At 42.4% G+C, this 129,438-nt stretch overlaps 2 protein-coding genes across 2 annotated transcripts in view; both read left to right on the forward strand.

Moving 5' to 3' along the window:
- The window catches only part of si:ch211-220f16.2 (golgin subfamily B member 1), a 35,340-nt gene extending 34,026 nt beyond the window's left edge, over window positions 1-1,314 (forward strand). The window contains exon 30 of the mRNA XM_068728737.1: window positions 77-1,314. Within this exon, the coding sequence (XP_068584838.1) occupies window positions 77-235 (159 nt within the window). The 3' untranslated portion in view covers window positions 236-1,314. The remainder of the gene's footprint in view (window positions 1-76) is intronic.
- A 14,816-nt stretch (window positions 1,315-16,130) lies between these two features.
- LOC137886317 (SH3 and multiple ankyrin repeat domains protein 2-like) lies at window positions 16,131-118,593 on the forward strand (the record flags this gene model as incomplete). Its single annotated transcript, XM_068728732.1, has 12 exons — window positions 16,131-16,392; window positions 27,247-27,317; window positions 68,943-69,170; window positions 74,812-75,015; window positions 76,236-76,307; window positions 79,238-79,346; window positions 84,162-84,313; window positions 84,747-84,914; window positions 87,723-87,839; window positions 91,338-91,415; window positions 101,020-101,086; window positions 118,253-118,593. Coding segments are annotated over exons 2-12 (1,548 nt in total), but the record flags the coding sequence as incomplete, so codon positions are not given.
- Between the last annotated feature and the right edge of the window lie 10,845 nt (window positions 118,594-129,438).

Genomic DNA, 129,438 nt, shown 5'->3' on the forward strand with positions numbered 1-129,438 from the left:
GATGAGATTTCAGCGCTTGAATGGACCCTTCCACCTTCTCGTGTCTCTGATCGCTCTGCTTTTTTGACCCTCCAAGGTGAAAGGCGGCGCCGTGGCGTGCCGGCGCTGGCTCCGGGGGCGGAGCCTCTACTTCTCGCGGCTGCTGACGAGCCGCGCCCGCTCTCGATACTTCTTCCTGGGCTACCTGCTCACGATACACCTGCTGGTCTTCATGTGCCTCACCGGTGCCCTGTAGCCCCGCGGCCACACCGGGATGTTGTGAAGCATGCTGGGACATCACAGGTGTTACACGTACACACGTTGAACACGTGTTCATGTATGTTAAGGCAACGATTATGCTAAAAACACAGAATGTAACATCCTTTTTATTTCTCCCACTGTGAATCAAGCCTTAACGTACGATTCTCTCCTAGCTGCTTGCCGACGGTTTGTTGTTTTCAGAGACGAGGGAAGAAAACTTTAATTGCCTAAGAAGGTGCAGGAAGCCATATCCATATCTTAACACTACTGTCTATTCCTGTTGTTTTGAATCGCCTGGTTTCATATCTTGCACATAATCGCGATGCTGAGTTCAAACTATGCACTGAAGCTCCAAATGTGTAAATAGTGGTCTCGTATAAGCTCGGAAGCACTACGCCTCTCCCACCCTGCTCCCTTTACGCTGCACAGCCACAGGTGTCTGCATCCTCGCTTTGGCCGTCTGAACGCGTTGAAGACGGCAGCAGAGCAGAGAACATACTGTGTGTATTTAAGGTTTATAGTATTTATGTGTGCTGTACAGTATCTATGACGGACTGTATGTATGTATGTAGATATGCAATTCTGTACATTTCTTCTTGTCACAAGAGGTCAGTTAACGAGCCAGAAATGATATTTCTGATTCTTTGACAGACAAAAGAAAACATAAAGGATGAAAGAAGCTCTCTGGCTTGTTGGTTGATCGGCTGTTGATGAGTTTTGCCGGAGCGTTGTCCTAATGATGTGTACATAAAAGGTGTGATTGACGGACAAAACAATAAATCTATTTATGAGAAGACGGTTGACGACTGAGAAATGTTCAGATGGCATATTTTCTTCTGCTGCCTCTATTTTTAAGAGCCGGCGACGCCGTCGGCCTTTCGGTGACATCAGGCTCAACTCGGTGCAATAATGTGTCATCTCACCCTTTCATCATCTCAGAAGACATTTAATAAAGCTTATCCAAATTTTGTTCACACGATATGCGTCTTTGATAAGTCTGTGGAACCATTGGCTCAATTGTTGCTTTGAATGGAAAAAGCTGAATGTGGCAAATATTAAAATATTTGTGATGAACTTCGAACTGAAATGTGTGAGCGTGTTCAGAGCCGTTTATGTTCAATACCATACAGTGGAGAACACTTACTGTGTTATAGATTTGATTTGAAATGCAATAGATTTAGTTTTGTTGTACTTAATTGTACACAAGATAACCTGTAATATAAAGTAGATTTATGTGAAAACATGTTTTAGATGTTTTTACATCGTTACATCAATGTTACCTTTCATTAACGTGACGTTTCAACAATATTACATAAACGTTACAATGTTACAACACCGTTACATCAACGGTGCATCAATGTTGCATCAATGTTACATCAACGTTACAATGTTACAACACCGTTACATCAATGTTACAACAATGTTACATCAATGTTACAACACTGTTACATCAATGGTACATCAATGTTACAACAATGTTACATCAACGTCACAATGTTACAACACTGTTACATCAATGTTGCAACACTGTTACATCAATGTTGCAACACCGTTACATCAATGTTACAACAATGTTACATCAACCTTACAATGTTACATCAATGTTACATCAATGTTACATCAATGTTACATCAACGTTACAATGTTAAAACAATGTTACATCAATGCTACAACAATGTTACATCAATGTTACATCAATGATACAACAATGTTACAACATTACAATGTTATATTAGTGTTACATCAACATTACAACAACGTTACAATGTTATATCAACGTTACAACAACGTCAAAATCTCATTTGCTTTGCGATGTCTTCCTGGATGAGGTCAGGTACATACTGTTAGCTCCGTTAGCAGTTCCGCCATGTTGAGAGCCGTGTGGAGACAATAGATACGCATGTTGAAGTGTTCATTAATTGTATTTTTTTATTGTCATTTTGTGGATTCTACGGTGTTTTACAGGATGTTTTTTATGGATACATATTCTTCGTGTAATGTGCACATGGAGCCACTAGATGGTGACGTCAGCTCATTTAATACCAGATGTTGTAGAATGTTTGTTTGTATCTTTCTCACGTAATCATGAATGGGAGAAGTGGCTTCATATTGTATCTCATTTTATGAATTATGGTTTATGGTTTTGCCCCATTTTACTTTTTCTTTGGAGAGTTATTTCAGCTCCAGTAGTTGATTTTCTGCCTCTACAGCCGGTTCTCCACCTCATGAATATTAATGAGAGATTCCCTTTTCTCCCTTTGATGACCTCATTTCTCATAACGTGGTGTGACAGTCAGAGCTGCAGATCTTCAGCTCCTGTTCAACCATGTGCTCCATCTCTTCATACTGAACAATCACATGCTCCTCTCTCCGCTCCTCTCTCTGCTCCTCACTGTTCTCCTTTTTATTCTGAAATACGACTTTTAGTTTCTGACTCATTTCCACATTTATAAAGTCAGCTGGTGATGAAGGAAGCCTGAGGCAGCCTTCACATCGCTCTCCTTCTCTCTCCTTCTCCTGCTCTCTCTCCTCCTCTCTCTCCTTCTCCTTCTACCTGTCCTTGTCCTTCACTTTATTTTTCTTGTTCTCCTTCTCTCTCCTCTCTCTCCTTCTCTCTCTCCTCCTCTCTCTCCTTCTCCTTCTACCTGTCCTTGTCCTTCACTTTCTTTTTCTTGTTCTTCTCTCTCCTTCTCCTCCTTCTCCCTCTCTTCCTTCCTTTTTCGTTTCCTTTCTGTTTCTCCTTCTTTCTCCTTTTCTTTCTCCTCATCCCTCTCTCTGTCTCTCTCTCCTTCTCCCCCTCACCTTCTTTATCCCTCTCTTTCTGTCCTCCTTCCTTCTCCTCCTCTCCGTCTCCTTCTCTTTCTGTCCTCCCTCTCCTCGTCCTCGTCCTCTCTCTTTCTCCTTCTCCTCTCTCCCTCTCCTTCTCTTTCTGTCCTCCTCCTCCTCCTCCATCAGAGTGAAGTCAGTCCTCAGGTTGCTGGTGACCCACTTGCCTGCAGCTCCAGAGGAAGAGAAGTGGAGGAGTAGGAGAAAAGGGGCGTGGAGTAGGAGGTGGAGGTGAAAGCATGTGGGAGTCTGCTATGATTAATGTGCTTTCAGAGGAGAAGAAGAAGAAGAGAGAGAGAGAGACAGACAGACAGACAGACCCATGAAGCTCCTGATGAAGGTGCACTGAATAGATAAATGAGCTCGTCTTCATCTTGATGAATCAACATGAAATCAAAAGAAATATTAAAACAATTAAATGTGGAGGGAGAAGTATCAGAGGATGATGAAGATGAAGATCAGTGATTTCATCTCTCCTTGAGAGCAGGAGAGACTCCTCCAATAAATCATCAGTCGACCCACTTTGATCCTCCTGATCGATGCATCAGCGGTGACCGCTTCCTCCTTCTACTCCTCCTCTTCCACCTCTTCCTTCTACTCCTCCTCCTCTTCCTCATCCTCTCCTCCTCTTCCTCCTCTTCCTCATGCTCTCCTCCTCTTCCTCCTCATCCTCTCCTCCTCATCCTCTCCTCTTCCACCTCCTCCTTTTCTTCTTCCACTTCTTTCTTCTCCTCCTCTTCTCTCTTCCTCCTCTTCCTCATCCTCTCCTCCTCTTCCACCTCTTCCTTCTCCTCTTCCTCATCCTCTCCTCTTCCACCTCCTCCTCCTCTTCTTCCACTTCTTTCTTCTCCTCCTCTTCTCTCTTCCTCCTCCCCCTCTCCTCTTCCTTATCCTATCCTCTTCCACCTCTTCCTTCTCCTCCCCCTCCTCTTCCTCATCCTCTCCTCCTCTTCCACCTCTTCCTCTTCTTCCTCCTCCTCTCTCCTCCTCTTCCACCTCTTCCTCTTCTCCTCCTCTCTCCTCCTCTTCCACCTCTTCCTCCTCTCTTTTCCTCTCCTCCTCGCCATGAAGCTTCTCTTCATCACCTCGGAGTAGATAACAGCAGCATTGACTCTGTTGAGCTCGATGTGAAAGCTGCTGCAGCTCGTCTGAAGTATGGTGTCCCACTAGGGTCAATCTTGAGCCCTGTGACGTTCTTCTCTCTCCAGACAGAAGCTTTGTTTGCTCCTCACAGGTCGTCTGGTTACAGCTGGACTACCCAGCGATCAAACCGCTCAGTGGACCCGGTCCCTGACGTCTGCAGGTCCGCGGTCGCTTCACTGATTTGTGTTAATTTGATCTTAAAGCACCTTTAAATGAAGCGTCAGGCTCTGATGAGGAGAGGGACCAACTAAAAGTTATTTAGTCCTTTATCATTTTACATGGTGCGTTACATGAATTGAGTGAAGGCAAAAGATTGATTTTCATGCTCTAATCAGGTCAGAGATTTTTCTTCCATAACTCGTCTTCTTTCAGACTCGTAGAAATAAAACATTTATTTTATACTTTGTTTGTTTACGTCTGTAGATTTCTACTTAAGTCACCAACAGTCACCATCACATAATGCCTCATTTGCATATTTCAAACATTTCAGAGAGCTTGTAACAGAATGAATGCTGGTGTTGCTGTGAGTGATGAAGTGGTGAAGTTTGATGGTGATATCTACTAGTTCATGTTGTGACCCTCTTCACCTGGAGACTCTTCTAAATGTCTGGACTTTAACTAAACGTCTCTTTAAAGGAGCTTTTCTATCAATGGAGTTTTTCTCACACTCTGATCCAGAAATCTCCACTTCAGTAGTTCTGACATCCACCAAACTTCACACCTTCATTCCTCTCTGTGTGCTGAAGCTTTCTACTGAGGGCTTTGTCCACACACCACTCACACACTCATCTATACACATTTATTAATAAAAACATAGAGGAAACTTCTTTTATGTCTGTTGACGGTATTTTCTGATTCATGGAGCGATACAAAGAGATATCATGAATGTATATGTTTGCTTCATCCAGTGTTCAGATCTGTGTTCTGGAAATGTATGAAAAGTATCACATATGTAGAACGAGAATGCCTCATTTGCATATACGTATATTTATTTATTCTTTTTACTGTAAAAATGCATAATTCTATTCCCTGTGATATTTCCTGCACCACGGAGCTGCATTTGAATTATCCCCCCTTACATTAAATACATATTGTTCATGTAATAATAATGCTCCTGAATAATTCAACTCGTGATGCAGCCAGACAATCAAAACAATCAGCCGCATATCAACGAAGCTGCATATTAATAAACAACAATAAAAGAAAACTCAATAAATTCAGAGGAAACAGAGATGAAGATGACGGTGATGATGCCTCAACCTTAAACAACGTGTGTGTGTGTGTGTGTGTGTGTGTGTGTGTGTGTGTGTGTGTGTGTGTGTTTTGTCTGGACACTGCAGGACTTCACTGCATCACTGCTCTATTCTCTTTTTAGCCCCACAGTGTGTCCTATTTAATGTCCCACTTTACAATGAGGTCTGCTGCTGCTGCTGTGTATGGAGAGGAGATTCCTCTTATATACGTGTGTGTGTGTGTGTGTGTGTGTGTGTGTGTGTGTGTGTGTGTGTGGCCGCCTGCGATGCTGCCTCACACTCTTCTCAACTTTCTCGTTGCCTTTCGTCGCCTCTGGAATTGGGTTTGCTTGCTGACGTCCTGAGGGACACCTCGTCCTCTGGAGCTGGTCAGCCAACACCTGACTCCTCCTCCTCCTCCTCCTCCTCTTCCTCCTCCTCCTCCTCTTCCTGTGTCTCCATCATCTTGTCGTCCTGTATCTCCTGCTCCTGATGATGAGATGCTTCTTCTTCCTCGTCCTCCCACGAGTAGAAGCGTCCCACCTCAGCATCTTTCCTGGAGATCTCGTCCCCCCCCCCCCGTCTCTCAACATGGCTCATTAGTTGCCATAGCAACAAGGTCCTTCCTGGTGACCAGCTCCAGACCCCCGACTCCTTCAGCCGCACATGATGTCGATGTCCACATGACTTCTTTCTCCATCATCTCTGTGGAGAAGAGATTTATCCTGAGCTGAAAATGTGCTGACGACAACAAAAAAGAAGTGTTGTTGGTTGTTGTTTTTTTTTTTTTTTTTGGGGGGGGGGTGTAAGCCTGAACTAAAAGTATTAGTTCCAGAAATATGCTGATTTATTATTCTTGTCCAGAGTTAGATGAGAGGATCAATATCACTGTGCAATGAAGACACAGTAGTGATGTTCTGTAGTGTGGTTCTATCAGGTTGTTCTCCAGAGTCAGGGTTCTACTACAGTAGATGAGTTCATAGGAACAGGCAGGAGAACCGTGTTCTGCTGAGGACGTATTCTAGACTCCTAACAGAATCTCCATCACTTTAAGTTTACACTTTATTTAGAATGTTTTCTCCTCTTTACCTCGATGTCAGACGGACCTTATGAAGGTCTTCTCTTTGATCTCTACAGACACCAGACTCCATTCATAAAACAAGTTGTGTGTCTGTTTGTTATTTTGATATTGTTGTTTTTTAGAACGTGGTGCTCAAAACATCAAGTATTTCTTTTAAGTGCGTGTCTCACGGAGCTGTAATTTATCACCAGCCAGCAACAGGATGTTCTCTTCTTCTGTGGTTTCACCATCTGCTGTGACATGTGACATTTTTATCATTTCATTTCTTCTTGCCCTTACTTACACGTTATTGTTGTGTTTTGTTTCAACCCATAATAGTAAAACCAAAAATTAAAACTGCTCAAACAACGACACTTATTTCATAATCATTATTAATCTACGCAGGAGATTATGCATTGGCTCGTGTGTGTGTGTGTGTGTGTGTGTGTGTGTGTGTGTGTCTTTGTCTGTCCACAGCTGATCTCACACACTACTGAACCCACCGGTCTCAGACAACGGTTCCTATGATATCTTAAGAAAAGTTACTTCTCATTTTTCGTGCTCTGAAAGTCCAGCAACACGTGTCAAAGTGCGCTAGTTACGTGACCGAAGTCTTTTCAAAATAAACTTCAGTTTTCACAGGAAACAACAGTTTATGTAACAAATAAAAGTGTAGGCAACAAAACCACTTAGTTATGTTTAGGAAAAGTTTGTCACTTGGGTTAAGATACCTGTGTTAGTGCCCTTCGTACGTAATTATATGGATAACATACAAAATACATTTTTGGGATACCAAAGAATTACGGCACATTACTTTTTTGTTGGTAAAGCTACTGCTGGATGACAACAGCCTGAAGGTCTTTTTAATGACAGTGTGATGTCGTCATTGACCGGCCGGTAAGAGACGCAGGTGATCAACAACCGCTTCAGTTTGGACTCTTGTTTCCGTTACGGATCACGATAAAAAGACGTCTGAAAGGAGAAACTAGACAGTTGTGGTTTGTATTCATTCAATGAAACGTCACAGAGATCTGCTCTTGTGTAGGAGTGAGAAATCAGTCATTTAAATCCACAAACAGAGACATTTACAGACATAAACCACAGTGTCCTGTATATATACTGTACATGTGTGTGTGTGTGTGTGTGTGTGTGTGTGTGTGGAGAGACTGAGTCCGAGAAATGCTGATAAAAGAGTGAAAGATATGAAGAGTGAAAACAGGAAGGAGGGGGAAAGGTTGCGGCCGTATGGGCGTCCCCACAGTGGACGTATGTCCCCCCTTGTCTCGCCTTCCAGATCTCAATTGTTTATTTACGCCGCTGTGAAGCTGTGAAGGCTTCCAGAGAAACTCGGCTTATCAGCCGGTTCAAAGGCACGGCGCAGGGCAGAGGGTGGAGATCCCGCCGTTAATTGCCGTGTTTCTCCCTCAGATTTAGTGGCTTATTTGCTGCCCTGCAGGAAGTTTCTCCACAGTAGAAGAAGGATGCGTTGAACAGCAGAAGAAGAATCCGTCGTTTCGGCCCTTTGCCTTTAGGAGTAATGAGCGCTGAATACATTTAAAACACAAAGCTGCAGTGGAGGCGGAGAGCTCTTCTTTCCTTTCACTGCCGCAGTTAAAGTTGTGGCCGACGTCGTACCAGCAGTTGTTGTTTATTCACGTCAGTGTGAGGAACGCTTCCTGTATTCTCCCTGTGAAGAACTTTGTCGTTCTGGTTTAAAAGGTTGTTGCTATAGAAATAAATCCTCACTTATGGTACAGATGTGTTTCTCCTGCTCTTGAAAGGCCGTGACCTTTTCGATGTGGTCGGTCTGCATTAACAAAGGGCAGTTGACTTTACCGCTCAGTGTTTTTGTACTATTTCACGAGGCTTCATCGGGGAGCATTTTTGACAAATCTAGTGTTTGCAGTAGATGTTTTCTGACAGACGTTAAATGCAGAGATGGTGAGTAGACTCTCTTCTCCCTCAGAGCTCAGGGACGTCTTTATTTGACTGCTGACACTCGGCTGCATTGGGAGGGATGAGAAACAGGTTTTCTGTTATACAACATACACCAAAGGGCCAAAAGTATGTGGACATCAGAGCAGTTAAAAAAAACAAAACAGTGGGTGTTAATGTGATGCTCTGACAGCCAGATGTTGAACCTTCTGCAGATATTTTCTCCCATTCAGACACCAGTGAGGTCCAGCTCTGATGTTGGTGATCAGGTCTGCCTCACAGTCCTCATCCTAAAGGTCAGAGCTCTGTGCAGACATGTCACGTACCTCCACTCCAAACTGGCACAAAACAGTCCTTCGCAGCCCTGCAGGCGTTGTACATTGTAACGCTACACTGTAACGCTACGTCGTAACGCTACGTCGTAACGCTACGTCGTAACGCTACGTCGTAACGCTACGTCGTAACGCTACGTCGTAACGCTATGTTGTAAAGTGGCGTTGTAACGCTACATTGCAACACTGCGTTGTGTTGCTAGGTCATTATTTTAACATGAACCGTGAACTTTTTTCGAACCTTAAACAAGACGTTTTGTAGCCTAAACCAAACTAATCATTTCACAACATTAACATTTTGGCATTGTGGGTTTCAAACCTGATTTTTTTTTTGACATTCAACGTGTCCCCTCGTTTTTAGAAATGTACAATGCCAACGTTTTTTCTGCTGACTGTGTTGTTTTGGGACCTGGCTTTGTCTCGTTGAAACAGGAAATGTCTTTCCCCAAAGCGTTGCCACAAAATTAAAAGAACGTTGTTATCCAAACAGCCCCAAACCAAAGCCTGTCTCCTATATATACGTCTGTATGTCTTATTTCATCAGCACCAACGTATCTGCCAAGTCGTAAAATGTTACTTCTGAATGTATCTGCAAAACCTTCTCTGACAACATGTTTCATTTCCTTATGTCTTGACACTAAAGCAGGATTACTGTTTGTCTCTGGTTCTCTTCAGGTAACTGAAGGGTTAGACAAAGATGGTGGTCCTGGATAAATATTGAAAAAGGTGAAAGTGACTTGAAGCACGAGACCGGACACGTTTATTTCATCAATATTTAACCAAACACACCATCTCTGCCTGACCAAAGTGCTTCTGTTGTTAAGCCTCCAGAGTCTTCCTGCAGTCCTGCTTTTATATGCCATGAATTAAAAAAACATAGACTGTATATATGTAGACTGTATTCATTTAGACTGTATACATGTAGACTGTATGTAGACTGTATACATGTAGACTATATATATGTAGACTGTATTCATTTAGACTGTATACATGTAGACTGTATGTAGACTGTATACATGTAGACTGTATTCATTTAGACTGTATACATGTAGACTGTATGTAGACTGTATACATGTAGACTGTATTCATTTAGACTGTATACATGTAGACTGTATGTAGACTGTATACATGTAGACTATATATGTAGACTGTATGTAGACTGTATACATGTAGACTGTATTCATTTAGACTGTATACATGTAGACTGTATGTAGACTGTATACATGTAGACTATATATGTAGACTGTATGTAGACTGTATACATGTAGACTGTATATATGTAGACTGTATGTAGACTGTATACATGTAGACTATATATGTAGACTGTATGTAGACTGTATACATGTAGACTATATATGTAGACTGTATGTAGACTCTATATATGTAGACGTAAAGCCAAATGTCACTTTCTCTATGAGTTTCAGCATCTTTTTTGTGGAGCGCAATCATTAAAGATCTCTGATGAGATTCATAACTATCTATGAGACACACACATAGTTTCAGAATACTATATAATAATAATAATAATAACGGGTTATGAGTTATACAGCATGGAGGAGTTGAAGTGAAATAAATCAGAGAAGTTGCAGTTTGTTACCAACAGGACAGAAATACACCAGATATAACCGGCCCTGGAAGCAGCTTCAGCTTCTTCTTGGGATTACAGGGAAGGATGTTGAATTATTAAACACGTACACACAATATGATCCCCGAAGTATTCCATCTGAATGAAGACACCTAACTGTGATTCATGAGAAGACAAAGACACTTGAAGCTTTGTGTCTACAGTAGGACCTCTCTAACACATACATGTGGCATCAGTTCAAGGCTTCTGGTTTGACTCTGATGGGTCCAACATGGTTCCAAAGACGCTTATTAATAATGCAAGTGCAGAACAGGAGATGCTTGAATGATGATGATTTTACTACATTTACCAAGTCATAAAAGTAATGGAGGCTTTTAAATGTACAAACATCAATATAGAAATGAAGTAGTAGAAATGATGCCTTCTGTTCTATCATGAGATAAATTGAATTAGATAAAAGTAGACAACAAAGGTGGAGAATTAAAACCAAAATAGTTATATTAAATGATCTTGAACGCTTTCTTGTAAAATAATATTTTCAGCAGCAATAACTCAGTTGATCAACGGTCATTGAAAGATGTTTTAGTAATATTCTTCACTCAATAATATCCAAAATAAAACAGATTTCTAGCAGACTGCTTAATATAATATACATATAATACAAAATATGATGATGAATCCAAATATAAAGCTAATAACAGCACATGAGGCATTTTATTTAAACTTTATTTAAATGTAAATGTGTCGTGTGTCTAAAAGTAAATAACTGTGTATTAATAAAGTCAACAGTTTTCATCATCTTAACACACTGTTACCATCCTTTCAGTCACCAGAGTAGCTTTGCCAATCACCATTTTGTATTATAATAGAACATAATTCACATCCAGTATACACAAATAGAACAAAAACAAAAGATGATCATAGAAATACTACAAAACACAAAGAGCCTTGAAGCCCTTTTGTTCGTCCAATCAGGAACTAGTTTGTCATATTAATCAACATCCTTCAGAAAACAACAAAACACCTTTTATTAATTGTTAAACGTAGATTCATAAACAACATTTTACCACATTTATTATAAAGATTCCTCTTTTCTTTGGGTTTTGTAGTATTCAGAAACAGTTTTGTTGGTTCAACCGTCACAGATTCTTTAAAAACGTTTTATTATTATTATTATTATTATTATTGATTGTAATTGTGGGACAGTCAGGTGTTTGTTTTCTCAGAAAGAGCAGCTTGTGTTTGTGTCTTGAATTCATTCATGTATTATTAGTAATATCTTTATTATCATAATATCTCATTCACGGTTACTCATGAGTACAAATATGTCTTTTCCTGAAACCAAAATCAGCTGTGCGTCAATCAGCGCTCCGTTTCCGCCCCGCGCGTGACGCACAGAAGTGACGGGCACCATCGTGAGTCCGAACGTCATTATAAACTTTATCGACACGTTGAACCGCGTTCTGTCTCACTGCAGCGACTCTGGGTTCTGTTTGGAGAGGAAACTCCGCCCGTTCGGCGCGACCCCGTGAGGTTCTGGAGCGCTCCCACCGCAACACCTGACACCTGCGAACCGGAAATGACAGCACGTGTTTACTTTGAGTGAAGTCATTCGGGTAAATGTCCGCCGGTGCTGATCGTGAGGTTTATTTAGGACTCAGAAGCTGAATGCGGAGTGATTCTGTCACATTTGACCAGAGATAGAAAAGAAACATCCGATTTATTCTGCAGGTTCAGGGTTCTGTCTGCAGGAGAAGAAGAAGAAGAAGAAGAAGAAGAAGGAGAAGAAGAAGAAGGAGAAGGAGACTTCCTCCTCCAGGACGAGGACATCAGAGACAGGTATGTAATCAAGGAATTATTTAGTAGCAACTACTTTTTTCAAATAATAAAAATAAGTGATTTTCATCTCTTGTGTCTCAAAATCAATGTGGGAGAATTTGATCAAGACGAGACACTGAAGACAAAAAGTGATTTTCATGAACTGATCAATTTCGAAATTTTGGTCTATTTATCTTCCATAACTCGTCTTCTTCCAGACTAGTAGAAATAAAACATTTATTTTATACTTTGTTTGTTTACGTCTGTAGATTTCTACTAAATTCACCAACAGTCACCATCACATAACGCCTCATTTGCATATTTAATTAAACACCACGTTTCAGAGAACTTGTGATAGAATGAATGCTGGTGTTGATGTGAGTGATGAAGTGGTGAAGTGTGATGGTGATATCTACTAGTTCATGTTGTGACCCTCTTCACCTGGAGACTCTTCTAAATGTCTGGACTTTAACTAAACGTCTCTTTAAAGGAGCTTTTCTATCAATGGAGTTTTTCTCACACTCTGATCCAGAAATCTCCACTTCAGTAGTTCTGACATCCACCAAACTTCACACCTTCATTCCTCTCTGTGTGCTGAATATATATATATATATATATATATATATATATATATATATATATATATATATATATATATATGTATATATGTATGTGTATATTATACTTCAGTAGTTCTGACATCCACCAAACTTCACACCTTCATTCCTCTCTGTGTGCTGAAGCTTTCTACAGAGGGCTTTGTCCACACACCACTCACACACTCATTTAATCACATGTATTAAACACATGTCTGTTGACAGTAGTTTATGATGTATAGAGTGACATAAAGAGATATCATGAATGTAAAAACCTTTGACTCTAATATGTCAACGACATGAAACAAGAATTTTGAACCTGACTTTATCCAATGTTCACATTTATGTCCTAGAAATGTAAACAAACTAGCACATATTTAATATTAAAACATAGCAGTTCAGAAAACATGTAATACAAGATAATGGTGTGAATATAAGTGATGAACTGGTGAAGTGTGATGGTGATCTCTCTGATCTCTCTGATCTCTCTTTGGTTTCTTCCCTGAACAGATGTTGAATCCCAGTTATTAGTTTATGCGTTTAGTTTTTCTTTAATATTCTTCATCTTCATGTTTCTGCTCTCGTGTGTTTAAAGATATTTAATAAAGATAAAATGAATAACGTTGTGACTGTTGGCTGAGCAGCAAACGTTTCTTTGTGAGAAAACCTTTAATGAACATTTCCATGAAAGTCCTTGGATGAGGAAATATCTGCCGCATGTATCCCATGATGCACTGCTGTGAGCCTGGAGCACATTGAACAGAGCGCCGATCAGCTGTGGAGGAGTTCAGTGGTCTCCTGCTGGATGACGTCACATGTTCGTGCTTTTAGGTGTTTAGTCTACTCGCATAATACAATATAATACAATACAATATAATACATAGTACAACTAGTACGAGTGGGGTTTCTTCACTTTAAAGGGTTAGTTTGATATTTTAGGAACTGCACGTCTTGTTGAGTCATGACTGTACGATAAATAAGAGTCAACATACAGAAGCATCGTAGCTTCAGTCAACACTGACGTCCACATGAGTCGTTCTTTAAGAAGACCTTGGTGACGTAGTACTTCATATACACTTAACATGTATTACTCTGTTGTTCATAGACGTTTACATTTTTACTCAATTGTCTTTTGTAATCTTTGATCTGTATAAGTTGGTTAAAAACAAGTTGTCCGTCCAACGTGCTTTGAGCTAAATGCTAACGTTAGCATGCTAAAATGCTCACAATGGCAACGTTAACAAGTTTGACGTTTACTTTTCCCCCGTCGTCGTTCAGCTTGTTAGAAAAGTCATATTTTCCAAATGAACATTGATGCAGAGATGAACATGACTGTTTGAACATGACTGTTGGAACATGGATGTTTGAACATGGATGTACAGTCGTGATGCTAAGCTAAGCGGTAAGTCTGTGATGTTGAGCTGCAGTCAGAGGATGTGAACCAGAAATAAGAACTCAAGAAGCCTGGAGTTCCCCCCCCCCCCCCCCCCCCCCCACCATAGATCGGGCTGTTGGCTGTCTGCCACCGTTGCCATGACCAACATCATCCCATTCCTGGCTTTGGAGCGTGGTTGTCATGGAAATGACCGTTTATTTGCAGGGGGGCACTGCAGTCTCCAACAGATCCGGGACGCGGACAGAGAGCTGGAGGACAGAGAGCTGGAGGACAGAGAGCTAGAGGACAGACAGCTGGAGGACAGACAGCTGGAGGAGAGACAGCTAGAGGACAGACAGCTAGAGGACAGACAGCTGGAGGACAGACAACTAGAGGACAGACAGTTAGAGGACAGACAGCTGGAGGACAGACAACTAGAGGACAGACAGCTGGAGGACAGACAGGTAGAGGACAGACAACTAGATGACAGACAGCTAGAGGACAGACAGCTAGAGGAGAGACAGCTGGAGGACAGACAAGTAGAGGACAGACAGCTGGAGGACAGACAGCTGGAGGACAGACAACTAGAGGACAGACAGCTGGAGGACAGACAGCTGGAGGAGAGACAGCTGGAGGACAGACAACTAGAGGACAGACAGCTAGAGGAGAGACAGCCGGAGGACAGACAACTAGAGGACAGACAGCTAGATGACAGACAGCTATCCTATATAGCTATATATATGTATGTATGTATGTATGTATATGTTTATATCAGTCAGGCGTCACATGTTCTATCAGAAACCTGTGGATTTATTATCTTTACTACATTACCACAAATTTCTGAAAAATGTGTGAAAATATGGCCAAACATTTGGACACAAAAGATGTGACAAATATGTAAAAAATGTGTGAAAAATGTCTAAATAATTTGTCAAAAATTCTGAAAATATGTGAATTTGTGTGATTTTCTTCTTTTTATTTTATTTTATTACATTTCGTCGTATCGTTGTTGAGTCTGACCTCAAAGAGTTTCATCTCCAGCAGCTGCTCCGCTGTAGTCATTGAACTATTGTTGCCTGTATGATCCTTCATGGTCTATGGTGGTAACAGTGGTGCCATTAGGATCCACTAAAGAGCACAGACATGTTCTCATCATCATCATCTTCATTTATGGTTTATTAATCTTCTCCAGTTGTCACGCTACTGAGCGTTTAACAGACTGGTGACCACAAGCTCTCCTCTAGCGCCGCCGTCAGCTTTACCTCAGTGGTTTTGAGTGAAACATCTGATTATCTTATTGGATGAATGTCAATAATATGTCCACACATTCATGTCCACTTTGGTTTAAGCCCAGACCTTATATCAGATGTAAGCTGGTTAATCTGTTCTTATGTTTAACAGGTCTGATAACATGATGACATGTTGGTGTGTCTTCTTAGTCTCGTGTTGCTGTCCTCCCTCTCTAACGTGGACCGCCTTGGTTCCCTCACAGCTGACTTGAGTTCTGTCCATTGACTGAAGTTCCATCCTCTCTGCACCAGGCTCCACTGTACTTTCTGCTATTTTTAACCCGCTCTGCTGATAATGAATAGGTAGGTCCACACGGAGCTTACGTGTTTCAGATCTGTGTGTGTGTGTGTGTGTGTGTGTGTGTGTGTGTGTGTGTGTGTGTGTGTGTGTGTGTGTGTGTGTGTGCGCGTGCGCGCAACACTTTAGTGGGAGATTTCCTCTCTGAGCTGACAGTAAAAAGAAGAAGAAGAAGATAACCAGAGGCGCACATCCACCTGTCTCCTCGTGCTCGCGCCTGCTTGGTGTCCTTATAATAAACGCCCTCCTCCTCCTCCTCCTCCTCCTCCTCGACACCTCCTCCCGGCACTCTCCTCTGTGTCCGTGTCGGGCGGGGAGATGAGCAGCTCGGAGCCGCGCTGAGTGTCTGTCGCCTCGTCTTGAATTTCAGCGCGGCAGCAGTCGGGTTTCTCTCCGGGAGATCAGGTTTAGAAAGTCCCTCCCTCGGTGCTCTCCTCCGGCACCCTCCTCCCCCCTTTCCGTCCATAGATCCACACTTTGAGTGGAAGTCCCCCCTCGCCCACCCCCCTCTCACCCAGGCAGAGCTGGACCACCGGCCGCGCTGCGCCCGCAGAGTGGGAGGCATGGAGCGGCATTAAGGGACGCAGAATAACCCGAGGACAGAGGACAGAGGACAGACCGCAGGGCGAAGGGAATAAAAGAGGAACCAGGACGACGTCCAAGGTAAGAGCTCCTCCGCTGCTACTTTCTGCTGAAGAACCGAGCGGTGCACCGCAGCCGGTACCGGACTTCTTGGTGGGACTTGGGAGTGAGTTCAAACAGCTCGCTGTCCTCCTCTGAGGGACCGCGGTGACCTCTGGGAGTTTGTCCTGCAGATGCACCTTTTTTTGTAAAGTAACTAGTTACCCAAATGGATACACACGTCCCTCTATATATTAATAACGCAGTAATAAGAACAGCTTCTGGTTGCCAGGTGCTCAAAAATCTCTCCGAGTCATCAACAGTCAAGTCATTAATAAAGTCATGAATAAAGTCATGAATGTCTAATGAGTCTCACTGTAGTAAACACAGGTGTGACTGGTTACATTCTAATTGCCTCGTTGGTCTGCAGTCATGCTGGAGCATTAGTACCTTACTGTTATGTGATGAAGAAGAAGAAGTCAAAGTTTGAACTTCAGGTCATTAATAGAAACTTCAGCTACAGTTCTCGTTGGTTCCTTTGCAGTGTGTTGTTGTTGGACTGTGTTCATGCTTCAGTGGCTGCTCTGAGGCTTTATTTGATTTATTTGGGCTTTCAAGCGAGGAGGTTTTTGGGAATCCCATAAATTCCTCAGATGTCAGTGAAGTCATTGACGAAGGACACGTCTGTCGTTTAGTTGTTGAGCCGCCAGCTGACCTCAGAATGTAATCACAAATCTTCATAAGTCATGAATTTCATCAATAATCATCATCATTTCCTTTAAGTCCTCGGTTGTGAATAATTCACTTTGGTCCAGCAGCTCTGCAGCAGAGCTGGAGCAGCGAGGCGATGAACCGATCGCTGGTTGGATGGAAAATGAATCTGCAACAACCTGGAGAACAGTTTCTCCTGAGACCTTCTGTCTGTCTGCAGACTAAACTGTGAGTCGAGTGATCGAGGAAACGCTCGGCACATTGATCGACGTTTGAGAAGACGACTGTTCAATGGGTTCACTGATGAAGACTGCTGGAGGGGATTTTTTTTACAACCTGGCAACCCAAGACGGTTCTAATGAAAGGCTTATAACTGATCCATAAAGCAGCACTACATGGTTTATCAGATGAAGCTCAGATCAGATGGGCTTATTAGACACTTTGTCTTTTCAGATTAACAATCATCAAACACAGTAACCATAGTACAACACACAGTAACCATAGTACAACACACAGTAACCATAGTACAACACACAGTAACCATAGTAACCATAGTACAACACACAGTAACCATAGTAACCATAGTACAACACACAGTGACCATAGTACAACACACAGTGACTATAGTACAACACACAGTGACTATAGTACAACACACAGTAACCATAGTAACCATAGTACAACACACAGTGACCATAGTACAACACACAGTAACCATAGTAACCATAGTACAACACACAGTGACCATAGTACAACAGACAGTGACTATAGTACAACACACAGTAACCATAGTAACCATAGTACAACACACAGTGACCATAGTACAACACACAGTGACTATAGTACAACACACAGTGACTATAGTACAACACACAGTGACCATAGTACAACACACAGTGACCATAGTACAACACAGTAACCATAGTACAACACACAGTGACTATAGTACAACACACAGTGACTATAGTACAACACACAGTGACCATAGTACAACACACAGTGACCATAGTACAACACACAGTGACCATAGTACAACACACAGTGACTATAGTACAACACACAGTGACCATAGTAACCATAGTACAACACACAGTGACCATAGTACAACACACAGTGACCATAGTACAACACACAGTGACCATAGTACAACACACAGTGACCATAGTACAACACACAGTGACCATAGTACAACACACAGTGACCATAGTACAACACACAGTGACCATAGTACAACACACAGGGACCATAGTACAACACACAGTGACCATAGTACAACACACAGTGACCATAGTACAACACACAGTGACCATAGTACAACACACAGTGACCATAGTACAACACACAGTAAGAACATACCTTTAGAAGTATCCTTCCACCTTTAATAACCACTTCTGTCCATCGTCGACCATACAGAGCTCAGGATTTAGTTTTTGCATTTCATCAAACAAGAGGATCCTTAAATTGTCAATAACACATTAAATTCAATTCATTTTCAACATTGTTTAGATCAGATGTTGCGTATCCCACATTTTAAAATGTCTTCTTAATAAAATAGTCCATAATCACTCAGATCAAGTCCTCTATCTGAGTGATTCCTCTGATTAAGATGAACATTTAAAGGTGCTTAATTCAAAGCGTTCCTATGAATGAGAATTCTCTCTCAATGGATCTGAACATGGCGGCGGATGAGCCGACAGCTAGCAGCTAACGGTGCTAACAGCAGCAACAGTGTTTACTTGAGGGGAAAGACAACAACGTCTTGTTGTCTTCTCTCTTGATTTATTCCCTCAGTAAACATTGTAAACATGAGTTTATGGTCTCAATCTCTAGTTTACAGTCTTCTTCAATACAGCATGATGTTCATTTAGTACATTATGCTCCATTTAGAGTCAAATCAAGAGAGAAGTAGAGTCATTGTCTCATAGACTTCTATACAACCAGAGGAGTCTCCCCCTGGTGGACACTAGAGAGAATGCAGCTTCAACACATGAAGCTTTGACTTCACTCTTCAGAACCGAAGGTCTCCTCTGGTTCTGTGCAGCTGTTTGAGAACACCAACAGAACATGAAGGAGTCGTCGTGAAGAACTTCAATCAATCTTAAATACAGACTCATCGGTGTCTTAGCGAATCCGTTGGAGTTAGTTGAGATTTGAAATGCGTCGACTTACACGCTGCCCCAAAACCCAAACCCACACAGCTTCCTGTTTGCTCGCCCCGTTCTTTCATCAGTCCCCCCCACACCCCCACCCCCCATGTGACGCCTCACCTCACGTCTCTATCTGTGATGCCTCTAATCGGTGCCGCTGCTCGGTCGGGTTTTTGAAATGACTCGTTGGCTGTTGGTGTCTGTCGGTGACGTAAACCAATTTCAGCCTCGATTAGAGTTCGGCGCCGGTTCCGTTACAGGTCTCACGTCGCCGGACTCGGCTCGCTTCGTGTCAGACTGTGAACGTAGTTTTTACTTCATGTAAGTGAAGTATTTTTCTCGAGCATGTGAGCCCGCTGAGACTCGTTTCATTACAAAGTAAATGAGATTCGTCCCTGAGCTCCGCGTTCCATCTGGTTTGTGTTGGATGGTGAGATTGACTTTAACTTCACTTTAACTGATCATTCATCCGCATTGTGATGCTGCTGAGGAACTCCCCTGGGCTGCAGCTCAGGATTATTTTCTTTGGCAATTAATCTCTTAATACGTTTTTTAATTAATCGAGTAATAGTCCCAAAAAATGTCTCAAAAAAATGAACAAAAAAACATTCTAACCACAGCATTACGATGTTATGTTTCGTTAGTTCACTCATCATAGTGTGAAACAAAGACTTACAGCTGACTTCTAGCTGTGTCATTCTGCACGAAAGACATGTTCTGGTTCTTCTAGTCGTGATGGTTCTGTTCCACAGAGGAGCAGGACTTTATATTACAGAGAACATGTGACCAGGGCATCTCTAAAGGTTCTGTTAGCTGCTGTTCTACTCGATGCTGCTATGATCTAGTTCTGTGATCTGTTCCTCGATGACATGGAGCTCCTTTGGAGAATGACGCTTGGAGGAAGTTCTTCCATGTCAGCAAAAACATCACATTTAAAATGGATATAAAAAGAGATACCTGAGAGCTGCCTCACAAGCTCTCACTCGTGCTGAAAAGTTTCCCACGGAGAAAAATTTAACAAGAAAAATTTAAATATTTCATATTGAGAATTACAGAAACCCGTTAAATCTTCTCTCATCCATCACAACCAATCAGAGCCGGAGAGGAATGGCATTTACTGTTTACTTAAATGTAAATGTCAGGTGTAAGCGTATGTGTGGGTGGACCATCTCATTTAGCCTGAGATCTTTAATTAATGCTGGTGATCTGAACTGGGGTCAGGGGAGAACTCCCTCAGCTGTCTCCTGCTCTTCACTTCCAGGTCATTGCTCTTCTGGATGATGAAGGTTCCTCTATGAATGTGTTCTGAACCGTCACCTTTCTTTCTGCTTCTGACAGACCAGTAACCTGCTGAGAGTCTCATGATGCGGTCTGATCTTTGGTTGACTCTCAAGGCTTCTTCTTCATTGATGCCAAACAGTAGAAATCCATAATGCAGCTGGATGTTGTAGTCCCAATAACACTCTCAACAGTTCTGGTTTAAGAATAAAATCTTCAACACACTAACGGTGCTTTTGATATACAGTACAGTCAAGTGTTGAAGCTGCATTCTCTCTAGTGTCCACCAGGGGGCGACTCCTCTGGTTGTATAGAAGTCTAGTCTAAAATGACTCTACTTCTCTCTTGATTTATTCCCTCAGTAAACATTGTAAACATGAGTTTATGGTCTCAATCTCTAGTTTACAGTCTTCTTCAATACAGCATGATGTTCATTTAGTACATTATGCTCCATTTAGAGTCAAACACACCATAAAGCAGGGGATGATTTAGGGGCGGGGCTACACAGTGATTGACAGGTCTCTACCAGAGACGTATACGGCGTCTCTACGTCACGCCTCCTCAGTCCAGATATGGTCACTTCCTGTACACCGGTTGCAAAAAAAACAACATGGCAACAGCCGTAATCCAAGATGGCGACGAAATAACGGCTTCATAACATCAGTACACAAACTAATGAGACTACGTCCACTTCTTATACGCAAACCAGAGACAGCAGATGAAGCTAACGCTAATAAAATGAAAATAGGTTAGAGAGACTGTGAAGTGACGTATTGTTCATTATTATTATTTACAGAAACTTTAGGAATATATTGGTTATATTTCCCTTTTATTGTCCATTTATTTTATTTATTTTTAGTAAAAGCTTTGAAGACGAGGATTGAGTGAAGGGTGGAGGTCAGATTCAGGAGCTTTGCTCATTTGCACAGATTTCACACTCATATTCCTGTCCTTCTGAAATCAACGCATGTGAGATCATGCTCCTTCTCTGTGAAAGTCATTCTGGGAAATGTAGGAAGTACCCAAAGAAAATCCATCTACACTTCATCTCACTACAGATAAGTGTAAGAATATCAGACAGAAGAGAAAATGGAAAAAGCTGAGTTCTGCCGACGCCTTGTCCGGTTCAAATTCACCCTCAACTCTCCAGAGAGTCCGTTTCCTGACACACAGGAGGCAACAGGAAGTGTGTGTGTGTGTGTGTGTGTGTGTGTGTGTGTGTGTGTGTGTGTGTGTGTGTGTGTGTGTGTGTGTGTGTGTGTGTGTGTGTGTGTGTGTGTATGTGTGTGACATGGCTTTGGACGGACATCTGAGTCCATCAGCCCTGAGGGTCTCGTACAGAGGATGGGAGGGAGGAGGTGGAGGACAATCTGTTGTCCTCCCAAACGTTCTCATCTCTCTCCCTCCTTTTTGTTCTACCTCTCCTCCGTCTTCACCCTCCTTCTCCCCACTGTGACTCGCATCTGCTGATCTTTATCCTCGGCAGGGCGTCGCCCAGCATGCCCATCGCCTTCTCAGACTGGGATGTGTGACGTAGAGCAGTGCAGCAGAGGATGGATACTGGCTTTTTTGGAATTGCGCTTTCTTTGCCTGTGTTCTTTACCCCTAAAAAGCAGGCGACCTTTACCCACTGTGCTTTATCTTCTTTGAGGAATGGAGTCTGCAGCTGGCAGATATCCAGGCGGCTGGATTTGGTTCAGTTTGGTTCTTCTGGTCACTAAAGAACGGTGTTGAAGTCCAATTCCATTCAGTATTTGCATGCATGTGTGAGACCAAAGCCGAGGTAGAAGGATTGTTGTTCTACAGACGCCGCTGTAGATACAAACTGCTATATAGAGAGACAAATACGTATAATATTGCTGGATAAACCGTCACAACTTCTTTATATAATGAGGCAGGATATGTGGGAAGTAAGAGGAAGTTTGGTTCAGGTTGTTCATTGTCTCGATTAAATAAAATAAATCTACATTTTAGACCTTTTTAGGCTCCCTAGTGACACGCCATCAATATTGATATGCCTTTGTCATTTTTGGTGACAAAAATGTTGTCTAGAGTTTTGTCTAAGTTTTGGTTAGTAGTTGTAACTCACTGATGTAAATCTGGTTCCTCATGTCACACAGGGCTCCTGTCCCTCTTGGCCGTCACGCCATCTTGATTTGGGTTGTCACCTTTTTAGTTTTTGGTCGTCACCACCTTGGTTTTGGGCCGTCACCACCTTGGTTTTGAGCCGTCACCACCTTGGTTTTGAGCCGTCACCACCTTGGTTTTGAGCCGTCACCACCTTGGTTTTGAGCCGTCACCACCTTGGTTTTGGGCCGTCACCACCTTGGTTTTGAGCCGTCACCACCTTGGTTTTGAGCCGTCACCACCTTGGTTTTGAGCCGTCACCACCTTGGTTTTGGGCAGTCACCACCTTGGTTTTGGGCCGTCACCACCTTGGTTTTGGGCCGTCACCACCTTGGTTTTGGGCAGTCACCACCTTGGTTTTGAGCCGTCACCACCTTGGTTTTGAGCCGTCACCACCTTGGTTTTGGGCCGTCACCACCTTGGTTTTGGGCCGTCACCACCTTGGTTTTGAGCCGTCACCACCTTGGTTTTGGGCCGTCACCACCTTGGTTTTGAGCCGTCACCACCTTGGTTTTGGGCCGTCACCACCTTGGTTTTGGGCAGTCACCACCTTGGTTTTGGGCCGTCACCACCTTGGTTTTGGGCAGTCACCACCTTGGTTTTGAGCAGTCACCACCTTGGTTTTGGGCCGTCACCACCTTGGTTTTTGGCCGTCATTATCTTGGATTTTGGCTGTCACCACCTTGGTTTTGGGCCGTCACCATCTTGTTTTTTTGTCGTCACCATATTGGTTTTTGTTTGGCAAACTGACCAGATTGAGGTCTGTGGCGATGTCGTCGACCTTCCTGACCCGTCTAAAACATGGACCCCGTCTTGTTTACCATGTTTTTGTCCGTGTCACTTCTTTTCCGTGTCCTCACAGTTCATATCTTTACAACCAATGTGTTTATGATTCATTTGTTTACAAGAGCACAACGTTCTTCATCTAGTCTCTTATTTTGTTTTCAAAGTGCTTCAGATCAATCTTTTTAACTTTAAAATGACAAAATGTTTGTATTACAATACAAAATAGTAATTTGGAATTTTTTCCATATAATCAATCAGCCGTTGTGTGTGTGTGTGTGTGTGTGTGTGTGTGTGTGTGTGTGTGTGTGTGTGTGTGTGTGCTCTACTTATCCTCACCAATCACAAACCCGTATGTGATTATGAATATGTCATAAAGTGGTGTAATGGGTATGCAGTCACCATGAATACGTACTATATCATGAGCTCCATCACGGTGGTTTCCCTCCTCAGGAGCTGCTGAGTCCATCGTAACTAAACTGATGCTGCTTTTGTTTTGCAGTTGTGTGTAATCTGCATTTGATTTATTCTTACGGCAGACTTTGCCTTCATCTCTTGTGATGAAGACTCACTGCTGTGATGTTTCTGCACAGATCAGCTGTCAATCAAACAGCACGTTGATGTTGTGCTGATTGTGTTTTTGTTAACGGATTAAGATGTGCAAGTAGGAGGCACACTATTGTTCACACACTGAGTTAAAGCTGATAAGTACTACTGTGTTCATAACGAGGGGTACTACTGTGTAGTATAGACCGAGGAGTACTACTGTGTTTATAACGAGTAGTACTACTGTGTAATATTACTAGAGTACTACTACTAGCTGCAGATCATTTACAGTCTTATTACATCGTTCATCTGAGAGTTCAGACGACTCTGAGGATCAAATGTGGTTTTCTGTTCTTCTATTTCTATTTCTACGTTCTCTCAGAGGATGGTCTCTCTTCAGCAGCAGCATTCAGACAGGAAACAAGGACTTCTTCAGAGCCACTTCTCTGCTATACCACAAATTCAATTTCACTATTTCATCAGTTTCATATGTATGGCCCAACATGATCACCAATCACCAACCAGCCTCTAGAGGCTGTTCATCAAAGGAACCCTCCTCCAGGACGGATCTGCTCCACGTCCTTCACTGAAGTGTCGTAGTGTAGCTTTGTAGGTTGAGATCATATAAAGTGAAGAAATCATAAACCACAGAAGGATTCTGCTCGTGGATTCATGTTTAAAGGTGCTCTCTAATAACCACATCTGCAACAGATGTGGACACTAATTAGTGAATAAGCGTGCGCGTGTTGTTGGTAAAAACATGTTACATGAATTTTGAGTATATTCCAAATATTTTTAAACATTTAAGTGTGTGTGTGTGTGTGTGTGTGTGTGTGTGTGTGTGTGTGTGTGTGTGAGAGAAATGCTTCTGCACTGAAGTTCTAAACATCCAAGAGAAAAGCAACGTTATCAGTCGACTAATTAGGTCCACAGAGAACGTGTCGCTGGTTTAATTGTGAACGCTGCTAAAAATGAGTTTTTGATAGAACAAACTGCAGATTGACGACTCAGCAGAAGTGTGTGTTCGTCTCTGTGTTGGCGTCGTCTCTGTAGAAGGACGGGTTGATGTCCTGCAGTCAACAATGTGGAGGAGTTCATGAAATGTGTTGCTTTAAACACGTGTTGTGGAGAAGGACGTGATTTATGGACTCATTTTGAGTTAAATTCTGATTTGTTTTTTTATTATTGGTCATTTTTGTATTTTTCTTTTAAGGAAAACTATATTTTCATGCATCAGGATGTCGTGTCATGTGTTATCACTTCCATAATGTTCACTCTTCATCACACTGATTTAAATATAGACGTTATGAGTGGTTTGTAAATGATGTCTGTCTTCATGTTGCCGTGAAATGTGGATGGATTTGGTTTTTGTTGCTCACGGTGTCACTAAAAAATTCAGCAGCAACATCTCTTTCCAGAAACAGTGTCTCCGTTACACTTCATTACATCATCTCACTGTAGATGGTTCCATTTGTGTTTACTGTACGTTTCTATATGTTGTCTTCACTGTCGACCGGCCAAAAATAGACCGAGGCAACTACAGAACGTCCACGAAGGTAGAGGGTTAGTCCAATAGATAATGTTTCTATTGTTACACCTGGTGTAAGTGCTTTGTTCCCACTGATGTCACCATATATATATATATATATATATATATATATATATATATATATATATATATATATATATATATATATATATATATATATATATATATATATATATATATATAAACTCTGTGCAGCAGCTTCCTGTCTCTGCAGAGGGAGAATTTACCAAAAGATCACAGATTAAAATAATAAATGAAGTACGAGCCGCTGTAGTGGAAGTGCCTAAATTGTCCCATCACTAAGTCCCGCCCCTCAAATGCAGACTGGCCAATCACAGCGTAGCAGCTCTGCTCCGTAGACTCTCATCCCTGGTTCCAGGTACTGGTTTAGTGGGTTTGGGAGCTCGTCGTGGTTAAACGTTGTGCAATAGTGATACTCGTTACCGCAGAGGTATGCAACCCGACTTCCACTAGTGTAACTCCCACTAGCGGCTGACCTTTAACCTCGTGGTCACAGATTGATTTTAACACAAAATGCTGCACAGCCTCCATACTTCCTAAATTAGCTTCCAGTGTGAAACATGCTAGCTCTGGCTAACGTTAGCGCCTGCCCGATAGCTACTGAGCGTGTGCGATTCTCGACTAAGATGTGAAAGAAGGGAGGCGGCTCGCTCGTTGGCTACTTCCATCGTTGACGTCGACGTAGCTCATGTTGAGTGTTGCACATGCTCAGTGGCGATCGGACAGGACGTACACATCGTGTTGTTGTTGTTGTTGTTGTTGTGTAGCGTAAGCGAGTTTCTGATCCCGGTATGGATATCGAAACACAACTCTGCTGTCAGTGAAGGAACCTGTGTTTCTCTTGATCACAAGGTTGATAGACGCCTGGAAAGAGCAGAGCTGCTGATTTTTATTCCGTCTTTGATCTTCAGCTGTTTACTTGTTTGTTTTATCCCCATCCTCCTCTTCCTCCGCCTCCTCCTCCTCCTCTCCTCCCCGCCCATCCTCTGAGATTTGACTGTGTGCGCAGGCAGTTGCGTCAACAGCAAGATTACTGTGTAATCAGGTTGCATTGAGCATGAATGTTGAACACAGTTACTGTACAGGAAGGCCATATATTATGCATTAGCTGTAATTCTAGGTCAGAACCTCGGTGTGTTTCTTCACGTGGAGTTGCGTTATCCAGCTTCAGGCTGTCGCGTCTTATAATTCTGTTTTGAAAAGGGATATTTGTTCAACTTTGAAAGAGACCCATAACAACAAACTCATCACCACCGTGGGGAGAACATGTGTTAGACCCAGAACTTCTGCATGTTGGGAATTTCCTCACGCAGCAGGAAGTAAACATAAGATAAATAGCCAGCGGCGGGAATCAGAATCCCCCCCCCCCCCCCCCCCCCTCCTACCTACTCTGTTTGAGGAGTGGGGAGGAGAGCTGGGTGGGTGGATGGGCTGATGAGATTAATGCTGATGCTTTGTGTTTAACATGTTGCATAATCATAGATGAGATCTGCATGCAAACACTCCCTCTGATTCAGTTTAGAAGTCAGAGACGATCCATGTTCCTGATGTTTGTCTGTATCTGACATGTTAAAGTTTGTGAAACACGTGTAGGCTGCACTATTGTTTAGTAAGTACCTCTCACTGTAAATATTAAAGCTGATAAGGTGGCAGTATGCTGAAGGCTTCAGTGATGTAATTTACTGTAGACATCTCTGTCTCCTCCCTCCCCTCTCTTCTCTCCTCCCCACTCAGGGAGCCGGGGTGCAACAGTGGAACCTCCTCCTTGAGGGAGCTTTTCTCCTCTGGATGTTATGGCGGAAATGGTACGTAGGCTCAGTGAAAGGCTCCACATCTAGCTGAAGTTAAGGGGGATGAGTAACGGGCGTGGTCCTTTTTGTTTTCCATGTCTCACCTCAATTATTTGACCTGTAAAGTTCAGAGAGCACCTGTTGTCGCGTTAAATCTGTGTAAATTCAACACCGTTGGTAGTAAGAAAAGAAAAGATAGGAAAGAGAAGAAATAGTTTAATAATTCCTAAAAAATCAAGTTCATCACATCCAGAATCTAATATTCCTTGAACAACGTAGCCTAACAACATAAGGTAACGACGTAGCCTAACAACGTATCCCAACGATGTAGCCTAACAACATAAGGTAACGACGTAGCCTAACAACGTATCCTAACGACGTAGCCTAACAACGTATCCTAACGACGTAGCCTAACAACGTATCCTAACGACGTAGCCTAACAACGTAGCGCAACAACGTAGCGCAACGACGTATCCTAACGACGTAGCCTAACGACGTAGCCTAACGACGTAGCCTAACGACGTACTTAAAAACAACTATCGTACTTAGCAGACTTTTTTTTGTAACATTTCATAACAAGCGTATTATGTGTAACAATGTTACATAAAACATTTTAACGTAAAACTACTTTATGTAAAACTACTTTACGTAAAACAAGGTAAAGTCAACGTTTCCTTTTGGTTTCAAATGGGATTCAAACAGCGGGAAACACAATCTGATAGTTAAATGACATATATTCTTTCAATTTATAAACTGTACATCATTAATATTGTATATTTCAATTACAGCTTTGTTTCAGATGAACTGGCTTCCAATCTCTCATTTCTTAAGTATTACCATTAGAAACAGCTGCAGCTACAGAAGACCTTGACCTGTTTAACTTCCATACACAACATCATTAAAACTACTAATACCAAGACACTTTTTATTCAAAGCAAATACTTCAATACACATACAATCATCATTTGAGTTGCGTGTTTTTATACAATAACCACGACAGATGAAGTGAATGCCACAGGATCTCTTGAAGCTACTCAAGTCTGCTCTTAACAAGTTGTTGTCGAGCTCAAACAATTAACACATGTCGAGATCAGCTCCTAGAAGAAGTGCACAGTGTTGAGTGGTGGAAACCAGGCAGCTCTGCTGAATGCAGCTCCTCAGTATGAGTAGATGAGGCCATTGACATGCACTCAGAGACACTTCAAACACTGAAAGGATAATGAGTATTTGTATTAATCTGCCTCTCTGTGCAGTGAAGGAATTGAACCGGCAGGTTTTGTTTCTGTGTTGTTTTGTGAGGCAGTTAAATTAATCTTTACGCTCTTGTAATAAATGAGTATTTATTGAGCCTTTTGGTTACAGCGCCATGTTTTCATGCTCTTTAATTCCACATTATCCAACCTTGTGATTGTAGCTGTGTGTGTGTGTGTGTGTGTGTGTGTTTGTGACCTCAGGTGTGTGTGTGTGTGTGTGTGTGTGTGTGTGTGTGTGTGTGTGTGTGTGTGTGTGTGTGACCTCAGGTGTGTGTGTGTGTGTGTGTGTGTGTGTGTGTGTGTGTGTGTGTGTGACCTCAGGTGTGTGTGTGTGTGTGTGTGTGTGTGTGTGTGTGTGTGTGTGTGTTCATCTCCCAGTCTTTAAATCTGTATCATTCATCTCATGCGGCTCCATTGATTGTCCCCCCATCGCTCTGCCTGGCAGTGATTGGACACTTCTCTGGCCCCCCCCCCACTGCTCTCAGCAGCAGCGACAACATGGAGCTTCTCTGAGCCGCCACTAATTTTCATCCTGTATTTCGGGTATATGGGATGTTTTTTTTGTTATCTCCAAACGTCGCCATGGGACATCTTTCTTATTGTAGCACTTTCATTGTGAATATGGAGATGAGGTTTTCTGGACCCAGATGGCTGCTAATGTGAGGGACATGAGCATGAAAAGTCTGTTGAGGAGATGACAATATGACGAGAGAGAGAGAGAGAGAGAGAGAGAGAGAGAGAGAGAGAGAGAGAGAGAGAGAGAGAGAGAGAGAGAGAGAGAGAGAGAGAGAGAGAGAGAGAGAGAGAGAGAGAGAGAGTAGTTATTTTAACCCAAACGACGATCTTTTCCTAAGGACGTTTATTTTGAAAAGACTGTTGCTGGACTTAAGTAGGAACACTTTTATCACGTAAGATATCACAGGAGCCGCTGTATGAAGGGGCGGGACTTCTCCTCTCTGTAGTTATCTTCAGGTAAACAAATATCTAGACGTCAGCTAGCTTTGTTAAGCCGTTAAGATCGAGTTGGTATTTTGATTTATGTTGATGTAACACATGTAAGCAATTAGACATCCGTGAAATGATTTAACAATTTGACAAAGAGAGTTTTAATCGTACTTAGAACCGAATGCACAGCCTCTGATCGGACTGGAAAGACAAAAAGTCAGCATCTAAGTGCTCGTTCCTGCGTTCAGGCAGCCTATAGCAGCCGCCCACACTTCATCACCTCCATTCATTTAGAACATGTGCTGCGGAACAAACCACATCAATCATTTCTGTCATTTCCAGCAGCAGGTCCTTGGCGAGATGTTTCGAAACCAAGCGGGTGATGCACACTGACCCACTTTTACCACATATAGGCCATATTAATAATTCATGTTCTATATGTTCCTGCTGTGTGTGTGTGTGTGTGTGTGTGTGTGTGTGTGTGTGTGTGTGTGTGTGTAATAGTCCTATGGATGTGGTTGGCCTTTTTTTTTACTCTGGAAAAAGATCAATGAGCGCGATGGTTCATGCTCTCAGAGAGAGTTCTCCGGTTCTCGTGCGGTCGTGTTCTCTTCCAGAGGATCCTACTTTACTGTCTTGTTGAAGGTGGATGTTTGGTGTTCTTCATAAGTGGCTAACATTGTAAACGATCCCAGATTATTCGTTTGATACACATTTTGATTTCAGTGCTGGTTGTTTTGGCGACCCCTGTGGTCACTTGTTGTAACGGCACGTTTGCGTTTGTTCTCACAAACTGCATTGAACGCCTGCAGCTCTTTATTGGCCCTTGTTCCGTTCATCACTTGCAAAATTTAACAATAATCGTTGCATCACCGCGTCGTTCGCTCTCAATGTGAAGCAACAACGGTAAGAAACCGTCAACAAGGAAGCTTCTCTCAATGAGAGGAAATGACATGTGTGTGCGTGAATTCTTTTTTTCCGTGCTCATTAGCGTTAGTATGCTACGATAGAAATGATTACTCTTAATGTTGTAAATGATATGCAGTACATTCTATTTCATTTAGTCTGACTGACTGGAACTGTTTCCAATTAACATCGATGAATTGTGGACCAGGACCGCAGAGCCAGAAAAAGACAATTCACACACGTGACGTGAGCTAACTCGAAGTTAGCCACGCGGTACCGTAGAATACCGGAGCTCCAGCAGGACCCTGAGACACGGGGACACTGCAAGTGTCCAGATAATGAGAGCAGGATCCTTAAAGACGCCCATTAGCACTAATAAGCTACAGTTTCTAGCAGCCCAGGGGAGAAGCTGCAGGTGCTTGTACAGCACACACACACACACACACACACACACACACACACACACACACACACACACACACACACACTGTCCCCAGATATCTGCCTCTGAGGGACGCTTGCTCGGTCCCCGGTGTCTGTGGTGACGCTTATTGATCGGGGGGGACGATGGCGGCTCCAGTTTGATCTCTCAGCCAGGAGGACTCATTACTCCACTGCTGCTCTTACTCAAGCTAATGCAAGCAGGAGGAGGAGGAGGAGGAGGAGGAGGAGGAGGAGGGACTAAATTAATTCCCAGCCACATGCACCACATCTCAGTCAGTCCACCTCAGAGTTACCGCTATAAAAACATGGCGACCAGGTGACAGATTGTAAACACTCTTCCAAGAGGAAGCTACAAAAACACAAATATAGCGAAGCAAAATACTATAAAGAAACGAGAAAGAAGATTAAATCTGGGGTAGGATGTTTACAGACCGACAGATCCTCCTCACTGCTCCTCCTGGTCCCCTCGTCCTGTGTGTGTTTAACGTCCTCGACAGCTGACGTCCGCTCATGTAACCCGTGACTATTGTGTCACGATCTGAACAAAAACAACGTGCAGCTTTTCAAAATGTCCGTCCTGTGGACTAGGAGGAGGTCCACACTGAGCCAGCTTCATTTAAAAAATGCATCTTTTTCTCTCCGTTTGCTGCTCTCGACATGCCGACGGCAAGCCGGCGGGCTAATAGCTAACCGTGCTAACAGCTAACCGTGCTAACAGCTAACCGTGCTAACACCGCTAACTGCAGTGAAAGTGCTGACGGTGCTCACTGTTTGCTGCTTTTTAAGTGTTCAGAATGTTTAATACAGGCCCCCCCCCTTTTGAATTCTTATCATTCCAACGTGGACGAAGGTCTTCATGAAGATATGTGAGAAAACACAAGTGTGGATCTACGTCACGTTTAAATAGTCGAAGATGCGACAAACAAGCTGAAGCGTCACTTCATTGACGGAAGCATACCTGTACCTAAATACCTGTGAAAGGTGTAGCTCATCTACACGAACGCCGTCCCGCCGCCCAGAATACTCACTCGAGCGCCAAATGTGGATTAATCCGCCGCTGAAAATAGTCCCCAACAAATGCACGGAAAATAGAATATCGATACATGTATACTTAAACCAGAGGTCAATGAAAGGTCTTATATTATAATCTTAGGAAGTGAGGAAGATAAAAAGACCAGGATATGAGTGAAATCACCTCATAACTCACATTGTGAAGCATAATAAAGCATACTGTTCATACACACAGTCACTCACCACTCTGCTTCCTTCCCTGTTCATGTCTTTAGTTCAGTGCCGAGCTGTCGATGAACCAGATGTTTCCCATTGAAAGCATCAGAAAAGATTATTAAGCTTCATTGACAGAATCTTAACAAAGAACTAATAGAAAAAAACAGCAATTAATGAGTGCTTGAGAGCCGTTTTTATTTCAAAATAAAAGTCTAGTGTCTCTGCAGTCGAGGTAGATATTCTATTTTCAGCTGCAGAACTTCTTGTATCTTCTTGCCTTTTAAGTTCAACATGCAAGTCGATGCAAGGCAAGGCAAGTTTATTTGTATATTACATTTCAACAACAAGGCAATTCAAAGTGCTTCACATACAACCATTAAAAGCATCAAAACATAATGCAAAAAAAAGGACATTTAAAAACAATTAAGAACATTCATTGAAACATTAAAAACAGTCATTAAAACACTAAAAAGCTAAAAACAGAATAATAGTTGCAGTGCAGTTTAAGAAATAAGATACAGTAGTAAAATGCAGAAATTGATTGATATCCTTGAATGTGGTTCAATCAAAGGCAGCAGCAAACAGAAAAGTCTGTTGCAGCAGTTAAAGACAGTCATCCATGCCTTCATGTTCTCCTGCAGCAGGGGCGACTGACTAATCCCAGTCTACATGCTGGGATTAGTCAGTCGTCCCTGTCCAGCTTACATCTGGTCCACGACGCTGCAGACGGGCTCCTGACAGGAACCTGGAAGAGGGACCATCTGTGTGGATCATAAAACTCACGGTTCAGATCGGATCATGGATCGGAGTCACAGATCGGATCAGCACAAAATAAAAGAGGGAGCAAATGTAACTTCTAGAGGTTCCTGATCACGATGTTTGCCGCTGATACTAATTATGGATCATAGATGATCCATATTAACAGACACAGATCCCTTTGTTGTTTGATTAGAGCAGCTGGTCTACAAGGATCCAGACCCAAAAGTCTGTTCAACCTCTCTCAAGTCAGTGTAAACTGTAAACATGTTTAAATGTTGTCCTTTTACTTTGTCATGGTCCTCTATAGTTGTAGTCTTTTTACATTAAAACACAATTTAAATCAAAAGATTGCTGTGAAAACAAACTACTGGATTTATTCAAGTTGATCACGAAAACTACATTTTACAGATTACACGTGAACGCATCACGATAACGTTATAATCTACCTTCAGTCAGTAGCGGTCAGAGACTAGAAACATATGAGGAGGAGAGAGGAGAAAGGAAGGAAGGAAGCGAGGAGGAGGAAGAAGGGAGGAGGAGAGAGGAGGAGAAAGGAAGGACGGAAGGAAGGAAGGAGGAGGGGAGAAGGAAGTGAGGACGAGGGAAGGGAGGAGGAGGAGGAGGAAGAAGGGAGGAGAGAAGAGGAGAAAGGAAGGAAGGGAGGAGAGGAAGGAAGGGAGGAGGAGAAGGAAGGAAGGAGGAGAGGGAAGGGAGGAGGAGGAGGAAGAAGGGAGGAGAGAGGAGGCGGAAGGAAGGAAGGAAGGGAGGGAGGAGGAGGTGGAAGGAAGGAAGGAGGAGAAGGAAGGAGGAGGAGGAGGAAGGAAAGAAGGAAGGGAGGGAGGAGGAGGTGGAAGGAAGGAAGGAGGAGAAGGAAGGAGGAGGAGGAGGAAGGAAAGGAGTAGGAGGGAAGCGAGGAGGAAGGAAGGAAAGAAGGAGGAGGAAGGAGGACGTTATAATGTACCTTCAGTCAGTCCTCATGTTCACTGAGCAGAGCCTGAAGGCATCATGATGTAACTGAAGTGAACCTCCGTTGGTTATCTGTTAGCGGTGCTGCTAACGTTACTAGCTCTCCTCTTGATTAGTTGTTAACAATGAAACATGATCAGAGATCAGAGACTGTTAAAAGCATTAATCTCCCAATTTCATATGTTGAGGCTCAAAGCATACTTTCACTCTTTAGCGTTTGACTCTTCCTGATGTGGCTGATTGACGTGGTGTTTGTGTGTATTTTGAGCTTCCTGCTCTGGTCTGTACGGCCCTGTGGTCAACACGGGTTTGGATTTTAAATTGAAATACTTGCGTGGACTGTCCGATAAGTCCAGCGAAGTTTCCGTTTTTGGTTCTGATCTTTGCTTTGAAGCTAGTAACCAGTCCACGTTGAGGCGTTTGTGTTGTGACGTTCAGCAGTGAGAATGCTGCTGATTGTTGACAGCGTGACGGACAGATTGGAGACGACGCTTTGGGATGAATGCGGTAATCACGCAGCCGACGACATATTCTCAAGTGTGTCAATCAGAAACTTCCTTATTCTGCACAAACACCTGCTGCGTTACAATCTGGGACGCTTTCTGAGGCAGAAATGAGGGAATTTGTTCAGTTAGAATGTAACGCACAATATTCAATCACTCCCTTCAGTTTGTTTCCTCTCCATTGTAGAATAAATTGTAAATGTTATCGGGCGACTCCTCTGCAGTTGTTTTCTCTCTGTTCGTTGGCAGTTCATTTGCGCTTCTCTTGCGTCTTGCTGTTTTCTGCCTCATCCTAGAGTCTAATTGGGGCGGCTGGTTAATGGGTTTGCAGGCGGCAGTTGTGCGCACAAAACATCCATTGAGGAGAGGCTCGTGATTGCTTTCTACCGTCGCTGCCGTTCAGCTGGCAGAATGGCCTGAGCCTCCTCTCCCGTCAAGATGCTCGCAATATAATGCTCGAAAAGCAATTTCACCCCCAAAACAACGTAAACGCGGGAGCTCCAAGAGATGCACCGCTAATGCAACACACACACACACACACACACACACACACACACACACACACACACACACACACACACACACACACACAAAGAAGCACATTTGTCTCTTGTTTCACACCATTCATGCTCTGAAATTGATTGAGATAAACAGCAGTATTAGACCGCTTGAATTTCCCAGAAGCCTTCAGGGTTGCGGAGGGATGAAGTGTGACATTTGTGTAACCGGAGTTTGGGGTTTTTGTGACCCAACGCCATTGTGGAGCGCGATACCCGCCGCGGATGGTCTTATCTGCCGTGAGACGGAGACACAAAAGGAGAAAACAGGTTTTTATCGCTTTGACCGCCACTGAAGCCTCTTATTGGTTTGTTCGCTGTGTTGCCGCGGCATCGTTAGAGAGAGGAGGAGGAGGAGGAGGAGGCCAGAGCGGGCTTTTGTCTGACGCTTCGAGGAGCCAATAACAATGATTGTGTATGTGTTATGACTGCTTCTCATTGAGAGGCATTTCACATCAAGGTTAGGGAAGAGATTCATGACTGGAGGGCCGGTGGCTCAAGGAACTCATCAAGAGGCGAACGTCCTACTGAGACGCTGTCCTCTCTCGTTTCAACCCTCCGTCCACAGCGAGCCGGCGGCTACCAAAATCCAGCTTCTTTAAAAAGCCCTCCGGTGTGGAACAAAATCCAGAACACCCGGTTCATGGAAATGGAAATGGTCGGCTCCTGAAGAGGTTGGCGTAGCTGCATTGGCATCAGTTCTATCAGAACCGCAGGGACCTGTGTTTGTGAGAGTTTGATTCATCCAATCGCCAATATAAATGGAGATGGAGACTTTCACCCTGAACGATGACAAAGAAGAAGAGCTTCAGGCGCTTCAGTTTGGACAGAGATCTTTGTTCAGAGCGTTGTTTTCTGTTTTTAGATTAGCGGGTCGGGCCGGTCGCTGGTTACTGAACCCTTGTGAGGGAATGATTGCGTCGGCTTCAGTGTGCTTCAACAAACTAGTTTGCGCAGCACGTCGCTTGAAAACATCTCAAGGCAGACGAGATCATAAAAAACGGGGACACGGCACACACTTTGACGTGTTTTTACATTAACGGTGATGGAAGACGATGACAATAAGGAGAGAGAACCGCCCACTGACTCACCAAACACACCGCGGCACTCCTCAGGCTACTGTTGAGGAAGTCGGGCTTGTTTTTTTGTAACTTTTTTTTTTTTTTTTTTTGACAACTTTCGTCGAGGTTTTGAGAATTTTGTGAAAACAATATTGCGATTGTCCTTTTATGGTCAAAAACTAAGTAAACCTCTTTCACTCATATTATTGACTCCTTTAATTTGAGAATAATTTGATTGACATGAGTTGTATTCAGTTGTCGTTCGGTATGAGATAGGAATAATGATAATGATATTTAGAATAAAATAAATACAAAATAAATAAATAATAAATAAACAAATTAGATAAAAAATGAAATGATAAAATAAAATAAAAAAATAAAAATGAAATAAAATAATAAATAAAATAAATTAAAAAAATAAATAAATGGTATGAGATAGGAATAATGATAATGATATTTAGAATAAAATAATACAAAATAAATAAAACAAATAAAAAATGAAATAATAAAATAAAATAAAAAATGAAATGAAATGAAATAATAAAAAATAAATAAAATAAAATAAAAAATAAATAAAATAAATATATATATATTTATTTTATTCATTTAAATAAAATAAACATAAAATATGAGAGGGACATTCAAAATGACAGAGAATGCTTATGGGTTGATTTTATTAGATTGGGCTGGAAAGTGTCAATCTGATCTGGTAACAGTACAATTACTGCTTAAAGTGGGCTCTGTTGTCAGACTCTCTCTTTTCCCCAAATCTGACACTGGGGAGAGGCTTCAGCAGCTGTTTCACTTTGCTTGAAGCACAGTGAGACCTTTACCGTACGGAGGTGATGGACCTGCTTCTTCAGTTGTCTGTCAGTGGACAAATAAAGGTCAGAAACACGTGCAGAAACGTGAGCTCTGCAGCTCCACTCGTGTTGCTCAGTTCTATCTGAAGGCTCTTTCATGACATCAGATGCAAACGTTAGTTTTTTTCGTTCATCTCCAATCAGAGCATCCAGTCCTGCAGGCCCAGACGGAGAGAGACCGGAGCTCCAGCTCGTGTGTCTTTGGCTCAGGCTGCTCCGCGGTGGCACACTTGGCTTCGGTAGGCAGCACTGGTTGGCTCTGGATTCACCAGCTCTGTTGTCTGGCAAAGTCTACTGTTGGATTCAGCGCAATGCAATTTCACACCTTTCTGCTGCAAAGCAAGTTGCCCTGTATAACGAACCTACGAGGTTGGTTATGCTCTGCGTGAACACGTAAAGATACTTTCTGTACATTAATGGTCTCACTGTAGTTTGGTGTCGAGGTTCAAAAGCTGTTCTGAAGGGCTTTGAAGTGAATCATCACCTGCTCTTATATTTCTGCCAGACACTTTGCACTCAGCGGTGAACCAGATCCAAACCAGTTAATACATGTTTTCAGGTGTGCTACTGAGGGGTTGAGCGACGGACCTCCGTTCAGCGTGAGTGTTTGCAGCTGTGTGGCAGTCTCTCAGGAGAATGTTCCTGGTGGATGGTTCCGGTTCACAGTGTGTGACTTTGATAAGTAGGAACACCGTCTGATACCAACAGTCCTTTAGGTCGCAGGAGGCGTTCGACGTCAGACGAAGTTATCGCACTTCTAGTGAAACATATTCAGCTACTGAGCATCACTGAGCTGCTGCCCACTGTTCAGCTCCAGCGACTAAAGGGGGCCGTTCACATGTTGCGTCTAAATACGCGTTTTTTAAAACGCCAGCCGTGCCGCTTTCAATCCTTTCATTCAAGGTGCTTGGGAGGTTGCTGTTACTAAGCAACTAAAACCTGCCTTGCTATTATAATGGTGACGGTGAAGTTGCGGTAATTTAGCCTCACTGACTGAAGTCAAAACGAAGATAAATGGATTTCCAGCACCGTAAATCGCTCCCAGTGGCTTTTGACCTTTCAACCGGATGTTGTGACGTCATTAAACGGGAAGTGAAATAGACTTGTCCTCCATATATCTACCATAGAAATATATTTACACAACAATGAAAAGATGTCTGCCTCCTGTGATTGGTATCAACTACACATTTTCTGGTTACATGCAGGCAACAAGCTGATGCTTCATGTGTTAGAGCTGCATTCTCTCTAGTGTCCACCAGGGGGCGACTCCTCTGGTTGTATAGAAGTCTAGTCTAAAATGACTCTACTTCTCTCTTGATTTATTCCCTCAGTAAACATTGTAAACATGAGTTTATGGTCTCAATCTCTAGTTTACAGTCTTCTTCAATACAGCATGATGTTCATTTAGTACATTATGGAACATTTAGAGTCAAACACACCATAAAGAGGGGATGATTTAGGGGCGGGGCTACACACTGATTGACAGGTCTCTACCAGAGACGTATACGGCGTCTCTACGTCACTCCTCCTCAGTCCAGATATGGTCACTTCCTGTTCACTGGTTGCGAAAAAGCCAAGATGGCGACGGGGAAAAATCGCCAAACTGGAAGCTTTAAAACGTCCACAAACCAACGAGTGACGTCGTGATGACTACGTCCTCTTCTTATTTACATCCAAATCTCTAGCGCAAAGACGAAGTGCATTCAAGCGTTTCTTTAGATGCACTGTTTGATAAAATATTTTAAACAAAATAAATTTTACTCCAATCAGACGTGTTTCTGTTGCCATCAGCTCTGCATTACAGCTCCCAATAAGAGAGAGAATAAAAGAGGAGAGAAATCCTCTCAGACTGAATCTCTCTCTCTCTGTCTCTGTCTCTCTTTGTCTCTGTCTCTCTCTCTCTCTCTCTCTCTCTATCTGTTATTCTCTCTCTCTCTCTCTCTCTTCCTCTCTATCTGTTATTCTCTCTCTCTCTCTCTCTCTCTCTCTCTCTCTCTGTCTCTTCCTCTCTCTCTGTCTCTCTCTCTCTCTCTCTCTCTCTCTCTCTATCTGTTATTCTCTCTCTCTCTCTCTCTCTCTTCCTCTCTATCTGTTATTCTCTCTCTCTCTCTCTCTCTCTCTCTCTCTCTCTCTCTCTCACACACATATATTACTTCTTTATAGAAACACTGGTTTGCCTTAAACGACTCGTCGGTGCCTCCGGCGATGCTTTAACTCTCTGTGAGCTCGACTTAATGAAAGGAGGGCTTCTGGCCGTCCTCTCTTCACATCTCTGTGCATTTGTTTATCTGCGTATGAAACTCCATCTGTCATTTGATATCCATACACAGGAGTCACGGCCTCTTTCTGAAACCTACACACCTTGTAAAGCCCTGAACACAACACGGCATCTGTTTGTTTTCTTGAACTCGAGCACGCGTCTCAGAGAACGAGGACCCGGCGAGCCTTCGGCCGACTTAATTGTCACGCATCTGCTTCTCGGGGAAATTAATGTTCAGACGCTCCCCGAGCAACGAGCATTATACCGGGGGGGGGGGGGGGGTGAAGGGAGAGTGACGGGGCAGATAAGAGGAGCGAAGACGAGAAGGATGGCCTATTACGCTCCATTTAGACTCTCCTCAATTGGGAGGAACTCCGCTGTGTGTTGGCCTCTTTACGCCGTCTCGTCTACAGAGACATGAGCAACGTTTAAAGAAGTGAGGATAGGGCTGGGCGGGGGGGGCGGTGACAGCATTCATCATGATGAGTCAGAGGGACCATTCTGGATAAAGACACGTTAGCGTGGTTAGTAATAAAATTATTATATACACACTGAAGACAGGAAGACAACGATGTTTTAACTACAGCGGAAAAGAAAAGATGTGTGTCATTCACCAAATATGACTGCAGTTTAATAAGTGGCATCAGGAAGTGACCATGTGAGTGAGGGTTAATAGGGTTCAGCTCCCACTTGTGGTCTCATCAGGTCCATTAAGTCTCTGTGTCGATGAACACTTGACTCCCTGCTTTGCTACGTGATCTGACTTTAAGTCACAAGGAGACGAGATGTTGAAGACGTCTCGCTGTCGTCATTTTAGTGTTACAGTTAAAACAGGCAGCTGTCATTAGCAGGCGGCAACCTCCGGTTCTGAAGAGTGAAGTCAGAGCTTCATGTGTCAAAGCTGCATTCTCTCTAGTGTCCACCAGGGGGCGACTCCTCTGGTTGTATAGAAGTCTAGTCTAAAATGACTCTACTTCTCTCTTGATTTATTACCTTTAGGGGCGGGGCTACACAGTGATTGACAGGTCTCTACCAGAGACGTATACGGCGTCTCTACGTCACTCCTCCTCAGTCCAGATATGGTCACTTCCTGTTCACTGGTTGCGAAAAACAAGAACATTGCAAACGGCCGTTATCCAAGATGGCGACCACAAAATTGCCGAATTCAAGGCTTCAAAACGTCAGAACACAAACCAGTGAGAGACGTCACGATGACTACGTCCACTTCTTATTTACACTCTATGGTCATTAGACATGTTTACATTAAAGTGTATTTATGCAAATTTGAAAAGTTTGAAAAGCTCTGTGGTAAAAGCAAAATTTTGATGTGTTTTTTGTCTTTGTAGAAACAGAGCTGATGTAACATGATTCCGATGTAATTAAGACACATCATCAGCTGTTTCTGCTGTCGGTATCTTCACGGATGTTTCCCGTAATGTGTGAATGTTTGAAGCATAAAACATGGCCAATATCAGCTGACATGAAAGAACAACGAAGACTTGCCCGGTTGATGAAATTCCTGAAGACCTTTCTCCAGCGTCCCTCGTAGATGGTTAGACTGCAGGACTAGGCTGTAGCTTTTACTATTAACTCCAAATTGCCTTATTCACATCCAAATCCAAATGTCTGCTCAAATTTATTTTGTAGAATCGTACTTTTGGTTTTGATTCATTCCTCTCATCAGAGTTGTTTCCAGCAGCAGGCCGCTGTTCTCAGGGGAAAGCTCTGTCTCTGTGTTGTTTGATTCAGTGAATCCATCAAAGTTAGAGACTAGTTAGCAGCTGGAGGAGACCAAAAACGGAGCTAAAAGGAGAGTGAATATTGGAGATCAGGTGTATAGAAACAAGGAATGAATGTTCCTCCGTGTGAGAATATTTAAATGGTACAATGTGTTTATGTCAAATGGAATTATGGTGTCTATAACATCTGCACACGGTCACTATCGTGGTTAAAGGTTAGATGAATGACTTCAGGTGACTACCGTTACAGATGTTACAGGATCTTCTGTCTCTGACTTGAAGGACAGACGTGCCACACACCCGGCATCTTCAATTTAATTTCATTACATTTTATTTGTGTATAGCCCAATATCAAAAATCACAAATTTGTCTCCGAGGGCTTTACAATCTGTACAACATACGTCGTCCTCGTTCCTTGGACCCTCGCCTCGGATAGGAGAACATTCCCCCCCAAAACAACTTTTAACAGGAAGAAAAGGAAGGAACCGTCTCCCATGATTTCCCTCCTCTCAGGGACTACTCTTTGGAACTAGTCGTTTATTTTGCTCTGCAGATTCATCCACAATGTATAACGTATGAATACTGGACTGGTCAATCAGGCTCCCCAACAATTACGAGGTGAAGCTTCACATTGATGATTGTAATAATGATTCTAATAATGATTCATAATTTCCCGTCCGTGCAGTCGTACGCGCTGAAGGTTATTTTTTTCCTTGTACTTCATCATTCAAGACCAAAATTACTACCGAAATTAATATTTCATGCCCTGCACGGAGCAGCGGAAAAGGAAATTAAACTGATGTCATTTGAAATGTTCTGCAGCGGTAAACCACTGAACATCTTCCACTAGACTTCTCCTCAAAATAATTTAGTATTTATGAGCTTCAGGGAGGCTCATCAGATGCTTTTCATTCTCTCTTTCTCTCTAATAAGTTCAACACGGTGCTCTTATTGAGGACATGTCTGTTGCGGTATTATAAAAACGCTACGACCAGATAGGAACTGGAGAGATGCATTCTGTCACAACGTTGAACACAGTGGGGTGAATTTAGGGGGGCTGGAGGAGGCGGTTGGGGAGTAGAGGGAGCAGACGGAGTGTGTTCGGCCCAGAGACCCTCATTCTCTTTCAGCCAAATCGGAGTCACGTGAAGTCGTTTACAGCCAAAAGAGAGAACAAGCTGTGCATTCATTTAAACTGTCAAAGCTGCATTTGAACGTAATCTGATATCCTGAAAGGGGGCAAGTGGGTTATGAGATATGATATGAATATATTACAGACTAATGGTCTGGTTGTCGAGGGCGTGATCCACAACTGGGACTCCCCCTCATCGAGGCACTTTACTCTCCAAGTAGAAGCCAATCTGTGAGCGGCCTCCTCGTTAATGTGATCTGAACCTGTTTAGAAGATAGAGAGAAGGCTTCAGGGCGCAGACACAAACAGTGACCGTATCAGAGCAGCGTGAGGGGGGGTAATGAGGCAGGCGGGACCAGCACGGCCAAACACCGCTCATCTTGACAGCAGAAAATGGGAAAGATAACACGGCTGAGCTGAGGCTGTCACTCGCTGGGCGAGGTGTGTGAGTGGAAACTGAAAAATGCAGCGCACATACAGACATGTCTGCAATTCCCATTTGTAAGAGTGCAATGTGTCCAAAAGGAGCCGTCTGCAGACCTTGTTTGTCACAGCTCGTGTGTCACGAAGGGAACAGGAGACTCCCCCATATGTTCCTCGTGTCCGCTGTGAGAATCCCTCCGCCCTCCTCTCCCTCTACACCCCGAGTGAAACCCCCCTGTGGACATGGACTTCACCAGTGTAGAGCCAGGATGATTGGTGGAAAAATGATCTACATTAAATCAGCTGATTGATCAGGTTTTATATCACTGTATGTCTTTGGGTTTTGGACTGTTGGGCAGACAAGACCTTCACCCTCTGAACCCCAAAAACCTGCCGGCAGGATTGAAAAGCATGTTTTCTTTAAACAATTGCGAAAGAACGCTTCCGTCAGAAAACGCAAAAAAAGATTTTAAAAAATGTGATATTTCATCAAAAACATTGTCATTTAAAATTGTACCCCAAATAAACTAATTACTTTAATTAGATCCTGTAAAAAACATGACCACAACTATGAAGCCTGGTGCTCAACAGACCGCCCTGATAGGTCCACATATTTAGCACATTAGACAGCGAGTAGAAAGTCAGGTCTAAAGTCACGTAGTGTGAACAAACCATTAGACAACTGGGCACCATTATTTTGTCAGAAAATCTAAGAAGATGTGGTTGAAAACAAAAACAGGTACATATATCACTTATTAACTATGAGGTAATGATTCTCAAAAGGACAGATATACAAAAAGCATGTCAATGTCAAACCCTACTTCAGATTTGAGACAAATAAATATACCCAATCATTCATTTTTAACCATTTCTGTTAAACCATATGAATCGTTTCTGTCGTGGTTTTGGAAAGGACTAAAGATGTCGTCCTGTAGAGGGTGTGTGTGAAAGCAATTGCAAACTGTGTATTTTGTAATTTTTGCTGGGAGGACTTATGATTTATGATTCTTATATGGCAACATGCCAAACTGCTGTGATGAACAAGATTTGTGTGACTGGAGAACGGCGCCGTGGGCCATAAAGATGGAGGCAACGGGGTTCGACTGGGGTGCCGCAGCCTCTCCCTGCTGCCTACAAACAAGCCGCTCAAGTGTAACAGAAACCTTAAACTTGCCCCGAGGTGTGAGTTTGAGTGTGTGTCTCTCTGTGGAAGCATATTCAGAAACCTCCTGCCTTCAGTCTGATGGGATGAGCTGCAGGCCCCCGTGACCGTGCATACAAAGAAGAGGGTAAAGAAAACCAGCTACTGAAATGTATTTCACTGAATGGAATCAAATGCTCCATCAGTATTCTTATTTCTAAACATTTTGTCACAAAACAACCTTGATAAATCCTCTAATATGCTTCGCGGTGCCGGTGACTTAGTGACACACTCCCGTCGGATCTGTTCAGCGTTCTGCAGGCCGGGCTGAACATCTTTTGAATCTCGCCCCAACTCCCGGAAATGACTTTGGAAGAGAAATCTCTCCCAGATGGTTTTTTAAAAAAAGAACGTCCGTCGACAGACTCCAAATGTCCACACGCTCCTAATCCCATTTAAGATGTGGTGCGGATTAAAAGTTTTCGGCGGTGAAGCGACAAGAAGCCCTCACATAATGAGGTCTCCTAATTTGCATAATCACGATGGCGTAGTTAATTGTGGGCATTGTTACCGTAGATTAGATAATAATGACATGCAGCTGTCTTGAATGATTACGTTTTAAAAGTTGATGCAACCTTAACTATTCAGTTGAGCAAGCGTATGCTTTTAAAGGAGTGTGATGTACATGCTCACTATCTACTTCTCCGTCTCAGTGGACGCAGACATGTTGTACTGTGTGATTATTCTGATGCTCTGTTTCTCTACTTGTCGGCCCAGCAGAGCGTCACGGACTAGATCACCACAGATCTACCCAGGCACAAAGCATGCCTCAAAGAGTTGTGTGCATAATGAAAACAGCAAGAAATATACACTACATACAAATAATTACAAACTAAATATTAGACACATCCAATACATACAGTAAAAAAGCAGCATTAGCAATTCATACAGAAACATGCAGACATACGCTGATGATACACATACATACGTATATATGTTTCATGCCACTCCAGTGGAATACAGGCTGTATATGCTTGGTGAAATCAGTAAAAATGTTCTTGTTTTGTTTTGGAGACAAGGCAGAATATTTTATTCAAGGCAAGTTTATTTGTACAGCATATTTCAACAACAAGGTAATTCAAAGTGCTTCACTTAAAACCATTAAAAGCATCAAAACATAATGCAAAAGAAAAGGAGATTTAAAAACAATTAAGAAACATTAAAACACTAAAAAGCAGTGTAGGAAATAAAATACAGTAGTAAAATGCAGAAATGCAGGAAATTGATTATTATCCTTGAATCTGGTTTAATTAAAGGCAGCAGCAAACAGAAAAGTCTTCAATCTTGATTTCAAGACAGAGCGTTGAAATTATGTGAAATTTAGTAATTTAATGATATGTTTGACCACTGCAGCTGTACCTTTGGTGTCTTGTACACCAACCATGAGGGTTAGGCATGTTATGTGCATATATATCTATATATATATATATATATATATATATATATAGATATATATATATCTATATCTATATATATATCTATATATATATATATATATCTATATCTATATCTATATATATATATCTATATATATATATAGATATATATATATATCTATATCTATATATATATATCTAGATATATATATATAGATATATATATATAGATAGATATATATCTAGATATAGATATATATATATCTAGATCTATATATATATATATATATATATATATATATAGATATCTATCTATCTATCTATCTATCTATCTATCTATCTATCTATCTATCTATCTATCTATCTATCTATATATATATATATATATATATATATATCATCAGTCATGGAGAGAATGGGGACGGATCGTCGCAATGTATTGTAAGTCAGTCTTTGTTATATTGTTTATGTTCTGGATCAGCTAGGACACCAATGTCAGGAAGGTTTACGTTCAGTCAACACCACAGAAGGATATATTAGGATTATCAACACACAAAACATGTTTCTGTTCTTACAGTTCCTAGAGTAGTTATTCAAGTTATTAAAATTGATCTGAAGGGAAAAAAGATACCATGAACAATAATGAGCTATGTGTATATATAAATAACAAATATGTAAACATAAGGGATGCACCTACTAATTATTATTTTTATTTTAGCGATTAATCTAACAACTGATTTATTCTAAATTACGACTATTTTGATAAGCCTGTTGATTATTACTTCAGTTGATAGATTTGAATCGTATATTTTTACATATTAATAGTATAAAATCTATTAATTGAAGTAATAAGTGACAGATGAATCGATTATTGAAATAGTCGTTAGTTGCCGGTAGTTTTGAATAACCGGTAGGTGCATTCCTAATGTCTACGGAGTGTTTTTCTTCTTTTTTAATCCACCTGATAGTGTAGCGGGGGTGTTATCGCGTCAACACTCTGTCCACATTTAGCTTATTCATCACAGAACTGTCACCGCAAGATGGATTTGAGGACCTCCTGTGTCACTGCGCGTCAGGCTGAGATGAATGGCGTCGTCCACCGTCGTGTTTCTCTGCGCTGGATGTGAACAGAACAGATGTGTGCAGGGGTTGTCCCCCTCCAGCGCTGTGTCTTCTGAAGGGCATCCACACACAGCCGTTCACAGATGATTCATGTGCTTTTGTATTGGAAGCGCCGCTGTTGTGCTCCGGGGCCCAAACGGTTGCACCGACCGACCGCAGAGTCGCCGCGTAGTTCAGGTTGTCGGAGGTCTATTGATCCCTCCGGCTCTGCTCCGGCTCACACTGATCTGCTGCGGTAGAAGCTGCACTTTGTGTTGCGTGCTCGCTCCGGTGACGCCGTGCTTATTCTTCCCCCAGTGGAGTTACCTGACTGAAGGATCATTCTGCTCAAACGGGACGAACACTGGCCTCCGCTCACCGACTTTCTTTTTCACTCCGTGTTGCATTTCCTCTCCCACATGATGTTGGAAAGACGTCTAAAAGAGGAAACTTGTATTCATTTCAGTCCCAGATGTCAGCTGCTGTAGGTGGAAATAATCTTGAGTCGTGGGCTGAAGCTCTGACATCCGAGTGAAGCATTACGGCAGATACGTCTTCATCCGCTCAAGATGGCTGACTTTAGAAAGACAAACCTCACCAGTTCATCCTGAGGGCACAATGAATGTCTGAACCAAATGTTGTAGCAGTCTGTGAAGTAGATGTTGAGATATTTCTCTGGATGTAGATGAAAAGTCATGGAATCACCAAATTATCAAAGTCATTAGGGTTCATCTTCTGAGGAACATGAATGTCTTTTAATGCCAATCCATCCAAGAGTTGTGGAGGTATTTTAGTCAAGTCCAGAGCGGTGGACCAATTAGCTGACACTGCCATTGCTGGTGTGTTATGTGGTCCTGGTTCTCTAAAGACCGGAGGTCTACACATGTCCCCATTACACCAGATGACAGGATGTTCCTTCCAATGTAGGTTGGTGGCAATGCGCTGGACATTTTAAATACATATTACCATGTAATATAAAGACACTTTATATTACATGGCGCAGCACTTCCACTACATTGTCTTTGCATTTGTCTCTGTTCTTGTACATTTCCACTCACTCCACCCAAACACCTGCTCCAGTTCCAGGTTGAAATCACCGTCATGTGCAGCGCATTTGAATAATTTCCCGGTGCGAGTGAAGCACTCGTGCTTTTAAATGCTTTGAGGTGTCCTAAAATTAACTGTAAGAGCTCCATTATCTTTCTGTATGACCCTTCATCATGCTAATGCTCATTTCTGTCTACAAAAAAAATGTGACCAGCAGCTTTATAGTGGTTCCATATTTTAAATTGGGGGGGGGGGTTGATGGATATTACTGTGGAGATCATTTTAATATAACATGTTATTAGCCAGCATGGTGTGTTAAAGCAGTGGGCAGGTGGTAAAAGCAGTGTGATTGAACAATAACCAGACATGTGAAGAGATGAACAATAGCCAAAAGATGGAGGGAGAGAGAGAGAGAGAGAGAGAGAGAGAGAATAACAGAAAACAAAGGGAACGAGAGAAGCCCAGTTCTTTTGAGAGCTCCGACTCATCGGTTTGCTTGGCCCCGCTCTGGGCATGCCCGCTGCACACTCTTTGTATCTTTACCTCGCAGGCATTCAGCTGACACTCGCATCCAAAGCAAATAACAATACTAATAATAATAATACTACTAATAAGTGAAAGAGAAGCTCCAGTGCCATGACTACGCCCTGTGACCCCACAGTGATCCTGCAGGACATGAGCAGCTAAATACAAGCCCAGGAGAGTAATAAGGTGGAGATGATGTTGAGCTGTGAGGGTTAGGACCAGAAATCCATGCCTCTGGTTTCATGTGGTCTTCACAGGCACAGGTCTGACCTCTTGGTTTCTACAGAAGGTGCTCTGATTCCTCATCACAGAACTTTGTACTTCCGATTAATAAGCTGTTGGGACTTTATTTGCCGTAATAACTTCTATCATCTAATATTGCGTTAGAAACTCAAAAGGGAATATTGCAACACTGGCAGTCAAAGGTCCAATTCAATTATTTTACAATTTCTGTTTCAGTCTCAAGTGACTAAAATCATGAATACCAGAAAATACCACAACTACTAAAATAGGAACAATATTGATTTTAATGATGGCAATAATACAAATAGTAATAATAATGAAATTAAAGTAATCACATAAGTAATAATAATTAATAAATAGAACAATATAATAGAGGGAAAAATACCAAATGATAAATTAAAGTGAAATAAAGAGTTGGTAAGTAACCGTGTCGTTTCATAGCAGTACTATAGAAAACTAAATACAACATACGACATCTATCAACTAAGGAAACTAAAACAAGGAATACACAACATGAACATTCAGCTTGGTCATATTACACACATTGCATAATAATAATAATAATAAGTAGTTGTGTATTGTAACTGTAAGAGCTTTTCTTAAGAAAAGGTTTAAAAGATGCTGATGATGCTCGACAGTCTGGAGGCTCTAACAGCAGAGCTGGAGCTTAATGCTTTAAAAGTGATCGGTAACATTTTGAAAGTCGGTGAAGATAGGCGATACTAACACAGAGTGCATTACTATGGAAGCCCATTTCCACCATAAAGAAACAAAAATCACGTAATAAAAAAAAGAAAAAAAAAAAAAGATTTATTTTTTCCGCCGAAAAAAAAAATCACTTAATTTGTATGTATTTATTTTTTTCGGCAGAAAAAAAGAATCACTTAATTTTTTTATTTATTTTTTATTTTTATTTTTTTCCGCCAGAAAAAAAAATCACTTCATTTTTTTTAATTATTCTTTTTTCCACCAGAAAAAAACCCCACTTCATTTTTTATTTTTTTTCCGCCAGCAAAAAAAATAAAATATAAATGCACCAACACTTTTGGTGCATCTATCTTTTGGTGCATCTGGTCTACCGTAACTCTGACCAGATGTTTCCAGTTGCTGTTCAATGAAGGTTGCCACTTCAGCCACATCGGTTTTATTCTTTCTACTCCAGAACTGATTCTGGCTTAATATTAATTCTGTTCAAGGGGGTGTTTGCTCAGTACAACCCATGTGAAACAACAAGCGACTGAAGTGTGTCATCTGTGGTAAAGCCACGTTTAAAGTAGTCTTCAATGTCCTCACAGTACATATATGTCACATGTAACCTGTGAAGAGCTGCTTCTATGTTGTGTTAAAGTACCTCATCATGTCATGAGTACTGGTAACATGTGATCAGTGTTATGGTTACAGATGGATGCAACAGTGTTGGTTCTTTTTTTTTTTTGGGGGGGGGGGGGGAGTACCCCAAAAAGTGACTTTTTGAAAAAAAAATGATGCGGAAACGGGCTTCCATACATTACAGTGTTCCAGGTGAGAGAAAATAAAAGTGAAACATTTTGTAGATCTGAAGGATCTGATCTCAGAGATTCTTTCCAGCTGTCCTACTGAGACTCAATAACAAAAAACATGAGCTCAAAATGTTCACATGAACATAAACATTCTGCCTCCAGCGTCGTTATCTAACCGGCTGACAGACTTCACCAGATGTGAGCGGCTGACTCACACACCTGCTCCTCTGAGACGGTCGACTCTTCCTCTTTGTCGGCGGCCTCGACTTCCTGTCGGGATGTTTTTATTAAAACGTTCAACGAGCGCGTGATTCGCTTTCTTGATTGCGGCTCAACTCCTCTCCGTGTAGTGTTCAAAGTTACTGTATTTACTTTGCTCTGTAAATAATAATGTTGACAATAATGACGACATTATCTCGATGTACGTATTGATATGGAACATCAAATAACTGTATACTAAGTTCAGATTGTGTCTTTAAAATTTGATGCCAAATACAATTCTAATAATCGAATGGAGACGATATAAAGACGTGACTGACCTGCTGCTTAGTTGATAAAAAACACACTTTAATGGCGTTTATATCTTTTTCAAATTAAAAGTCACTGTCAAATACACTTTGGGTTCTTGTTGCAGGTTTTTGGTGTTTTATTGGACTGTGGCATTCAGCGTTTAACATGTTAGCATACTTAGCCTACATATTTACAACTCTTATCCTACCTAGCATGTAGCATGTATCCATTAACAGTGTGTGATCATTCACTGCAGACTGTATTTAAGAAGTGCACGTGTGCATCGTGACCTCAGCCATTGGTTCGTGTACTACAGTTTGGAAGCCTCAAGTTTGGCATTTTGGCCGTCGCCATCTTTGTTTCCACGAGAGGGTGGAGCTTCAACCGAATGCTGATTAAGACATTATTTTGAAAACCAAAATGTTATAATGAATTTTCAGTAAGTGAAAACACACTATGAAAGGGTTAATGTTGTAAGACGAAACACGGACCAGAGACCTGTCAATCAGCATGTAGCCCCGCCCCTAAATCATCCCCTCTTTCTGGTGTGTTTGACTCTAAATGGAGCATAATGTACTAAATGAACATCATGCTGTATTGAAGAAGACTGTAAACTAGAGATTGAGACCATAAACTCATGTTTACAATGTTTACTGAGGGAATAAATCAAGAGAGAAGTAGAGTCATTTTAGACTAGACTTCTATACAACCAGAGGAGTCGCCCCCTGGTGGACACTAGAGAGAATGCAGCTTTAACACATGAAGCTTTGAAGAACTTTTCAGAGCAGGAGGTTGATGCCTGCATGCACAGTTACCGTGGTAACTACAACGTTTAGCACGTTATTTAGGGGGATGCCATTCTTTTTGTAAACCTGCCTTTTTCTCAAAGTCCTACCATCTGTCCGTTGTATCTTAAATCTAAAACATTCTCTTTACTATATATCTTTGTACTGCATTCATATGAAATTTGAACACCACACATTTATTTAGTGTTAGATGAGTGAAACATCTCGACCTGTTGGTGGCACTTGTTGGAAAGCTCAGGGGATCGTGAACGTCTGTGATGATTGGATCAAATTTCATCCACTGCTCATCAACAGTCCTCCCTGTGGACCACCGTGTGGCCCGATGAACGTTATTTTGCGATCGCTGAAAGAGTCACGGGTGATTTTATCGACCGCCCACACCTCTGCACACACACTCTATGTGAGCCTTCATTTTCAGGGCCTCGTGGGACTTGTGTTTCCTCTCCATGTGGCTCCGTATAGCTGCTCATGAATATTCAGCGCGCACCGACCATCATCCCCAGATGTAAGCGTTAGGCAGAACTGGGCCACATGTTTATAATTGAAAGAATTCTATTAAACTTTAAGCTTGAACGGCATCCCTGAATCGAAGGTCTTCACGAGCGTACCGTCGCTTTAAGTATTCATGCGTTTGATGGTGTTGACGTTGGTTCGCAGTGATAGTTATTCTACTCTTCTACACTTTGAAGTTATCAGACAAACACACTTTTGACACCGACTTATCGGCTCAGTCGCCGTTCTCCTTTCAAAGACGTCGGTGCTTCTAACTTAATCACCGTCTCTTCCTGTCTGCTGCTCCTGGTCTCTCTGAGTAAACGGCCTCATCGACTGCAGACCGTTAGCCATAATGCGTCCGCAGACCTTCGGGCCGTACTATGTGGGCATGCACACAGCACTTTGCTCGATTTGTGTTTTCATCGCATCTCTGCGGAGACGGGAAAAGCTATTCTACCTCTGCTGCTCCCCTCATGTGCAATTTGCTTTGTGATTCCAATAAAAGCCGGAGAGAGACTGGAGCTCTCTAACATGCACAGAGACGTAATTGCGTGCACAGTCCATTATTAATGTATCTGTAGTCACCTTTAGTTCTAGGGGACTATTAATAATGACAGCCTTCCAGGGACTTCAAACAGAAACCGTTCATATTTGCTGCCTCTGACGATCACAGAGAAACGGTTATTAGTGTTCATTGGCACCGTCGCACAGATGAACGAGACAGAAGTCGGGTTATTGTGCAGAGTGTGGTGTAGACTCGAGTGGCATCTCCACCGATGAAACCAGGATTGCGGAGTTGAGCGGTGAGCCGGGATTTCAGGCGGCAAAACAAACAATGCGTCATGCGGAGGAGCGTGAGCGACGGTCTGCCTGTCGCTCACCGGCCTCTTGAAGAAGCTAGTCGGGCTAATGATGAGTATATTGGTGCATGTAACGTCATATTTTGAAGATTCCTGATCAGGATGGGAGCTTTGATTCCAACGGTTGAGGCGCGGCGTTGTTGCTTGTATTAGCTTTGAGGGATGCACAGACGTGCACAGAGACACATAAGGGCCAGAAGGTTAACGTATGTATTTTAATATCTAGCGGTCAGAGGTTTTGTGAAGACGTTCATGGTTCCCAGATGATGAGCCTGTTGAAGCTGCCAGCATGGCTGTTGCGTCCGAAACGCCATCGTAACATGCTACTTAGTACACTAAAATAGGATTCTGTATTGTCCAAAACCAATGGTGGGCACATTGCGTGCTATTTCTGGACACCTCACCGGTATGACCCGCCGTAGTCATCGTGACGTCACTCGCTGGTCTGTGGATGTTTTGAAGCCTGGAATTCGGCGAATTTGTCGTCGCCATCTTGCATTACGGCCGACGCCATGTTGTATTTTTGAACAGTAGTGACCAAATCAAGAGAGAAGTAGAGTCATTTTAGACTAGACTTCTATACAACCAGAGGAGTCGCCCCCTGGTGGACACTAGAGAGAATGCAGCTTTAAAACGTGAAGCTTTGACTTCACTCTTCAGAACCGGAGGTTGCCGTTTGGTAAAACTGCAATAAGTCCTTCAGTATTGGTTGTTTGGTTTGTCCCTTCTGGGCTACTGTAGAAACACGTCAGTGGACATTTGTAGATATGAAGGGCTCATTCTAAGCTAAAGAAAACACACTGACTCTTAGTTTCACATGTTTACACACAAATGAAAACATAGTTCTGAATATTATTTTACCTTTTCTGCTCATAGGAATGCTTCACGCTGTTTCCTTAAAACCCTGCAGGCAGCCATTCAGATCACATGGTGCGAGTGTGTGAACCTGGAAAAAAAGAACGTTAAAGCAGAAAGCATCAATAGATTCATGAAGCCCTCAGAAAAACCGTACGCTTGAAAGCCGAGCGTAATTCATCTGAAGCTATTTCAAGAGTCTGTGCTGCTCCTGTGCCGTGTTACAGTTGCTCAGTTTCAGCCCTGCAAAGAAGTGCACTTCCATGTAACACTGGGCCCTCACTCTCAAGCTGACACAGCAATTATTCACTGTGAAATGAGGAGTATGCTCATTTCTTCTTTTTTTTCTTTTTTTTTACTCTTCTCTTGGTTATATTCACAAACATGCACACTGACACTGTTCTCTGTTTTTAAAAAGCAGCCGACCATCTGTGTCTCTTTTTGATTTTCTGAGGACAGAAAACGAAAGAGAAGCTTACAGGCTTCAAAGCAGACTGCTGGAGTGAAGTGTGAGTCCATATATATATATATATATATATATATATATATATATATATATATATATACACACACAACATGTACAGTATATATATGTATCACAGTGGAGCGTTTCAGAAGACTGTCATTTAGCTAAACATCCACTCATGTGAGAGTTTGTTGTTAAACACAGAGTCCTCCTCCTCTGGTCCACCAGAGTCCTGCTCTCTGTCCTGCTGTCTGCCCCTCAAGGGCAGCTTGATCCTGGACCACGATGGATCCAGGTCTCTGTGAAGATGTGGGCTCAAAGGTCACCGACCTCCCGCTGCTTTCATCCGTCTTATTTTTCTGCAGAGTGGAGATCATCTCAAAGTCTGCTGCTCTTAATCCCCACGCTTCCTTTTCACACGTTGATGAATGAATTCTGTCATCAGAAAAACAACAAATAAAGACAAAAAATTGCGAAATTCCTAGGAGCCACTTCGCAGGGCTCCTATGTACATGCCCCACTGTTGCCATAGCAATTTTCTCAATTTCCTCTCTCTCATCGCTTGCAGCACTTGACCGCTAACCCCCCCCCCCCCCCCGTGTCTCTGCTGGGAAGTCTCTCCGTCCCCCTCTGATCGTCCAGGTCAGGAGGGAGGGAACTGGAGAGCGTAATGGGCTTCGAATGAAGGTGATGACATGCTGTGCGCATGAAAGGGGGAACAAAAGATGCCACTTAACAGTTTCTACTGTGTGTCCACATGTAACAGCTCAGCTGGTGGCTCCTCACCAGATGAAACATCCAATGAATATAAAAATCAATGTGAAAGGCATCATTTTCCTTCTGGGTCTCCTAATTTAAACACACATGTACAATGATTTAGCAGGGGTCGAATCCAGACATTTAGATTCTGCGCTGTTGAAACGATGAAGTCGATCGACCCGTCGAGGAATGGTGAACGTTATCTTCTGAGCTGAGGAATCAAAGTTTCATGTTTTTATCCTCATACAACGGTTCGTGTGATATCTTGACAAAAAGTCACTCCTCGTTTTTCGTGCATTTTCCGTCTTCACAAGAAACTCAGTTAGGTTTAATGTCGAGGTATACCTACCTACTAGTCTTGTTGAAAAGACAAATGTAGCCACAAAGTGAGAAATCAGACACACATCTAACATTTAAACACACTTCGTTTTTTAATCGTGGAACCAACGAGCAGCGCTGTGGTTTCTCTTCTGACGTCAGCAGTCTTATCTGAGGAGAGAGAGGAGCAACGTCGTAAAGACTGAATGTGTGTGTTGATTAAAACAGCAGGTGGTAGATTAGCAGCAGTGATACACTGATGGTGATGATGATGGTGTGTGTGTGTGTGTGTGTGTGTGTGTGTGTGTGTGTGTAGGTGTGTGTGTGACGTGTTTGTCTGTAAATAGCTCAGAATCCAATTCTTTTGTTTGCAGGACAGAAAATGTTAAACAAGGTAATGGCGAGCTTCCTTTTACATTTATGTGTGTGTGTGTGTGTGTGTGTGTGTGTGTGTGTGTGTGTGTGTGTGTGTGTGTCCTACCCTTGCATTCCTCAGTTTGTGAGGTCAGTTGACCACAAAAGAAGACTCGTTTAACGTGAACTGGATCCCTGAGGAACTAGATGCAGTTCACGTACTTTAACTGTAAAAAAACCCCACAAAGAATCCTAATTTGATCCGCATCTCATTAACGCCCCGAGGAGCCGAGGCTGTTTTCATTTGATTAATTCTAAGGTTGTTTTTCAGTCACAGCTCTGCCGGCTTTGGCGAGGGACAGATAATGAAGCGGCGGGTCGTATTTAGTACAAAGCTTTTAATAAGCGCCGTGTTTATTGCTATTGTTCAACCTCCCAGTTTGACACACGGGGCCGAGATGCTGCAGCATCAATCTTCATATGTCCTTCTGAAAACATCCTCATTAAAGCGCTTATTAAAAGAGGAGTAGGTATTGTCTTTACTCGTGTCTCCAGGGCTTTTAGTTCAGCATTCTTCTGTCAACATTCAGACGTTCTATACTGTGTTTCTTATCATTTCAAATCAAAAGGCTCATCTGTTTGGATTGTAGCTTAAAACGATGGAGGCTGATGGTGATTGAAGCCTTCACCAACACGTTAATGAACACACTGTAGTATTATAACACATTATTACATAAAAAATCATCATGGCTTGGGTTAAGATAAGAAATATATATTATTATTAATAATATATTATTATGGGTTAACAGAAAAAGTGACAAAATCTGCTGGGTCAAAAATATACATACAGCAACATGAATTAGCAATTTTGGTGACTTAGAAAGTTGTGTCAATGAAATGAGCTTCATAGCATGGCCTCTTAACTTCTTGTGAGTGATTATGAGTGACTACAGCTGGTGACTTCTCTGAGGCCATTTAAATAGGGCTCATTGGATACAAACACCCACAAACGCTACAATGGGAAAGTCAAAGGAGCTCAGCGTGGATCTGAAAAAGCGAATCATTGACTTGAACAAGTCAGGAAAGTCACTTGGAGCCATTTCAAAGCAGCTGCAGGTCCCAAGAGCAACAGTGCAAACAATTGTTTGTAAGTATAAAGTGCATGGCACTGTTTTGTCACTGCCACGATCAGGAAGAAAACGCAAGCTATCACCTGCTGCTGAGAGAAAATTGGTCAGGAGGGTGAAGAGTCAACCGAGAACCACCAAAAAGCAGATCTGCCAAGAATTAGAAGCTGCTGGAACACAGGTGTCAGTGTCCACAGTCAAGCGTGTTTTGCATCTCCATGGACTGAGAGGCTGCCGTGCAAGAAGGAAGCCCTGGCTCCAAAAGCGGCACCTTAAGGCTCGACTGAAGTTTGCTGCTGATCACGTGGACAAAGATAAGACCTTCTGGAGGAAAGTTCTGTGGTCAGACGAAACAAAAATCGAGCTGTTTGGCCACAATGCCCAGCAATATGTTTGGAGGAGAAAAGGTGAGGCCTTTAACCCCAAGAACACCATGCCTACCGTCAAGCACGGTGGTGGTAGTATTATGCTGTGGGGCTGTTTTGCTGCCAATGGAACTGGTGCTTTACAGAGAGTAAATGGGATAATGAAGAAGGAGGATTACCTTCAAATTCTTCAAGATAACCTAAAATCATCAGCCCGAAGGTTGGGTCTTGGGCGCAGTTGGGTGTTCCAACAGGACAATGACCCCAAACGCACATCAAAAGTGGTAATGGAATGGCTAAATCAGGCTAGAATTAGGGTTTTAGAATGGCCTTCCCAAAGTCCTGACTTAAATCCCATTGAGAACATGTGGACAATGCTGAAGAAACAAGTCCATGTCAGAAAGCCATCAAATTTAACTGAACTGCACCAATTCTGTCAAGAGGAGTGGTCAAAGATTCAAGGAGAAGCTTGCCAGAAGCTTGTGGATGGCTACCAAAAGCGCCTAATTGAAGTTAAAATGGCCAAGGGACATGTAACCAAATATTAGCACTGCTGTATGTATATTTTTGACCCAGCAGATTTGATCACTTTTTCTGTTAACCCATAATAAAGTCATGAAAGAACCAAACTTCATGAATGTTTTTTGTGACAAAGAAGTATCTGTTCCAATCACTCTATCAGAGAAAAATCAGAGTTGTAGAAATAACTGGAAACTCAAGAGAGCCATGACATTATGTTCTTTACAAGTGTATGTAAACTTTTGACCACAACTGTATATATAGCTCATACACTCTTACTTTCAAACTCAGTAAATCTAAAAGATGATGGAACTTGTTATTCATTTTAATATGAAAATTAAATATTGACAAACTTTGAGCCGTTTTCAGCAAGATGCTACTCAATAAATAAAACATTTATTTTGTGTGGAAGACGCACTTTCTTCAGATATTCCTCAAAATATGAACTCCAACCTTCTTGGTATAAATAAAGGAGAAATAATAACACAAGAAAATACCTTTATGAATTAATAAACATTGAAAACATATATATGTCTGAATACTTTTTATCCAAAACTGTGGAGGACTGAAGGTGAATGCTTGTTTTATTCACACCATTCTGTTTTCTATTTATGAGTTATATTTTACATTTTTAAAACGTGGAACATGAAGGAGAATAGAAGTGAGACATAAAGTCCACAATGCAAAGCAAAAAGACACCAGTGGATTTTGTTAAAAGACTCAAACTGAAAGTTAAAGAGCTCAGCAACTCTTTTTTAAAGAGCTCAGCAACTCTTGTTAAAGAGCTCAGCAACTCTTTTTAAAGAGCTCAGCAACTCCTTTTAAAGAGCTCAGCAACTCTTTTTTAAAGAGCTCAGCAACTCTTTTTAAAGAGCTCAGCAACTCTTTTTTAAAGAGCTCAGCAACTCTTTTTAAAGAGCTCAGCAACTCTTTTTTAAAGAGCTCAGCAACTCTTTTTAAAGAGCTCACCAACTCTTTTTAAAGAGCTCACCAACTCCTTTTAAAGAGCTCAGCAACTCTTTTTAAAGAGCTCAGCAACTCTTTTTAAAGAGCTCAGCAACTCTTTTTTAAAGAGCTCAGCAACTCTTTTTTAAAGAGCTCAGCAACTCCTTTTAAAGAGCTCAGCAACTCCTTTTAAAGAGCTCAGCAACTCCTTTTAAAGAGCTCAGCAACTCTTTTTAAAGAGCTCAGCAACTCCTTTTAAAGAGCTCAGCAACTCTCTTTTAAAAAGCTCAGCAACTCTTTTTAAAGAGCTCACCAACTCCTTTTAAAGAGCTCAGCAACTCTTTTTAAAGAGCTCAGCAACTCTTTTTAAAGAGCTCAGCAACTCTTTTTTAAAGAGCTCAGCAACTCTTTTTAAAGAGCTCAGCAACTCTTTTTTAAAGAGCTCAGCAACTCTTTTTAAAGAGCTCACCAACTCTTTTTAAAGAGCTCACCAACTCCTTTTAAAGAGCTCAGCAACTCTTTTTAAAGAGCTCAGCAACTCTTTTTAAAGAGCTCAGCAACTCTTTTTTAAAGAGCTCAGCAACTCTTTTTTAAAGAGCTCAGCAACTCCTTTTAAAGAGCTCAGCAACTCCTTTTAAAGAGCTCAGCAACTCCTTTTAAAGAGCTCAGCAACTCTTTTTAAAGAGCTCAGCAACTCCTTTTAAAGAGCTCAGCAACTCTCTTTTAAAAAGCTCAGCAACTCTTTTTAAAGAGCTCACCAACTCCTTTTAAAGAGCTCAGCAACTCTTTTTAAAGAGCTCAGCAACTCTTTTTAAAGAGCTCACCAACTCCTTTTAAAGAGCTCAGCAGAGACGTGAGACGGCTGAATTAAAGGATGTTTAATGAGCTCTTTAAAAAGAGTTGGGAGGAAGTCTCGGAAACCAGTTGTTTATTTTTTTAGAAGGACGTTTCCAGAGATAGTTCAGCTCCTCCGCCTACACCTTGTGTTGCTATAGCAACGGAGCTTTAACCCCCCCCATCCCATCCCCTCACTGTGGAGGGGTTAAAAGGCTGCAGAAGTAACCTTTACAACAAAATGACACCACAAGCGTTTTAGGGACGGAGGGGACATGAATGCAACCTTCGTCTTTGTTGTCTGCTTTTCATAATTATAGTTATTGAAACAAATATTCACACATTATGTTCTGATGCTGTAGAATTCAAAGCTGTTTTGAACACGACTGTTTGAGGCCAACAAGCCAAACCGTGAAATACCAATGTGACATCATTTGACTTAAAGTGGCATAAATTGCTGTGTTGTGCAGCTGCAACCAAATTTAGAAGATCACATCTTTGCAAGTTGTTACGCCATTTTGATTACAGACTACAGCAACATATTGCGTTTAATTGGCCATAATTTAGTAATGATGATTCCGAATTTGCACAATTCATCCTTTCACACGGCCGAGGGTTAAAAAAATCAACAGATTGTCCTTTTGTGTTTTTAAAATACAATCTGAATGCAGATTATAAAGATATAAACCTATTTTATTATATATTTTAACATATTTAGAGGTTTGTGTGGCTTTGTTGGAGTTTGCTTTTTTTTCTGCAGGAAGAAAAAAGAAACTCAAAATAACGCAAAGAATTGAGAGCAAAAACAAAAGTAGAGTCACATTTTGCAATAAAAGCAATGCTTTTTTTCAGCTTACAAATGCCCAGAAGTTTCCGTTATTCAAACTGCAAAACATTTATTAAAAAATAGAAATATTTAAAATTGATCCACAGCACCTTGAGGGAAAAGTCCACTTCGTTAATACAGCTGTATTTTAAATATGAAATAGATGTTTATAGTTTCACAATGTTATTATCTTCACTGTGTACCTCTTTGGTGCATCCTGTTGATTCCTCCTCTGAATTCGCTGCACGTCTCAGGACTTGTGAGAAACCCTACAGCTGTATGTATTAATATATAATGTCACAGCTATTGAACCGGCAGGGTTCTTCTTCTACCGACACAATAGGCGTAGAAGTCGCTCCGTGAGCCTCTCCCTCGGCACATCTCCTCCTGTGTTGTGTTGTTTGACGCTTTCTGCAGAATGTCAGCCGTGGAAAGAAGCGCTTCCTCTTTTTGATTACCGGTGACTGACGTCCAGTGGTATTTACATCTGACTCAGCTGCTCGTGGACACGTTGAGGTAAAGAAGGATATCAACGAAAGGCAGATTCACAATACCTGCCGTCTCACTGAGCTTTAAAGGTCCTTTAAAGACACGTTTAGTTAAAGTCCAGACATTTAGAAGAGTCTCACTGAGCTCAAAGGGTTTGGATTTTATTCATTGACGAACTCTTGAGCTCACCACTTTACCTTTGTATACGTGTACTACCTGTTTACTTCACTGTGTGTTGATATTCATTAGTTCTCATTACACATAGACACCTTGGTGTGTTTGGTTTTCACCTTTTTCGTGATGCCTCGTCGCTGACAGGCAGGACGAATGTAGGTATTGGTTTAGTTTGGTCGTGAAGGTCTTGAAGCTGGAGTTGATCAGTTATTACTCATAGAAGTAATGTTCAGACTGGTTTGATAGTATTTCCCATCTTTGCTGAGCAAGGGTTTTGTGTGAAAGGTTGTAAAGGTGTGACGCCGGTTGAGTGATTGAAGCAAATCAAAGTTTCTTATTGCAGTTTTACGGGCGTGTTGTATTTCATCTCTTAGATTCCTATCTTTCTTTTCATACATTTCTTTTAAATGAGGTTGTCAGATGGAGATCTCAGATCTCAGAGTCTTCTCTGTAATCGTTGTGCCTCTGACAGTAAAGAAGTTGAAACTTGATCAAATATTCTACGCGTGAACAATGAAACCCAGATGAGTTCTCTGCTCTTCCTCTTCTCTCAGACGGACTGACAGATCCGGGTCAGACTACTGTACCTCTGAGCTCTCTGTAGTCTCAAACACAGACGGATCACATTTGATTGGCCTGACGATATCCATCATTTCATTTTCAGCAGTTTATGTCTGTGTAGTAAGAGATGAAGATATGCTTCAATCATGTGGCCTCTGGGCTGCTTGTCACGTTTGTCATTGATCAATCACGCACACACACACACACACACACACACACACACACACACACACACACACACACACACACACACACACACACACGCCCTGTGGTTTGGCTGATAGAAAGACGACAGAGGTCTGAATGAACAGACTCATCTCACGTCTGTCATCTTCTGCTTTCAGCTCGTTGACTTTCACAGAAGGAAAAACCCAACAAACGTCTTTTTCCTCCTCCCACTCGTTTCTCACTTGGAATATGTTTCAACGTTTTCTCGTAGTGGAAATGACACCCGTGTGTTGTAATATATGCACACGTGTCGGTGTCTGTCATGTTTGTTGCAACATAATGTTTATTAGAAAGGGGGTATACGTACATTACATACATGAGACTTAAGGATACGAGGCATGTTTTTGTCTTTTTACTATAAATCGTGTATCTGTTATTTTACTGCTGACAGGTTTCCTTTTGTTTCATGTTTGTTCTGCAGGTTAAAATCGATTGTCTCCATGTTGTTATTAATATAATGTAGTATAAATGAGTGTGTGAATGGGGTGTGAACAAGCCCCTCAGTAGAAAGCTTCAGCACACAGAGAGGAATGAAGGTGTGAAGTTTGGTGGATGTCAGAACTACTGAAGTGGAGATTTCTGGATCAGAGTGTGAGAAAAACTCCATTGATAGAAAAGCTCCTTTAAAGAGACGTTTAGTTAAAGTCCAGACATTTAGAAGAGTCTCCAGGTGAAGAGGGTCACAACATGAACTAGTAGATATCACCATCAAACTTCACCACTTCATCACTCACATCAACACCAGCATTCATTCTATCACAAGTTCTCTGAAACGTGACGTTTAAATATGCAAATGAGGCGTTATGTGATGGTGACTGTTGGTGAATTTAGTAGAAATCTACAGACGTAAACAAACAAAGTATTAAAATAAATGTTTTCTTTCCTCTAGTCTGACCAAACAAGTATCATTGGCTTAACTGTAAAATTCAGCTGAGCTGTTGGTGTTGACAGATCAAATATTATGATTCCTGCAGGAAGTGATTCAGATTATTTGCCGTCTGATCAAGTCGCCGCCCGTCGCTCTCGGTACGATAACATGTTTGATTTTTGATTCTTACAACACGCAACAGGATAATAATCCAGATCATTCAGTTCCACTGCAGAGCTGCAGAGTCCACCTCAGTCTAGTTAGGTTCTCTTTAGTCCAGATCTCAGAGTCTAGAGTCCAGGTTTAACATGTCTCATCACAACGTTCAGGTTGGTTTTAATCACTTTATTTGCCTTCAGATATGAACTATGCAGCATGCATCAGAAATGGTTTGATACACCATGAGACTGTGATGCCTCTGACTGCCTGGTGACACAGTTGTAATCGTACCTGTTATCCAGTCTTCTTTCTTTGCCCAGTTTGCTCTCTAGTTATTTTCTGGGTTTCGATTCTTTGCAGGTTCCAGTAATTTGAAGGTCCGTGCAGTTTTTCGTGCTCGACACATTGAGAAGTGAAGCGTCATTGAAGCTACAGTTCACATTAAGTGAAGCCGACAAGGTCCAGACTTCAAGGCTGAGGAGTGTGTTTGATTCTAATTCTGTCATTTGCAATAAAGTAGAAGATTCAAAACAAAATGACTTTGTAGTAAAGGACCGTCCGCAAAAGGAGATAACAGCTGAAGATCTCTGCAGGCTCTTTGAAAGAGGGAGGAAGAACCCGTAGTTCCTCTTTGTCACAGTGACGACGTTTAAATGAACCAAATATTCAGATTTTTGCCCTTTTTCAGAAAAAAGACAATATTCCTTATATCCACATGGATAATAAAAATCAATATTCTACTAATAGTCCCGTTCATACCAGGAGACAACCTCCAGTTCTGTAAAGTGAAGTCAAAGCTTCATGTGTTAAAGCTGCATTCTCTCTAGTGTCCACCAGGGGGCGACTCTTCTGGTTGTATAGAAGTCTAGTCTAAAATGACTCTACTTCTCTCTTGATTTATTCCCTCAGTAAACATTGTAAACATGAGTTTATGGTCTCAATCTCTAGTTTACAGTCTTCTTCAATACAGCATGATGTTCATTTAGTACATTATGCTCCATTTAGAGTCACACAGACCAGAAAGAGGGTATGATTTAGGGGCGGGGCTACACAGTGATTGACAGGTCTCTACCAGAGACGTATACGGCGTCTCTACGTCACTCCTCCTCAGTCCAGATGTGGTCACTTCCTGGTCACTGGTTGCAAATAAAACAACATGGCGACGGCCGTAATCCAAGATGGCGACGGCAAAATACGAGGCTTCAAAACATCAGTCCACGATGACTGCGTCCACTTCTTATATACAGTCTGTGGTTTTTACGTTACCTGAAGGCCACCATAGTTCTCCAGTAGGCTAGTTTTCAGTGGTCCAGAGGTGGAGGACTTGTTGGACCTCTTTCAGGAGGACTTGTTGGACCTCTTTCATTCCTTCAAACAGCTTCTCTAGAAGATATCTTTTCATATCCAGAAACCTGTTGATGTCCAAATCCTTCATGATGTTTCTCCTTCTGTTCTTCTGGACATCATCTCTACTCCAGCTCTACTCACTGTTGACTGGTTGGTTTGTGTTCAACGCAGAGAGAGACTCTGATAGTGAAGGAGCTGAACACATGAAGAATATTAACACACATCACACACATGCTTTCATTTGAATAAGAACTAATTCAGAACATCCAAACGTCATATTGAGAATGATGGTGGATAATGAATGTGCATGTAACGGAGTCGGTGTCTCAGGTAACCTTTCCCTGCCGGCTCGCTGACAGCGTGAGTCTGGTTTAAATAACACTGGTAACGTTAGTGTCCTTAGTGTCGTTGCAGTAACTTTGCTCCGAGGTCTGACGTCGTTTTAATGAGTTTTAATATATTCTTCTGCCTCTCATGTCTCCGTGTTTGGAGGCGAAAAGCGCTTTGAGAAGGACAAACCATCCCTGAATATATACTCATATAATATATTATATAAGTTAATGCCAGCTTCACATCGGTGTTTACGTTCCTGCAGCTGCTCTGAGGTCAGCCACTGCAAAGGTAAAGGAGCGACTCGTCTTTAAATAAGGACGTGTGTGAACTCTCTGTTGTGTTCAAAGTGCCATTAGAACACAGCTGATTGCAGCGTTAAAGCAAAAGATTGAGTGTATTCATTCTGTCGTCACAGACGTTGTCACCGGAGAGATCGGCCGCCATCTTTCTTCTTTCTTCTTTCTCTCAGCTCTCTATTACACACATGCTCGACTCGTGCTAATCAAAAGCAAATGACTGTGATCATCGCTGAACTCTGGAAACTCTCTTAGGCACCTAAAGCGTCTGCGAGGAAGTCTTTTCATCTTTTCAATTACACCGCTGAATGAAGTGAGCTGAGGGTGTGGACGGAAAAATGAGTCCAGGGACGAGTCGGCTGCTCCTTACAATAGACGCCCACTCTGAGAGTGTGAAAGTAGAAGTGGTACAAAAACGACAAACCCCTCCTCCTCCTCCTCCTCCTCCTCCTCCTCCTCTCTCTGTCTCACTCGCACCGTCACACCTTCACACCTTCACACCTTCACACCTTCACACCTTCACTTTCATAAAAGCAGCCAGAGAAAGTGAAGCCACTTGAAGCCAGACGGAGCATTTCAGCCCCGTTGAAGTTCCCCCGGTGTGACGGTGAAGCACGTTTTGAAAACCCGACTGGATGTCACGGCGTCCTGCTGCAGAATCCGGTGAATGAGGCTCACCTGTAGAAGCTGCTACACATGACGCATGGTGAATGTCATCAGTTTGCATCGACGCCGAGTTAGAATGTTTCTGACCTTTTCCTGACCCTCGTTAACCGATCTGTGACCGTTAACCGACGGGACCAGCTGCTTCCGTGCCGGACGCTGTGGTTGAAGTGCTGCGCAGACATCGAGACCGTCTGCAGTGAAGCAGCCGCGATGCGTCGTAAAAAGTCTCCATCACATCAACACCAAAGTTAGCCACAAGTTCAGCTCATGCTCACTAAAGGTGGACTGACCTTTTAAGGTGGACTAGCTATTCTCATTTTGGTGACAAGCAGGCAGAAATCTCCAGGTCTAGAAAGTTATATCAGTGCCTTAAAGCTGCATTCTCTCTAGTGTCCACCAGGGGGCGACTCCTCTGGTTGTGTAGAAGTCTAGTCTAAAATGACTCTACTTCTCTCTTGATTTATTCCCTCAGTAAACATTGTAAACATGAGTTTATGGTCTCAATCTCTAGTTTACAGTCTTCTTCAATACAGCATGATGTTCATTTAGTACATTATGCTCCATTTAGAGTCAAACAGACCAGAAAGAGGGGATGATTTAGGGGCGGGGCTACACAGTGATTGACAGGTGACGTTGTCCGTGTTTTCGTTTTACAACTTTAACTCTTTCACAGTGAGTTTTCACTTCAGGAAAGTTGTTTGTAACATTTTGGTTGCTTAAAAATGTTTTATTCAGCGTCCGGTGTATTAAGCTCCGCCCTCTCGTGTCACTTCTGGTTGCCAAAAACCAAGACGCTGAACTCAAGAGCTTCAAAACATCGGTCCACAAACCAACGGATGATGTCACGGTGACCATGTGCTCTTCTTACATCCGGTCTTTGGCTCTTTTAAGTTTTGCTTCGTCTTAAAAACGGCGTTTTAATAAACAAACAGAACGAATCGATCAACGTTGTTATTGTGTGTTATTGGTTAATCATGAATAAATCTTTAATGATTCTAAACGTTCATCACCAATCAAAAATAATTTTGGAGCTCTATTGTCAAGAAATCTTGTTTTAAATGTGTTTGTTATGAGACACTCATGCCTGAATACGAAAAATAAAAATAAATCTAAAAATTAGAACCGCTTATGGTTTTCCATTTAATAACACGTCTTCAGGCATGTCTGCTTAGTGTTGTCTTTGAGAGAGACTTGGCTGTGAATGAATCAGCATGCTAATCAGGTGATAATTATCACATTGTGTGACAAGAAGGAATTATTTGCATCTTTGATTTGCCTTTTTTTTTTTTTTGTTGCCGCTGGTGAGCGTCAGCGTTGGGGTTCACGGTGTGAGACGTGAGGTCGGGCGGCTGGAGGTGAACCCTGTGTGAGGGGGGGGGGGGAGGGGGGGGGGGGGGGGGGGGGGTCTCACTGACTCCTCTGCAGAGCCGGATGACCACAGCTTCTGAATCAGGTCACTTGTGTGCGCGGGGTGACATTCAGAGGAAGCAAATCATCGATATAGGAGGCAAGGCACGTTTATTTGTATATTACATTTCAACAACAAGGCAATTCAAAGTGCTTCACATAAAACCATTAAAAGCATCAAAACATAATGCAAAAGAAAAGGAGATTTAAAAACAATTAAGAACAGTCATTGAAACATTAAAAACAGTCATTAAAACACTAAAAAGCTAAAAACAGAATAATAGTTGCAGTTCAGTTTAAGAAATAAAATACAGTAGTAAAATGCAGAAATGGATTAATGTCCTTGAATGTTGTTCAATCAAAGGCAGCAGCAAACAGAGACGTCTTCAGTCTGGATCTAAAGGAGCTGAGGGTCTCTGCAGACCTGCAGCTTTCTGGGACTTTGTTCCAGACATGTGGAGCAGAAGAACTCAACGCTGCTTGTCCATGTTTAGGAAAATTTACGAGTTGAAAGACGACAATTTACGAGCAAAAATTGCAAAACCTTGGTAATGCCGGCAAGATTCATAAACAATTTTTCATCCATGTTCTTTCTGTAATGTACTTTATCCTCATGTTAGACTTATTGAACGTTTTATTTTCTTAATGTGGAGTAATGAGGTTGATCCAACCAGGTGAAGCAATGTCGTCCCTTGACAAAAAACAAGATGACGCTTAGTTGTTGTTGTTTGTGGATTCTGTCGCAGCATGTGACGTAGTATCTGGAGCGGCCGGTATCGAGAGTTACGTTGTGTAATAATAACGAGGAAGTCGTCTTCGGCACGAAGGACTAGCGGCTCCAACAAACGCAGGACTTTCACCCAGGAGGCCGCTGCTCGTGTCCTGTGGGACAGTAAACGTTGACTTTGAGCTCGTTCTGGAACTTATCTTAGAAAAAGTCCACTGAGAGCAGTTCTGATTCATTTACGCTACTTAAGTTGTTACGGTTGTTACGCTATTTCTTTCAACTCAACCAGATTTGTTGCTAAACCTAACCAATCGTTTTCAACGTCGTTAAACATGATATGAGACGTAGCTACCAAATGGTTCATAAACTCTGACGGTCAGTGTATCCTGTGGTTTGAAGAAACGCACAATACCAACATGCTAGTTTTTCCCCATTCCTAATAACCTATAATGACGGGTCATCATACCTTTCATATTAACAATAGTCCACCATGAGAAGTACAGTTCACTTACTCTGGAAACGTTCACGCTTCATCACTAAACACCTGAGAGTTCTTCTTCAGAAATGTACATAAAGAACAGACTGACTCTTTAAATTCTTGTCAGTTAGTTAGTTTTTATTCCAGCAAACATCCAAACATATAACAAGACATATATACATCACAAGTATCACGTCACATTCTGTAAATGCATTTTCGTGCAGATAAAAGGTACACAGAAAAGCAGAAAGACGTCCGTCTATTTCTGATTTCGTCTCGCTGTGCGACGCGTTTGATGCGTCTCCTTAAAGAGAACAAAAGGGATGTAAACAGTCAACCGGCACGTGCAGCTGTGGTTGCCATGGACACCAAAGCCACATCAGCACGTTCGCATATACGAGCTCGAAAGAAAATATTCATCAAATTAACCTCCGCACCGAGCATGTAAATGGAATATTTAATGATTTTTTATCTTTTTTTTTTCAGCACACTATGAGCACATTCAATTTTAATGCAAACACACACACACACACACACACACACACACACACACACACACACACACACACAGTTTGTAATTGGCCACATGCTGATTGGAAAAAAAACATGCAAGAGAATGTTAACAATTATCAGTATGAAGTCAGCAGGAAGTAACACAGAAATGTGCAGAAATAAACCAGAATTTATGTGCAAACTGGCAGTTTTTCTAAATACGTTTAATGAGTTTTGTACATTTTACCACTGAAAACACCGTTTTTATTACCAGGAGACAAAAAACAATCCGTGGAAATAAAAAATCTATCCATCCACAGCCGAGAGGAACGGAGACTTTTACGTCTTGTTATCAGAGCACATTCTCATCAGTGTCCAGGTGTCTGGGACCATGACATGACACAATGACATCTCTGCTAATGGAAACATATATATACATATATATGTGTATATATGTATGGTGCAAGGGGACACACATGACTCAGCCTGGACCGTCTTCAAACAGCCCTCCAGCTGAAATGTCTCGTCTGTCCTCTTTCTGGGTGAAGAGCGTCTCCTTCATCAAACCACAGCGCTGGAAGGTGAAGGACGGCTCTGCTCCTCTCAGAGCCGATGAGAAGAGATGACCTTGTTGATGGCGCTGCAGCGACTCTTTCAGTCCCACTGATTGCTCGTTTAACTTCCTGTGCGTTGGCTGCTTTGAGTTTGTGTTGCACTGAGAGGCTCACGCTCTATATATTTACACTATAGACTCAATCCAGAGAGTTGTATGAAAACGACATGGAAGTGAGCAGCTATTCTCCATTTCACTCCCAAACATATCACATTCATTCAATGACCTCTAAATGCCATTCCACTGTGTTTAAGGTCAAACATCTGCATGTGTTCAATGAATGATATTCAAGCCTCTAATGAGGAATCCGTGTGTGTGTGTGTGTGTGTGTTAGACATTCAGCTTCTTTTAAATGTCTTGATCCAGGAGAGAGAGCGTAGTCCACCAGCACCGATGGCTGAGATTTCTCTTCATCTTCTGGTCCATGAATCATGTTGACGCCTCAGATTAATAGAGTGCGCTCATCTGGGCCACCGACCGGTTTAGCAGTAGGACCTTTAGAGGTGCAGTTTGTTTTTAACCTCCTGAAGCTCTTTGGCTTCATGTGAAGACAGTCACCTTAAGTCCTCCGGGAGTCTCCTGAAGCAGCCTGTGAGCCCAGAATGGATGAGGATAAGCCAACAAGCACCTTCTGTGTGGGGCTCTCTAAAGCATGATGTTTTCTAATGAACAGTTTTGAGCGTATGTGACCTTTTACCCCCCTGTCCCTGTCCCTGTCCCTGTGTGTCCCCAGCTGAATCCGCCGGGCCTGCAGGCTATGCCCCGGAGCCCCACCTCCAGCGAGGATGAGATGGCCCAGAGCTTTTCCGACTACTCCGACGACTGCGCCTCCGACAGCTCCCGCGAAGAAACCATTTACGAGACCATAAGGGCCACCGCCGAGCCGTCGCCGAGCCGCATGGACGACATCCACATCAACTCGCTGGTCATCCGCGTCCTCGTCCCCGACCTGCAGCAGACGGTGAGGGACAGACTCAATGTGAAGGACGGTCACGTTAACGCGTGGGAGTCGATATGAAATATGAACTAGATTTGTTTTGTTCAGTGTTGACATGCAGAGTATTGATTGTCCAGACGTCTTCTCGGGATCCACCGCAGAATTAATGATGGCGTGTTTGACACCTGAGAGCTTTTTTGGAAGCTGGTCGGCAGTAAACTGGAGCAGAACACTGTGTCTTTGATGCACTCTCACTGCAGGGCTCTCTGTGGCTTTTCAGTTTCAGCATGCATTAAACAAACGGCTGTATTTTAGAAAGGGTGGAGGGGAAAAAAGGGGGCATGTGAGTGGAAACAAACAGCCGCTGTTTCCAGATGTTAAAGGTCTTCACAGTGACCGACATCTCACTCAATCTCGCTTGCAGCTCGAGAGAGGGTCTCATTTATACATGTACACAATGGTAATCCCTACTCAGTCTAAAATATCCAGACTTTATATTTGATCAAAAAGAGAGACATACAGCGAGATAGATATAAAAATTGTACTCGCAATCTGGCATTAAATCTTAAAGATACCCATAAGGAGGCTCAAGGTTTAATTTGGTATCATGATAACCTTCCTTCTATCCTGTAACTCGTTTTTATCACTTCCTCTCATGTATAAATAACGGGCTCTAACTTTTAAGCCAATGACAGAGCATGCATATTAATGACCTCTGAAACACAAATCTCTCTTCGGGGAGCTCTGGCCAACATGTGGTGTCCTTCTCCCTTAATAACAAGCGGCGGCGTGTGAATGTTGAGTGGGCGACACGTGGGCCGTTGATGTATAGACTCGTGCGTAGGTGAGGGTGTTTGCATTAATGCGACTCTTTATTCCGATGGTAAATAACTGCGGCGTGGACGCGGGATTGTGTTGGATGGCAGCTAATGAAGGAGGACAGTTGACGGCGTGGGCGTGAGATGGTTCGATACCGTTTGATAAAAGATGGGGGGGACACGGTAAAATACATCTCTGGCTCTAACATCCATTCTCCTACGCCGATGATGACGTGTTTGTGCATAACAACGCAGCTTAAACAGTAGAGCATTAATATGTTTTATTAATTCAAACAGTAGAAGCTATGAATGTTTCATGCACACTGCGGCCCCATGCATTGGTTAGCCTCACACTGTTGCTCTGCATGAAGCCCCAGGTGGTACTGTGTGAGGGAGAACAACATGTGGAAGACTCGGGAGTGACTGCTGTGGGCAGATTACGACTGGGTGCCGCACCCCCATTGATCGTGCGGCTCATGCACCGTTGCCGGTGCTGGGTAGTGTCGTTCCCAGAGAAGGTTCCGGGTGTGAAGGTTTATCATCAAAGCCCAGCGGTAAGTCCCGTGTGCAATGAGCAGCTGGAGCCGCTGCCTGGGTCTGTACAGTGCATTCATCTCAGCTCGGTGCTGTGGCTCTTTGTTTGATGCGCGTGTCCCCGGGGAGCTTCGCACTGGATGGACGTGAGAGTACAGTGAGCTCCGAGCGTCTTCCCTCTTCATGAGCTGGGGCAATGCACAACAGAGGGGCAGAAGAAGAAAGCGAGGGGGGAGCAGGAAGTTGCATGGCAGAGCTTTACGTCGACACCACATCTCTCTCCTGGGTTCCCCTCCTTTATTCTGACTCTCTATCTCATTTTGTCCATTTTGATGTCCTTTTGACAGCTGCAGGGATGTTTGCGTAGACCCAACGGGTCGTTAAGATCGCACTAGTTCCCTCAACAGAAAGCCAATGGATAACAAAGATTTCTTCACAAATAAACACCTTTTATGATGTTGGAAGCGTGAATACAATCAGCAGAAGTTTAAAAGCTAACGTTAGGCTATAAAGGAAGTATGCAGAGATCTCCTTCTCCACCACATCGCTCTCCTGCAGTTTCCCTCCTTTATTCTCACTCTATAGAAAATCAAACAGACAGAGTGCTGCATGGATTACTTATTTTTGAAGGCCAATCTGGAAGTTGTGTGGCTTGTGTGATGCTAATTTAGAATTTTAGATTATTGCAGAAAATATTCTTTATTCTTCTGGCAAACAAACTTTTCTTCACTAATAAACTCCACTTTTATTATGTTTCCACCACGGTCACCTGACTTCATGTTCTAGTGAGTTCTTTAGTCGTCTCATTTACACTCATTAAGATCCACCAGAGGGGCGTTCACTGACCTGTTTTATATAAGACAACTAACCGTTAGAATCTCTTCAGCTTTTGTTAAACACAGACCTGATTTCAGAGATCTAACTACAAACGCATTCAGAAAACACACCGACTTTGTGCAAAAATGCTGACTCATTTCCTGGTTGTCGTACTCATTCCGGCAGCACTCTATTTGGATGTCCTTTTACCCCGCAAATCTTTTCATTTGTGTCCACTGAGGTGAACACAGCATACGGCTATATGCAGCCGCTTCAGAGCTCTTTTCAGAAGCACTGTAGCTTCCTGAACGGGAACTCTGAACAGAATATTGTGTGTGGTCCAGTGGGGCTGGATCCTCAAGGTACAGATTTAACCCAGAGATGAACTCATGACCCTTTGATGTAATTAGCTCGGTGGTTGTAACTCCAGCGTTCTGTAGGGTGTGTGTGTGTGTGTGTGTGTGTGTGTGTGTGTGTGTGTGTGTGTGTGTGTGTGTGTGTGTGTGTGTGTGTGTGTGTGTGTTCACATGTGCACTAAGCTCTCTCACATGTACGCACTAATGCTCCTGATTTCACATTCATCACCGAGCGCCCCGCGGTGCCACTTGATCACATGATTGAGTCACACAGTCCACTTGGAAATCAAACTCAGTTGAATAATTCAAACGAATTTGAACGTGCATGTGATGTGCCTCCGTGTCCGGGTGCAAAAAGAGGCTTATGCAGTCTGAACATCTGACGGATTTTAAAATAATTCATAACTTACACCTCATTGCCTCATTTTATATATGATGTTCATCAAAGGTAGTTTTGTTCGCAATACCTGCAAATCTATGTATATTTAACTGAACATTTATGGGAAATACCTTTATTTATTTACGTCACGTGAGTGAGATGAGAAGATAGAACCCACTCTCATCGTTAAATACTGAGCTAGAGCCAGGAGGTGATTAGCGTAGCTTAGCATTAAGACTGGAGGTCGCGGGAAGCAGCTATGACTCTGTACAATGTTAAACACACCAACACCTAAAGCTCACTAAATAAGAAATCATTTCTGATTGGTTTTATATTTACTAAAACAAACAAACAAGTTATGTGTTGTAACTATTTATTGTCAAACGACAGACAGGAAGTCTCTTCAGGCTGTTTCAACAAGAAATAGTTAATGTGTTGTTTTTATCTGTGAACAACTGAGATACAAAAGGTTTATTACATTATGCAATTTGGGATTATTTTAGTCTTAAATCAGATGCAAGCCAAAAGGACCTTAATGATGTAATTTACTGTCTTTGCAAACGCGTAGTTCTGACAAAAAACCTACCGTTTGCACCATCATTTAAGAATACACCATCCTTCAGAGCCAATACGCTAATACCAAGAGCAGCCAAACCCTCTACCAACCCAAAACATCCTGCTCGTGCAAATTGCCCCCAAACCAGACAAACCATCACTACAGATGCACCCTTGGCCATGACAATGTTAAAGTTAAAATCACAGGAAAAAAGACGTGGTGATGGTTCCTCTTTTGCACATGCTTTTATGTGTCTTCGCTTCTTCAATCTTTCAAATGTTCTCCTAAAATAAGTTGGTTTTTTTTCTCACTTTATTTCGTCCATCTTCCCTCTCGTTCCATGCCAGGACACAGCTCATGCATCCAGATGGAGACGCCATCTTTTCAGAGCTCACTTTGGTAATCATTCAAATATTGGACACAATGGCAGACTTGCTGTCAGGGTTTGAGAAAGCTATTTCTGTTTCTGGTTTCCATGATCATCAGCGGCCAGTGGAAAAATGTGCAACCATCATCAAGTCAGACGGCAGCAGAAAATAGCTGTGTGTGTGTGTGTGTGTGTGTGTGTGTGTGTGTGTTGGTAGCTAGCTGGCTAACTAGCCGGTCGCTAAATGAGTTAAGTTTAACAACTTAACGCTTCATCCACATACTGTTGTCCCAGTGTAGGAAAACACATTCATTCAAGTGACAACTTTGTTTGGATCATTTTCTGTAACCAGTGAATTAGCAAGCAAGCTAAGTAGCCAGCTGTCCGCTAGTTAGCCCTTTGCTAAAGCTGTGACACGATCATAACGTCGGCTGTAAAAGCGTCTATGAGGCCCAGGTTGAAAAATACAAGATATTTCCTTCGACCCTTCAAATTAAAATGTTCAATTTGTGCTGTGTGCCATCTTAATTTACTCTTAACCAGTAACATATATACTGATATTTACAAATCTGAACAAATCTCACAAGTGTTACCTTTATTAAAACACCCAAACTATTTAAACACACCTTGTAGTGTATTTAAATAGTGTAGAAATACACTCTTTTTAGTATGGGTATGCAATTTTTGAGCAGAGGCCTAAAAATAGGGCTTAGGGTGCAGAAGGTTAAACCCTGAACTCAACCATTCAGTCCGACTCTATCTCATTTTAGTTTTGTTAGTTTTACGATTTACTTATTTATTATAGCTTTTTCGGTTTGATCGGTTATTTATTATACTTAAATGTTTTTGCACCAGCCTCTTTTTCTGCTGCAATACTTATCTTAGCGTTGACGAGTTTCACCAGTGAAGAGGACAGTGTAGTAATTAAGCTGTAGGAGACTGCTTTTACTATTTAGCTCTTATTTCGTCACTAGTTGTGCCGCGTATGCTTTTATTTTGTGACAGAACACAAAAACGTACTCTTCCCGTGATGATGACCAGGACGCAACAAGAGCTCCTGTTCCCTGGAAAACTTCCTCCATATTGTTTTAAGTTGAGCTCACGTCCGGGAGCAATAATGGGAGCTGATGGATGTTTGCCACTGTAATAAACCAGCAGAATGAAAGAAGGCCATATCAGTCCAAACAGCCCTGCCAGATGCCAGACATCTGTTTTTGTATACCTTCGACCTTTCGTCTTTTCCTTCCCCTCCTCTCCTCCTCTCCGCTCGCTCCCCCGCCAGGCGAGAGGATTATGGGTAGGCAGAGTTCACAGGCTGCTCATCCCTTCAGCCTTTATCACAGACGCAGGGCTGCTATCGCCGGCTGAGCAGCACATCCGACTGTAAACACTCACAGACACTTCCCCGAATGCCGCGGCACACCGCCCGTAATCCCCTCTGATTCGGACCGGGCCAGGAATCCAGCATTGTGTTGTTGTTTTTTTCTACCACGGGGAAGCCGGTGCTGGAAAAAGACCAGGAGGCAAAAGGGGTCGTGTCAATTACATCCTCACACAGCTCAGTCACAAGAACACAATGCAAAGCTTGGCATCGCTGCGTGGTTTGTTTGGAGTAACTGCAAAGTGTTATTAAAGTGACTGAACTATTTTAATTGGGCGACATTCGTTGTCTCTTATTTGCATCCGTCAATCAAAAGTTGGAAGTCCAGTTCACGAGTGTCTCACGTTGCTTTCTAAGATGAATATTTAGTTTGTGTTGATTGTTGTGATTGTCAGAAAACACTCCATTTCATTTCTAATCCATTTTCTATCTTTCCCCTCCTCTCTCCACCCAACCAGAAATGCATGCGGTTCAACCCGGATGCGACGGTCTGGGTTGCCAAGCAGCGGATCTTGTGCACGCTGAATCAGAGCCTGAATGACGTGCTCAACTACGGGCTTTTCCAGCCGGCCAGCAATGGGAGGGACGGCAAGTTCCTGGACGAAGAGCGCATCTTTCGAGAGTACCCCCAGCCAATCAGCAAGGGCGTCCCGTCTTTGGAGGTAAACTGTTGGCCAGTGAATTTATTATTCCAAGTAGCAGTAATAGAATCTGATTTATTGACCATTTAATGATGGTTGCCACATAAACTAAGGTAGGAGGCAGTAATATGTCAATTCACACCCGAGGACTGGGCCAGAAATGATCATGAAATGTTTTTAAATCAGCTTATCAATATATATTCAGATATAAATGAAAAGTCAAAATATTCCCGTAAGTCACTGTGAGGAACTTTTACCTGGTTCTGAACCAGTCTCAGTGTAGTCCTGATCCTCTATCAGACCTCCATCAGTACAGAGACCATCACAGAGAAGATGGTCTGTTTCTATAGAGTTATTCTTGATGCTCGTCATCGGAGCCACCGGGTCGGATTCTGGTGAAACCAGATGAACTCATGCAGGTTCGCCAGAACCTCCTTCAGCTCAGACTCCAGCAGAGACCGGTCCACCGTGGACAGACCCAGATCCAGCTTCACCTGCAGCTTGACCTGCAGTCGGAGCTCCGGAGGGAGGAGGAGAGCTCAGCTCCTGGCAGCAGTAGCAGCTCCTCCTCCTCCTCCTCCTCCTCCTCCTCCAGGAGCAGAGTTGCTCCTCTTTGGGAACCAACACCGACACCACGCTGCTGGAGACCCAGGACTTATTGCTGGACCCGCTGGAGGGAAGGGAGGCAACGGGAGAACCAGAACCAGGACTGAGAGGGTCAGACTGTCAGACCCTGCTGCAGTAGAATGAGAGGTTTTCTAAAGGGACTCTGGTGCTCAGAGACACTACAGCTTTAGTCCACAGGGACCAACAGAACCACCACTAAATGAAAGTTCCTCATAGCAGCTTTAAGCTTTAAATCTCAGACAACCTTGTTATTCCCACTTTGGTAAATGAATCTGATCTCCTAAAGAACTGCTGTGTGCTTGGAGAGAAGTAACTTTCTCTGATGTGATTGGATGAGAACATCGACAGTATATTAAAATGTTATCCTTTCTGTCGCCTAGCCAAAAAAAAAGAAGACCTTTTAAAGTAAATCACAAGTGAAATAATCCACCTTAAATTAAAAATATTGACAAAAACCAACAACAAGAAAGTAATAAAATGTTCCATTAATAAAGAGGACACGTCTTGATCCCCTGGCGGAGATGCACCCACAGGTGTAAAGTAAAAAGTCAGGAAAGGAAAGGTTATCATCTTTTATAACCTTTTTCTAATAATCGCTATTTTTCACTCAACAGTTCCGCTACAAGAGCAGAGTCTACAGGCAGCCCAATGTGGACGAGAAACAGATCGCCAAACTCCACACAAAGGTAGGCGTTTGATCGTGTGTTACGTTTAAATGTCAGCCATGTTTGTGTCCAGTGATTTGAGGCTCTTAAAGGCACGTTGGCTCCAACAGACCGCAAAATGATATGCGAGCGTTGGCTGGGAGCAGAAAGTGGTTATGCAAACCATGCTAAATCAACACGTTTATCCCCACTCAAACAAATAGCATGCATCACTTCCTGTGTGTACAATAATCAAGGTGATTTTAACGGTTATATTGAATGGATATAAGAACGCCAGAGAGGAAAAACCTATTAAAAATAATCTGAACGGCAAATAACGACGCTCAGAACGGCAGCTGACTCCCCGGTCGGTCGCCGGTTCGGCTATCGACTCCACTTTGTTTTGAAATAGCGGGAAACATTTCCAGCTCGGAGGCAAACTAGAAGAGTTGGTGTGAAGAGTCGAACGGACAAAGACCGCCCACCTCAGTCCGACCGCCGTGGAGGCCGGACTCCGGGAAGTGCGGCGTGAAGACACCAAAGAGGTGTTGCCAAAATGAGATAAAACTCACAGATTGCATCATTCTTTTTAGCAGCTTCACTGGTTAGAGAATGTTTGTGTGTGTCTGGGTTCATTCCTGTGTGACGGGGCATGGGGTGTACCTTCCCTGTCAGTTTGGGATCATTTTGAGCCTTTCTGTTGCTCTCTGATGATCTGATAGAACGTATGCCTCTTGTTTTCCTGCCAGTGCCGACAGCAGGCCGCTCCCCGGCTCCGTTCTCTTGTTCCTCACACATGCATTGAAGTAGATCTCCACAGCAAACTGGAGAGTTTTAGCCTCTCGCTCGTTGTGTGAGGCTAGCTTCTGGGCCGCCGTCCCGTAGCTACTGTAATCCTGTAGAGCGGCCAAAGCCTAAGCGTCTCTGGCGGCTGTCTCTTGTTACCGGCACACTAGGAAACCGTCTGACAGCTGCTCTAATGCTGAAGAGGGGGAAGAGGAAGGAGAATGAAAAACACGCTTTGTAAATGTGGAGATGATAACGCGCACTTAAACGCTCGTTTACTCAAAAGTCACAAGCCAGAAAATGTGGCTCTTCTGCGATAAACATTTAGGTTCTAACGCCGAGTCCGTTCTTTCTCATTTCTTGGCCCGACCCATCTTCTTCTTCTTTTTTTTGGAACTGGAACCGGTGTGCCGTGCAGGCTGGTGCTCGGTGGTTGGCTGAAGCTCTCACTGAGACAGCCAATCCGTCGCCAGCCTCACAACCTGGTTTTAGCAAAGAGGGAGAGACAGACAGAGAAAGAGAGAGGACGCCATACTCCAGAGTCTGATTCACACACACACACACACACACACAGCGGACATATGAGCCGCTTTAAATAAAACAATTTCATGAAAACACAGAAGCTTGTACTTGCACCATTGACATTTCCAGATATTGAACTGGCGGTGACTCATCACGGTTGATATCAAACTCGTTGGTTTTCAATACAGTCGCCAAAATGTTGTCATTGTGCAAACCACAGGACAACTCGAATGTCTGCGTTTTTACACCAAAAATAGGTTTTCATGAATATGTTTCACATCACCCACAATGCAACGTAGTTAACGCAGTGAAACGATTGGTTAAGTTTAGGGAAAAGATCATGGTTTGTGTTCACATAATAAAGTAACTTAACCAGCGTAAATAAACGTTCTTACGTAACGTTACTTAACAAGCGTAAAGTCAACGTTCACACGGGACACGAACGGTGGTCTCCTTGGTGAAAGTCCTGTGTTTGATTGACCCCTCCCATTATTATACGATGTAACGTTCAATAATGCTCGCTACTCTATATACGCGTTTTGGCCGTCGCCATCTTTATTTTTTGCAACCAGTGAACAGGAAGTGACCACATCTGGACTGAGGAGGAATGATGTAGAGACGTCTCTGGTAGAGACCTGTCAATCAGTGTGTAGCCCCGCCCCTAAAGCATCCCCTGCTTTATGGTCTGTTTGACTCTAAATGGACCATAATGTACTAAATGAACATCATGCTGATTTTGGATGCGTTGGTACAGGCTTTCTTCTTTTTGTGTGGGTACACCAGCTGTTACAGCTGTATATATTTCTGCATCTGAATTTTGCGCCGGTCTGACGACATCTTCATGTTGGCTGTTTCCAGTTGGCTGTTTGTTTTGTCCAGACCAGTTTAGCAGCGACTGACAAGGTCTTGGTCTGAGATTCAGAAGTCTGGAACCAGTTTAACAACGTGATCCGAGCACCTCAAACTGATCGGAAGGATCGGGATTCGTCATGAAGCCGGCTCCATTTTTGATCATATCTGGCCTGAATGAGTGCAGTGCAGCTGTATATGGTGGGAGAAATAAAAAAATAAAATAAGAAGTGAATTTCTACGCCTGTGTATTTCCTGAACCACTGATTCAGATATCTGGGGCAACGCGACGTGATGAGGACATCCCCCTTTCTACTCCTCCTCACTTATTCTGCTGCCTCTCTTCCTCACTCTATTCTTTTATATTGCCACCCATTGTCTTTTTTTTCATCCTATGCTATCTCACTCTTCACTCCTCATTTTCTCCTCTCCTTCGGGGAGCTGCTCTCTTATCTATTTTTATCACGCGGCCTGGAAAGAAAGCAGACAGGAACAGAGCAGAAGGGAGAAGCCACTCCGCTCCCCACAATGGCCACAATCTGAATCCTGTCATCTCCCCTCCCTGTGCTTCCTGCTTTCACTGGCCTTTTCTTATTCCGTCTTCAACAGCGAGCCTCCCTCGGATTCACGCTGCAGTCCTAAACGCTTCCGCTTTTCACCCTCAGTTGTGTTTGACCCTCGACACCTTCCTCTATCTCCACTTCTATTTCAGTCGTTTTACCGCTCCGAACCTGCTGTTTTCTCTCTCACACCCACCGCCGTTTGTTCTTTCTTCCCACTGTAATGACTCTTTTTCTCTTCTCTGGTTTGCGCAGGCCAATCTGAGGAAGTTCATGGACCTCATCCAGCACAATCAGGTGGACAAAGTGTTGAAGTTGTTGGAGAGAGGCTTCGATCCCAACTACCATGACGGGGACACTGGTGGTGAGGCTGGACTCTGAGTACAAACACCACAACACACAAAGACCTGAGACACAAATAAGTCCCAGAAGATATGTATTTAAATGTGAGCATGCTAGTGGTGTAACAGACCACCGTCGACCACTGATCCGTACTGACCCCCCTCACGGTTCATCACACATGTGAACCTCAGATTAATGACAGTCTAACGTTAACCATCAGAGTGTAAATAAAGTTTAACGTTAACCATCAGAGTGTAAATAAAGTTTAACGTTAACCATCACAGTGTAAATAAAGTTTTAACGTTAACCATCACGGTGTAAATAAAGTTTAACGTTAACCATCAGAGTGTAAATAAAGTTTTAACGTTAACCATCACGGTGTAAATGAAGTTTTCCTGATGATGGTTCTCCTTCAGTATTCAGTAGAACATGTGGTTCTAGTCTCTGATCTCTGATCATGTTTCATTGTTAACAACTAATCAAGAGGAGAGCTAGTAACGTTAGCAGCACCGCTAACAGCTAATCAACAGGAGGAGAGCTAGTAACGTTAGCAGCACCGCTAACGGTAAAAACATAAACAGTGAAAGCGTTAGCAATAAAAACAAACCAAATAATGTACATTATAACAGTAAAAAGACAATAACATTACATAACTGTGTATATGTGGATCTATTTTCGTTTATTTTTACGATAATGGACTGTTTGACAAATGGACCTTCAGTCTAACTGGACAGTTTTTGGATTATTGGTGTTTTGGAATGATGTGCCTTCAGAACTATGGGCAGTCTCCTTGTCAACACCCAACCATTTACAACAAACACCCCGACAACTACCTCAGCAACCAAATAAATGACAAAATATGACTTGAGATCAGCCAGCAGCTCGGATACCATAAATATAATAATACATAATTAAGATGGTAGCTTTATTTGTCAAGCAATATTTCTGTTTAATTCTGGGTAATAATTTTACCGTTTGCTTTTGTTTTTCTTTCAAATAAGTCTTCCTGCTTGTTTATATTTTTGTCATTTTCCAAGTTATGATTTCAACGCTCGGCCCCTCATACCTTTAGTACATCTTCATACTGTTGACAAAGATGCATGCGTTCCTCCTGATGCCTTTATTTACCGTATGACTGACAACCATATCTGACGTTAGCCACAAGCTCCACACCAAATTAAGTCAAGTGAGTGGACTTTCATGTTTGGAGATAAGAAGTTGTTATTGTCTGCCCAGATACAGGACTCTCTGTCTACCATTGGGGCCGAGGAGGACTTAAAACTGTTATTGTGGCTGTTGCATTGAACACCTGCTCAGCTTGTCTTTATGGAACATTTGTGTTGAGAACACGTTGACATCAAGACACAGCTCATTACTCCGGGAACTGGCAACCCCCCCAGTATGGTTTTGTGTGAAATCATAGAGCCAAATCTTTGTCTACAATAACTCTATTTACTCAGGGTGCAGCGGGCTGACTGAACACACACATTCCCTCTCAGGAAATACCTGGTACACAACTCGCATGTTGACACCTGGAAGATACTCAAACAAAAGCCTTCACTGCTGCCCACATGGCAACACACTCCTCTCTGGTGTCTGCTTGGTACCTTTTTAAACTCCAGCTCATCGGCGGTATCAGGAGGAAACCTCCTCGGTTCTGACGAGTGAAGCCAAAGCTTCACGTGTTAAAGCTGCATTCTCTCTAGTGTCCACCAGGGGGCGACTCCTCTGGTTGTATAGAAGTCTAGTCTAAAATGACTCTACTTCTCTCTTGATTTATTCCCTCAGTAAACATTGTAAACATGAGTTTATGGTCTCAATCTCTAGTTTACAGTCTTCTTCAATACAGCATGATGTTCATTTAGTACATTATGGAACATTTAGAGTCAAACAGACCAGTGTGAGGGGTCTTTTTCCTTTGATCCTGTATTAAAGATAAACTAACAGCTTTTATGACGATCAGACAGACGCTGATTCATTCCCTGACAAATCTGTACCGTGCCGCGCCCTTCTTTGGCAACGCCCTTTTGTGGGGCACGTTTTAATCAACAGTTTATTTAAAAAATGTCCACCAAGTTTGGTGATGCGTGGACAGATTATCGTAGATATTTTTTTTGTCCAACTTGTGCCAGACCCAATCACGTGTTTTGAACTGGTGGTTGCACTTTTGGTGGATTTCAAAATAGTTTTGCCAGGTCGTAAACCTCTGGTTCTGCCGATGCGGAGATGTCTTAAAACTTTACCTTTTATGACCCCCATCAGGCCCATTGGGGTCATATTGGTTCAGCAGTATTTGCACAGAACTTCCAATCATTGGTGAGATTTCCACGTGTCAACGATGTGGTCATCTGACGGGAACGTTTCTGAAGGAGAAGAAGAAGAATAATGATGATCGGCATTCATTTGAACTCCTACTCGTCCTTTATGAAAAGGGTCCTTCTGGTTTTTGGATGTCACAAATTTCAGAATATATTTCCTCACTCATCTAAAGCAGCCAGTAATTAAAAGTTTGTTTATGATCGTTTGATGAATGTGTCGGTGGTATCTCAGCGGTGCAGGTGCTCTGAACACAGCCAGCATTGAGTGGACACAGATTGGCCAGAAAACAACAACAACAACTAGTCTGTGGAGGCAAACGAAGGTGAAGCCGAGATGAGAAAATGTTATTAAGCAGAGAATTGAGGCTATCTTAATGGGCTTTGAGAGTTATTGTTAAATGAATGCTTTATTGCTGAGGACGAGAGGCGCCTCTCTCATATTGATTTCAGCTGTCCGGTAAAAAGCTCTTCGTTGTGATTAACAAAATTACATACAACCACTTCATATCTGCGCACAGCCGGAGAAGTCGAGCCTCGTGTTCATCCCTCGTACTTCTGCGATGTGAGGAATGACTGCATTTGAAAAGTGGCAACGCTGCTGTGCAACAAACATTTCATTTCCTTTGGTAGTCGTACAGCTTCATCGCTCAGAAGAGTGAAAAAACACTCAGTATACAAACATACTAATTGAATACGTCATGCAACCCACACAAAGCTGTGTCTGACATCCAACCTGCCAATATTTAACAGTGTTGAGTTGTTGTGTGCTAACTGCAAAAACAGTAGACTGTTAAAAAAACAAAGAAGGCCCTCTGTAGTGGAATCTCTGAGTGCTTTGTTTTGAGGACCTCGTTGACATTTCCAATTATCTCTTAATCTGTATCACTCTAATTAATGGTGACAGACTGTTGACCTGCTTCCATCCGCCCGGTTAGTGACGTGCACTGGAAATAAAAAGCATGTCGATGCGTTGTCTTTTCATCCGTCTACGTCCTCGGCGTTCACGCTGTCCACAGCTCCGTCTCCAGGCCGTGACCTCGGTCAGGCTCGCTTCATTTCAAACACCGCGGCTCAGTTTTGGGGGTCGGGCGAGTCATTCAGACTTGGAGCGAGGACCACTTCTATAGCTGCAGTGAAGAGGCTGATAATGAGTCTGGGCTCTCCTTCAGGAGAACCTGTGGTGTTTGTCAGAAGTCTAATGTGAGTCCACCGCAGGAAAGAACCTCAAAATACATCTTTAGATATGAAATTCATGATGTCACGTTTGGAAATTCAGCTGGACGAAACGAGGCAAACACGATGATAGCTGACTTCTAGCTTCCACTGATAGACTCTGTCCCTTTGCTTTTTACATTTACTGTCTTATAATGACATCATACATTGATAGAGCACAGTACATTCATATGTTCTCTAAATTGATAAAAAAAAACAAAAAACAATGACACTCAAACTCAAATATGAATTCTGCTAATGGGAACACCCAGCTGTAGTTAAATAAAACCCTTTCCTTGATCTCATTACTTACTGTAGTCATGTGCATGTATGTAAACATAGTCAGCATATAGTTTGAAATATATATTTCTCAATAATTTCACTTGAAACTGTCATTCTGCACTAAAGTTCTTAAAAACATAATTCACAAAGAAGTATTTATTATATATAGTATAAATATATATATATGTGTGTGTATATATGTATATATATGTTTATATATGTGTGTATATATATGTGTGTGTGTGTGTATATATTGATTGATTGATTTTGATATATATATACACATATATATACACATATATAAACATGTTTATATATATATATATATATACGTATATAAACATATATATGTATAATATATATATATATATATATATATATATATATACATATACAAATATGTATATACATATATATATGTGTATATACACATATTATATATATACACACATATATAAACATATATATATATATATACATATATATATGTGTATATATATGTTTATATATGTATATATGCCAGAGATTCATCAAAGGTCACAACAGAAGAATACATTTAAACACATATAAACAATAGAGCAATACATATAAAGTGTATAAGAAGTAATACTAACACCAGTGCTTTATACAATAACACTAAAAGTAACTCAAATCTAGTAAAAAAAAAAGTAAAAGTTACATTGTGCATGATATTGAAAACCCTACCAGCTGATGTTGACGACATAGTGTACAGGTTCCATGTGAGGGTACAAGCTCTGCTTTACCTGTAACTGTTCAGAGTGAACGTAAAGTAACTGGAGACTTCTCTCAGTGTGTTTGTTCCAAAGACACCAGCTGTGTGGTCACAGTGTGAGTCGTGTTCACGCTGCTGTTACTCGAGGTGTTCACGTGTTTCAGTGGTAGTGTGTTCATGAGCTCAGAAACAAACTCAACTCTTTATTCCCTGCTGCTGTGTGTCTCTCTTCTTCACTCCTCTGCCACACACTAAACGCTCATAAGAAACGTCTTTGTCTCGTTTCCTCTAGAGAGTCCGCTGACGTTCGCCGCTCACCTGGACAACGTGGTGGAGATGATCAAGGTGCTGAAGAGCGGAGGAGCTCACCTGGACTTCAGAGCCAAAGACGGCATGACCGCCCTCCACAAGGCCGCCCGCTCCAAGAACCACGTGGCGCTCACGGTAAAGGAGCAGCGCCTTCGCGGTTTGCAACCGGCTGAAATTTCAAAGCCTTTGTTTCAACAGTCATCAGATTCTCATGCTGCTCATGTTGAAAACAGCAGGAGGAGGTGATGAAGAGGGGATGCTTCATCAGTGAGGCGAACGACGAGAGGAGAGCAGCTGAATCTTTTAAATCCATCTCACACTCTATTCATTTAAAGTTTGATCAGTTTTATCAGATGTAATGTTTTAATCCGTTGTGCTTTGTCTTTTGTGACAGATTAACGTCACATTATCATTTACAATCATATAAATATGTTACAATGTTCTTATAGCACTCTGTATTCATAGTTATAAGCCCTCATAAACATTTATAATGAGGACAATAATCATCCTCTCTGTATGTTTTTTGACCCCTCACACACACACACACACACACACACACACCCCTCAGACGCTGCTGGAGTTGGGAGCCTCTCCGGACTACAAGGACAGCCGTGGTCTGACTCCTCTGTACCACAGTGTGGTGGTGGGAGGAGACCCGGGCTGCTGCGAGCTCCTGCTGAACCAGCACGCCACCGTGTGCTGCCAGGACGAGAACGGCTGGCACGAAGTCCACCAGGTAAACACACACACACACACACACACACACACACACACACACACACACACAGAGGGGGCTTTTTGGCTGCTTGGTTACTGGGAGCAGCTGGTATTGGGGGAAGCATTACTAAAGCACACACACACACACACACACACACACACACACACACACACACACAGACACACACACACACACACACACACACACACACACACACACACACACACACAGTTGGCAGCTGTTGCACCGTTGAAGGAGATACAGTCGTTTAAGGACAGCCACCCTGCAGCAGTGACAAGCTATAAGCGTGTGTGTGTGTGTGTGTGTGTGTGTGTGTGTGTGTGTGTGTGTGTGTGTGTGTGTTCAGGCGCATCAGCTTTATCAGATCGCTGATATCTCTTTCCTGCTGTCGAGTTGAGAAACCCCCCCCCCCCCTCTCCATCCGTCCCGTTTGGGCCGTGATAACGATGATCCGTCAGGCGGGACGCTGAGCTGCTGCTGGTTCACAGCTCAAGTTCATTCATAAAACAAACCTGTAATCCAGAGATCACGTCGTTCTCCTCACACACACCGGAGAGCTAACCCCACGATAAGCAAACCTCTTGTTGTGCTTCGTTCCCCAAAACCACTTTGCCTTCCCACCATATCATATTGTTTTATAGCTACACATTTAAATATCATTTTCCATCTCTGAACTAGAGCGGTGTTAAATCAAGCGCCTGAATACATTCAGCCTAGTGTTGAGAACATGCTCAGTTATGTAACGTAACTCTGTATCGTTCCTCTGCTCACTGGAGGAGACGCTGTTCTGTAACCTGCTGTGGATGAGAAGCAGCCTCACAAACGTCTCTGTGATAACTCCACAGTAATAACTCCATAGTAATAACTACAGTAATAACTCCACAGTAATAACTCCACAGTGATAACTCCACAGTAATAACTCCACAGTAATAACTCCACAGTAATAACTCCATAGTAATAACTACAGTAATAACTCCACAGTAATAACTCCACAGTAATAACTCCACAGTAATAACTACAGTAATAACTCCACAGTAATAACTACAGTAATAACTTCACAGTGATAACTCCACAGTAATAACTACAGTAATAACTCCACAGTGATAACTCCACAGTAATAACTCCACAGTATTAACTCCACAGTAATAACTCCACAGTGATAACTCCACAGTAATAACTCCACAGTAATAACTCCACAGTATTAACTCCACAGTATTAACTCCACAGTAATAACTCCACAGTGATAACTCCACAGTAATAACCACAGTAATAACTCCACAGTAATAACTCCACAGTAATAACTCCACAGTAATAACTCCACAGTATTAACTGCACAGTAATAACTCCACAGTAATAACTCCACAGTAATAACTCCACAGTAATAACTCCATAGTAATAACTCCATAGTAATAACTACAGTAATAACTCCACAGTGATAACTCCACAGTAATAACCACAGTAATAACTCCACAGTTATAACTCCACAGTGATAACTACAGTAATAACTACACAGTAATAACTCCACAGTAATAACTCCACAGTGATAACTACAGTAATAACTACACAGTAATAACTCCACAGTAATAACTCCACAGTAATAACTCCATAGTAATAACTACAGTAATAACTCCACAGTAATAACTCCACAGTAATAACCACAGTAATAACTCCACAGTAATAACTCCATAGTAATAACTACAGTAATAACTCCACAGTAATAACTCCACAGTAATAACTACAGTAATAACTCCACAGTAATAACTCCACAGTAATAACTCCATAGTAATAACTACAGTAATAACTCCACAGTAATAACTCCACAGTATTAACTCCACAGTAATAACTCCACAGTAATAACTCCACAGTGATAACTCCACAGTAATAACTCCACAGTAATAACTCCACAGTGATAACTCCACAGTAATAACGCCACAGTAATAACTCCACAGTAATAACTCCACAGTAATAACCACAGTAATAACTCCACAGTGATAACTCCATAGTAATAACCACAGTAATAACTCCATAGTAATAACTCCACAGTAATAACTCTTCAGTAATAACCACAGTTATAACTCCACAGTAATAACCACAGTAATAACCACAGTAATAACCACAGTAATAACTCCACAGTGATAACTCCACAGTAATAACCACAGTAATAACCACAGTAATAACTCCACAGTAATAACTCCACAGTATTAACTCCACAGTAATAACTCTTCAGTAATAACCACAGTAATAACTTCACAGTAATAACTCCACAGAGTAAAGATGGCGTTTCCTGACATCCATCGTTCCAGGTTTCTTCTTCTCTTCTTCTCTGCAGCGAGTGGAAGAACACTGATTGTAAAGCTCCTCTGAGGCAAATTAGTGAATTGTGATATTGGGCTGTAAAAAATAAAAGTGAATCCGCCACCATAACCTCAAATATTACTACAGGACGATAAAGAGAGAAAGTGGTCCATAAAAGCAATAACTTCCCGCTCTGAAAATCTTTCATCTCTCTCCTGATGATTTCAATTATGCAACTGTGCATGTTTTGGGGGAGACGCTCCCTCTGCACACACACACTCATCTAATCCTCTGTCCTCACATCTTCTGACGACCGAGTTCAAACTGAGGGTACCGCTGCTCCTCAGCTCCTCTGCAGCACACTGACATCTAGTGTTGGAGGCCCGTTACTGCAACCGCCGTCTAGAGGCGATGTCAAAGGCTGTGTTTGACTACTGTGTGTGTGTGTGTGTGTGTGTGTGTGTGTGTGTGCGTGTGTGTGTGTGTGTGTGTGTGTGTGTGTGTGTGCAGGCTTGCCGTCACGGCCATGTGCAGCACCTGGAGCATCTGCTGTTCTACGGAGCAGACATGAGCGCCCAGAACGCCTCGGGAAACACTGCTCTCCACATCTGTGCCCTATACAACCAGGTGAGATGTGTGTGTGTGTGTGTGTGTGTGTGTGTGTGTGTGTGTGTGTGTGTGTGTGTGTGTGTGTGTGTGAGATTACACACACACACTATGCTGGATTGACCCGGTGCTATTTTAAGACAGTTTAACCAGTTCTGTGGAGCAACACGTCGTCACACAGAGGAGAAAGAACAACATGCACACTATGGAGATTAAAAAGTGGAAAACTTCCTAAAAAAGGTCAAAGAATGGGATCAGGTGAGACCAGGTGAGACCAGGTGAGACCAGGTGAGACCAGGTGAGACCAGCGTTCCAATAGCTTCAGGTTCAGTTTGTCCGTCCTTTGAAAACTGAAGATCTGATATGAATATCATGCTCAATATTAGTTTCTGTGAGGCTCCGTGTTGGAATCACTTCTTATTTCCTTTATCTTTGTTTTTGTATTTTACTTTATTTATTTACCGTACTCTTAATGTTCTTGTGTTCTATTTTGCAAATGTGTCCGTTTTACTTCTTTTACATTTAATAAACTGTTATTCTATTGTTCATATGTGTTGATATTTTTATTCTTTTTTATTTTTCAACAACAAAACGGAACAAATCAGGAAATCAACAGATATATGTTCAAATTAAACAACAAATAAAATATAAACGCATATATCCTTGACAAAGACACAAAAAATAATAATAAATATTTGTATTGTGTTGTTTTTTGCTATTCTTCTGTCCTTTAATACTTCCTTCAGGATAAGTTCTATCTTATCTTATTAGAATTGGTGGTTAAAGGTAACCATAACTCAAGAATTCATATTCTAATTATGACAATTTCACACAAATGTCTAATAGGATAAAATGATGAGGTGATGATATTTTGAACAGACATGAATGTAAAGTAAAACATCACTGGTAATTGGTCCTATTTGTTCTATTCTATAATGTGTTTCTTTTTATTTGATTCTGTATGTTCTTCATTTGGGACGATACACAGAAGGTCCACGTTGTTAACGCTGCTCTGTGTTTGCTGGTTTGAGTCGACAGTCACCACGGATCTCACGGAGCTTCATGGTTCAGTCTGAACACACTCTGCGGGTCTTTGTTCCTGCATGTTGTTCATCCTGCTCGTGTGTTTGATGGTCCTCTGCTGTTCATCTTAGATGTGTTTATTCACTCGGAGGACGTGTGGGTTTATGGTAAAGTCTTCAGACAGTTAGAAATCACTCCTTTTGTAGAAGCACCGTTAGCTTCCACCAAATGTGGATTAATCCACCGCTTAAAATAGTCCCCAACAAAGTCACTATTTCCTACAAACTACAGTGACCAGCTGTTTTAGGAGATCACTGAGCCTTTAAAAAAGAAAAAACACATTTCTAAAGATGTATGTCTTCGGTAGGAAAAACAATAGGCCTGGCGCTGAAAGACAATAACAACATATAGAATAACTCACGGCCTTGTCCCTCAGCTAATAGATGAACCATGCTGAAGACCTGTGAGCGAGCCCTCCGGCTGGAAGGTCAGAACCCTCATCTGAGACCATTTAACACGTTGGCCTTGGAGCGACGCCAGCTACACAGAGAACCTCTGCATCACAAGCGTGAACCACTGGTGTATTTGAATCAGAGCAAGCATTTAGTTCCACTTAAGAACGATAACTATCGCTGCGTCACTGAGGACTCCGCTGCTCCTGTGTCAGTGTGTGGAGCCAGGAAACTGTCCACTTCAACGTAGTGATCGATTCTCAAAGGACGAGGCTGCCATTGTTGTGTTCTGGTGGTTCATGAATCCATGTTAGTCTGGATACTTTCTTACTTCCTGTCTGCAGCTCTTAGACGTACATCTTAAAAAAATACCTCACAGCAGTATATTGTTTTTCTTTTTCAGACTGTAAAACAGCTGCTCACTGTTTGTAGAGAATGCATTTCTTGACTATTGGACTATTTTCAGTGGCGGATTGATCCACGTTTGGTGCTCTACTTGTCTGTATGACATCTTACGATCTTAGTGCGTTTTCTTACTCAAGTCCAGCAACGCACCTTGATTTCCGCTCGTTGCATGAATTTGGTCTTTTCAAAACAAACTTCTGCGTTAGGTTTAGAAAAACACGACTTCGTCAAGGCGGTGACGCAGCATCTGCTTGTAGATACATTCACTGTTGGTTGGAGTCTTTTCATGGGGCTGATGTTCTCCTTGTCTTCTAAAAATGACGTTCCCATACAACCCTGACTTTAAAAAACATGACGCAGTTTTGCAGCGTTTTTCTGTTTTGCAGCGTTTTTCAGTTTTGCAGCGTTTTTCTGTTTTGCAGCGTTTTGCAGCATTTTTCTGTTTTGCAGCGTTTTTCTGTTTTGCAGCGTTTTGCAGTGTTTTTCTGTTTTGCAGCGTTTTGCAGCATTTTTCTGTTTTCGTTTTGAGACGACGTGTTTCAAACTGCGACCGTGATCCGGTAGAAGATCATTATCTCTGTAAAAGCAGTCGAGAGTTCGGTTCAGTTGTGGTTGTAATAAATAAACACAGAACATCCTTCAAAACGTCAGAGCTGAAGCTGTGAAGGCGATGAAACAGAGGGGGCTGATGTAACCTGCGTTCTTCTTCTACTGTACTTCATGAATACGGCTCCATTCTCACCACTCCAGCGCAGACCGTTGCATAAAAAATGTAACAAAACACAACAAACTTGTGGAGAGAATCCTCCTCTTGGTTCTTCTCCACCAGCGATCACCTGTGTCGCTGCTGCTACATCCTGGACCTTTCCCTGTCTCTGTCTCTCCGCTCCACGCGTTTGCTGTCATGCTCTGCTTCTCATTATCTTCTGAAACGCTACACGAACGCCTCGGCTTCGGCAGTGACGCGTGTCACGCGTTTCCATTATGAACGTAGCTTATTTGGAGAGGGAATGCGGTGGCGATGGCCGCGCTCCAGATGGAGACGTCCACGAGTAAAAATAACGTGCGCGTCTTAAAATAAGATGTTTATAAATCGCAGAAGACATTTGTGTTTGTGCAAAGTGTGGTTGTGTGTCAGTATCTGTGTGAGGCGTTCTAAACTCTCAAGTATTTATATTCATGTGTGTGTGTGTGTGTGTGTGTGTGTGTGTGTGTGTGTGCGGTACATGCGTGGTTGAGCACTTTGTGGGCGATTTGTGCAGTAGATTCAAACCCCTCAGCACTCTCCATCCCTCTGTTCTTCTCTCTCTATCTCTATCTCTCTCGCCCTCGCTCCCTCTCTCTCTCTCGTTGAGTGGAGCAATAGATACACACTTAACAGCGGGTGAAGCTGCGCTCCTGATGTAGGTAGTAGATGTTCCGTGTCGGTGCTGGGATGTTTAGACGTTCCGACCGCACTGATCACTTCCTGCTCCTCTGACTTCTGTCGCTTTTGGAGAATTCTGCCGATGAAGCTCGTCGGCCTTGTTCTCCTAACAAAGTAGGATCATTTGAAGGGTCTTCACTTTGTTTCCACACATCTTCCTCTGCCCTTGTTTTTCATGTGTCTCTCTCTCCTCTCTTCTCCTTCTTTCCTCAGGATAACTGTGCCAGAGTGCTGCTTGTCCGTGGAGCCGACAAAGAAGTGAAGAACTACAACAGCCAGAGTCCATTTCAGGTAGAGGCAACAAAAAAAAAAGAGAGAGAGAGAGCACTCTTCTCCACTGTGCGGTTTGCATGTACGCGGTTATAGAAGATCTATTTCAGCATTCAGCGTAGGAAAAGAAAAGAAAAAGAAACATATTTGGTAGCAGCACATTTTCCTTCATCTCATTTGTTACCATGGCAACAGTGTAAAATGGTCAAGGTCAGCAGCAACAAGGGGATTTGCCTTTCTGTGTCTTTCTGGCCAATATGAGATTTGTTTCAGTTCAACGGCGCTCAGAGCGGAACCAGCAGCGAGCATCGCGTCCGTCATTTAGCAGCTCGCCCTCGAAGCCGATTTCTTCACACGTCTTTCAAACGTTTAAAGACTTTGAGGAACTTTAGCTGCAGTTTAGGATTGTTCTGACTGTTTTCTTTTCTATAAGGAAGATCATCGAGGAGGAGCAGCCTTTAGAGAATCTAAACGATTTTTCACAAGACTGCAGAAAAGTAAAGCAATTAATAAGACGATAAAATAATCAATCTCTTATTTCAGACCCGTTGTAGATAAAACAGCCCGCAGCTCTGTCCTAAATATTACGCAACAGTGTTGTGAAATACTTCCACTTTTAGTTAGTTTAATGCATCACAAATAAGTTTCAAATGAGTCTGAGGAAGTCCACGCAGGGAGGAGGTCTTGGTTTGTGCTGCTGTTTGTCTTCTGATGCACAAACCTAACCGAGTAGTTCTGCTAAGTTTTGTGATTTTAAGCCAAACCGTGATGTTTTACACCAAACCTAATGAGGGAGTTTTGTGGCGTTTTTTTAGTTTTCGGTTTACGACGTTAAAACTGTTGAACGTACTCCAGAAGAAAAACATGTTTCCTTCTTAAATGAGAATGTAATTTAGTTGTATGTGAACGTAACATTGCAGGAGACAGGGTTGTAAATATTTAGTCGTCTAGCTGCTCGTCCTTGAGCGGACGTATTCACACATTTAAAACAGGGTGTCATCTGCAAAACATCTACTTTGGGGAATGCCGGAAAAGAGTTCAAGCTGTAGTTTAGAGTTCTGAAAGGATTTTTTAAAAAAGAGAGCATCCAGGAGGACTTTAATTTACTAAAGAGAGAATGAGAAATGCTTCACAGGTTCTCTGTTGCAAAGTGAAGCAACCAATAATGCTGTTATTATTATCACTTGATCTTATTTTGTGGGGAGCATAGGGAAGCCCCAGCCGCACTATGAGCTGCATCGCTTTTTGCCACGATTGACTCATCAAGCTACGCCCGAGTTACGAAAGAACCTCATCCAGGCAGGCGTTTATGAAAGGCAGTCCCACGGGGGTCCTCCACTGCCACTCCACAGCGGAGCGCGTCATTGGCTGGAGCGCTTCACGAAGGGGAAGGGAGCCCAGGCAGAACGGAGGTCAGGGTGTTGGGTTCTGCAGCCGTGGCCTAGATCGAGCTCACGTTTCAGTGTTACGTGCAGCTTTATTTCTATTTGAGTGCGCCGCGTGATCCAGAGATCAATACTCCTCTCTGTTGCATCAAGCAGGACCTTTTCAGAAAACAATCATCCAGTGAGGTTGTTCTCTCAAACATCACTAATAGATTTAAAGGAAACGTCTACATTTAAACTGTGAGATAGCCTAGAGATATGACGTTCACATGGAGCGCTGTACATGTGGGTTATTCATATTTCTGTATGCATGATCATAACAGTATTCAGGTTTCTGCAGCATGTTCTTGTCAGCCTGACAGACAACAAATCTGTCATTCTGTCATCCATCAGTTTAAAAATAAGTCTCTCAGAATCACAGACTTTCTGCACAAAGCGTCCAACAAACATACTCGGAGAAATCTGAAAAAGAGACACAAACAGCAGATGTATTTCTACTGACAATAGCCTCGACAGCAGAGCAACCAGCAGCCACTAGACACGCTGTGGACTCTCTCTTGTTTTTCGAGTGGAAGAACTCGCTCCCTTGCTCTTACTATCTTTATCGCTGTTGCACTCTCCACCTACACATGGAGCCAGGAGCTGAATCCAACAAGTTTATGCCTGTTTTCTGATCGGCCCGGCGTTCTGGATTATGTAGGAAATCAGTAACTGAGGTAGGAGGAGATGAAGGAGAGAAGAAAGAGTGGTGCATCAGAAACAAATTACAAGTAGAAGATGGATTTTTGGAGACAACACGACCAGTGATTCTTGAACATGTGATTCCAAAACCAAAGGCTTGAATCTGCGGCTCTGACACGCCTTTCACCAGATCTCACATCCTGGCAGCAGGGATTTGCTCCCATTCAACTACAGGAGCATTAGTGAGGGTCAACACTGGTGTTGATGTTATTCCAAAACCAAGACAAATCCGAAAAAATTTCCCATTGGACGAAAAGCCCATTTGTCCCGACAGCCCGTTAACCCAAAAACAAACGCCTGTTGCTCCGAAAATACACACTTTCCCTGCAAAAGAAAACAGAAGCACATGGCTAATTATTATGCAGAATGACATGACTCGATGCTTTCGTTGGCTGGGCTGGTGAGGTTTAGGCATGAGGAGTGAGACTGGTCGGGTTTAGGGTGAGAATATCAGGGTGGGCCGACTAGTGGCAGAGGAGGTCCGATGACTCATTCTGTATAATAATTAGCCATGTGCTTCTGTTTGCTGAACAGAGAGTTTGTTTTTGGGACAGAGATGGGTTGATGGACACCTTTCAGACGATTGGGGTTTTTGGATGGGGTTGGGATCAGGGCTCTGATCAGGCCAGTCTAGTTCTTCATGGAGCAGGTTTTTGTGCATTCCCTTTCCCTAGCCAGGAAACACAGACCCAGACCAAAAGTAGAGCGATGGAGAGGAGGCTCCACATTATTTTCACCGTAAAGTGTTTTAGCCAGATTTAATTAGCTTTTTGGACGATTGGCAGCTTTTTCTTTGAGAATCATCGTCTCTAAAACAGCAGGCGGGATAAATATTGTTTTAGTTTACTATATGGCTGAAAATGTAGGGACATCCATGTCCACATACTTTTGTCCGTAGTGAGTATTGTAACCATTTCATTACGCAAAGGAAGACACATACTTTATAGTTGTTTATCCTCTTTTTGTTGTCTTTTTTTGTCTCTTTGTGGTTGTTATTTGTCTCTTTGTTGTCATTACACTACATCTCTCTGTTTTTGTGTGTCCACTGGTGGTTGTTTTGTGTCACTTAGTAAGTGATTTGGTCTTTTTGGATTCCTTTGCACTTTGTTGTGGTTGCTTTGTGTTTCTTTGTAATTGTATTGGTCTTTTTGCAGTCATTTGCATCTCTTTGTGGTTGTTGTGTGTCTCTTTGTGGTTGTTGTGTGTCTCTTTGTGGTTGTTGTGCGTCTCTTTGTGGTTGTTATGTGTCTCTTTGTGGTTATGTGCCTCTTTGTGGTTGTTATGCGTCTCTTTGTGGTTATGTGCCTCTTTGTGGTTGGTATATGTCTCTTTGTAGTTGTTATGTGTCTCTTTGTGGTTGTTATTTGTCTCTTTGTGGTTATGTGCCTCTTTGTGGTTGTTTTATGACTCTTTGTGGTTGTTATGTGTCTCCTTGTAGTTGTTTTGTGACTCTTTGTAGTTGTTTTGTGACTCTTTGTGGTTGTTATGTGTCTCTTTGTGGTTGTTGTGTGTCTCTTTGTGGTTGTTATGTGACTCTGTGTGGTTGTTATGTGTCTTTGTGGTTGTTGTGTGTCTCTTTGTGGTTGTTATGTGACTCTTTGTGGTTGTTATGTGTCTCTTTGTGGTTGTTGTGTGTCTCTTTGTGGTTGTTATGTGACTCTTTGTGGTTGTTATGTGACTCTTTGTGGTCATTGCGTGTCTCTTTGTGGTTGTTGTGTGTCTCTTTGTGGTTGTTATGCGTCTCCTTGTAATTGTTTTGTGACTCTTTGTTGTCACTTTGTGTAACTTGTTAAGTGCCCAGCAGGCCCATTCAGTAGTCCCGACGTTTGCGTTTGAAGTAGGTCATTAGGTTTCCTCATTAAGAGGTTGCTAATGAGGACTCCCTTTTTATACACGTGCGTCTCTTTTATTTGTGTGCGCATGTTAATATTTTTTCGCCAAGTCCGACAATCACTAAAGAGAGTGGGCACTCTGCACGCTTGTTAACTTGGACCGAGGGAACTGCTTGAAAAACGGCATCATTAGGAGCCAAATGAACTACTGGAACAGTGCAAATGTTAATAAAAAGCGATTGCCACAGCTGAATGAGGCAGGCTGGCGTTGTGCTGCTGCGTGTGCTCTTAATTAGGCCACTGTGTGGGTGTGTGGCCATGCCATCAGATAATATCATGTGTCAGTTCAGTGTCTGACTGTGTGTGTGTGTGTGTGTGTGTGTGTGTGTGTGTGTGCAGCCTGATCACCATTGTTGCATTACAACAAAAGGAAAAGAATTTGAGTACAGCTGAAAACTCCCATAATCCTCTCTGAGTGCCCCATTCGGTAGATAGAGGGCTTTTCAAAGAGATAAAAATTAATTTTCTTTATTTAACATTCCCCCTCCAACAATTGGTCACATCCTCTCCTCTTCCTCTAACTCCTCTTTGTCCTCTTTCTCTCCTCAAACAGCTTCTCTCCAATCTAACCTCTTAGCTCCTCTAAGCTTTTCATCCTCTCTACCTAATTTCATCTCCACGTTTTTTTCCCCCACATCTCTTCTGCACTTTCTCCTTTTTCCATTCTTCTAATCTATTTCCTCCCCCCCCCCTTCATATCCTGCCCTCTTTGCCCCCACACGTTCTCTCCTTCCTCCCATCGCCTGCTGCACGTCAGACATTGTTCCCTCCAGCTTCTCCGTCTGCCTCGTTATTATTCAGAGCTACATGCAGTGAATTACATCCACCGGTGACATGTCGCTGTGGCACAATGTGCCAAAGTGTTGTCAAACTATTCAAATTCAAACGTCAAATTATTCCAGAGGCCCGTGTCATCCGGACACTTCTGCTAAAGCGCAAGCAGGCGTTTTCTTGTGCAAGTTCTGTAGATGCTAACCGTCAATTGTAACCTGGTTCAGCGTAAACCCCCGATGAACAGCTGAGGTTTGGTGCCATAGCAACGCCCCCCACCCCCCCCCCCCCATTCACAGTGCCTCAGTGGGGATTATGATCTATGCATCAGCTCCTGAAACTAACATGACATGACTCAGAGCTAATGGGAATACATCAACATGCAACTGTGGAGATGTTATGTAACTATTGTGTGTTATGGAGGCTGACTTGCATCACCCTTCATCGTTACAGCTGCACCGCTCAGTGTCTTCATATCAACAGTGGATCTAGTGGATCGTAGTTTTGGCGTCTTTCAGCTCATTGCCCCCCCCCCCCCCCCCCCCCCTCACGGGTCCGTCTCACTGCTTTTATAAACCCTGTTTCCTGCAGAAGGACCGGCCGTTTTCAGCCTAAAAATCACTTTACATCAACAGCCGAACATCTAGAGACCAGCTGATGAACACAGTGGAGCGTTGAGCTGCTAAACAGAGTTGGTCCAGACTAAAACACCAGTAATTAGAAGTGAATGCTAGACTTCAAGACTCCATACGAATGCCCACGTCAGCGATATCAACTTTAGCCTATAATGTGTGTGTGTGTGTGCCTGTAATTTATTTCTTGATAGATCCTCATTAGCACAGCAGCAAACCAGCGTTCACTGTGCAGTCTGGCATTAATTATGTGATAATTATCATGGAACGGCTGAAGTTACCTTAACTTCAAAACATACCCGTGAGTGGAAATGTACCCAACATCAAAACGTGTCACTTGTAGTCACACGAGTCAACCGTGCTCTTTGTTGCCTGAACGTAACTTCCTGTAGAGACGGAAGTTTATTTTGAAAGGACACAATGCCTGTAACGGACCCTTAAAGCGTGACGTTAGAGGGGAACGTAGAGTGCCTTATTTTGAAGCTGAGGACGGGTGACTCAGTGCCGGTGTTAGACGAGTCGGGAGTGTGAACGTCTTCTCTCACTTAAGAACATCTACCAGTGATAAACATCCAGTAATAACTTTGCTCTCTTGGAAACGTTCATGTAATTTATTTTAGTACTACTTGACTTATTGTGACGTATTGAGAGAGAATGTAAAGATACGAGAAGTTTGACCTGGAGTCTGATGAGTTTAAACTTTATTTATGTTTGAATCTCTTGCCTCAGCTTTGACCACTGAGTCTTTTGTCCTTCTTGTCTTCACTCTTGTTCTTCATTTGATTGTTGATTGATTCTCCGTCTCGTGCGTTGCTTCTGTGATATACAAACCATTTGTCTCCATGACTACCAGGGGAGAGCAGGAGAAGAATGGATGTGTGGGCGGTGACGGTGGCGATGCCAGTAGTGGTGGTGAAGGTGGGCGGTGGAATGATGATGAGGGTTAAATCGGGACTGTGTTTTTTTTCCGTAGCTCGTCGGTTACCTGGTTTCATGTCACACTGCCTCATCAATTCTAATGAATTTCAACTTCTTTCCAGCTTCATAAGCTGATGGTGTATCACAGCTGTGTGTCCTCCGTGAGGTCCAAAATGACAAAAGACATCAAGTTGGTCAAGATGGATTTGGATAAAAAGGTTACGTTTCAACAATAAGAAGTGGATGTATTCACCGGGGCGTCACCCTTTGGTTTGAGGTCAACATTTTGTTCGTTGCCATCTTTGTTTTTGATCATCGCCATTTTTGTTTTTCATCGTCGCCATCTTTGTTTTTCATCATCGCCATCTTTGCTTTTGGTCGTAGACATCCTGGTTTTTGGCTGTCGCCATCTTGCTTTTTTGCAACCAGAAGTGACACGAGAGGGTTGAGCTAATTACAACCGAACATTTAGGCGATCAAAATGTTACAGTTAACTTCCATGAAATGAAAACACAGGGTTTAAGTTTAAAGACAAATACACAGACAACTGCCAGACCAGACAACGCAGTGGATGTATCCACCGGGACGTCACTCTTTGGTTTGTGGACTTTTTAAAGTTCAGCATTTTGTTCATCGCCATCTTTGTTTTTGGTCGTCGCTATCTTTGTTTTTGGTCATCGCCATCTTTGTTTTTAGTCGTCGCCATCTTTTTTTTTGGTCGTCGCTATCTTTGTTTTTGGTCATCGCCATCTTTGTTTTTAGTCATCGCCATCTTTGTTTTTGGTCGTCGCCATCTTGTTTTTTTTAAACCAGAAGTGACACGAGAGGGTGGAGCTAATTACAACCGAACAATTTTAGGCGACCAAAATGTTACAGTTAACTTCCATGAAATGAAAACACAAACAACTCTCAGACCAGACAACGCCGTGGTAGAGACCTGTCAATCAGCATGTAGCCCCGCCCCTAAATCATCCCCTGCTTTCTGGTCTGTTTGACTCTAAATGGAGCATAATGTACTAAATGAACATCATGCTGTATTGAAGAAGACTGTAAACTAGAGATTGAGACCATAAACTCATGTTTACAATGTTTACTGAGGGAATAAATCAAGAGAGAAGTAGAGTCATTTTAGACTAGACTTCTATACAACCAGAGGAGTCGCCCCCTGGTGGACACTAGAGAGAACGCAGCTTTAACACATGAAGCGTTGACTTCACTTTTCAGAACGAGAAGTTGCTGCCTTGTTTCAACAGCATTTGAATGTGTATTTTAGTGTGACGCAGATCCTGAAACTACAGTTTATTGTAACCCAGACATCTAAGAAAAATAAGCCGACATCTTTAAATCCCTTTAAAACCTTTCAGAGGAAGTAAAGTAACTGCTGTTTTATTGCATCAAAAAGCCTTTAGTGTGTTATAAATGCTGTTATAACATGATACGGTGTCCAATACACAAATGGTAAACAAGATATCCAGAGATATTCTGTGTCTCTATAGTGTTGAAAAGGCAAACCGCTCTGCCGCCTGCTTCACGCATCTTACAAACACGTTTAATTCTGCATCAGTCACTTTTCAGGCCGCTGTGCAAACGACGGCTTCATCCGTCACTCTGCCGCTTCTTCCTGACGCGTTACTCCATCACATCCACCAATCCTGCGCCAGGGATCAGGGCTCCTGCGGGAGAGAGGCCTGTCACAGATTCGTCACACGTGGTGGCGTCGCACTATGGGAGATCCTTCGGAGTGAGTGGGAGATCCAGCCGGCGTCGCCTCCTCCTCCTCCTCCTCCTCATCCTCCATCTCCCTCCCAGGACACGACACATTTGCTACCATGAAGAAGAGCATGATTACATGTAACAACGCACAGTTCACCCCCCCCCCCTCGAAGGAAAGCTGGAATATAATATTGTATATTAATGCGGCGTGTTGAAAAATTCAAGAGGATCCGTACTGGTGGGAACCATCTATGTTTGAGGCTCCCAAGTGCTTCTTCTCTCAGAAGTGATTTTATTTATATGAAGAAAAGGTCGACTGCAGAGGGAGGCAGCAGAGATCTACTTCTCAAGCCAACTCCGCTTTAATAATGCACCTTTTCTATCTCTTCCTCCTGAATATGTGTTCTCCAGGAATCAGAGCAGGCTTATATAATGCTGCTGGGTTTCCCTTGAGGTGTGTGTGTGTGTGTGTGTGTGTGTGTGTGTGTGTGTGTGTGTGCGTGTGTGTGTGGAAGATGAACCCGACTATTTTTACACCTGAGGTGTACTGTAAACCCTGTAACAGGAACAACGGTAAACATGTCAACAGGCAGCGTGATGTGGGTCACCGACCGAGTAACAACCTCTGCAGCCGGGCTCGGCATGAAGTCCCTCTACTGCCCCCTAGTGGACACTCAGAGAACACTCTGCTGTGTGTGCTGAGGCCGGTCGATCAGGAATTTCAGACGTAGAAATTGCTTTAATTTGTTCAGAAGAAGACAAATAGTTCAGGGATTTTACAGCAGAACATGATATCTGTAACCATAAATACCATGAAACTCACATCAGGACAATTATAAGTTTTCTGAAACGTTATATTTTAATATGCAAATTATGCTTTATCTAATGGTAACTTAGTACTAGTATCTACAGACGCAAACACATGTGTATTTTGGATGTTTTCTTAATGTTACGGAAGCAAAATAGCAACATTTCTCTATAACATTATATGTTAAAGAAATGTTCTTGTTTTTTCCGGTGAATAATGTAAGATCACCGTCGCTGCAGGAGCCTCCGTCTGAAACAACGGCTTTAACTCGCTCTCCATGTGACTTTGCTTGTGCACGCCATCGTGTCATGTGTGAATCTTGACTTGTACACGTGTGTGTGTGTGTGTGTGTGTGTGTGTGTGTGTGTGTGTGTGTGTGTGTGTGTGTGTGTGTGTGTGTGTGTGTGTGTCTGTGTATATCATAGATTACTAGTTTCCAGATGATTAAAGCCATGAAGATTTGAATTGTATCAAGTTCAAAGGCAGTGGCTGTTCAAAGAGGAGGAAAGTACTCACATTATTGTGATTAAGTCCTTTCTTGTACTTGTTGGAGTACTTTCTAAAATCAGTGAAATTGATGTATTGTGCTGCTTTTGGAGACGATACGGCATCATGTTTGTTCTCTTTTCTGTGGGAAAGACTTATAGAGAGAGCGTTGCTTATCTGATGAAACATGTTGTCATTATGTGCTCTTTATGTTTTACATGTTCTATCTTAAAGAACTTGCAAAGATGAAATCAGAACAAATTGTTTTTCTCTCTCCAGGTCGCCATTATTGCTGGAAACTTTGAGCTCGCTGAGCTCGTCAAGAACCACAAAGAGACGGATATAGGTAAGGAGTGAGGCTGCAGCTCCTCATTTGCTCCCCTCAACTCATCCATCCATCCATCAAAACGTCCATCCGTCCATCCATTTATCCGTCCATAAATCCACCCACCCATCCTCCGTCCATCCATCCATCCGTCCGTCCGTCCATCCATCCCTCCCTCATATATTCTCCCTCATCCATCCAGCACATATTCCTGAATCTCCCTCGGGATATATTTCAAATCCCCCTCGTGGTCTGATCCTCCTAAATGATCTCTCTGTATAATCCCCTCCGCTGGATTACGAGAGCGTTGCCAAAAGGATGAAAGTTGATGTTTACAACGGGACAACCCCGGACCGATCGGGCCGGCAGAAGTGATCAATGCTTCAGCCGGTGGGGGGGGGGGGGGGGGGGGGGGGGGGGGGTTTAGTGGGAGCTGATTGGTTGGCCTCCAGAGGCGTCGACTGATCTGTGTCACTCTGTGTGGAAGGAGTTGATTGTGATTGTTTCTTACACAACGTAATGCTCAGTGTTGTGGAGGCTTTAGGGAAAGCTTTTATACATTGTGTTTGTGTTTCAAAACTAGATTCAAAGTTTGGAGTTTCGACAGCTTGAACTCTTTTGTTTCCCGTTTGAACCGCTGCTCTTTGGAGTTTACTATTTAAACATTTAAAGGGGATTCAAGTGGCTGCATCCCAAATGAGGAAACAAATGGCCCTCTCAACCACTGCTTGTTCAAGGGTTATTTTAGTTAAAGGGTGCATTAAAATTCATATTATATATATATATATATATATATATATATAATATATGAGAGTTATTTCACTCTGCATCTGTGTGTGTGAGAGGAGTGAGAGGGAGGTGAGAAGAGAGAGATTTCTCACGAACATACAGAAATGAAAAAAGAAAAAATTTGAACAAACTCCATGTTTTTTTTCTTCTTATCTTGCTATTTATTACCTTTCGTTGCTTAGTTGCCACACTTATTAAGTTCTGGAGAGGCAGATCGGCAACAGACTAGAGCTCTAATTTAACACCTAATGGAGTTACATTTAAAGCAAGCGACCTCAAATCATGTACAGCTTCAATATATATATATATACGTATATATACGTATATATATACGTATATATACACACAATACACACACAATACGCTGCTCACAACCGCTGTGTGGATGTTTCCAGTTGTGTTGAGTGAGTGAACACGGAGCCTTTAGTGTAGTTTGTGACTCGGGGGATTACGAGGCCTCAGAGAAAATGAGAAAAGATGAACAAACAAACAAATAATTCTATAAAGGAGGAGAAAGATGAGGTCGGGAGGGAAATGAATGAAGAGAAATCTAATCTAATCTGAAGATGTAATCCTGCGATTGCTGCCCTCTCTCAGGGACCGGCCTTGCACGGCGTCAACCTGGCGAAGGGCTAAATGGGACAACAAAAAAAATCCCTCGTTTGTTATCCACATCTGCTGCACAACCCCCCCCCCCCCCCCCCCCCCCACACACACACACACACACACACCACCCTCCCATCACACCGTTCACAACCCCAGCAACAAGTGTTGGCGTTAGCCGAGATTAGCCGGAGGTGCTCAGGGAGTCGGTCCGTCGCCGTCCCCCTCGTGTTCGGACATCTTTGTCCTGTTTCTGTGACACCTGTCGGTACTGTGGGTTCGGGGATGGGACATCTTTACTTCTGGACTCTGGATTGGCCGCCATGGGTTCAGCCTGCTGCAAAGGTGGGTGCCCCACCGCCCTCCTCCTCCCCCTTTGACCCACTCCCCCATGCTCCCATCGGCCCTCTCCCGCTCCACCTTAAACACTTGCTCAGCACTTCTCACTGGAGGCAGCTTGTGTCATGTGGAGCCTGTTACTGGCGATATGCAGCTTTAGTGTGTTTAAATGTTGATCATGGACTCAGTGTGTGTGTGTGTGTGTGTGTGTGTGTGTGTGTGTGTGTGTGTGTGTAATGTGGTCTAAACACCATAAGCCCCGTGGCTTTCACAGTTTCTCTCGCTCCCTCTGTCCAGATGATGTAACAGTTCAGCCACACACATCTTCTATTTCATTGCGTCATTGTTTGTAGATTTCACTACATTGTCCAGGCTGCTGGACTCCCAACTGGTGAAACATTTGAACTGGCCGATAGGGGCCTCCCGAATATGAAACATTTAAAAGCATTTCTGACATCTTTATTTATTCGTATCACAGAGCAGAAATGTTAGAATCAACACCAAATCACTCAGATGGTGTTGGATCACAGATGCAGATGTGTGCAGTTGTGACCGTCAACAGTTTACTGAATGCGCTGCACGCTATGTTGAGTCCCTGCTCTGCCCACAGGCCGAAATTATTCAAATTGCACATTCACATTCTGTTTTCAGTCAGCAGAAGGTGCGAGGAGTAATCTGTGTGTCACATCTGCCCGGCCAGCGTGTTAGAATATCAGATTGCAGTGAACACAAGCGTTAGTGCAGGTTAATCACATGACAGGAACCAGCAATGAGCACCGCGCTGCACGTTATTATTATCTTAATTCCGAGGCTTGGAAGCTGTTAATCAATCAGTTATTTCATCTGCTGCCTCTGAGGCTCCTCTCACACACACACACACACACACACACACACACACACACACACACACAGAGCAGAGATGACTAATATTACTTCAGTTTCAAGTGCTTGAATACGGGGAATTATCTCATCAGCGGGGCGCATTCAGTGTTGCCGTAATTTCTAGATGGACTCCTGTGAAGAGACGAAGGTGGGACGAAGCTGTGTGAGTGGGACGCGATGTGATTGCTGGAAGAGAAAGACAGATTCTCAAAGGGCTGACGGTCTTCACGTGGTTAACATGTGACCGATGTGCTGTAGTTATTAGCTGCACATTGAAAGGCGTGGCCATCGAAATGTGTTACCATGTGGTTGAATAAATAGATCTACCGCAGACCAACCACGACCATCAGGTAACCTCTTCCACACTGAGTATAACAATCACAGGAATTATTATTATTATTCGAAGTAGTAGTCATAGTCGTAGTCGTAGTTGTAGTCGTAGTTGTAGTCGTAGTAGTAGTCGTAGTAGTAGTCGTAGTAGTAGTAATAGTAGTAATAGTAGTCGTAGTAGTAGTCATAGTCGTAGTCGTAGTAGTAGTAGTAGTAGTCGTAGTCGTAGTAGTAGTCGTAGTAGTAGTCGTAGTAGTAGTCATAGTCGTCATAGTCGTAGTAGTAGCCGTAGTCGTACTAGTAGTAGTAGTAGTAGTAGTCGTAGTAGTACTAGTAGTGGTAGTAGTAGTCATAGTCATAGTCATAGTAGTAGTCGTAGTAGTAGTAGTCGTCGTAGTCTCTCCTGAATTTCTCTCTGCACTGTAAAGCAGTTTGTATCAATTCTGTTGTGTTTAATATGTTAATATGCCAAAAGTGATACAGTATATCTGTAATTAGCCAATAATAAATGCCTTCAATAGTATCAGGATCTGATAATAATGTTAATTAATAAACAGTGAAAATTAAATATGTTAAAAGACCTTCACAGTCACCAGATTCCATCAAACCAGCAGCTGAGAGAATGTCTTTTGGAAGAAACGTGTTCGGAGACATTTCTCCTTTAATTTCTCACACATATATGCTGACGAGTGTTTCTCATATCCGTCTGGCTTTGTGTGATGTTTGCCTAATAAAACATTCCAGCATGGACAAAAAAAACGGTGCAGCTGACCAACCGACGTTGAACAATAGGCCAAACATCTATGCATCCGCACGATTCTCTTTAGCGTCCTCGTCGTTTCCATTAATTCGTCACACATTTCCATATGTAGATAAAGACTTGGAGACAATAATGCAGAGTCTCTGCAGCTGAACGACTAATGCAGCAGTGTGTTAATTCCAAAATCTGCTCCTAAAAGAGGTTATTTAGTTTCTTTACAATGTCTGACTGTCACTCGAAAAGAAGACAAAACACACACACACAGAGTTTAATGAACGAGTGCATGGTGAGGATGTCTGCAGAAGATATGTGTTGTATTTCTCTTCTCCGTGCAGCAGTAAGCCTGTGTAAGAATGATTGACAGATGGGCGTATTAGACCACCCGCTGCCACAGTGTGATAATCCCACAGGGAGTATGTGTCGCACACACACACACACACACACACACACACACACACACACACACACACACACACAAACCTTAACCACTGTCACTCTCATCTATTCCCAGTTTGCTGCAGGATTTACAGTTTAGAGGACGCTCCATGTTTGCTTCTGCGTTTTTTTCTTGAAGCTGCAGATCACTCTGAGCTGCACCTGAACACCTGCAGGAGCCCCGAAACATGATTTTTAAAAATGCATTATGAAACCCACAGCTGGCTGACAGTCAGGTCTCTGCTGCAGGAAAACAACAGACATCTAGCTGTCAGTTGGTGGAGGGCACAAGAAACTGAATGTTAATGCTTTTTGGTTTATTTTTATATACACACAGCCAGGTAGTGGATAAAAAAAGGAAACCCACAGACTGTATATAAGAAGTGGACGTAGTCACCTTGATGTCACCCATTGGTTTGTGGACTGATGTTTTTAAGCCTCGAGTTCAGCATTTTGGCCGTCGCCATCTTGTTTTCTGCAACCAGAAGTGACACAAGAGTAGAGTAATTTTTAGGCAACCAAAATTTTACAATTAACTTTCACGAAGTGTAAACACACTGTGAAAGACAAAAAGTTGTGAGACAAAAACACAGAAGACTCCCAGACTGGACAACGCCGTGGTAGAGACCTGTCAATCACTGTGTAGCCCCGCCCCTAAATCATCCCCTGCTTTCTGGTCTGTTTGACTCTAAATGGAGCATAATGTACTAAATGAACATCATGCTGTATTGAAGAAGACTGTAAACTAGAGACTGAGACCATAAACTCATGTTTACAATGTTTACTGAGGGAATAAATCAAGAGAGAAGTAGAGTCATTTTAGACTAGACTTCTATACAACCAGAGGAGTCGCCCCCTGCTGGACACTAGAGAGAATGCAAGTTCAAGACACTTCCACATCTGCAAACCACATTGTAATGATAGAAGTGAAATCATCAACAACATCGTTGACCAAGACGTATAATAATAATATTAAAACAATACTTTCTGAAATAGGCTTGCCAGGCAACAGAACTGCACGCACCCAAGAAATAACCGACGCATAACCGCCCATAGACCCTCAACATGCCCCCATTGGACCATGGATTAAGTAAATGGGATATAATGTGTGAATTGAACGCAGAAGTCCACATTGATTTGCAGGGTGAATTTTAGTTAATTTAGAAATATCTTTGAAGTTGAAAATTAATCAATTAATTGTTTAACAAAATGTATGCTCAATAATAATGAAGACAATTGTTAGTTTGTTCTATTTTGTTCAGGAATTTATGAACTTTATTTAAAAATTAAAATACGTCATTAAAGAGTGAGGTTATATATAAATAAATGAAGGCTACTCGTTAATTTATTCATCCTGTTGAAATGTTCTCTTCCCTGAAACACGGGTTTCTACTGTAATGTGGGTTACACACACACACACACACACACACACACACACACACTCTGAAATCAATGCTATATTTGGCTGATTGTTCCAGCAGTGTATCCAGGAAGGAGGACAAATTGACTCTCTCAATTTCAACATCCTGCCAGCGAGGAAGGAAAACTTTCTTCACGCTGATTCTGATTTATTTATTTTTTTGCATCCACAAGATTGGCTACGTTGTTAGTTTTTACACCTAAAGTAGCTGTAACAAGCAACTGACATTTCTGCAAACCACAGCTGCGTTAAATGTGGACGTGTTTGCATTTGGTCAGGCCAAGTGACGTAGTATGTCGAGCAACAGTTGTTGAGATTTACATGGTACATGAAAGAAATGGGTGTATGTGGAAGATATGACGGGTGGATCAAACAAACACAGGACTTTCACCCACAAGACCGCTGTTCATGTCCATGTTCAAATCCAAAAGTAAATGTTGACTTTACGCTTGTTAACTAATGATTTATGTGCTGCTGTTTTACACAATGCTGTTTAACATAAGAAGTACAACTACGATACATAAGAACGTCTGCTGAGGGTTGCATTGTTGCGTTACGTTGCTGAGTTGCGTTACGTTGTTGCATTGTTACATTGTTGCATTGTTACATTGTTGCGTTGTTACATTGTTGCGTTGCATTGTTACATTGTTGCATTGTTACGTTGTTGCGTTGCATTGTTACATTGTTATGTTGTTGCATTGTTACGTTGTTGCGTTGCATTGTTACATTGTTGCATTACATTGTTGCATTGTTACGTTGTTGCGTTGCATTGTTCCGTTGTTGCATTGTTACATTGTTGCGTTGTTACATTGTTGCGTTGCATTGTTGCATTGTTACGTTGTTGCATTGTTACGTTGTTGCATTGTTACGTTGTTGCGTTGCATTGTTACATTGCTGCGTTACGTTGTTGCATTGTTACGTTGCTGCATTGTTACATTGTTGCATTGTTACGTTGTTGCATTGTTACGTTGTTGTGTTCCGTTGCTACTCACTAGTTTGGATTGCTTGGACTGAACTTCTCGTTGTGGAGCGGTGTGAGCTGCATTTACTGATGAACACAGTTCAGTTAGGACCTTCTGTCTCCAATGATCCGGTCAGATCCAGAGCATTCCTTTACAGACAGATGCCACATCTGTAATAAAAATATTATAATTATAGACAAATAGCATGTGTGGAATGTGCATCCGCTGCATTAGAAACCACTTATTTTCAGATAATACTCTCCGGAGCTCAACGTTTCCTTTTGGTCTCATCTTTTGATTAGTTAAGGTACTATGCAGTTAGCTTAATAATGAAAATGTGACATAAAAGAGTAAAGTAGTAGTTTGTGTTACATCTGATACTTTATAGATGTATTTAGTGATTGCTGAACTAACATGTCACTCCACGTTTCATATTTTGACTAGTTCTTAATGGCATTGCACAGTATGGAAATCTGCTCTCATCACTGCATTATTGCATACTTTATGACAACATATGCTTTGCATGTGGCCATCTGGTGTGTTGCTCTTCAGCGGGGTCCGTTCTTGGACGGGTTGGTATCAGTGCATCGCCGGGTTTAGAAGTTCTAGCGCCAAAAAAAAGAGAAAGAGGCGCGCCGACGAGCCGTCGATAACGAGGAGCGAGCGCGTCGCCAGATGACAGAGCGTGAAATCAAACAGAGTGGAAGCAGGACAACTACACAGCGAGAGATACATGCACATTACATCATACAGCGGGCAGGTGTGCACGCTGATGTGTAAGTGGAGCTTTAATGATGTATGGAGACGTCCCCCACTGAGTTGCTTAGCAACAACAAGGATGTGTTCCTGGAAGAAGCTGCTTAACAGTCGTTCTCCTCTTCTCTGTTTCCTGGATGCACGGGACTTCCTGAGAGCAAACTAGAACCAACCCAAAGCTCACGTCAATAAGGAGGGACACTAAAGGAGAACGGTGTAAAAATATGTATTGACTTCAATATGCCAATACGGCATTATCTTATTAAATATGTGCTCATTAGCATAAACGTCCAGATCATAAATGTGAACATTGGATGAAGTCAGGTTCAAAATTCTTGTTTCATGTTGTTGACATATTAAAGTCAAAGGTTTTTACATTATAGATATCTCTTTATGTCACTCTATACATCATAAACTACTTTAAACAGACATGTGTTTATTAATACATGTGTATAAATGAGTGTATGAGTGGTGTGTGGACAAAGCCCTCAGTAGAAAGCTTCAGCACACAGAGAGGAATGAAGGTGTGAAGTTTGGTGGATGTCAGAACTACTGAAGTGGAGATTTCTGGATCAGAGTGTGAGAAAAACTCCATTGATAGAAAAGCTCCTTTAAAGAGACGTTTAGTTAAAGTCCAGACATTTAGAAGAGTCTCCAGGTGAAGAGGGTCACAACATGAACTAGTAGATATCACCATCAAACTTCACCACTTCATCACTCACATCAACACCAGCAGCTATTCTATGTATTACAAAATATAAGTGTTACATACAGCATATCTCACAAACACACATTTACATATCTTTGTCACAGCTTTAAACGTGTGAGCCTCACTTATAAATGTTTGTTCTACTTTACATCTTCTACTGTGACTTTCACTACAAGTACGACTACTTAGATTACTTCAGCGCAGCTTCCCCCTCATGGGAGAGGGGAGGTGTGTACGGGGGGCGGGGTTACGGTGGTCATGTGTGTGAGTGTGTTAGCGGACAGGGGGGGGGGGGGGTCTTGCTGGCTTACCAGGGAGGAGGCGGTGGTTAGTGGAAGGTGTGAGCGGCATCATGTGCGCTGCGCGCGGCAGCTCCTCTCCGCGGAGTCGCTGTCTGTGGTGCTGAAAGAGGAGAGTCGAGCTCTATAGAGGAGGAAGAAACAAAAGCAAAGTCCCGTGATATGCACGAGCCGTGAGTCGGAGTAGCAAAGGAGGTGAAAATGAAGTCGATCATCAATGCCTTAAAAAAGGAAGGTAAGCATCCGGAGTCTTCTTCTCTAGACTTTTCAAACCGGCGGAGGAGTCGGACGGTCCGACGTCCAGGTGAATGTGGAGCGTCTCCTGCCGCACTAAAGTCCACATGCGCGCTACTGTCGGTGTGTTAGAAAGTGTTTTGCGTCATGTGAGGTCTTCGGTTTTTTTTACCGTATTATTTAAGATAAAGGTGCAGAAGGTCAGCGCGCTGCAAGAATAATCCGCAAGTTCTTTTCTTTCTTTTTCTTTTTTGTCATGTTCGGTCGAAAAGAGGTGAAGAGGCAGAGCCGGACTAGTTTTTAGGTCACATAGAGAGAGAGAGAGAGAGAGAGAGAGAGAGAGAGAGAGAGAGAGAGAGAGAGAGAGAGAGAGAAAACACCCACAGATATGACGACTGTGGTGCCGTTACCCCCCCCCCCCCCCCCCCCCCCCCAAACAGCCCGTCCATCTGCATGCGCGTGAAAAACCTTCGATGCATCCGCTGCTATTTTCTCAATGAAGACATTGCGAGCAGGGGGGGGGGGGGACGTGTGCTTGTTCGTATTAATGTTTTCATAAAGAACCACTCATTGGCACTAATAAGTGAGCTTTATTGGATTAATTAATTAGAGCCGCTGTAGTGGATTGCATTGATGTGACAGCTCAATGCTTCTAGTGTGTGTGTGTGTGTGTGTGTGTGTGTGTGTGTGTGTGTGTGTGTGTGTGTGTGTGTGTGTGTGTGTGTGTGTGTGCAAAGTGCAGGAGGTAAATGAGAAATTGAAGCCTCCAGTGGCAGAATTGATTTAGTTTTCTATATTATATTATGAGAAGAAGAAGAAGAAGAAGAAGAACTCTGTGAGGTTCTGCAACAATGATGTGAAATCATTTGTTTAAAGTAAAGATATGTAAACATATGTAGCAGTTTAAAGTAAAGATATGTAAACATATGTATCAGTTTAAAGTAAAGATATGTAAACATATGTAGCAGTTTAAAGTAAAGATATGTAAACATATGTATCAGTTTAAAGTAAAGATATGTAAACATATGTAGCAGTTTAAAGTAAAGATATGTAAACATATGTAGCAGTTTAAAGTAAAGATATGTAAACATATGTAGCAGTTTAAAGTAAAGATATGTAAACATATGTAGCAGTTTAAAGTAAAGATATGTAAACATATGTAGCAGTTTAAAGTAAAGATATGTAAACATATGTAGCAGTTTAAAGTAAAGATATGTAAACATATGTAGCAGTTTAAAGTAAAGATATGTAAACATATGTAGCAGTTTAAAGTAAAGATATGTAAACATATGTAGCAGCTTAAAGTAAAGATATGTAAACATATGTAGCAGTTTAAAGTAAAGATATGTAAACATATGTAGCAGTTTAAAGTAAAGATATGTAAACATATGTAGCAGTTTAAAGTAAAGATATGTAAACATATGTAGCAGTTTAAAGTAAAGATATGTAAACATATGTAGCAGTTTAAAGTAAAGATATGTAAACATATGTAGCAGCTTAAAGTAAAGATATGTAAACATATGTAGCAGTTTAAAGTAAAGATATGTAAACATATGTAGCAGTTTAAAGTAAAGATATGTAAACATATGTAGCAGTTTAAAGTAAAGATATGTAAACATATGTAGCAGCTTAAAGTAAAGATATGTAAACATATGTAGCAGCTTAAAGTAAAGATATGTAAACATATGTAGCAGCTTAAAGTAAAGATATGTAAACATATGTAGCAGTTTAAAGTAAAGATATGTAAACATATGTAGCAGTTTAAAGTAAAGATATGTAAACATATGTAACAGTTTAAAGTAAAGATATGTAAACATATGTAGCAGCTTAAAGTAAAGATATGTAAACATATGTAGCAGTTTAAAGTAAAGATATGTAAACATATGTAGCAGTTTAAAGTAAAGATATGTAAACATATGTAGCAGCTTAAAGTAAAGATATGTAAACATATGTAGCAGCTTAAAGTAAAGATATGTAAACATATGTAGCAGCTTAAAGTAAAGATATGTAAACATATGTAGCAGTTTAAAGTAAAGATATGTAAACATATGTAGCAGTTTAAAGTAAAGATATGTAAACATATGTAACAGTTTAAAGTAAAGATATGTAAACATATGTAGCAGCTTAAAGTAAAGATATGTAAACATATGTAGCAGCTTAAAGTAAAGATATGTAAACATATGTAACAGTTTAAAGCTCCACATGGTGGAAGAATTAAAAAAAATAACTGAAAGATTTCGCTCCAGATGTCCCAAAAAAAAAAGCCCACAGAAGGTGACATGTGACTTTGTTTTTCATAAGAATGAAACCCGTCCAGCTCTGACAGTGTGACAATACACAGCCTAGCGGTGATTCCTCCCCTTGTTCACTACTTCCTCACATGAAGCACACTATAAACACTATAAATACTCTGTAGCGGGCAGTATATTGAGGTTTCCGGGGAGCGTATGAATCATCACCGTTTTGCGTCAGCGCTGACAGTGAAGTCTCACATAACTGTAATTTTACCCATCTGTCATCTCACAGGCACAGGCAAAGCATTGTGGGATTTATTTATTTATATATACATATATATATATATATAAATGTAAGGAATTCGTTGTTCATTAGTTTGAGTTGTGACGTGGACGTAATGAAGGAGGTCTGGTTCATATGTGCATTAATGAGGAGGTTGATCTGATGGTGCGTTCAGGTCTTGGTGCAGGTTCTCCTTCAAGTGAACCACGTTAACGTTTATAATGTAAAGGTAATGTTTATGTCATGTCTTCTGAACCAAAACTACGTTTCTTATCAGAATTCATGAGGAAACAAAACGCTCCTCCGACTCTGAATGAGTATTTTTAACATCGTCAGATCGACAAAAATGATTCATGTTGCTGATTTTACTGTTGTTAAAGTTTGATGAAGCTTTAGTTTAAGGTGAAAAGAAACCAAATCATTTAAATATTAATTGAACAATCTTAATATTTATATTTTTTTTATTTATTAAATCATCACCAAACATTTTTTTTTCTTACTAAAAATGTAAAGATTTAAATAATTTGCCTTTTGACTCAGTCGCTGCTCAAAGTGTTTATTTTTATTTTTTACTTTTCTATTGAAAATGATTAAAATATGAAAACATTATGGTAGAAAGAAACTAGGATATACATTTGATTAAATAAATATGAATATTAATGTTGATTTTGAATGCATGAATGAAATACATTCTTCTTCTTTAAAGAGTTCCTCATACATGTTGACAGTTTCATCACTTTTCGTAGTGTTTAGAAGTTTGAGATTCTTGATATATTCTTTCAATTTACATTTCAATAATCCTCCTTTTGTTTTTTTACATGTAGATATGTGAAATGTTCCAGATGTGATCGTTAGGTTGAAGCATGTTTGTCATGAACAGCTGGAATCAGCGTGAGGAATAAAAAAACAGTCCTAAACTGAGAGAGTATCTGTTACGTCTCACTTTGTGTATTTATGTATTTATATATATATATATATATATATATATATATATATATATATATATATATATATATATATATACTCGTATGAGGTTTGGGAGCTGCAGCTCAGCTGAAGTCAACCTGACCCTGATGAAGTTCTCTTCCTGCAGACCTTGACCTCCATTCAAACTTCTCATCCAAATTTAGAAGTTTTTTGTTTTTTTCGCTCCGTTTCTTTCCCTTTTTTTTTTTGGTGTGAATTTTCAGAATAAGTGAACAAAGCTTCAGGCTGAAGAACATCTTCACGTGTGAGCTGTCAGGTCCTTGCAGCTGTTTGATGATCTTAAGGTCCGTTCTGCATAAAGCTGAGAGTCAACGCTTATTTTATGAGAATAACTTTTTTTAACTCACATTTGCTCAAACTAAACCAGGCTCCTCTTCCTCCTTCTGGTTCTCCTCATGACATTAAGATTCCACCGCGACCAATCAGAGCCGACGAGTCTCTGGTGTCAACATCATGTCCCAGAGGAGATGGACTGACTGAACCGGATCACTTTTACGTATCTGTGTCTGGTTCACTGAGCCGTTGATGTGAGTCAATCACCGCTGGAGAGTTGCTGTATCGTCTATCTCTCTGCTCAGATGTTTTCACCAACACATTTTACTGTTTCGCTGTAGAATGATGAGCTCGGTGGGCGGGGGGGGGCTTCTGATTTGGCTCGAACTGTTTTCTACATGGCGGCCGAATCACAAACTTTCGGCTAAAAAGTCACCAAAAATTATATGTTTCTGAGGACATCTGAAGAGAGAAACGGACACTACAGTCACTGAATATTGATTCATATTTGATTTTATTGACTCCTCGGCTCTGATTGGTTGTTTTTCTTCAGGCGCTGTTATAAATCATTTCATCGTAGGAGAAGTAGAGGATGTTTTACTTCATGTTTTACTTTTTAATTGAAGTCAGTTAACTGTTGCTGCTGGGTTTCGTTTCTTGGTGATGGCAATCTCTGGAAATAACTAAAAGATGTCACAGCTGTGTGTTTGCATGACAAACAAAAGAACATTTGAGCTTCCTATAAGACGTCCTAGCATCACGTCAGCGGCATCGTTTAGCTCCTCTGAGTGCTTCCACGCTCTCTGACCTCTGACATGCGTCCTGTGGTTCAAGAGCATGTAATCATATAGATCCCACTGATTGCTCCCCCCCAACTTGTTACATAAGACGCAATTTAACTTGATAATTCATCTGCGTGAGCGATTGTGTGCGAAGAGATTCAAGACAAAGAGGTCGACACTGAGGAGTGTCTTTTTTTTACACAGATAGCCTGACAGCTCCTGACTGTGCTAGCTCGTTAAATGTTAGCACGTCTCTTCATCAACACGCCTGCTGCACACACACACACACACACACACACACACACACACACACACACAGATAAAGGTCTGGGATATTAGTCTGAGAAGTGATAATGACTCAGTGATTCCTCTTTCATGATGTTCAGGCTGCCAGGAAAAGCCACCAGCAGAGAACCAGCGCTCCACAGCTAAACAGGCGACCGCTCTAACCCGGTCGTCGTCGCGATAATGAAGTCGGTAATCAGGAGGCGCTGGTTGCTGGTTGGAATGGCTTGCGGGCCGTCGTCCCGCTCTCCTCTCTGCCTGCACGGGTGTAATTGCGAGGTTGTAGGCTGTAGGCTCGTCATCTCGCGGTGCAATGGAGGAATGTATCCTTGGGGAAATCAAGGCCAACCTCCATTACTGGTTCGGTCCAACGGTGCGGTGAAGTGCAGGCGGTGGGAAGGGGGGGGGGGGGGGGGGGGGGGGCTCGGCTCTGCTCATGGAATCCTGATAATCATGCTAATGATGGTCAGAAAGAGAGCAGTGTGGAGCGTGGAGCCAATCAGCCATCTCAGTTCAATACTAGTGTGTGTGTGTGTGTGTGTGTGTGTGTGTGTGTGTGTGTGTGTGTGTGTGTGTGTGTGTGTGTGTGTGTGTGCGTGTGTGTGTGTGTGTGCGTGTGTGTGTGGAAGATACAATTATATCCATGTTTTAACCGGCGTGTGTCGGAGGCCCACATAGTCAGAGTTTAGATTTTGATGGATTGATAGTAATGAAAACGTGTATAATGACGGCAGAAGAGGGTCCATAGATAGATATATGTGAGTGCTTGAGTGCGCATAGTCTCCCAGCGACACCACCGAGAGAAAGAATAGCCCATGAGAAGAAGACGGTAAGCTATTTATATGTCCTCTCCATCTCCTCTTCCTCCTGGTACACAAACGCTGATGTGCACTTTGTTTCCAGCAGGCTGATGGCTTTGGCTGGGCTTTTATTGTACTTAGCGGTTTGACTGCCGTCCCGTCTCGGATACCTTTTGGTTCTGGTTTGGATTGGTAGCTTAGCGTCGGCTCCATCAGACCGTGACCCCCGAGTCTGAGGCCGTTTGGTTCTCTGCTGGAAAAATGGTGGAGTGCACCCCTCTGGCTTGGAAGTAAGTCACTGCCCCAAGCGAGAGGAGTTCAAGTATCTCAGAGTCTTGTCGGGTAAAATGGAGCGTGAGATTGACAGGTGTTTGCAGCCGGCCGTTGTGGTGAAGAGGGAGCTGAGCCGGAAGGCAAAGCCCATCTAGCCCACCAGTCCATCTACGTCCTGACCCTCATCTAGGGCCATGAGCTTTGGGTGGTGGCCGAAAGAATGAGATGCAAGCGGCTGAATGAGCTTCCTTCGTTGGGTGTCTGGGCTCAGACTTACAGATATAGGGTGAGGAGCTCGGAGTAGAGACGCTGCTCCTTCACATTGTATCTGAGGTGGTTCAACATCTCATCCTTTCCCTTTAGTGGTTTTCTGGGCACATCCAACAGATAAGAGGCCCCGGGGTAGACCCAGAATTCACTGAAGAGATTATATCTCTGGTCTGGGAACACCTCAGGGTTCATCAGGAAGATGTTGTTGAGGAGAAGGACGTCTGGAATACGATGCTAAGCCAGCTGCGACCGGGACAAGAGGAAGATAATGGGCGGATGGATGGATGAATATTGGATTCCATCAAATGGATGCGTTGTATATGATGAGGCTGTATCAGGTTTTATTAGGCGTTCCACAGTAACTCTGTACATTCTGTCATGCGTTCACTGGGTGATATAGAGCTACGTCGGTCTAAGTTCTTATTGAACATTCGAGCAGGAGGCCGAGGCCATGAAATCATAGTTTTACTGTTCTTGCATTCACTGATAGAGAGAGTAGTAATCAGGGTTCTTGTGGTCTCCACTTTGATCAGGTGTGTGTTGAGTGCTTCACCTTCCAGACATGTACTTACTTAACTGTGACCAAGTCCTCCTGAGAATAATGTGCAACAATGGCAAGAGGCCGATTCCAGCCCAGTCGACAGGAAAACATGTTGGCATTGTACGTTTCTGTAAACCACAGATATGTTGAATGTGGCAGTTTGTGCATTCAGTAAGAGCAAGTGGCTTAATATGTTGAGCGACCGTTATTAAGGGACATGGTATACTGATGTGTATAACAAGCAAATGGATGGGTCAAACAAACACAGGACTTTCACCCAGGAGGCCACCATTCATGCTCCGTGTGAAACCAAAAGGAAACGTTGACTCTACGATTGTTAAGTAACATTTTTATGCTTGGTACATCACTAAGATGCTAACGTTTGCTAAGGATGGTTGTTGTTACGCTGCGCTGCGCTGTTGCGCTGCGCTGTTGCGCTGCGCTGTTGCGCTGCGCTGTTGCGCTGCGCTGTTGCGCTGCGCTGTTGCGCTGCGCTGTTGCGCTGCGCTGTTGCGCTGCGCTGTTACATTTCAGAAACCCCAACATTTAATATATCCGGTGGTTTGCAATGCCAACTTTTTTCACTTCATAGTTTGCAGAGTGTTTGCTCCACATGAGCATCAGATTATCAGCAGTTTTATGGATTCAATCCAGAATTAAGGATTAATTAATAACCATTTAATCTTTGTATATTCATCGTGATTGCACGTATGATACACGATTTGGATTATAAATTGTGCGTCCATCACTGCTGCCATTGTAGAATTGGGTTACACAGTTGCTTTTCAAAAACAGTTTAATATGGAAATTAATGTTTTTATTAGAAGTAATAGTAATTATATTTGTGCCATTAAGTTACACAGCTCAGACTGATGGACAGTATTAAAGACTGCAATTCACAGTTGCTCCCGAGCTAACAGCATGCACATACTTTCAAGAGTTTATTGTTACTGTGCCCATGAGGAAAAAGCCTTTCAAGTTCTCAAATGTGGTTGTTTAAATGTACAGGATCTAGTCCACAAAGTGATTTGAAGATCACAGAACCCTCAAAGTGTTTCAGCTGACAGGTTTTCACGGAGGTGTCATGTGTGTGCTCTGAGGTGTTGTGTTCTGCGTCTGACTTCATTCCTAATAGAGGAGGAAGGCATTTCAGTACTGAAGCCAGCTTGTGTTATAACCACGCATTAGCGCTGCGGCAGCAGGATTCAAACAGGCAGGACTGAAAATTACACCGTAGAACAATGATAATGCTGTAAAATTACTGGTTCTGAATCCTGTGAATGCAGCTGCACCACAGTTGCACCTCTTACACTGGCTCCAGTCACGATGACAAATGGCGGCGTTGTTGTTAGAAAAACACCGTGCCCAGCTCAGTGTGACGTTCTCTTGGACAGAGGTTGAAAGGTCGGGGTTTACTGGCTCTTCATCATCACTCAAGGGCAGCCTCAGTCACGGAGCGGAGCTCTGGAGGTCTGGGTGGAGGAAGTCGTCACTGATGTAGACCGACTTGCCAGAAACCCAACAACCGGTAGCGAAGTGTGGCTCGCCTCGATTCTCACACATTTCTGTTGCCGGGAGTCGAGTTGATGCGTTTCAGACGAGGGGAAAGTCTTTGTAACACATGTCACACGTCAGAACACTCCGTTTACTGATTGGCTGCTGGTACTCTCTGGTCGCAATTCACCGCAGACAGTTTAAAGTTTCCACAACTTTAAGTCTGGCAGAATTACGACGGCTCCTGCAGACCTTTCTCCAGCAGATGGAGATACGTCTGACTCTGACTTTTCCTCTTGTCTCTGTAAAGATCACTGACCACAGCTTCTCCTACAAACTGTGTCGAGTGTCCTCACTGTAAAAGTTGAGTCCCATCAGAAACAAACAAAAGTATATATATATATACTGTATATATATTTATATATATTTCCCTCTGTCCCTCTGCAGTGCCTTTCCGCGAGGCTCCAGCCTACTCCAAACGCCGCCGGGGTCCGTCTTCTGGCAACGGCAGCGGGAACGACCGGTCCCCCTCCTCGCTATCGGCGCCGCGGGTCCTCCTGCGCTCCAACAGCGACAACAACCTAACAGTCAGCCAGTACCACCAGCAGCAGCAGCAGCAGCAGCACGGTTCTCCCGGCAACTGGGCCCCCCATCTGCAGCAACACGCCCATCCCCACCCGCACAGGGGCCCCCAGCAGGGTCACTCGCAGCCTGGCTCCTCAGCATTACATCGCAGCCTGTCACCCCAGCTGCTCCAGCAGATGCCCAGCGGCAGCCCCAATGGCAACGTGGTGGTGCGGACCATGGGGAGGGGGGCTAGGAGCCGGTCGCCCTCCCTCAGCCGGCTGGGGGAGGAGGCCCGGCGGGCTCTGCCTACACAGCGCCAGCCCAGGTGAGTGACGGCGTAACCCGGTCCTCTGGGCTTTTGTTCTCTTTTTGTTTTTCTCACAACATCCAGACTGACTCACCGAGAGGTCAGAGGTGAACACATGACTCACGCATATTTAGCCGTCAATATTTCTGCTGCTGAGCTCCAGCGCAGCTGTGATCCGGTCAGGGACGGCTACTTGCTTTCACAGTCAAGATGTCGTTATCAGCAGTTCATCACCCGAGTGTCCAGAGGAATGAGACAGATTCATAAACGAGCAAAATATATAATGTGAAATGACTCCAAAATCAGTTATGGAGTTTCCTTAAAAAGACCAGTTCACCCAAATTACAAAACACATTTCTCTCTTACCTCAATGAGGGACGTCTCCACAGACTGAATATAAGAAGACGACGTAGTCGTGGTGACGTCACTCGTTGGTTTGTGGACGTTTTGAAGCCTTGAGTTTGGCGATTTAGCCGTCGCCAACTTGGCTTTTTGCAACCAGTGAACAGGAAGTGACCACATCTGGACTGAGGAGGAGTGACGTAGAGACGCCGTATACGTCTCTGGTAGAGACCTGTCAATCAGCGTGTAGCCCCGCCCCTAAAGCATCCCCTGCTTCATGGTCTGTTTGACTCTAAATGGAGCATAATGTACTAAATGAACATCATGCTGTATTGAAGAAGACTGTAAACTAGAGATTGAGACCATAAACTCATGTTTACAATGTTTACTGAGGGAATAAATCAAGAGAGAAGTAGAGTCATTTTAGACTAGACTTCTATACAACCAGAGGAGTCGCCCCCTGGTGGTCACTAGAGAGAATGCAGGTGTTTCTTCAAATTTGGAACAAATGTCCACAACTGGTTACAAACACAGACCGTGTATAAGAAGTAGACGTGGTCGTCGTGACGTCACTCGTTGGTTTGTGAACTGATGTTTTGAAGCCTCGAGTTCTGTGATTTGGCCGTCGCCATCTGGTTTTTATTTCTTGCAAATGATAAAAGGAAGTGACGTAGAGACGCCGTATACGGATGCAGAAGTCTATTTGTTTGTTTTCTCACCCTTTGAGCAAGGCATTGTTGCTGAGAGTCGTGGTTTGAGAGACTCCACATCCAGGCTTCATTTACTGTACATACATCCCCCCCACCCCCCCCCCCCCACCACCACCACCACCACCACCACCACCACCACCACCAGGCGAGATAACGTATGACGGGTTCCTCTCGGGAAACGTGCCATCAGAACGACTCTCTGGCTTCCCACAGTCGCTACGGCAACCGTTGCCATGGTTGCCCTACAGACACTTTGCAAAAATGCGTGCGAGTTTTGCATGTATGTGGAATGTACGCTTCATAGGCCGACCGCTAACTTTAGCTCAGCGTGAGCGTGTGTGAGTGTGTGTGTGAGTGTGTGTGTGTGTGTGTGTGTGTGTGTGTGTGTGTGTGTGTGTGTGTGTGTGTGTGAGTCAACCTCCACCTGACTGTGTTCATTCAGAAATGCCTCCATCTACATCCGCCTGTGCTCCGCCTGTGGAGCGTGCGGGAGCGCGTGATCGGCGGAGGATTAAAATGTGACGGCGTTTATCTTTGGAGCGATGTTACATGTCAATCCCGATTAAGACACATGCTCCCTGGCCTCTTCCTCTACCTCCTCCTCCTCCTCCTCCTCCTCCACCTCCTCCTCCTCCTCCACCTCCTCTTCCTTGGCAGATGGACACATTTGGAAGCGCTCTCAACACTACCCACACTATGTAGCTCTGCCTCGGTCCAATGTCGAGGAGAGAGGAGAGATGCTCGGCGCGTCGCAGACGAGAAGTGAAGACGAAGATGTAGAATTAAGACGAGATGAAGAGAGGAGGAGGAGGAGGAGGAGGAGGAGGAGGAGAATAAAAAAGCGCAGAGTGAGGTTGTTTTTTTTTTTAAAGCGAGGGTGGAGGGGACAGAGTCGAGGGAAGACAAGTGACGGAGGAGAAGAAAGAAAGGCCAGAGAGACGGGGGAGGACAGTTGCCTTTGCTTCAGCAGTCACATGAGCGTCTTCTGACACGCTTCACTGTGAAGTGAATAGAAAGTGTCTCGTTGAGAGACGGCGAGCTGCTTCAGTGGACAGACAGAGACCCGAGGACTGTTGTGGAGTGAGACGTGTCTCTGAGGAGCTTCACGTCTGCTCTGCTGGTGTTCTGGTGGAGTTAAGATGGTTCGGTGGTGTAGCCTCCAGCTTTGTTTCTGTGATTTTGATTTGACAACCAGTTAGAATCCCAGTTTACCCCCTAAAGCATCCCCTGCTTTATGGTCTGTCTGACTCTAAATGGAGCATCATGTACTAAATGAACATCATGCTGTGTTGAAGAAGACTGTAAACTAGAGATTGAGACCATAAACTCATGTTTACAATGTTTACTGAGGGAATAAATCAAGTTCTTTCAATGCAACAAACACCCTCGAGCACCAAATGTGGATTAATCCGCCGCTGGAAATAGTCCCCTACAAAGGCAATTTGTTTGGTTTAAAAACTACAGTGATCAGCTGTTTTAGGAACTTCCTGAACCGTATTTATTATTTATTTTAATTAAACTATATATTTTAATAATATATATATATATATATATTTGAAATGAATTAGCTTGTGAGTGAGAGGATTCCACATGAGTCCAGTAGACACTACATGATGACGTAATGTCTCTATCGAGATCTATTGATGTTGGCTCGACTCCTGAGGCACAATAGAAGGAGACCTGCTCTTATTTTAAACATTATTATTCATATCTCTATTATTTTCACAGTCCAGTGGAGCTGAGTCGCTCACGTGTCTCGTCTGATGAGTGTGAACTCTTCATCTCCTCCGGCTGCCCTTTGAAGCGTCTGATTCCAGCTCTTCCTCTTCCTCCCCCCCCATCTAACCTTCACCCACACACACACACATGACAACGTCACCCCCCCCCCCTCCCCCCTCCGTTTGCTCCCACTTAATGTGTCATTTGTTAGAATGCAACACACACACACACACACACATGCACACAGTGACAGCTGTCAGTCAGCTCAGTGGGCGTCATGGTAACTACTTGGCAGCTCGATGCGGTGAGAAATGAGACGCGTCCGGAGTCAGGACACAGACCGGGTCTGTCTAAACACTGGTGTGTCAAGAGTCCAACAAACAGCAAAACCTGCAGGATACAGAAGAGCTCTGCAGGTCTGAACCGGTCTGTGATCTGTTGAGGAGGAGGAGGAGGAAGGAAGGAAGGAAGGAGGAGGGGGAAGGAAGGACGAGGGAAGGGAGGAGGAGGAGGAAGGAAGGAAGGAGGAAGGAAAGAAGGAAAGGATGGAGGAGGAAGGAAAGAAGGAAGGAAGGAAGGAAGAAAGAAAGAAAGGAAGGAGGAGGGGAAGGAAAGAAGGAAGGACAAGGGAAGGGAGGAGGAGGAGGAAGGAAGGAAGGAGGAAGAAAGAAAGAAAGAAAGGAAGGAGGAGGGGGGAGGAAGGATGAGGGAAGGGAGGAGGAGGAGGAAGGAAGGAAGGAAGGAGGAGGAGGAAGGAAGGAAGGACGGAAGGAGGAGAAGGAAGGAAGGAAGGAAGGAGGAGGAGGAAGGAAGGAGGGAGGAGGAGGAGGAAGGAAGTAAGGAAGGAAGGACAGAAGGAGGAGAAGGAAAGAAGGAAGGAAGGAAGGAGGAGGGAATGGAGGAGGAGGAAAAAGGAAGGAAGGAAGGAAGGAAGGAGGAGGGAATGGAGGAGGAGGAGGAAGGAAGCAGTAGAAGGAAGGAAGGAAGGAAGGAAGGAAGGAGGAGGAAATGGAGGAGGAGGAAGGAAGGACGGAAGGAGTAGAAGGAAGGAAGGAAGAGGAAATGGAGGAGGAGGAGGAGGAAGGAAGGAAAGAAGGAGGAGGAGGAGGAAGGAGGACGTTATAATGTACCTTCAGTCAGTACTCATGTTCACTGAGCAGAGCCTGAAGGCATCATAGTGTAACTGAAGTGAACCTCCGTTGGTTAGCCGTTAGCGGTGCTGCTAACGTTACTAGCTCTCCTCCTGTTGGTCTGAACACTGACTGGTTGTTTGTGATGAAACATGATCACAGCCTTAAAGCTCATCTCATGATCGCATATTTTTACTGAATATCAACGAATAACGATCGTCAGTAGAACTTTACTTCACACTTTGCAGGAACCATCTGTGAACATCCAGTTAAAACCTGGTGATGTTCTGATCACTGGTTCTGAGACACGGTGCAACAAGGCAGACGCTGTCGCTTTGGAGAAAGATCCAAACATCAAACCAAAAAAAACACATTCTGCAGTTAAATATTTCCACACAGATATCCAGTTAAACATCCAGACATGTTGAAGTATGAGGAACATGGCTGTGTGAGGAACATGGCTGTGTGAGGAACATGGCTGTGAGGAACATGGCTGTGTGAGGAACATGGCTGTGTGAGGAACATGGCTGTGTGAGGAACATGGCTGTATGAAGAACATGGCTGTGTGAGGAACATGGCTGTGTGAGGAACATGGCTGTGAGGAACATGGCTGTGTGAGGAACATGGCTGTGAGGAACATGGCTGTATGAAGAACATGGCTGTGAGGAACATGGCTGTATGAAGAACATGGCTGTGTGAGGAACATGGCTGTGTGAGGAACATGGCTGTGTGAGGAACATGGCTGTGAGGAACATGGCTGTGAGGAACATGGCTGTATGAAGAACATGGCTGTGTGAGGAACATGGCTGTGAGGAACATGGCTGTGTGAGGAACATGGCTGTATGAGGAACATGGCTGTGTGAGGAACATGGCTGTGAGGAACATGGCTGTGAGGAACATGGCTGTATGAGGAACATGGCTGTGTGAGGAACATGGCTGTGAGGAACATGGCTGTGAGGAACATGGCTGTATGAAGAACATGGCTGTGTGAGGAACATGGCTGTGTGAGGAACATGGCTGTGAGGAACATGGCTGTGTGAGGAACATGGCTGTGAGGAACATGGCTGTGTGAGGCTGTGAGGAACATGGCTGTGTGAGGAACATGGCTGTGTGAGGAACATGGCTGTATGAGGAACATGGCTGTGAGGAACATGGCTGTGTGAGGAACATGGCTGTGAGGAACATGGCTGTGTGAGGAACATGGCTGTGTGAGGAACATGGCTGTATGAGGAACATGGCTGTGAGGAACATGGCTGTGTGAGGAACATGGCTGTGTGAGGAACATGGCTGTGTGAGGAACCTGGCTGTGTGAGGAACATGGCTGTGTGAGGAACCTGGCTGTGTGAGGAACATGGCTGTGAGGAACATGGCTGTGTGAGGAACATGGCTGTGAGGAACATGGCTGTGTGAGGAACATGGCTGTATGAGGAACATGGCTGTATGAGGAACATGGCTGTGTGAGGAACATGGCTGTGTGAGGAACATGGCTGTGTGAGGAACCTGGCTGTGTGAGGAACATGGCTGTGTGAGGAACATGGCTGTGAGGAACATGGCTGTGAGGAACATGGCTGTGTGAGGAACCTGGCTGTGTGAGGAACATGGCTGTATGAGGAACATGGCTGTGTGAGGAACATGGCTGTGCTTCGTTCTACCTCTGGGGGGCATATCTATATATATGTATATATATATATATATATATATATATATATATATATATATATATATATATATATATATATGTAATCTCTATATCTGGCTGTATTCACGCATGTTTTTCTCTGATGTCATGGTCTAATGAGGTCATCGTCACAGTGGCTTTGGACTAATTTTACGATGTAAACAATGTGAACGTTGATCAGACGATCTCTGTGTCTGCTCTGTAATGCTGCCCCCCCCCCCCCCCCCCCCCCCCCCTCTCTCTCTCTCTCTCTCTTTCTCTCTCTCTCTCTCTCTCTCTCTCTCTCTTCCTCTCTCTCTCCCCCCCCCCCCCCCCCTCTGGTGATCATCCAATAATAGCACACATTATGCACAGCTGGTATTAATCAACACTGTCTAATTAGCACCTCAAAGCCACCTGGGTAATTGGCAAAAAAAGAAAAGAAAAAGAAGCTGAGTGGAAACATGGCCGACTGTTCCTCCGCCTCTCAGCTGACGACCTCGTAGTCATGTGACCCGGAGTGTTTCTCCCTCGTCGTCATAACAACAGTCCCACAGCATTATGTCTTTAATAAGCAGTAACAGTTATTGACAATGAAATGTTTTATAAATACATTTTGTCTGAATAAATGCATCAATAATACTTTTAATTCCATGGTAATACATTTAGATTTTATTTTTCTGTCTTTGTTACAATAATAGACACTTTGTAAACATTTTATGGTTCAAAGTTACTCAAATACCAGAAAAAACACATTTGTGCTGTTGCAGAAAAGTCTAATTTATTTACTCAAAACATGTAACATAATAACAATAACAATTATTATTTTTATTATTATTATTTAACTTAAAAAAAATATATATATATATATATATATATATATATAAATATATATAAATATAATGTATGCTTTTTTACTGTCTTTGTATATATATCTTTATATATTTATATATCTTTATATATTTTATTTTTTAAAGTTAAATAATAATAATTATTATTGTTATTTAACTTAAACAAATATATAAATATACTATATATATATATATTAATATAATGTATGTTTTTTTTACTGTCTCTGTATATATATATCTGTATATTATATATCTATATATATCTGTATATATATCTATAATATATATACTAGTATATATATATATCTGTATATCTATATTTATTTGAGATCTTCTAACGTTAAACTCTTTGTCATCTCAATCGTTGACTTTCATCTGAAGCAAAACAAACTTTTGACTTCTGGGAAAAAGTTGTCATTGTTCTGACTCTTCTGTTCCCTCTTCTCTTCAGACATGTCACCTGATCAGCTGACGTGAACGTTCTCTTCGACTGGTAGTCGTTGCAGAACGGAGTTTTTTAGAACCGAGTACTACGGTATTCTGCCTCTCGGTGGTACAGAGAGTACTTCTAGCTGCTCAGAGTACACCGCTCTTCTTCTGTGGTGTTTCTTTGGAGCCAGCTTCACTATTGAATGAGGTCAGATCTCTACAGACCTGAAGAGGGTTGAGGAGGAGCCCGGTCTACGGGACAAGGTGACCCACTTACTGCATCCCTCTCTCTTTATCTCCCTCTATCTGTCTCTCTCTCTCGCTCTCTCTCTTTATCTCCCTCTATCTCTCTCTATCTCTCTCTGTCTCTCTCTCTCTTTATCTCTCTCTATCTGTCTCTCTTCTTTATCTCTCTCTATCTGTCTCTCTCTCTCTCCTCCTTCTCGCTCTCTATCTCTCTCTGTCTCTCTCTGTCTCTCTCTCTCTTTATCTCCCTCTATCTGTCTCTCTGTCTATCTCTTTATCTCTCTCTATCTCTCTCTGTCTCTCTCTCTGTCTCTCTTTATCTCCCTCTATCTGTCTCTCTGTGTCTATCTCTTTATCTCTCTCTATCTCTCTCTGTCTCTCTCTTTATCTCTCTCTCTATCTCTCTCTGTCTCTCTCTTTATCTCTCTCTATCTCTCTCTGTCTCTCTTTATCTCTCTCTATCTCTCTCTCTGTCTCTCTTTATCTCCCTCTCTGTCTCTCTTTATCTCCCTCTATCTCTTTATCTCTATCTAATCGATCAATCTCCCTTCCTCTCTCTTTCTCCTGCACTCCATTCAACTTCTCTCTCTCTCTCTTTTATCAACTTCTTCCTTCGCTGTGTTTTTTTTTTATTTCTGACTCGTCAGTCTTCGTTACTCAAAGTGAAGAAGAAGAAGAAGAAGAAGAAGAAGAGAAGAAGAAGAAGAACAACTTGTTAAACTTCATCTCATCTTTTAATTCAAGCTCTTAACTTAAAGACGGATTTTCCCTTAAACTCCGTCCTTGTTTCTCCACCTTGTATGAAAAGTCATTTAACAGTCCAGACGTGTTCCGTTGATCCACTGAGAGTCACAGAGCAGCTCTACATGTGCAGCCACAATGACCTGTTGACCTTTACATATTCATATAAAGCTGCAGACCTCTGCTCCCTGACGGCGTTTGTTTTCATGCGCTCTATCGCATCCATCTGTTGAGGGAAGTGTTGTTCTGGACGTTGTCCACTAAGTGGCGCTCCGTCATCATGTCCTGCACATCGCCCATGTGTCTCTGCAGCGCTAGAACGTCTCGGCCCCGCGGACGGATGACTTTTGATGCAGCTTTTAATAAACCAAATATTACATGCAAACATATGGAAGCAGCCATGGATCACATATCTGAACCTAAGCGTTCTCTTTGACGTCATAAGTCGGCCGTTTTGATGTTCTCCTCCTCTCATGCGGTCGTTTCTCGGCCACTTTGGCCTCCGTGTGGTTTATAGAGAGCGTTGCCTTTTACCCAGAAGCCACTGCAGCTCTGTGGGTCATATTCTGCTCCACTTCCTCCTCCTGGCAGGACACGTGTGTGCTGGCCTCTGAATGTCTCCTGTGCATAATTGGTGTGTGTGTGTGTGTGTGTGTGTGTGTGTATGTGTGTATGTGTGTATGTGTGTATGTGTGTGTGTGTGTGTGTGTGTGTGTGTGTGTGTGTGTGTGTGTGTGTGTGTGTGCGCAGACAGCCCCTGTTGTGTACAGTCATTTGAGGAAGCTCTTAATGTTCCTTTCTTCTTTTCTCTTGAATCTTTTGAGCAATGAATGAATGAATGAATGAATGATTGTTTGTTCTCTGCATGAAATGAATCATGATGTTCTTGTTCTACTTGCAGCAGTATTTGAGTTAATTAGTAAGATGCCATGTTCTTAATGAGAACACCATGATGTCAAACAGAAATCTCTGGATAAAACACCATACTGCATTTATTCTGGATGTATTTAGATGTATCTTTATAATATATACTAACTATATATAATACATATATATATATATATATATTCAGAGGAGAGCTTCACGATCTGTTGACTGAAGTGTTTCTGTTGTTGCTCTCACTGAACGTGTGTCGTTTGTTTCCTGTCCGTCAGCCCCGGCGGTCACAGCGAGGCCGTGGGCACCAGGAGGAAGCTGTACAGCGCGGTATCCCGGCAGACATTTTGTGGTGGTTCGTCCGCTACATCGCCCCAGGCCGAGGGAGAGGTCACCCTCTACAAGAGCGACCAGGGTCAAAGGTGGGTTTTGATGCTGTGGTTAACTCGGCCCTGACCTCCATGTGTACGATATACATATCGATGTTGCACCTAGAATAAATATAATTACTAGAATAAATATTAATAATTTCACTAGAAATAAATATAATTATTTCACTAGAATAAATATATTTACTAGAATAAATATAATAATTTCACTAGAATTAATATAATTATTTCACTAGAATAAATATAATTATTTCACTAGAATAAATATAATTATTTCACTAGAATACATGTCATTATTTCACTAGAATACATATAATTATTTTACCAGAATAAATATAATTATTTCACTAGAATTAATATAATTATTTCACTAGAATTAATATAATTATTTCAGTAGAATAAATATAATATTATTTCACTAGAATTAATATAATTATTTCAGTAGAATTAATATAATTATTTCAACAGAATTAATATAATTATTTCACTAGAATTAATATAATTATTTCACTAGAATTAATATAATTATTTCACTAGAATAAATATAATTATTTCACTAGAATTAATATAATTATTTCAATAGAATTAATATAATTATTTCACTAGAATAAATATAATTATTTCACTAGAATACATATATTTCACTAGAATAAATATAATAATTTCACTAGAATTAATATATTATTTCACTAGAATAAATATAATTATTTCACTAGAATACATGTCATTATTTCACTAGAATACATATAATTATTTTACCAGACTAAATATAATTATTTCACTAGAATACATATAATTATTTTACCAGAATAAATATAATTATTTCACTAGAATTAATATAATTATTTCACTAGAATTAATATAATTATTTCACTAGAATAATATAATTATTTCACTAGAATTAATATAATTATTTCAGTAGAATTAATATAATTATTTCAACAGAATTAATATAATTATTTCACTAGAATTAATATAATTTATTTCACTAGAATTAATATAATTATTTCACTAGAATAAATATAATTATTTCACTAGAATTAATATAATTATTTCACTAGAATTAATATAATTATTTCAACAGAATTAATATAATTATTTCACTAGAATAAATATAATTATTTCACTAGAATTAATATAATTATTTCACTAGAATAAATATAATTATTTCACTAGAATTAATATAATTATTTCACTAGAATTAATATAATTATTTCAACAGAATTAATATAATTATTTCACTAGAATTAATATAATTATTTCAATAGAATTAATATAATTATTTCACTAGAATATTTGCCTCTAAAATGCAGTGGAGTACTCAAGTAAAGTACCTCAAACTGTACGTGAGAGCAGTACTTAAAGAGAGAAAATCTAAAAGCAGATCAAAGCCACTGATTTATCGCTGCCTGTCGTCTCTTAAATTGTGTGTGAAAATGAGAGAACTGGAAATCAAACTAGTGTAAATACAGAAGCAGAGGAGCAGCGTCCTCCTGATGAGACGCATTCAGAGACTCTGAGAGTCCAAGTGTCACTGAGAAACCGCGGAGGACTCGCTGCATGTGAAGCCTCCACTAATGATGAATCACAACATCAGGACCTTCACTACATGCAGCACTTCATCTAGAATGTCCAGCAGCACTTCATCTAGAACGTCCAGCAGCACTTC

Source organism: Cebidichthys violaceus, unplaced genomic scaffold (genome assembly GCF_023349555.1).
Source record: "Cebidichthys violaceus isolate CVI_PGR_0920_01 unplaced genomic scaffold, fCebVio1.0.p SCAF_43, whole genome shotgun sequence".
In the NCBI taxonomy this organism is placed as follows: Eukaryota; Metazoa; Chordata; class Actinopteri; order Perciformes; family Stichaeidae; genus Cebidichthys; species Cebidichthys violaceus.